Below are 131,640 nucleotides of genomic sequence, written 5' to 3'. Positions count from 1 at the left end.
GAGAGTATTGGATAGTAAATGGACAAATGAAATTACCAATCAAAGAGAATATTTGCACCTCAGGGTTGAAATGAGATGTTCCCTCTTACTCTTTCCACTTCCTTTCTCTGTCTCTCTCATTCTTTCTCTTTGTCTCTTTTCTTTCTCCTTCTTTTCCATTCTTCCTTTACTTTCTCTTTCCTTCTCCCTTCTCTCTCCTCTGTCTCTTTCTGTATCTCTCATCCTCTTTCTCTTTGTCTCTCTTTCTCTCTCCTTCTTTTCCACTCTTCTGTCTCTTTCGCTTTCCTTCTCTGTCTCTTTCTGTCTCTCTTCCCTTTTTTCTTCCTCTCTTCCTCTCTCCCACTCTTTTGTCACTTTCTCTCTACCTCTACCGCCCAACCTGTCCCCATACCTATCTTCGACTGATCATGTTTGCAATAATTTACCTTTTCTAAATAGGCGCAGTTCCCTTACTGGATGCCTCACTCATTCAAACACACAGACACCCAGACACACACATTTTTCTCCATTCCAATTCGGATCCTATAAATCAATTGCTCTGTGAAACATCTGTGAAAAAAATTCAGGTGCTCAGGCATGAAAATGTGCCGCTCAAACACTATACTTTTCCACACACACTGAAAAAAATTAGAGGGAACATTGGCTGGCGGTACAGGATTGCATATCAAGACATGATCATGAAGGAGCTACTTTGTTTATTGTTTGCCAAGAGTATGAAAACATACTTGGTTGATCTAGTTTTGGTATGAAAAAGACAAGGCAAGAGTTAGTGAAGATCAGAAGGGCAAAATGACATGTTTTGTTAAGTAAGAGATGAACAATTTTCTGGATTCTGCAAGTTGGTAGTGAAAAGTGTTACGTGCCTAAAGTGAGAAAGGACGTTGGTCTTACCTGAACGTCTATTTTCTGATGGGAGGAGGGAATGGTCACACGTGGGTTTTATCACAGCCTGATTGGTCCAAGACTGAGACGAAATCTATAAATACCGGTGCCTGTCCATTGCTAGCCCAGATTCTCGAACATGAACGGTACAACTGAAAAACAAGAAACAACAACACAACAACCCCGGGAAACACCCCCCGGGCCCTCCCCTTGGCCCCAACAGCCAGAACTCAGGGCGGGTTGTGACCATTCCCTCCTCCCATCAGAAAATAGACATTCAGGTAAGACCAACGTCCTTTTTCCAGAGTGGGAGGAGGGAATGGTCACACGTGGGACATACCCAAGCTAAAGTCCCAGGGAGGGAGAACAGAAACTCTAGGGCCCAAGGGGAGCCTCAGCTGCCACCCCCTGTAGTACCCTACGACCGAAAGACGCGTCCGCAGACGCAAAAGCATCCAGACGATAATGTCGGATGAACGAGGTTGGAGTGGCCCAGGTAGCCGCCCGGCAGATGTCTTCAAACGGGGCCCTTGTGGCCCACGCTGCCGAGGTCGCCACGCTCCTGGTAGAGTGCGCCGTGATGCCCGACGGAACCGGCCGCCCTGAGGCCACGTAGGCCTCTGAGATGGCCTGACGCAGCCAACGGCCGATGGTAGCCGAGGACACCCTCGAACCCAGAGCTCCAGGTAGGAAGGAGACGAACAAGGCCTCCGACTTGCGGAAATCCTTGGTCCACCGGAGGTAGATCTGCAAGGCACGGCGGACATCCAGACGATGCCAAAGATGCTCCCTGTCAGTGGACGGACTCGGGCAGAAGTCGGGCAGGACGATCTCCTGAGCCCTGTGAAAGGGGGTATTTACTTTGGGGACGAATGCCGGGTCAAGGCGAAGGACCACTCTGTCCTGGTGAAAATGACAGAGGTCGTCCTTACAAGACAGGGCGCCCAGCTCGGATATACGCCGGGCGGAAGTGATGGCCACCAGGAAGACCACCTTCAGTGATAAGAAGCGCAAGTGCACCGAGCGGAGAGGTTCAAACGGAGCTCCTGTTAAGGCCTTGAGGACAAGCGGAAGATCCCACGTGGGGAATCTATGAACGGGGGGGAGGCCTGAGATTTGCCGCCCCCTTGAGGAACAGCTTGACTAGAGGAGACTGGGAAAGAGAAGAAGACCCCCCCCCCCAAGACCGAGGACAGAGCCGCCACTTGGCGTCGCAAGGTGTTTTGCGAGAGCCCGTCCTCCAGGCCCTTCTGAAGGAAATCCAAGACGTTGGGGATGGTGGCTCTGTCGGGAGAGATGCCCTTGGGGGAGCACCAGCGGACGAACGCTGCCCAGGTGGAGTTATAAATGCGGGTCGTCGAGGGACGACGGGCCGCCTCGATGGTGCAAATGACCCCGGAAGACAGATGAGCCCCCCTTAGAAGCCGCCGTTCAAGAGCCAAACGGTCAGCTGAAGCCACTGAGGCTCTGGGTGAATCAGGCCCCCTGCCGTAAGACCACCTCCCCTTGCGGGATCCTCCACGGGGAAGTCACCGACAGCTGAACCAGGTCCGCAAACCAGGGTCTCCTGGGCCAAAACGGGGCCACCAGAATGACCAGGGCCCTTTCCATCACCACCTTCCTGACGGTCCCCGGGATGAGTGGAATGGGGGGAAAGGCATAGAGAAGGCCCGGGGGCCACCGGCTCCTGAGGGCATCCGTGCCCTCTGCCGAGCTGGATTGGAAACGGGAGAAGAAACGCGGGAGTTGTGTGTTCTCGGGAGACGCAAACAGGTCCACCCGGGGGGACCCAAACCGACGACAGATCTCCCAGAACAGCGACGGGTGGAGTTGCCACTCGCCATTGTCCAGAGTTGCTCGACTGAGCCAGTCCGCCTGGACATTGGAGAGTCCCGAGACATGCTCCGCCACCAGAGACTGCAGGTGTTTCTCTGCCCATGACCCCAATCGCAGAGCCTCCAGCCAGAGGGCTCTCGAGTGGGTCCCGCCCTGACGATTGATGTGCGCCTTGGTGGCCACATTGTCCGTCAGGAGGAGAACATGACTCCCTTCCACCGAGGAGCGAAAGTGACTCAGTGCCAGACGCGCGGCCTTCAGTTCCAGCCAATTGATGTTGTGACGGAGGTCCGAGGCCGTCCATCTGCCCTGAGCCATCCGAGAGCCCACCAGGGCCCCCCACCCGAACAGACTTGCGTCCATGGTGACGGTCACCCTGCTCGGCTCCCAGAACAAACACCCCCGCCGGATGGCCGGGGAGAGCCACCACACCAGGGATGCACGGACTCCCGCCGAGATGCAGAGAGTTTGAAGGGAATTGCTCATTCGTCCCCTCTGATAGGGGATAAGCTCCCATTGAAGGGGCCGAAGATGGAGCCTGGCCCACGGGACGATCCCTATGCAAGAAACCATCTTGCCCAATAACTGCGACAGAGAGAGGATGGAAACGGAGCTCTTTGTGCGAACGCTCTCCGCCAGCCGACGAAGGCTTACCTGCCTCTCCTGAGACAGATGCACCTCCCCCAACTTGGAATCTATGACTGTCCCCAGATGCAGAATGCGAGTGGAAGGAGTGAGATGGCTCTTTTCAAAGTTTACCGAGAACCCCAGGGCCTGGAGGCTCTGAATGGTAAGCCGAAGATCTGAAACGGCCTGAGACAGGGAGCCCGCCTGAAGCAAGACATCGTCTAAATAACATTGGAGGCGGACCGGGACTGATCTCAGATGGGCCGCCAGAGCAGCCAGGACCTTTGTGAAGGTCCGCGGGGCCGAGGCCAGGCCGAAGGGAAGAGCCCTGTACTGGTAATGGTGGGACCCGTGGGAGAACCTCAAGAACCGGCGATGAGCGGGCAGGATGGGAATGTGAAGATAGGCCTCTGTGAGATCCACGGAGGCCAGGAAATCGCCTTTTCTGATGCCCTGAAGGATGGACTTGAGCGATGACATTTTGAACCGCCTGTAGACCAGAAACCTGTTCAGGCGCTTGAGGTCTAGAATTGCTCTCCAACCCCCCGTGCTCTTCGGGACCACGAAGAGATTTGAGTAGTGGCCCAGGCCCCGTTCCCCTGCGGGAACCGCCTCCACCGCTTGGATTTCGAGGAGGTGGGCAATTGCCTGACTCATCAGGCGGCGGCGCTCTCGACTCCGGGATGGAGGGAACGACCGAAAGAGATCTGGAGGAGTGGAGAGAAATTCTAACCTGAGCCCGTAACGAACCGTGGCTCGGACCCAGGCATCCGACGTGATGTCGTCCCACCGGTCCGCATAAAGAGCGAGGCGGCCGCCGATGGGATGACTCGGGTTCGAGTCACTTCCCCCTGCGGAAGGGACGGCCGCCTCCCCCACGAAAGGGCCGCCGAGCCTGGCCCTGGAATCGGCTCCTGTCCTGGAAGGGCTGCCCCAAGAACTGCCTGTCAGAAGAGAAAGAAGAGAAGCGCTGGTTATAGCCGAAGCTAGGGGCCCTATACCATTGCCTACGGAAAGGACGTGACTTGTTCTCGGCCTTCTTAGCCGTGGAGGGGAGGACCTTCTTTTTGTCCTTATCCTCCACTAGGATGCGAGTAAGGGCCTCCCCGAAGAGATCGGGCCCCTTGAAGGGGGCAGCCGCCAAATCCCATTTCGCTTTGTTGTCCATTTGCCAATGGCGTAACCACAGGAGCCTACGGGAGGTGACCGAGGTGGCCAGGGCGCTAAAAGCAAACTTGACCGTATCCAAGGTCGCGTCAGCTGAGAACTGACACGCTGCCAGAATCTTGACCAGATCCTGATGGATCCGGTCCTCCTGTATGGGAATGCGTTCCTGCAGCTTCTTGAGCCACATGACCGTGGCACGATTAAAGTATGAAGCTGAGGCCGCCGCCTTAATGGCCCACACTGTGGCGTTGAAGTTCTTCCGCAAAGTAAGCTCTGCGCGCTTATCCTCCGGCTTCATCTTATCTGCCGCATCGCCCGACACCACCGGGGAGGAGGAAACTAATGCGGCCACAGGGGTGTCAACCGTCGGGAGCTGAATGGCCTGAGCAAAGGTTTGCTCCACGTTATAATGCCGACGGTCGGTACTACCTGGAGAAGAGAAATTGGAAGGTTTAGCCCACTGGTCGGTCAGAACCTCAAGGAACAAGGGAGGGGCAGGGATCTCTTCCTTGTTGGTGGCCGTGGCAGAGAACATGACCATGTCGGGATCCCTTGGGGGGGCACAGAGGGATCCCCAGTTCCGACCTTGGTGGTGTGTCTCGCCTTATCCAAGAGAACTTTAAACAGGGCGGGCATAAATAGGACCTTGGAAGAAGGCTCCTCCGAAACAGTGGTATTCTCATCATCTGAGAATCCCATCTCCTGGGGTAACTCCCCCCCACCCAGGAAGGAAGTCTCACTGATCATGGAAGGGGAGGAAGCCCGACACTGAGCCCTGTTCAGCCCCCCATGCCTAGAGTAAAGGGAGCCTTTGTCCCGCTGGGCAATGCCCCGTGTGATGGCTGCAGAAATAAGCCTTTTAATCCCCTCAGGGAGATTATCCAGATCCTCCACATCCCCATAAGTGGAAGCCGGGCCCTGGGGGGCCAACCTTTGGGGGGAACAGGAGCCTCTGGATGTGCCCTCCAGAGGATCATCTATGGGGGATGGAGAACGCCCCCTCCTGGAGAAGGCCCGCGACCTACCAGGGGAGCTGCCTGAAGAAGCAGGGCTAAAACCCCTAAGGGGTGACCTCTCTGAAATGGGCCTAAGAGGGGACCTGGATCTGTCCCTAGATAAAGGCTTGGAGGACTGGGCCTGCCTTTCTGCCCTGGCAAAGGTCTTTTCCAGCGCCCTATGGCGAGCTGCCTCATCCCTAGAGACAGAACTGGAGGGGCACCTTGAAGAAAGGGATCTCTGAGGGGGAGCCCCCCTCCCCACCTCCTGATCCAAGGCCTCCTCACTCCCAGTTGGGCCCGCCCCCTGGCCCTGGGGAATCTCCGCTCCCTCGTCCATGCCCCACTCACGTGCCCGACGAAAAGGAGCAGGAATCGGCCTCCAAAGTCCCACCTGAGACCAGGGCCTGAAGCCTGTGGGGAGACCTAGGCTCAAGGCCTCTCACTAGGCCACACTAGGCCCGTCGATAAAGGCAAGGCCTCATGCACGTGGCAGCCTCCAAAATGGCCGCCGGAACTCCGTGCGCGGGAGAAAAGGGCTGGAAATAACCACCAGCAGCCCAGCCAGGCTTTTCTAGCCGGCGTTACTTTAAAATTAGCAGGGAGAGTCACACGGCACACACACACGCTCTCCTCACTCCTGCTCTTTTGTCCCCACGGCAACACAAACAAAGGAGCCTGCAGCGAGGTCCCCTACGGAGCAATCAGCTGTAAGGCGGGCCGCTCGCTCCTCGAGGCTCCGAAGCCACTTGTAACTTTGCTGCTGCAAAAACGGCCACTTCTAAGCAGCTTAAAGGAGCCGCACCCCCGTACCCGGGGACAGGCTAAGGCTCCTGGCCTGCGGGGGGGGGGAGACTAGTGCCCCACTGGGCCCTCCCCCAGCCGCCCGAGGCAGAGATCTGTCCCTTGGGGCCACAGCAGATCAATTTAGAATTTAAAAGGATTTAAAGTGCCCAATTAGCCAAATAGGAATCAGATTGCATAGAACTCACCCAAAAGGAGAAAACAAGTAGAATCCTAACAAACTACTCTACAGAACTTGGACCAGACTGAGAGAATCTGGGCTAGCAATGGACAGGCACCAGTATTTATAGATTTCCTCTCAGCCTTGGACCAATCAGGCTGTGATAAAACCCACGTGTGACCATTCCCTCCTCCCACTCTGGAAAATGGCCAAGCTAAAAATGAGACATTTTTGTAAAGTAGGCAGACTCACATAAGAACTCCATGCTTACCTCTTGAGAAATAATGCAGTATAAACTTCTAAGTGAGGGAAGGAGAGAAAGCAAACCAAGTACAGTTGAAGCAGCTACTTTAATACTTTCCTCTTTTCTTTTCCAAATAAACTAGGACATTTGTGTTCTCACTCTGGATAAGGTGTACTTTCCCTTTCTGACTACATCATGCTTGCATTCCACAAAACAGCTTTTGAGATTTATAGCAATGTTGATCTAGCCACAGAGAATTTTTTCCAACTGCAGAGGATTTCAGTGTCAGTTTTGCAAGCTCAAAATGTTCTTTCAGGTGACATCAGGGCCATGTCTGACAAAGACACTTATTTTTAAACAGTTACAGGAATAAAGCTTGGAGCATTCCTTGGGCCAAACTTCTGTCAGCTTTGCTCAGTATATTTAGATAGCATGTGTCTGCTAGGCTGTTTTGGACATACTGTCAACTGGCAATGTGTTTTATTAGATTTGTAAAGGGTGTGTGGATGTATGCATGCATATGGGTGAATAAATACAGAATGACTGCTAAATTAGAAACAATATTTGGGACAATAAATTAAATATGGTTACTGTTTAGAGATTCTAACCAGAGTAGGATGTATTGCTGTTTTAATTACTTTGGACATTAGCAGATGTGTTGAGTTTTCTTCAAAGAAGAAATTGCATGAAGTCACATGAGACTACAGGTAATGTTCCTCCTCCCCTTTTAAAACTGAAATGCTACTTCAGGAGCTGTGGATGCTTTGGCACCAAGTGAGTTGCATCTCTTTGCTAAGGAAGGAGCTTACTGTCTACTAGCTCTTGCATATTTTAAGACCATCATGATGATTCCCATGAAGGTGGGAAGAAAGGCAGAAAATGGCAGTTTGCAAAAAGATCAACCATCAGTCAGCTTGGAATGGTTTCTGAGAAGCCAGAAATGGTTGCCGGGGGGAGGGGGGGGAGAATCCATGGCTGTGAAATGTAGAAAAAAATTGGACTGGTAAGGTATAAGCAACCCAGAAAGAGCAATGTTAGTTCATTGAATTAAAAGATGATTCTACTTTGGACATTTGGTGAGGAGTCATGGTAAATTAGATGCCTCTGAGGGAGTGGATATGGTGTTGGGGTGAGATTGATGGCCAATTGACATTTCCTGGCCAACCAAATCTCTCTGGATAAATGAGATTGTGAGATTCACACTTGCATTCCAGACAGCTGCTCCTTGTGAGTAAACTGTAGGAGCTGAAGTTTCTGTTGCCAATTTGTGAGTTGAATGGCTGGGATTCAAGCTCAGTATAAAACATAGCCTTGAGGACACAGCATGCTGCTAAGCCTAATTTTTAATCACTTTTGGAAGTAGCTTATTAATTGATTTTCAACTATAAAGAACATCTTAATTAACAGGGTTTATAAGATGAACTTTCTCTTAATCCTTAACAAAAAAAAATGATAAGTTGAACTACACAATTTTTTGAAAATAAGCAACAAAAGGGTGATCAGGCAGTTCACTCAATACCCGAAATGGTAAAAAAGAAAATAAGAGAAGTAAAAGGATGACTAGCATTCATTTTGGAAAATTATAAATGGACTAGAGGTCCAAATGGATTTGAAATAAGAGTTTGATTTGATCATGGGAATTCTTTCCATGGAAAAAATATGTTTTGAATTCTTGGAAGAAAGCACAATAGCAAGGGAATTTGAACACAGGACACTAGAGGGAACCTAAAGGACTAAATATTATAATTAAAGCACAAGAACACTTAAATTTGACTAAGACAGAATGGAACCAAATATTTTAACATTGGACATATTTAAGGATATTTGTGAGCAATGGATCAGGAATTAATTTAAATGTGTCTGCCATTCGATGGCTTTTAAGATGTTAGGGAAGAGAAGGTTTTTGCTAGATAGGAGTGGAACTGATTTGAAAGTGGATTTAAAATAACAAAATGCAAGAATGATATGGGAAAAAATGGCCTCTCCATTTTGGTTTTCTTTTTGTAAAACACACAATAATATAGTGTAATATGTCATGTGTTGTTGTTCATCTGAGATTGTATTTACCTGCTTTTAATAACTGCTACAGACTGGATGATCTTTTTATGTCCTGATATGTAAAACCAAAACATTCAAAGAGGGTGCACTTTCTTTTTCACGTGACAGCATGATCTCCTATCAAAGTTGCAAGATAGTTCAAGACATTTGTTTTGGTATTCCGCTTGTATTATTTTTACAAATAACCCAAAGCTGTGAACACAACCCAACAGACCCTTTTCCTCTTAATTTCCCTACAACCACCAATCTGCAAGGGAAGAGAATAGTTCAATTACCCAATTGGCTCCTATGGCTAAGGCAAGACTACAATCATGGTCTTCCACTTTCCAGTCTGATACCTTAACCACTAGAACAAACTACTTCTATCCCACATATCACTGGGAAAATATAATTAAGGAGCCGAGGTGGCACAGTGGTTAAATGCAGCACTGCAGGCTACTTCAGCTGACTGCAGTTCAGCAGTTTGGCTTTTCAAATCTCACCGGCTCAGGGTTGACTCAGCCTTCCATCCTTCCGAGGTGGGTAAAATGAGGACCCGGATTGTTGGGGACAATATGCTGACTCTGTAAACCGCTTAGAGAGGGCTGAAAGCCCTATGAAGCGGTATATAAGTCTAACTGCTATTGCTATCGCTAAATGCATTTCTAAGTCTTAAACCTTCCATCCTTCCATTCCTACACTCCTTTCACATGACTGCACATTTAACTCAGCATCCCCTTTTTTACTGTTCCACTTCAGTGGTACAAAAAAACAACTTAAAATTGTATGATTCCTTTAGATGAGCTCTATGCAAAATTAAGCACGTTGATATTTTGCCTATTTCTAATGCAACTCCTCAAAGGTTTATATTTCATTGTTTTTGGCCAATGCAATATATAATACAAGGCCCTATTAAAAGAAAAAAAGATAAAACATTTGCATTAAAGGCTGCCCAAATTTCATTTTGCGTTTGGAGTAGAAATATTTTGCCTGGGTTCTGTCAAATTCCATCGGTTTTAATAACATAAGAAAATGCAGTGTCTTTGGAAATATGAATGTTTCCCAAGCTTTGTTAAACGTTTTACTTGTGAATAATATGTATCCTTGCCAGGCCAACTCAACTTGATTTGAAGTCAAGACCAAAAATATGAAGCATGCAAATAGGTTAATGGGTACCACTTTGGTTGGAAGGCAATAGCCTTCCGTGTCTTTTGGCAAATTGGCCACATAATCACAGAAATTGTGTTCAGACAACACTGGCTCCCTTGGCCAAAAAACAGAGATGAGCACCATGCCATTGAGTCGGACACTCAATGTGTCACACACAGGGAGGTGTGTTTGTGTGTAGGAAAGTTATAGCAAATGTACAAAAATTAAAAAGTGCCCAAAATTAAGTGATTTCTAAAAATACTGGTGTATAGAAAATTCAAATTTCAAAACACCACCAAGAATTCATTAACAACCATACCATATGGGACAGAATTTGGCCACACATCTAGCAGCAAAATACAATAATTCTCATCTGATCTCTTGCAATGGTTGATTAACAAAGGACATTGTTAAATCAATCTGCCATTAAGTGACAATCTGCCATAAAGGACATGAACTTTAAATGGGAACTGGAGTAATATATACATTGCCAAAAGTATTCGCTCACCCATCCACACAATCAGACTCAGTTGTGAGCGAATACTTTTGGCAATATAGTGTATGTGTGACCTGAATTTCCAAGCTTGTTAACAATAAAGGTAATCTCAAATTGGGGGCATTACTGTACCTATTCAAAGAAAATAGGTCGAAAGCCATTATACCTGGTTGATGTAAACGCATATTTTATTGTAGCGCAGCACATAAAAATGCTATACTCCAACTAAGCAAGAAGCCTTTGCAGGTGACCCCTTTTTACAGAACACAACCAAAACCAATTAGTATTCCTAGAAACTGCAGAAAAAAAGCACGTATTCATAGTTGGAATTCGACACAGATTGTTCCTAACTGGATTCTTAATTTTGGACCCATCTTCAAATATGAATTATAGGAATGTAATACATTATTTAGAAAATTAGTCTCAACTTTTAATTATAAAATCACAGATTGAAGTTTATAATGAGTGTAGCATTGACTCTTGTGGGTGTCAATTAATACATTTCTTCCCAGAAAACTATGGATGAAATTTAGGTATTTATTCTTTAATCTTTTATAATTATTTTATTAGGGGAGTAGCTAATAGAAATTTGATTTTACTTTTATTGTTGTATTAAGTGGAACCATTTAAAAACCAGGAAAATAAGATTTTGTGTTTTAAGAACCAAAATTTTCTTGAGTAAACTTGTATCAATAATTTATTGTTTTCTGGTGAAAGAGTTGTATGTCAGGCACATTATCAGTTTAAATGAAATCGATGACAACTTCAAGTATTGCTCTGAATCCAGCAGTATAAAACTTGTTTTACAATGACAAAACAGCAAAAATACAATACAGGTATTTGTATTTAGTATTTAGTATATAAAAAAACAATGATCAAGAACCATGCAATACAATTTGCCGAGTCTTGTAAAATAGTCAATTTCATAGTTAGCAAAACTGACTTTATTGTCTCCGTCATTTATTCAAACCTCTGGATGCTGTAAATATATGATCCAAAGCATCACTGTCCAGATGTGCATGCATAGAGGATTCCAGTGCTTAAATTCTCCCTCCCAACTCTTCCTTTACAAGAAGCTCCATAGACACATGTGCTCTTGAACTAAGGCAATTACTTTATCATTAAAATAAGCATCAAAGCCACCAACAAACTTGGGCCACTCCATCCAAGCTACCAAGATGTTAATTTCCCCTACAAAATAGAGAACAAATGAATCCCTTTGTACAGATTAATAATTTTCACTATCACTAGTATGAACACAATTGTTGATATAGTTTATGTGTCTAGAGATTCATTCTCTGGGCTATGACAATATTTTATAGTAATAGGCCAAATACTTACTCTCAGCAAAAAAACATTTTAAGAATAGCCTTTCATGTTATATCCAAAAAGAAAAATCTATTTCTAAAGAACCACTTTGGATTATCTTATATTCAGAATGTAGACATTGGCAGGTACCAGGCACTTCAGCACTCTGGATATTGTTGTATCCACTCCTAATCAAAGACATTTAGGACCTAACAGTTAGGAGAACCATAATGATGTAATCAAGAAAATTGAAATGGAACATTTTAGCTGAAATAAGATAAGTAGTCCTCCACTTACAAATGTCCCTTTAATGACAGCCTGAAATTACAACAGCCTTGGAAAAAGTGATTTACAATGTATTTATTTTATTTATATTCCACCTTTGTTATTTTAAATAATTGAAGGCAGCAAATGTATGTACTACTTCTTCCTCTTCCTATTTTCCCAAAAACCACTCTGTGAGGTGAGTTGGTGTGTGAGAGAGCAATTGACCAAAAGTCATTCAGTTTGCTTTGTCTTCAAAGTTGCAACTGTCACAACCGTCAGAGTTATGTGATTCAAATTTGGCCCCTTGGCCACTGGCTTGCCTTTACAACAGCTGCAGTTTTTCTGGTCACATGATTGTTTTGGGACCTTCCAATTAAGCAATATCGATTGGAGAAGCCAGATTTGCCTAATGACTGCATGATTCACTTAATAATCACATGGTTTGCTTAACAATTGAGGTAACAATGGCGATATAACCATATTCAGTTACGTGACACCTTTCTTAAAAACTGCATCGCTAAGGGACCAAACTTCTGGTTCAAATTTTGGTCTTAAGTTAAGGACTACCTTTAATTCTGGTCAGTATTTTCATGCAAATGAAATGGTATTGAAAACCGTATTTAATTCACAAAGTACGAGAAAGCCTGAGACACTGAAGAGTACATTGCATATGTTCGGTGCCAAATTACAGATGTGTCAAACTACTTTATATTTCCAAGACTACATTGTAATTGTTGGCACTTCCTGTGTGTAATATAATTTGAAAATATAAATGCAACCACCTATTTATACTACTTTGGCAAAGGCCTGGTGAGTTTTCTCTACCTAAACAAAAATATTTACATGGAATGTTGAACTGTCAAGTCAGTGTTCAAATCACAAAGACTCATGGATTTGTTTAATAAATTGCATCAAGAAATATTTAAAAAATCTATTTAGATCTTTTGTCATAAATATGTATATATATCTATACATTCCTAAATTCCTTTGTATATGACGCTAATCCTTTATATGTTAGCATAAAATAAGTGAGCCTCCTTTTTGCCTGCTAAGGTTATGATGCATAATCATCACATGCTCTTGGTAAGACAAATTCACTGACACATAACATGTATTTCTCCTCATCCAGTAAATCATTTGGTGTCAACAGAAAATTTTAAAGTTTCTTTCTTCATTGGGCAGAATACAGATTTAAGTATTAATTACCCATGACATGTGTAAAATGGGAATGATTTACAGGTTTTTCACACTGAAACGGAGTTGCTTAGTTCTTCTCAAAGGCAGTTTTAGAAAGATATATATTTAAATTAATAAAGTATTTACATAAATATATGTATACAACCAACTCAATTACAAAGGCTCCTCCACCACATTATTTTATTCTTATATAAGAATTATTCAAACAATTTCAAGTTTGATTTAAATGAAAATCCCATTGTCTTAAATCCAACAAGACAATATACAAATACTTAGGATGTAAAAGATGACATATTTCTTATTGAAAAGAAAGTTCAATAGTTAATTTTTCCTCCAAAGTAACTTAAATTTACCCCAATGTCAAGATGAATATAAAGGAGCAATTTGCATTTTACATTGTAGATCAGTACTAAATGGACACTTATATTCTTAAAAAATAAATGCTCCAGTTATAATATATTCTCAAGTGCTAACCAAAATCACATATAGTACTAACAGAAATCTTGAATCTTAAGATCTTCTCTTAAATCTAAGCTTAAAGGAAATGTCATGGAGAGTGCAAATTATTTATGAAAGATGGTATTATAGTAGTTGAGGATGCTTTTTAAAAAAACACAAGAAAACAATTTAAAAAACAATTAAATAAAAATAAGGCTTTACTTTGTTCTGCTGCCTAGAAAACTGTATTATCAACAAATTAAAAATAAGATCAACCGTCTCCTGCAATGTTCATCTAACATGTCATAACTAGAAAAAGACCTCAGCAACAATATATCCTCTTAGACCCAGCTAACTACCATGAAGACGTTTGTGCAGCATTATGAATGCACCCAACTGACTGGGACCCAAAATGTTTCTCTCTCCAGTTTGTCAAAAATTGTTTTCAATTCATTGTATGCTGTGGTAAGATCATCATTCACTACAACTTTGTCAAAAAGATGGGCGTATTGACTTTCCATGATCTGGGCAGATTTAATCATTTCTTGAAAATCTTCTTCCTAAATAAAGAGAAGCGATTAGTCAAATATAAAAACAAATCAATTTACAATACTATTAGATTTACAGAAAATTATAATTTATATCTTGGAATTTACACAGGTAGTTCTTGACTTATGACCACAATTAAGCCCAAAATTTCTGTTGCTTAGTGAGACATTTGTTAAGTGAATTCTGCCCCATTTTACAACTTTTCTTGCCACAGTTGTTAAGTGAATCACTGTGATTGTTAAATTAATTACACAGTATTTAGGTGATTCAGGCTTCCCCATTGACTTTGCTTGTCAGAAGGTCACAAAAGGGACTCTGCAATGGTCATAAATAAAAATCAGATGAGAACTGTCTGAATTTTGACCACGTGACTATGATGCTGCTGCAATGGTTGTTAAGTGTGAATGGTCGTCACTTTTTTCAGTGCCATTGTAACTTTGAACATCCACTAAATGAACTGTTGTAAGTAGAGGAATACCTGTATAAGGCAATGTCCCATACACTGCTCCTGCTTTCAATAGCCCAGTATTTAGATTTCTCTAGCCAGAAATGGCAAATCAGTGGGCCTTCACATTGTTTCTTTCAGTACTGCTATTTGATTTTAAGATGGAAATTTAACATGTAATAGTTCATTAAAAGTATAATTAATAAATGATTAATTTCAATAATTATAATAATTATTAAGTATAATAATTATCACAAAATGTTATCTCAAATTCAGATTATTTTGAAACTTTCTTCTACTCAACTTCCAAACAATCCCTATTCTTATACATATCAGATATTAATAGATAATTATAAAATGTCTGTCTTAGAAACAGAACTAGAGAAATGCATTTAAATTGTTTTTATGAATAATGCCTTCAGATGCATATTACCTAAAATTAGGTCTGCTGTAAAAAAGGGAATTCAGTAAGACACTATATTTATTTTTGGAATTTTGAAAAGAATCCAAAGAAACCTTCTTTTTAGATTCCTAGGTCTCCTTTTACAACTCATTCAATATATTTAAGTCACTGTTTTTAGAAAACTATATAAAATTAAGACAGAAATCTTTTAAAAAGAACATACTTAATTTGGGAGGGGGGAAATCAGTTTTACAAGTAAACATGTATTGGGCAATCAGGGCTGAAGTAGACTAAACTTATCAAGTTCTGTATTTTTAAATAACCAAATCTTAAAGGTACAAAAATTAAGATTTATTTTCATATTTCCAGGAAATTTACTCACTTGAAAAGGCTTGGCAGCACCTTTTTCATCCTTGCTTGAAATTATTTTGGCATTTTTTCGTGTCTCTCTTAAACGCTCAATTGATGGAGGTTTTATAAATATCACAAATGGTTTGAATTCCAAAGTCCTTAGATGCTTCACTGTCTGGAGGGATGAAAATATTAAGGTGAACATGTTTATTTTAAAACATTATTTACTCTGAAACAAAACAAGCCCTCTCTAGTTTCTATGTAGCATATTCCTCTCTGATAACAGATACTGTTATTAAATATAAATTATGTAGCATTTTAATTGTTCAGTATAACATACAATGTCTTGTTCAAATGACTCAAATTTGCTGAAATGCTAGTCATCTTTGGTCCTGTATCTTGAATATCTTCCTTACTGGAAATGTGAATGTGAATAAGGAATGTTGTAAATTCTGAACAAGATTTTAGGTTAAACATGTATTTGAATATTCAGTTCCACACTTTCATTTTGCTAACAGTTCTAGTACAGTTGCTAGGAAGTTAATAGTTCTCTTTAACTTGTAATTTCCCCCTTGAATTGTTAATCGAGGGTGCAGAACATATCAGCTGAATGGCAGGAAAATTAAATACTTATTGTTTACTTACATGAGGCTGTACATCTAATAAACAAACTTTATTTTTTGCCAGAACAGCTCTAACTGAGTCAATGCTGGTACCATAGAAATTATTTTTATATTCCCCATATTCAATAAATCTGAAATAAAAAATAATATTTTACATTTGTTACAAATCTTATTTCCACATGCCTTTTTGAAAAAGGAAATCTGATAACACTACCTATTGACAAAGATGACATAAGGAATCAAGTGCCAAGTAACATTTTTTTAAAAAAATCCAAATGTTTAAAACTTGAATGAAAAATCATAATTATTACAAAATACCTCATTTTAAATTCAAATTTTAAATTTAAAAAGTTAAAAAAATAAAGTTTCAAAACTTGATTTCTCCAGCTTCCAAGCCTTGAACAATGCTAGAACAATTAGTATAAATCTTTACAGTATACATATGTTGGCTACAAAACAAGTATGATTAATTCTTTTCTATTTTCAAAATACCCTTTAAATAGAGAGACTGAAACTTCTGATATATTCATCTTGTGTTCGTCTTTGGACAAAACTTAATTTCAAATGATGGCATGTAATCTGTATTTTGCTCAGTAAACAAGTTGCCACTGAGGTGCAATACATATGGTTTGTGCTAGAAATTGAAATTAAACTATGGTTTTGGCATCCAAGAATTCTCATCAAGTTAGCTCTGGCATTTGGCAGAACACTGAGATGAAGGAACATTCTCACATTAGCAATGCAAAATGGCACACACACAAGAAATAAGACATGAATTTCATGCTTCTCACATACTTGTTATTCTGTATATCTGTCTCGAACAAGTGCTTGGAAATAAAAGTGTATTCAACACCATCACTTTCTTGGCTTCTTCGAGGTCTTGTTGTGTCTGGTTTTATTGAAAGAGCATTAAAAACCACTTTGAAAATAAATGAAAACAAAAAGTTCTATTCTACTGGTTTTAATTACCAACAAACTGTTGAAATTCAAGTAGATGAAATTCAATTCTCAGAAACTCGTGTGAAAATTTAAATACAAGAAATCTATCCTCTCTTCTCAAATATTAATCTGGAATAGGTTTTTGTTGTTACATATCTTCTCCTTGTTGTCATGCACCTTTTATATCAAAGCAATAATCCGATTACATTTGACTATTCAGTCTGCTGTACTCTGATGTTAAATCTCCTTTCTAGTGATTTCCATAGTTGGTAGAAGACTGGCAAACCAAGAAGACACATGACAAGGACCATGTTTGATTTATCTGCCTTTATTGTTTCCACTATGCAATAGTAGAGAAATAGAGCCAATTTATTTATGTTCCTCATGAAGTGGAAGGCTCTTTAAAAAAAACTTAATTCAGATATCCTTACCACATTCGACTCCAAGCAGATTATATTTATGCTAATTAAAAGGAAGCTGAATCATACATTAGGAATTTATAAAGCAGACTTTTTCACTTACGTGGAACTGTTACACCATAATGGTGAGTGTCACTGATTAACAATTTCCGTTTTAGTTCATTCAGTCCTACACCAACAGGACCTGAAAGTTTAAAAGTGTTCCAGTTAATTGTTCTGATTATTAATATTATAACGTAGTACAGTAGCTCTGTTTAGAAATCCAAAATGTTACTTAAAAGTTTTTTATTGGAAGAACTCCAGTGTCTTCAGTATTCACTGGGCGGATAGGATTTCCAAAGTCTATGGGTGTCCCAAATTTTGGCTTTTCACTATCTCTGAAATCAATAGCCTGTCATTTATTCTGCCAAAGATACATAACCTTGAATGGTCAATTGGCTAATGTTAAAAAAGAATGCTGATGGAATATGAAGATTAAGCTGGTACTAATCTCAAAATTCATGATGTTATATCCTTCCTTTTTTCTCAGTATATTTAATATGTACCATACTTTGACTTAAAATAGCAATGTGTGATTACATCTGAAGCTGTTTCAGAAATCTTTGGTTTTCCTCAATAAAAGCTGTGTGCTATCCAGGAATGCATTTTGGGCTTAGATGAAAATGTTCAGAAAGAAATATACTTTCAAACAAGACTCCAAATTATGCAAGAGTTAATTGTAATTTAAGCAAGAGCAACACATGAAACACTTTATTGAGGAATACTAATAAGTTAAAATGCATTATAAAAGTCTAATGATGAGTATACATTTCAGCTACAGCTAGCTAAAGAGCCCTATGGATTCCAATAACTTATTCAAGGTGCTCTCAAGCACACTGACATATAAGCCACGATTAGTATTTCATGGTTTTCCCTCTCTCCAACTTTTCTTTAGCTCCCGCTATGATATGTTTCCCTTCTCTATTTGGAACAAAGTTCCACTGGTATAAAGCAGTGTTTCTCAACTTGGAAGTGGCAACTTGGAAGATGGGTAGACTTAAATTCCCAGAATTCCCCAGCCAGCCAGAGGTATATAGGAAAAGGGGCAACTCCCACTTTTTTCTCTATTGTCACCTGCCCTATATTTGTACCTGGATTCTAGGGAGATGCTGCCCTCCTCGACGACCAAAGATTAGGCTAAAACAACAAGCAGAACATACCTCATACAATTAAACTAATCAGCCAATAATTAATGACAACAAATTCTTACTTTACTTGTGATTTAGTATAGGGCACTTTGCTAATATCAGGAAATGCACACCCCTTAACCATAAGAAAATTAAAAAAAACCTGATGAGATCTATTATCCTTTCAGAATGGTGTATACAATATATAAATAAAGACAAACATATATTTCTTAAATTTATCTTAACTTTTTAAGAAATTTTAAATTTTCTTCCCAAAAAGTCAAATTGCTATGGGTTTATTGTATGTGTTTCTGTGAAATGGTGCCACATGGTTATTACTTTTCTATCTGATAGCAAATAACTACTGTATATACTCGAGTATAAGCCTAGTTTTTCAGCCCACTTTTTGGGCTGAAAAAAGCCGCCTCGGCTTATACTCGAGTCAGTGAAAAATTTGCCCGAAATGGAGGAGAAAAATGGGCGGGGCCATGCCGCTGGGTGACACTCGTGAATGGCCCAGCGCTCCTGAGTTTCCCCTCCCTCTGTGTCAGTTTGCCGCGCAGCGTGCACCGCACCATCCCCCCTCCTCACGTTCTAATGTAATGCAGGGCTATCTTACGATTCCCCTTCCTCCCCCTCCTGCCGCTCTGCAACGATGTCCCACCTCCTCCTTGTTATGGCAAGCAGCCACATAGCGATGTCCCACCTCCTCTGGTACAGTGATCCAATGATAGGAATCACTGTGCCGTGTGTCATAGGAGGCGGGACATCGCTCCCGCGGCTGCACGGGACATCATCATCACAGCGGGACATCAGCATCATGAGGTGAGTGAAGTATTTCATTGAATACACTGCTAGTTTACTGTTTTTCTTTGAAATAAATATTCAAAAACATTATTGGTATCTATTTTTATTTTTGAAATTTACCGGTAGCTGCTGCATTTCCCACCCTAGGCTTATACTCGAGTCAATAACTTTTCCAGTTTTTTGTGGTAAAATTAGGTGCCTCGGCTTATATTCGGGTCGGCCTATACTCGAGTATATACGGTAAATGAAATTGATTATCTATTTTTCAGATCATTCAGTAGTTACTGCTACATTTAAAGAATGAAATATAAATATATTCAGATAAGAAAAAAAAATCAACTATACATATGCTGCTGAAGTTCTCCTCAAAAATGCATATACGTATTTTGATTTCCACATATCCAGTTTTGTTGAGAAAGTTTTAAGACAATCAGTGCATATTTGACAATTGTGTTAAGTGTTTTGCTGATCGTCAGAAATCACTCAGGCAGATAACAAGTGATTTTATTTGGGAGTTGGGAAAATATCTCACATAGAATTCAATAAACATTTAGCCTGGATCCCAATTTTTTATTATATAAGCAGACAGATTGTTGTATCTATGGAAAAAATCCCTCTCCCTCCTGAGATAATGCCTTTCAGCGCCACTTGCTTTTTGCTTAACAATCTGGCATTTTACTTCTAAATTGATTTATTGGGATGAGCACAAGCTATAAAAAAAATCCCTAAACCTTAAACCTGCAAACAACTAAACAATTGGAATCTGTGTGTGTGTGTGTGAGACTCAGCTAACAGGAAGGAAGTTTTATTTGGAACATCATGAGAAATGACCTAATGATAATAGCTGAGGCAGTTCTATTTCATTAGTGGCAATACTACTCCAGAATGGGACAACGCATTGCGGCCAACTTGCCACAGCCATTTCGCTGCAGCCAACTTGCCAAGGGACAACTTGCTGTGGCCAATTCACTGTGGGACAATTCTACACAGGACAACTCAATGCAATAAATTTTACCTGAGAGAGGATGGAGGGAGGAGTAGAAGGAAAGATAGGAAGCAGAGGAGAAAGTAGAGGAAAAGGAGAGAGGGAAAAGCAGAGGAAGAAGTGGAGGGAATGCAAGAGTAGGAGAGAGGGGAGGAAAGGGAAGGGGAAGGGTAGAGGAGAGGAAGGGGAAGGAGAGAAGGGAAAAGAGAGGAGGAAGGTAGGAAGGAGAGAAGAAAGGGGAGAAGGAAGGAGGGAAGGAAGGAGAGAAGGAGAGAAGAAAGGAAGGAAAGGGAGGAGGAAGTGAAGGAGGGAAGGAAGGAGGGAGGGAAGCAGGGAGGGAAGGAAGGAGGGAAGGAAGGAGAGAAGAAAGGAGGGAAGGAAGGAGGGAAGAAGAAGTAGGATTGTTGTAAAATAAGATGGGTCTATGGGATGGTAAGAAAGCAATTTCAATTATATTGTCAATTGCAGGGGAGAAAAATTGTTACAAACACATATTATTAATAACAGTTGTGAGATCATATAACTGTAAATGTATATATGAGAAACAAAAATTTATATTAAAAAAAAAATCTGCCACTGTTTCTTTGACATTACTTTCATTTTTGTGGAACTGGACAACATATTGTGGCAGATAACTTTTATCACATTGAGTTTGTCCCGTGACAAATTGGCTGGGGTGAGTTGTCCCGTGGCAAGTTGGCCACGGTGAGTTGGCTGAAGCAAGAGGTTCTAGACCCGTACTAGCCCATATATCAGAAAATTATCTTCTTGATATAATAAAATCACCGGCCACACACGACTGAAGCCTGTGTCAAGGTCACCAGCCAAAGCAACTAAGCAAGCAAGCAAAGGAAAAGCAAAACAGCCTGGCATGGAATGGAATAAAAGTATTTGTGATGTTTCGACTTTGCACTATTCTGCGGATGACACAAATATTTTAAATGCAAAAGAGGCTGTTTCAACTATTTTAAAGCTCTCAAACATCCCTGTTTTCAGAGTTTCAAACCAAAAATACTTCTGAAACAGTCTGTTTCATATGCAGCAACAGGGTATTTCAAATTCAAAACCATCTACGTTCTACACACATCACTACTTTAAAAGCTGAATTATGTATTGGAAGAATGATAAAACAGAAAGAAGAATGTACCTTTTTTCATCTCACTCCACCTCAATAGATTGAAATACACCTCTAAAAGGAAATAAAAACAGAGAAGACGACATGGAGGGCCTTTCTCCACTGCTATTATTATCCTCATAGTAATGAAGAATAAGGGAGGAGATTTTGCAATCCAAAAAACCAGAAGGCTGCACTAGTGAGATTTTCAAGAACCAAGACAAAATAGTATACAGATAATCCTCAATTTACAGCCACAATTGAACCCAAAATTTCTGCTGCCAAGCAAGATAATAATTGTTAAGTGAGTTTTGCTCCATTTTACAACCTTTCTTGACACATTCGTTAAGTGAACCACCGCAGTTGTTAAATTAGTAACATGGTTGTTCCAGGGATCTGGCTTCCACATTGACTTTGCTTGTCAGAAGGCCACAAAAGGAGGCTACACGACTCTGTAGCATCATTAATATGAATGTGACCATGGGGATGTTGCGATGGTTATGTGAAAAATGATCATGTTACTTTTTTCAATGCTGTTGTAATTCCGAGCAGAATGTGGACAAAAAAGGAAGCACTTGGCTTCTACAGACCAACAGTGAAATTAGTAAGGCTACTCAGGTTTATTTTAAAAATGATAATGTTCTTATTAAGTAAAAAGGTAAAGGTTCCTCTTGCATATATGTGCTGTCCGAAGATGTCTGTGTGGTAATGTGGCCGGCATAACTAAATGCTGAAGGTGCACGGAATGCTGTTATCTTCCCACTAAAGGTGGTTCCTATTTTTCTACTTGCATTTTTACGTGCTTTCCAACTGCTAGGTTGGCAGAAGTTGGGACAAGTAATGGGAGCTCACTCCATTACGTGACGCTAGGGATTCGAACTGCCGACCTTTCTGATCGACAAGCTCAGCATCTTAGCCACTGCGTTCCTAGTTCTTACTAAAAAAACAAATAAAGTTGAAATCATGTTATAAGAAGGTTATGCTCGGTGAGGATACTAAATTTGATTAAAAACAACTAGGTAATGTTTTTAAGCAGATTCCAATAAAAATTTAAATTCAATTTTGCCTCAACCAACTATATGAAAAAGAAATTATCTGACTTTCTGTTCCTTGACAATAATATTAAACTTATTTCACACGCCATATTGGATGCTACTACTAGCTCACATAAAGCTTAAAAAATCTGATAATTTGTACTATGCTTCAATTAATATTGCCAGTTTTTCCACATTTTACCTAAGACACTTTTATGATTTTGGCCAGACTTATGCCGTTTCTAATACCAAGAGAAAAAAACATCAAAATGACTGAGGATTGCAATAAATTTGCGAACTGCTTTTGTTACTGAAAAAGCACACTTTCTTCACTTGATTTATTATTTCCAAAATAAAATAAAATTTCTAGATATTTCTTAGAGTTAAGCATATGTGATTTGTTATAAAAAATCTACTTATTACCCTTTTCACCGGGTTCTGTTGATATAGGTGTAAAAGCAACTCAACCATATTATTACTTACTGTGTAGAACCCACAATTTCTTGCTCACAGTAGTAGGTGCCTGAATTTGTGCATTAGAAAATGGGAAAGCTGTTTTTAAAACTGATTTTAAGTGTCCCCTTGGAAATAAGCTTTATAAAAACAGCAGAAATACAGTTTATAATAGTCCCTGATAGAGGGTCATGTTCGTCTGGTTTGCAATTTTTAAAATGGAAAAATTCTATCAATGAAGCACTGGCCAGCAAAAATGTAACACAATGAATACTAGAAGAGTTGGAAATGTTGGATTTTGAATTAAATTAAGAAAATATCTTAGACAACTATGCTGTTATTAGTGTGAAAACACTAAGGGCTTCTAAAGTATACATGACATTCTAACTGATTCAATTCAAGAATCTATGTTCTGGAACACACAGCTCAGTCAATTCCAATGGCTGATTTTGAACCATTTAGTTAATGGTTTTAATTATGAGGAGAATATAGCAATAGCAAACACAATAGGACACAGCCTCTACTTATACAGGCAACTAACAGTCCCACTATTTGTGACAGAGCAATTTGGGTAATTTTAAAATACAGTAAAGATTGACTGGGTATTTAGACCATGGGTGTCAAACTCGATTGTGTCACGTGACATACCGTGAAATTTTTACCTTTGCAGAGTTGGGGTGGACATGGCCTACGCATGACACATCTGGTCCGTGGGCTACCAGTTTGACAACCCTGATCTAGATGAACTTCAGATTCAGATATCTATATAACATAGTACAAGAATTTGGTGTGTTGTTTATTAAAAAGTACCATTCCTGAGCTTCAGAATGTATGCAAGAATAGAGAGCATTATTAGTGGCACATTAAATAAAGTCCTAGCATTTTATTCTTGAGTTGCAGAAATGATATGTACATAACATCCTGAAGGCTCTAAGGAAAGAGTAACTGATGAAAGTTAAAAAAGCTACTACAAAAGCTATTCTATGCCACTTTTATTTTAGATTTTTGGAAGGATGGATTGGAATCCTATATAACGTGGCCGACTGGCCCATTTAGTGAACAATAACAAATTAAGATAGTAGAAACAATTCCATATTGCAACTTAGGTCACTAGAGGTTCCTGAACCATCTTGAAATTCCAGTCTGGATTGCAATGGATTGGTGGTCAGACTATGGGCACCACTGACCGCCCTGAGCAATCACACAATGTCTTTTTGTCTTTCTCATCTAGAGAAAAGGTTACCATATTTTTCAGAGTATGAGACACACCAAGGTTTTGAAGAGGCAATTTTTTAAAAAAAGTAGGTAGGTAGATAGAGGGATAGAGAGGGAGAGAAAGAGAGAGAAATACAGTAGGTAGGTAAGGAGAAAGAGAGTAGTTAGGTAAGTAGGTAGGTAGATAGAGGGATAGAGAGGGAGAGAAAGAGAGAGAGAGAGAGGGAGAGAGAGAGAAATACAGTAGGTAGGTAGGGAGAGAGTGTAGGTAGGTAGGTAGAGGGATAGATAGAGAAATCGAAAGAGAGAGAGAGAAATACATTTGATAGGTAGAGAGAGAGAGAGAGAGTAGGTAGGTTGGTAGGTAGAGGGATAGAGAGAGAAAGAGAGGGAGGGAGAGAGAAATACAGTAAATAGGTAGGGGGGAGAGAGAGTAGGTAGATATGTAAGTGGATAAAGGGGGGAGAGAAATACAGTAGGTAGGTAGGTAGGTAGGTAGGTAGGGGGAGGGAGAGAGAGAGGAGAGAGAGAGAGAGAAGGTAGGTAGATAGGTATTTCTAGGTGTATTTATCCATGTGTTGGAGAAGGAAATTGCTGACAATCTGCAGCACCTAAGACTTTGTTTCTGCTGGCACAGCACTTGGCACAGATTGATAATTCTCATCAATCAGTTAAAGAGCTTTCCAAAAGGAAAAAAAGTTTTTGCACTCTGGAAACCTTCCCAAAACGGCCCGTTTTTCATGAAAATAGGCCCTTAAAAAAAAAAGGCATGAATAGTCTTTTGGGGGCTTATAGAGTGCTGCTGGGGGCTGGCAAAAAACATTCCATTGTTTTGCTTATTTCTGCCCTCCCCAGCCCCCAGGAGCTCTCTGAAAGCCCCCATAAGGGTATGGATGGCCATTTTGGAGAAAGGGCGGGGCTTAGGGAGGCAAAAAATGCTGTATTCGATGTATAAGAGCCGAGGTGGCGCAGTGGTTAAATGCAGCACTGCAGGCTACTGCTAGATCAGCAGTTCAGCGGTTCAAATCTCACCGGCTCAGGGTTGACTCAGCCTTCCATCCTTCCGAGGTGGGTAAAATAAGGACCCGGATTGTTGGGGGCAATATGCTGACTCTCTGTAAACCGCTTAGAGAGGGCTGAAAGCCCTATGAAGCGGTATATAAGTCTACTGCTATTGCTATTGCTATTGCTATAAGACACATCCAGATTTTCAGCCTCTTTTTTGGGGAAAAAAGATGTGTCTTATACTCTGAAAAATATGGTAAGTCCTGTGACAGGCCCATGTTTGAATGTGTCAGCCTTTTCCTTTTAGGAAATATTTCTAATTCACTAGATGACATGCTTTTTTCTTTGCTTTCCCAGAGGTTTGCATCCATAGACTCTTCATACCCCTTCACACATTTTCTTCTTCAACACTATCACTTTCTCCATCGACCCATCTATTTTATATCTTGGCTAACTCATTTTTACATGACTCTAGCCAGCTTACAATAAAACAAATGGAAGTCATTAATATATCATTGCTGTCCGATATAACAATATTCCAGGCAATGAGGGTGTTCTTTGTTTCTATGTTCTACTGTGAGGCTAGATAAATGTCTAGGAAGAACTGATGTTTCAGCATTATGGAAGCAAGTTTAATGAAGCTCTGTAGTTTTATTCTAAAATGGCAATGCTGCAACTTCAACAGATTTGGGTAGAAGGGGGAAATTATTTACCCAGCAGAGTCAGAAATTGAAAGAAATTTGCCCACTGTGAAATAGGAGATGTAAGAAGTGGAAAAAACATAGAAGGTTCATTTTAACTTGCTATCATTGCATCAACCACAAGATGATAATGAAAATAATAAGGATAGGTGATGGATGACCAGTGAAGAACATGCAGGAAAAAATGGCTGCATGGGAGCCGGACCAACCAAGCACATGAGAGGAGAGCATAAGCCATGTGCTGTAACTAATTGGAGCTAGATAGAAAGAAGTGCTCTAGGCCATTTGCCTATAAAGGCTTATAGTAAGGCTTATGATGGAAAAAAGCAGTTCAAGCGGAACTTCAAAACCTGGGCAAGGGGATGCATTTGTGATGAACTGAAAGGCTGAATGATTATGTCATGTACTATTGCGTTCAGAGAAAATGGGTGCACTGGACTGGTGAAGGGGTGAACGGATATGAACAGGCTCTAGGAAGGGTGAAGATGAACTATGAAACACCCTTTTCTGTGGAAATTCTAATATTCAGATGTCTCTTAAAGCCTTAACAACAGAAGAGTTATCTTGACTTGTTAATTTACTGCATTATTTAATTATAATATTCATTTTATTTTTTTCAAAAGCAGGTAACTCATAAGATAGACGAAGGTTGAAATTTACAATATTTCCGATATCCATATACAACAGGTCTTGCTCAAGATCTGAAATTTTTCAAATTTAAAAACACAAAACAAGCATGCCAATGAAAAACAACTATAATAAAACTAAAAACAATACAGTCCAAGTTCCATCATTTGACTTAACCTCTTAACACTTACCGACTAAGACAATAAGTCTGTATTTTTCATTTGGTTGCCTCCTATATTTTGCTACTTCTTCATAGGTAGGGACATCTGCAGTATCATATTGATCACTCTTCTTGCACTCATACATTGTCTTGTTTGTTTTTTTATCCTTTCTGCTTAGGCGAAAACTTCTCCTAAAACCAGCTGTGGTTACATTTTTAAAAAAAGTGAATATAAATGTTACTAGCCAATAAAGCAAACCACCTAAAACAAATGTTCCTTTAAGCAAAATATGTACTATTTATGTTATCAACATTTTCACCATTATTGCTACATATAAGTATATGCAGGCTATAATACAAAATGCTTCTATTTCTCCAAATATTATATATTATTTTGCTCATGCATACTCATACATTAGACACTGAAATTAATGTTTTTTTTTAAAAAAAAATCTAATGACTAATAATACTTTGACGATACTATAATTCATTTGGATTACTCAGTTATTTTTTCTTAAGATTCTTATTCTATAAATATGTATTTTAGATAAAAATTAGAGACATTTTTAAAAATTTGTTCAGTTTCACATATGAGGTATATTTGTCAGACACACAAACCAAGAACATACTTTGGCCCACAAATCTGAACTATTTTCTAAAAAACACCACCCCTCCCTAACTAAAAGATACTCAGAACTGAAATAAGCAACCAGAGACTTCATAGAATACTTTAACATGGATTGATAATCTATATATGCCTATTAGACACAGAAAAATTCATATAGTTGTTATCAATCCTGTTTCAAGTGACATGCTATATATTTATAGATAGGGATTAATAATGTCATGGCCTACTTTCATTAGAAATAATCTTTTAAGTTAGAATAAGCAAGTTTTAAAAACAAAATTATAATGTATTCACTAACAGTGACATAAAGAACAATTAAGGAAATTATCATGTAATATAGTTTTGAAATTAAAAGGAGGGGGGAAATTAGAATAGTCAATGTAAATAACGTACAAAAGAATTTTTTTTGTATTTTTACCCCATTATTTACCCCATTATTTTTTACCCCATTATTTTTCATATTCAATTCAAGATGTTGAACACATCTAATGCTCTTTCCATCTTCTATTTCCCCTACAATAACAATTTGGCGAGATGAGTTGACCTGAGAGAGAGTGAATGGTCCAATTTTTTACTGAAGTGTGCAACTGGAGATAACATGACCATAGGATGCTATGAATGTCATACATAACCATTGGTTGTGAAGTGACCAACTCTTGATCACATGACCATGGAGACACTGACAGTTACAAGTGTGAGGATTAGTCATAAAATTACTTTTTCAGTGCTGCTCTAACTTTGAAAGGTTGCTAAAGAGGCAAGAAATTAAGCAAAGTCTACCTGTATATTACTTTAAAGGTAGGAAATCTGCAAAATATACAGACCATCTACTCCCCAACTGGGATTCACTGTTATTTCATATGATGGTAATCATATCTGATAAGGAAGCTTGTGGCATAGATATTGCTGAGCAGACTACATCAGAAGATGGTTGATATACTGTCAACACATTGTTATCAGAAGCATAATGAACCCAAGGAAATCCTAAGTGAGATGAAATTTTGTGAAGATTGAACAGCCATAGTATTGTAGCACTAAGTACCAAATGTATTTTGAATGGTGCTTCTCTGCGAGACTAGTAATAACAATGCTGAGTGGGTTGCTAGAAATCACTTTAATTTTGATGGTTTCAATATTATGAGCATGAAATATTGGGGCAATGGGGCTTTGAGTAAAGTTTAGAATAAATAATTAAGAATTTGAAATTCTTTCCTAATGACTGTTTAATAAGCTGCCTTCCCAATGAAACACAAATGCATGAAATGTTGGCATGCATTCCAATGTAGTGTCCCACAAAGCTGAAATAGAAATGTATAGTGACCATCAATGAAGAGGAAAAATTGCAGCTTTTTTGAAAAATAGCTCAAAAGCAAGATGAGCACAACTAAGGGAGTTCCAAAAGAAACTTGGGAAAGGACAAAACACCGAATTACTTAACAAATCCAGAAGAAAGATGAAATGGAGCGGGGGGGGGAAATCAGGAGTAGGCAAACTGCAAATACTTTTCAGTGTTGAATAGTGTTGTGGAAAAAGCTAGAGGTTTTGGCAGTTGGGCTGAATTTAGGCAATAGTGAATGAAGCTCTTACATTTCCTTCCTAGCTGAAGGATGTTACAGAACCAGCTGTTGTAGAACGGATTTGCACAGGCACAGATTTTCAAGGTGATACATGGGGTTTACAAAGAATATGAATGATTTAATTCTTGTAGTGGCCCGCCAGCAGCCAGCAGCAGATTAGGACAGTGAGGTTGGGGAGGAAATGGGTCAGTCTTGGAGTCTGGGGAAGGCTCTGATGAGGGCTCTGTGTTGGAGGCAGAGAGGAGGGCAGACTGTAGGCCAGTTATCAGCTGCCTTCAGTCAGACATCAGAGAGACAGATGAACAACTGGAGCATATTCCCAGTATATGCATGCACAGAGTTGTCAAATAAAGGGAACAGCTAAAGAACATGGGGGTAAGGCCACAGGTGGATGATGGTCCCTCCCAGAAGAAATAAAAGAGGAGCAAAAGGGGAGTGGAGTTGCAGGAGACAATTAGTTCGTTTAACTGGTTTGTGACTCTCCAAGACTCCTTGCCAAGTTTCGCAGATATCGGCCTGGCAGCTTTCCAAGCCAGAGAAAATCTGTGACTGTAAATCCTCCCTTGAAAGTCTTTGCTGGATGTGAATAAGCAGAATTCACAGTAAATTAATAAAAGGGTTTTTTGTCGGGACACGGAGTTTGCTTCATAATCTTGGGAAGCCTCGGTCAGAACAATTCTAGTAATAGTGAGAATGCAAATATTATGGGTTTTAGAAATAGAGATGGCTCTTGTTGAATGACACTTGTTCAGTGACCATTTCAACTTACAGTAGCACTAAGTGAGTGGTATTCATGACGAATCCTCTTATTTATGTTAGTTGCAGCATCCTCATGATCACATACTTGCCATTTACAATTTTCTTTGCCAGTTTCCTATAAGCAAAATTGATGGGGAAGCTGGCAGGAGGTAGCAAATGGCACTCATATGATGTTCCACTTAAAGATCCAGAATGATTTGATGATGATTCCAGTATCCAGAAATCCTGGAATTTCCGTGTTAAGCAGTGTGATCATGTGACACAACACTTGTGCAATGGCAGAAACTGCAGTCCCAATTACATGAAGACCACCTGAATGTAGGCCTCACTTTGGAGAAATCTGAATAAAATAAATTCCTATTTGATCAGTCATGGGAAAACATATGCAGTTTAATAAATAACAGCAGCAGGAAAAAAAAGTAGCAGCCACAGATATAGTTGGGCCCTTACTAAATGTTAGTATTCATTTGTGCATTTATTTCTTTGTGTTCACTGAAATAAAAAAAAATGGCATTTATGTGCTTGATAGTTGTAGGCATGCTTTATATTTAATCAATAAAAATAACTGCGTAATCTATTCTTGTCAAATCGATACTGTGGAAGTTCAAGGGGTGAAGTATTTATTGGTGAAAGCTTAAGCTGGTGGAAACTTATAAACAAGATCTAGTGAAGATCTTAAAGCCAGAAAAAGGCTTATTATTAACATAGGAAAGATATTTGTGTATATGTGTGTGGGAGGAACCAATATGTTATTCTACATAGAGTGAACACCACTTTACAGAGAAGCTAAGACCATTAAGGATGAGTGAACATGGCAAAATATTCCCTCTACTCAACTGTTTTCTAAGAGTTATACTTTTGTTTTATACCCAGAAATGAATTATCAATCTACCATTCACTTAAACAGAAAACACAAATAAAAAATGAAAGAACTTCAATTGGGGACAGCACATAGTAGAAAGTCAAAACCATTTTATATATTGTAGTGCTAGCCTAAGAAAGAAGGGAAAATATCTTTTTTTGTTTTAAAACTGAAATGAAAATAGTGCTTCCTATATTTAGATCGGGCAGATTAGACATTTCAGAAACATGAAACTAAACTCAAATCAATATAATTGAAGAGGGTGGACAACACCTACAAGATCACAGATGTATAATCAATGTTTTTCCTGTTACACTATGAAAGCAAAGTTAAATTATAAATAAGCAGGAGAGAAAGACCATGGATGCTTTAAAACTAAAAATATCATGGATAACTTAAAGAAACAAACAGACAATCCAACAAATCGATCATAGAACAAGTCAATCCAGAGTTCTCACTTGAATTTTGAATTCTTAAATATTGGAGCCACCATATCTATAAAGTTGAAAAAAGAAAGAGAAGAGGATGACCAGCAGCAAGGTGGATAGAACCCACTATAGTAGTAAAGAGCACATCACCAGAAAATCTGAAGGGCCAGGTTGGGAACAGATTGTTGTAGAAAAAATATCTATGCGGTTTCTAAGAGTAGACTCTGTCTTGATAGCACATGATCAATCAATTCAACAGAGGAAATAAATTCCAAACCACCAAAATGGCAAGTAACTTAAGTAGCATTTCTCCACACTGCCTTAGTTATGATGCTACTTCATGATATACTGTAATTCCTGAGGCATTGTTGAGGGCGGGGGAGAAGGGGTACTCTTGCCAACTCCATCCAAATTTCAACAGCAAAGCAATTATGCTTAGAGAAAAAAGAAAATGGCTACAATTTGATCCAATAAGTTACTGTCCCAGCATGAAAATTCTCCTCTCTTTTTTCATTTGGCCTCAACTTTCCAGAAAGTATAGCTATTCCTGCAAGTTTAGGCTCATTGCCAGTTCTAAAGTGCATAGCTGAGGAAAAGCAAACTCTTCCCTAAAGGGCTTTGTCCCACATAAAGTCAATGAGAGACCCTGAAAAGTCAGCTCCTATACGCAGAAACCTCATCCTTGGCCCCCATTTCTCCAGCAGCCTAGAGCCCAACAGGTTTTACAGAATGTTTATGTCTGCTTTTCAACTAACATTTCACAGCCAATACATCCAATGAGGTTTCTTTTTAAAAAATGTTTTATGAATAATTCAGACGCTAAGAACAGGAGCAAGACTAAACATTTTCCAGTTTTCAGAAAGGATGCCATTTAGGTTTGCAGTTTAGATCTCAAAATCCTTTGAAGTGTGCATAAATAGGCACCCAAGAGCATAGAAATCCAAAATAATATACCACCAATAGCAGTTTGCACGCTTGACATTTTGGCCTTGTGTGACAAACAATGTACCCAAACACAGCAAAGCAATATACTAAACGTGCTCAGCTCTTACTAAAATGCAAGACTTATTATGGGACAGCTGCTAAATTTAAACATTTGAATCCCATACAGAAATAAATATATGCAAATAAACTTGCTTTCAAATTTTAGAATAAACAAAAATCACTCCAATTTAAAAACTATATTCTAAGCTTTTATGCTAGGAATGTAAATTTTATGATGATAAAATAAAACCGCGTTTCTCATTACAGGATATGTGTAATAATGTATTTTATTGTTGATTTATATTTGGTTTAAAGATTGCTTTAACTGATCATCTACCTACTAATAAACTATAGGGCACAGATTTAATATTTAAAATTTTTATTTATAAAAATATTACCCTCACTGAGATAATAATGCATCAAAAATGCACAAAATTTAACATGTATGCAAATATTCATAATAGAAAACTGAATCACACCTTTATGCACAAACACACACATAGACACACAGACACACAAACTCACACACAAAAACACACAGTATTAAGTAATACAAGCAAAAAATTATTTTGCTTTGAATATTAAGAAAGTCTAATAATAAGAAACCTATGAATTAACATTGTAAGTAGCAGTATCTTAGCTTGTACGAAAATATCTATTACATGGGAGAAGAAACAATCTCTAATACCTAAATATGACCATGGCTATATGACAGGAGCATATACCTATTACATGAATAAGTTCACATGGAAACAAACCTACCTATCTTATGAAAATATTCATTTTGAAGTATTCTCCCTCCTGCAAGTGGAATAACGTTTCTTTCATACAGGTGAAACTCGAAAAATCGTGCAAAAGTTCCTTTATTTCAGTAATGCAACTTAAAAGATGAGACTAATATATGAGATAGACTCATTGCACGCAAAGCAAGATAGTTCAAGCCATGATTTGTCATAATTGTGATGATTATGGCTTACAGCTCATGAAAACCACAAATCCACCATCTCAGAAAATTAGAATATTACATGCAATCAATAAAACAAGGATTGTACATAGAACAATATCAGACCTCTGAAAAGTATAAGCATGCATATGTACTCAGTACTTGGTTTGGGCCCCTTTTGCAGCAATTACTGCCTCAATGCGGTTTGGCATGGAAGCCTGTGGTACTGCTGATGTGTTATGGAAGACTAGGATGCTTCAATAGCGGCCTTCAGCTTTTCTGCATTGTTCGGTCTCATGTCTCTCATCTTTCTCTTGGCAATGTCCCATAGATTCTCTATGGAGTTCAGGTCAGACGGGTTTGCTGGCCAATCAAGCACAGTAATCCCACAGTCATTGAACCAGGTTTTGGTACTTTTGGCAGTGTGTGCAGCTGGAAAATGAAGTCAGCATCCCCATAAATCTTGTCTGCAGAAGGAAGCTTGAAGTGCTCCAAAATCTCGGGGTAGACGGATGCGTTGACCCTTAATGAAGCACAGTGGTCCAAAGTTCTGTTGCTCAGTGCTCCAAAGTCCTCTTTTCTGATGAGAGTAACTTTTGCATCTCATTTGGAAACCAAGGACCCAGAGTATGGAGGAAGAATGGAGAGGCCAATCAAGCACAATAATCCCACAGTCATTGAACCAGTTTTTGGTGCTTTTGGCAAAAGTTGCTCTCATCAGAAAAGAGGACTTTGGACCACTGTGCTTCATTAAGACCAGGGTCAAGACATGAGACCGAACAATGCAGAAAAGCTGAAGGCCGCTATTGAAGCATCCTGGTCTTCCATAACACATCAGCAGTGCCAAAGGCTGATAGCTTCCATGCCACACCGCATTGAAGCAGTAATTGCTGCAAAAGGGGCCCAAACCAAGTACTGAGTACATATGCATGCTTATACTTTTCAGAGGTTCTATATTGTTCTATGTACAATCCTTGTTTTATTGATTGCATGTAATATTCTAATTTTCTGAGATGGTGGATTTGTGGTTTTCATGAGCTGTACGCCATAATCATCACAATTATGACAAATCATGGCTTGAACTATCTTGCTTTGCATGTAATGAATCTTATCTCATATATTAGTCTCATCTTTTAAGTTGCATTACTGAAATAAATGAACTTTTGCACGATATTCTAATTTTTTGACTTTCACCTGTATATGGGATTACTATCCAACAGAAATTTAACACCAAGTACACAAAGGAAGCACCCATTTCCCCCCTATTTTGCAGTGGCCAAACACTATTCTAGATGATCATCTTGCCCTAAGACACTCTTCAAGCTTGTAAATATTCTAAAGAGGAAGGAAACAGACTATTCCTCCCACCCACACTTTATTTGCAAATGTGGAATAATTTTTCACTGTAGTCAGTCAGTCAGTCAATATTACTTAACACTATTGTTGAGCCAATAGTGTTGTAGTCAATGAAGTATGGCTAAATATAATGAATTGGTACATGGATTAAGAGAGGGACTAGTTGCTATGTACAACATTTCTATTGGATGATTAAGATAGGATGCAAACAAATATCAATACAATTATTCAAATGCATTATTTTTGAAAGAGTTTGATTTATAGTGATAAACAGCTGAACAACTGCATAGGCCTCTAAATCTTCAACCAATTACCATGGAAACCCATCAATGAATCTCAACTATTGATGGATACAGAGCAGAATGTACAATCTGCAGCCCATGGGTACATGCAGCGCTAGACAGCTAATTCTGTGGCTCCTCAAGATTTTAATATTATTTTGTGATGTTTAGTGATGTTTATATACATTAACTATATTATATATTTTATATGTTACCCAAGACAATTCCTCTTTCATGCAATGCAGTCCAGGCAAGTCCAAACAAGGGACACCCATGGTTATAGGTTGTTGTTGTTGCTTTTTACTAAAAACCTGATTAACTTTTAATCACAATCTGCTTTTGTCACATCTGATCAAATGGGATCCTGCATTTTGCTTAAAACAGGATTACCATATAATTAAATATACAGCAATTAAAAATGAGGCGAGGTGCAGAAATGAGCAAAAAAGGACAGCACTTTCTTAAGTTTATTTTTTTAACTCATCTAGAAAGTTCATTTAAAAAAAAAACAATGGGGGGAGAATCCTGGATTTTCTGCCATTTTGCAAATAAAGGACTCACATAACATATTATCATCAGATGTTTGACTGCATCTTGCATCACGACAAAATACAAAGACAGTCACAAAGCTGTGGCATCTTGTAGAATCTGCTTGAGATTTTAATACATTATTTGGAGAAAATAAAGTACACTTTGGATGCACATTTCCAGTTCCTTAGGCATTTATATATAATTCACTCATCAATGGTATGATAGGTTTGACTGTGCCTAGTATATAAAACATAGTAAGAGGCTAGAAACAATGTTATGTCAACCCACTGAGGATGTTACTTCATAAAATTCATTGGCAATGATGACAAAAAACTCCCTTTGCATTATATGGTCTTCTTCATCTATTGGTGCTAGTTTCTGTAAACTGCTTCATTTGCTATATGCAAGCTAATTGTGCATAAATTTTCTGTTACATCTCAACCTTTTCTTCACCACAGATGCCCTTTAAATACATTTTGTGGCCATTGATCATGGCCATGGAGCACCAAGACCTAACTCAAGATTTAAATCATAAAATTTCTTCATGCCTTAGCAGATCCCTTGTGACATTGTGGTCTGCAAAAGGTCAATTACTTTTAAAAACTTATGTCTTTAAGAGAACTTTCATGCTTTTAATTAAATTATTCTTCTACTGTCTCCAACCTAACTTCTTCCTAATACATGTGTAAAAACAAAGAAGGTATTGATCACAAAGCTGAAGGAATTGCCAATGATAGTATTTCCTGAAACACGAGGGCAAGGAGTCAGACCAATGCTAACTTCAAATGTAATTGAAATGCTGTAATAAATAAATGGCTTCCTGGGAGGAGCCTACTGGTGGAAGCAGCAAAAAATCAGCTGCCTCCGAATTCCTGGCTACGTACCTGATTAGAGGATCTTCCATCTGACGTCTTATCAGGTTTTCTTATCCTTCAGGCAAGAGGGAAAGAAGAAACTGTTTTGCTGGCAAATGCTCTTCGATTTTTGCAGCTTTTGTGCTTGCAAGGAAAGGGGGGCTAGCCCAAGGCAGAACGGCTGTCCGTGCTGGGAACTTCCAACTGCCTTGTGCAGGACAAAGTAGGTCTCTCCCACTCTGCTCTAAGTTTTGTTTGATTTAATCTTATCACGAGCTGAATCCGTTTACTGCGAGGACAATAATTGCTTATCAATATTTTAGCTTCTTCTCTTTTTCTCCTCCGAAAAATTATTTACTCAGAGGCTTTTAAAATGGCGCCGAGCAGGCTGGTTTCTCCGGTAATAACGAACACTTTTTGCTAATTCTCACAAGACTTCAAAAGAATTCAAAACAAAAGAGATAGCTTATCACATGTTTTGGTTTCACAATAGAAGAATTTTACTCCTTCATTAACTTTGCTTATTTGGAAGTTAAATGGTGATGAATCTGTTGAACGGTTTTGTTACAATGTTTACTCACTGAAACTTTTGCCAAGCCTTAAATTTCAAAATAAAAGCCTCTTTACTTAAAGCTGCATATTTAGGCAATAGAGTTTTATTAACTGCAGGCAGACAAATTTTGAAATGGCCTCAAAACCAAATATTAACTTGAAGACGTCACCCTCTACTTTCAGGGGCACATCCTCAGTGCCTGGTACAAAGCTGCAGCCTCCGCTTCCTACGCCCCCTGCTGGGGATGTGTTAACGAAAGAATTTTTTCTGAGTAATCTAAGCGAGGCTTTTAATGCACAGACAATTAAAATGGAAGATAAATTTAGAGATAATAGAGAGGAGAGAAAAGAGGAAATAAAAGAAATGAAAGAAGAAATTAAAAGTGAAATTAAAAGTGAAATAAAAGGACTTAAACAGGAGTTGTATGAGAAATTTGAGGCTAAGGTTGATAAAATTAGAGACGACATGCTGAGTCTTGTAACTGTATTAACAGAACATATTTCTGGAGTGGAAGATACTCTAGAGGTTCTTAATGATGCCAATGCTAACTTGACATTGAAAACAGAGGTGGTGGAACAAAAAGTGGAAAATGCTGAAAAAGAAATTATTATGATACAGTACCGACAAATGGAGTTCGCATTAAGAGTAAGGGGGCTGCGTGAGGAGAAACAGGAGAACCTGAAACAGATCCTATCGGAAGCTTTTGACCGCCTGATGGGAAGACCAGGGACCAACCAAGGCTGGCAAATTGACAAAGCTTACCGCGTTAACTCCTGGCTGGCAAAGCAGAAGCAGCTTCCTCGAGACATCGTTATATATTTTACTACAAGAGAGTTCAGAAATATGGTACTGCAAGCGTCTTATAACACTAAGCTTCAAATTGGCGGTCAAGACCTGGCTGTTTTGAAAGAGATACCACCTCAAATGTTAAGAGCCAGAAGAGACTACGCTTTTTTGGTCGAAGAACTCAGAAATCGTCAGATACAGTATAGATGGGATGCACCATTTGGCATCATATTTACATTTGATAAGCAAAGGTACCGCCTCAACTCTGTATGGAAAGCCCGAGATTTTTATTATAATATATTGAAGGCCGGACACCCTGCACCATCTGGACCTAGAGAAAGACCACAAGAAGGACAGGATAGACAGCAAACTACACAACCACCAGACAAGATAGAGCATCTCTCTTCTCTAGAAGTGCAAGGTGCTATGGAACCAAGACCTAGCCGCATGACTACTAGACGTATGGAGAAACAAGCTAAGAGGCAACAGCATCAACAATCATCGGCCATCGATCAAGGAACTACAACAACAAATCTGGAAGCAGTGGGAGGAGCTAGACCTAAGGTTAAACAGGCCGTGCAGGAAGCTCTAAAAATGCTTCAACCAACCAAAGATGACAACTAAGATTTTAACATGGAATGTCAACGGACTGAACTCTCCACAGAAGAGGAAGAAAATATTTCATTATCTTAAACAGTTTAAGAACGATGTAATTTGTTTGCAAGAAACTCATATCAAGTCAACTGATCAAAAATATTTGATCAACTCAAAACTTGGTCAACATTTTGCAGCTTCTGCTATGGAAAAGAAGAATGGTATAGTTGTATACTTAAGAAAAGATATGAAAGCTGAATTAATAGAAGCAGATCCCTTCGGAAGATATATTGCTTTAGACTTAATCTTAGAAGGGAAAAAGACATTACTTTTGGGAATTTATGCTCCCAATCAACAGCAAGATAGATTCTATAGAAATCTTCATGCTAAATTAGTACAGTGGGACTATAGTTCCTGTATACTATTGGGTGACTGGAATGGAGTGATAGATACTAAGAGAGATAAGAAGATTTCCCGCCTAAATACCAAGATGCGAGCAAAGTTACCCAAATCTTTCTTTGACATTATGGATGATTTTGAATTGAGAGATATCTGGCGAGAAAGAAATGCAGAGGAATATGACTTCACTTTCTTCTCGGACAGGCATCAATCCCTTTCAAGGATCGATTTTATTCTAACCACTAATGATTTGCTTCCTAGGGTCAAGAAAACAAAGATTGCAGCTAGAGTCCTTTCGGACCATAACCCAGTTTGGATGGAGTTGGGAAGGGTAGTGCAGGCAAGAAGGTCTTGGAGACTGAATGAAAATTTATTTAGATATGAAAACTATATTAATGATTGTAAAAAATTACTATCTGAATATTTTGTTTTGAATATGAATAAGGGTACATCTATGGAATTTGTATGGGATGCAAGCAAAGCGTATATGAGAGGAGTTTTGATGAATATAAATAAAACACATAGAAATAAGCAAGGGCTAAAACGAACAGAACTGGAAGAGGAAATTAAGAGAAAAGAGCTGGAGTTAACAAGGAAACCAGACGATACAAAGGTTAAGGAAGCTATTAACATATTAAAATCTCAATTTGACATGTTGATCTCTGACCAGGTAGCTACTAATTTATTATATGCAAAACACAATACTTTTTGTAATGCAAACAAACCTGGCAGATGGTTAGCTTATCAGATTAGGAAAAAAAGGAAAACTCGAAATATATCTAAACTGATTTACAGAGGGAAGGAGGTGTTCCAACAGGAAGAGATTCAAAAGGCTTTCTGGGAATTTTTTACAGAACTGTATAAAGGGGATAAAATTAATGGTTTAGACATAGACAAATATTTAGACAAGGAGAAAATACCTTCAGTTAGAGAAGAACACAGGCAAAAATTGAATCAACCAATAACCTCGGGGGAAATCCTGCAGGTAATTAAGCAATTAAAGCCAGGGAAAGCACCAGGTACAGATGGCTTGACAGCGGTTTACTACAAAAATTTACAGTTAGAAATGGTAGAACCTCTTAGAGAATTATTTAATATGATTCAAACGGAAGGTAAAGTCCCTCCATCTTGGAAGACAGCGTTTATATCTTTGATACCCAAAGAAGATCAAGATACTACTCAACCCAAAAATTATAGACCCATTTCATTACTGAATGTAGATTATAAAATTTTTACTAAAATATTAGCAAATAGGTTAATGTTGGTCATTCAACAATTGATACATACGGACCAAACAGGTTTTATACAAGGGAGACAGATGAAAAGTAATGTCAGATTAATTATTAATGCATTAGAATATTTGGGAAAGAACAACCAGATCCCTGCTGCGTTTATATTTTTGGATGCTGAGAAGGCCTTTGATCGAGTTAACTGGCAATTTCTGCTGAAGATATTGCAAAAAATGCAGATAGGAGATAATTTTTTACAGTCAATTAAAGCAATATACCAACAGCAAACAGCACAAATCATAGTCAATGGAAGTTTAACAGACTCTTTTCAAATTGGAAAAGGTACAAGACAGGGTTGTCCTTTGTCCCCATTATTGTTTATTATAACTTTGGAAGTATTGTTGAATAAAATACGGGGCTTGGATGGTTTAAAAGGGATCAAGATTAGGCAGCAAGAATATAGAGTCCGCGCTTTTGCGGATGATTTGGTCATAATATTGGAACAACCGCAGGAATCCAGTATGGTTTTAATGAATACGATTAATCAATATGGTCAAGTGTCTGGCTTTAAAATAAACTTAGGAAAAACCAAAATATTAGCTATAAATATGAATATTAAACAAAAGGAAGAATTAGGAGTGATGCTAGGATGTGAGGTAGTTAAAAAAGTCAAATATCTTGGAGTTAACATTTTAACTTCAAATGGGAAATTATATAAGCATAATTATGAACCACTTTGGCATAGCATACAGACAGAGATGAAAAAATGGGAGAAATTGCACTTATCTTTGCTGGGCAGGATAGCGGCAGTGAAAATGAACATTTTACCAAAATTTTTATTTCTTTTCCAAATGTTACCTATACTTAAAAAAGATGCGAACCTTTTAGAATGGCAGAAGGGTATCAACAAATTTGTGTGGGCAGGAAAGAAGCCGAGGGTAAAGATGAAAATAATGCAAGATGTACGTGAGAGAGGAGGATTGAAACTACCTAATTTAAAACTATATTATGATGCAGTGGCATTATCTGTAATTAGTGATTGGATTCATTTAACCAATGATAGAATATTGAACATTGAGGGACACGATCTGGTATTTGGTTGGCATGCTTACCTGTTATTCAACAAAAAATTGGATAAGAACTTTAAAAGTCATATTTTGAGAAATGCTTTATTGCGGGTTTGGAAGAAATACCAATATAAATTAAATGACAAGATACCCATGTGGGCAATTCCTAGACATGCAATTGAAAATATGAATACAGCACAAAAACAGGATAGATTTACTTACAGACAGCTTCTTACCTCGGAAAGGGGGGTATTACAATTAAAATCTTTAGAGGTATTAAAAGAGGAGAAGGTAGTTCAAACATGGTTCCAGTATGGGCAATTACAGGCTAGGTGGAAAATAGATCAAAAAATTGGCTTTATTCAAGTTGAGGATAATCTGTTTAAACAAATAAGAGATCAAAGCTTAATGCATATAAAGAGGATATATAATGTATTAATACAGATGGATTCGGAAACAGAATTAGTTAAAGATTGTATGATAAAATGGGCTCAAAATATTGAGGAACCAATAATGTTGGATACATGGGAAAGAATTTGGGTAAGAAATGTGAAATTTACACAAGCTCAAAATCTGAGAGAAAATTTTTACAAGATGTTTTATAGATGGCATTTAGATCCTAAAAAGTTGGCTTCTATGTATCCGAATGTACAGCCTAAATGTTGGAGGTGTGGTTCTCTCGATGCTACATATTATCATATATGGTGGACCTGTCAAAAGGTTAAGGCATTTTGGATAAAAATATGGTGGGTCATGCAAAATGTTTTTAAAAAAAGGATAAAGTTTATTCCTCAGTTATTTTTACTAGGTATATGTACTGATTTTACAGTGGTAGAGACCAATTTGATTCTGCACCTGATAACTGCAGCAAGACTGTTGGTGGCGCAATATTGGAAGAAGGAAGACTTGCCTACAATCCAAGAATGGACATTGAAAGTAACAAACTTAGCTGAAATGGCTAAAATATCGGCATATCTTAAAGATCATTCAAATGAGAGATATAAACGAGACTGGAAAAAATGGATTGACTATATACAAAATAAATACGGGACTAAGAAATTCCAGTTAGCCTATGCTTAAGATCAGAAATGATTTAAACTGTTAAAAGTTAGTTCAGTAAGAAGAAGCTAAGTTCAATCTAGAATGTCATTAATTTCTTTATTTCTTTTTTCTCAATAGATTTTAGACTGTGTTAGTTAAAAATCCATACCGTGTACGGGTTCTGGGAAGTCGGGGGGGGAAGGAGGAGGGGGGATGGGGGGGTGGAGGGAGGGAGGGGTACACACAACAAAAAAAATTGTATTTCAATGTCTTAATGATTGACAAATGATGATATATTTGTGTTTGTTTTTTTTTTAAAGAAAAATAAAAAAAGATTACATTTTCTTGCAACAAAAAAAAAAAAAAATAACAAAAAAAAAAAAAAAAAAAAAAAGAAATGCTGTAATAAATAATTCTAAAAAAATTAAGTCACTTTCTTCACAAATTCAACTAAAAAAAATCAATTCCCTAATAGATTACTTTTAATAGATTGATCCTTTGTGTCCAATCCAGTGAGCCATTTTTTTTTATTCTAACAGTTTTACAACATGCAGTGATGCCAATTTGTTACCTGCAAATTTGTAGCCCATCCAGGAAAAAGCTGAGAAAGAAAAGACTCTTATGTAAGCAATGGCTCACCTATAAGGGCTCCATTGTTGTGACCAGCACATTCAACTTCCTCTGGATGAAGTGTAAAAGCATACAGAACAAAAGCCAAGAAATAAAGCAGAATAGTTAGATGCCCAGCCATAAATGCAAAAGAAGAGTTATTTCAGAATGACAACCGTATAAAGCTTAGCATGAAAAGCCTTCGATAAACCATTGTTTAAAAATAAATCAGCGTATTTTTCTATAGTTGAATAAGAGATTCTGCAACACAACAACATGCATATTCCATGTCTTTATTGCCTTTTTATAACAGAAATTAAAGGTGCTCTATTTAGCTTTAGTGGAAGATTAAAAATTACAGTAGCTGAAGCAAAGATGAAATTATTTACAAAGAATATCAAAGAGGTTTTATATTTGGCTCAATGGATCAGACAGAAAGGGTTTCTGATGAACATATAGCACGTTTGCTCAATCCAAAATATTTTCACGCTTGTCATAATAAGCTAGAGCTCTCTTGACAAAGCAGGTTTAGTTATAATAAATGGTTGATTTGGCGAATTAATGCCCTGCAATTGTTATGTATTCTGCAAATGACAGCAGCACAGCAGGTTAAGAAGAAGGAAAAAAATACACCCCTGTTAATTGAGAAAATAGGTTCTAAAATTATGTCGCTGAAATCTGCAATGGAAAAATACTTTTTTTAAAAAAAGAATTCTTTAGAACCATGCAACAGCACTGACTCTATCTTTAGGTCAGCTGTAATGTTTTGAATAAATGCACCCTTGCTTATTATCTTATGGTTTTATTTCAGTAACATTCAATTAAATTACCACAAATTTAGCCAAAGCTTGCAAATTCAATCCATATACCAAAACATATTTCTGCAGGATTTTTTTTCTTTCCAGAGCACTGTTAGGTGGGAAGAGAAATGTGGAGGGAATAATAAATAGAAAAGGCATATCCTTGAGTAATACCCCATGCCTTACCCCAGTTATCCTCATGCATGCATGTTACCTTCGCACATGGCCAACTTGCTTACAGCCTTCACAGCACAACTCAGATTTGGAACTGTATCGCAATAGCTAAATTGCTAGTCTGTATCACTAAATGTGCGGTTACAAGCCACATTTATTTTACTAATTGCTTCTAAAGTAGAGATAATTAATCTAGCTTTCAGACCATCTCTACCACCAAGCAGCGAAACTTACACGTGTACCTTCAATTTTCTCTGAAAAGCAAAAGAGGGGAAAAACAGGAGGCAAGATTATACAGACTGAGAACACAGTAAAAGAATGAAAAATTTAAAACTCGGAAGAAAGACACCTACCACACTCAACAGTCTCCTCAGCTTAGAAGAGCCAAAAAACAAACAAGCAGACACAATTTATTTAAAATAATATTTTCAGCAAATAATAATAAAACTACGAAAGAAAACATATAGTTGAGTAGCATTGAGAATGCATTAAGAACATAATTCTAAGTAGTTCTCATTGGGAAGTAGGTTCCCAAAGTTTGCTCTTGTTAATTGATGCAACATCTATTGTGGGACAGCCAGTACTAGGCAAATGTTTAGCCTCTGCTAAATTTGCCAGAATTTGTTTTCTCTCGTTAACAAAGCATTCAGCTGAGACAGAAGTGAAGGTAGCTAATTTTTTTGGCGGAAATAGTCATTTGTTTAGTTTAACTATGATGTTGAACTACCAAGAGTAGTATACTGATATTATGGCACCTTCAATCACATAATTCTACGATCAATTCATAACCCAACTGCCCTCTTTATGATCTGGAATTCAAATAATGTGTTCAAATTTTCAAGGCCAGAGCTGTACAAAGAGTTCCTAATAGGGACTTGAGCCATACAGTTATATCACTAACTCGGTACCTGTTTTTCTGTAAGATGTTTATTGTTTCTATATATAGAGCTGTCAATGAATTATCAACTAATATTTAGCAATAGAGTATCTACTGCTATACTGAAGCTCATTTTGTTAGAATGAGTGAAAAGAAGTCCCAAGGTGTTTTTTCCAAAACACAACTGGACTTTCTTCTTCTTTTCTTTGACTATGTTTCATTTCTCATCCAAGAAGTTTTTTCAGTTCAACTTTAGCTTAATTTAGAACTCAAGAAGCTTCTTGGTGAGAATTGAAATGTTTTCAAACAAAAAACCAGAACAAAACAAGAAAGTCTTTGTTTTGGAAAAAGCACCTTGGGACTACCATGACTTGAACAAGTAAGAATTACTACAGAATTAGAAGAAAAATTAATATCCAAAAAAGCGGGTGGGGGTGTGAAATAATGAATAAAAGAAAATGATTAAACAAATGTCCCGTGCATTATTTAAAAAGATATTGACACAATTTATTTTAAAATACAAATGTCTTCTGAGGGATCAGACAGATAATTCTGTACGTAGAACAACATTTCCTGTCCAATTAGTTTTTCTGAATGACTAAGAATTTCCTTCACATGTACAATTTAGAAGACATGGGTGATGTATAAACTTTTCCCAATAAACTTTAGGAAAAGTCAGTGCCTTCTAGTTTATAATATATTTTATTACTGAGTATCAATCCATAAAGGGTCATAAATCAATCTAGAACATGTGTACACAAAGCATTAAAATATATATATATTTCAGACTGTAGGATGTTAGACAAAGTTTAAAAGTCTTTAGAGACATGATTTAATTTAGTGAAAACAATAAATAAAACATTTTCAAACATAAACTTTACAATTATGTCACAAAAACAATTTGTGCAAAAAAATATATCGAAGGGTGAATAGTGTATTTTTAAAGAGAGTACACTTATGATAGAAGCATGGTGCTAATCAAATTAAAGGTGGAAAAATCAGGCCAAAATTATTTTGCTATAATTGTAAACATGAAAAAAAAACCCTCTAAATTCAATTATAGGAGGAAAATACCATTTTTGAGATAATAGGGATATTTTGCAAATTGACAAGACAGTATTGCAAATTGACAGTATTTTACTAAGAAAAATGAATTACCAGACTCTAAAATTTAATAGACGTATTGCTATCAGTTATGCCAGCATATAAATTTGGTTTTACTCTTTCAGATTTCATAAAATATGTAATTTTAATTCTTGTTTGAATACCGTCCTTTGAATTTAACATCTGCTCATGAAATAAGATCTGGCCGAACAATGAATTGTTTTTATTTCTTTAAAGGGCACATGAAATCTAAAATAACCACAACACAAAGAAAAGGTCATTATGCTGAATGACTGTAAGAACGATAGATCCAAGTCCTCAGGAAAACCATCAAACGGGTAACATGCAATTGAGACAACACATATTTACATACATGAATCTAAGCACTAGGTGCTGCTATATGAAACAAAGAGTTAGTCATCTACAACTGGTTCCATGATGTCTGACAAGTTTATGAACCTTTTTTTGGGGGGCGGGGGGGGGGGGGGGGGCTGACTCTACCTTCCAGAAATTTGTGATTAGTTAATCTTCAGACCTCATCTGAAAATCAACACAACTTATTTCTTCAAATCCAGAATTTCAATCAAACATTAGAAACAGCTGGACAAATGCTAAAGGCTTGAATGTTTGGTAGACTGGTATCATTATTGTTCTTTCCTGTGCAACATATATAGTTGGTGCACTCTGAGCTTCATTGTTTTCTTGTTTTTATTTACTTATTTCTAATTCTGATAGCGTGAGGAAGATAAGAATAAATATCTCTTGAACTCAAAATGTTTATTCTTTTATAGAATCTTTTCTTAAGCATGGCTTGCTTAGCTTCATCAAATCACCCGTGTTTTAAACCTTTTATTTTCTTATATCCTATCATCAAACTCGGATGCTGACAGAATGAAAATTGATGAAGCATGGAGCATGGTGCTGAGGTAGATAATGAGAATGAGAATAATAATAAACCAAAGATTATTTCAAACATTGTTTTCACAATATAGAACAAAAGCTTTAGGAAAACGGAATAATAATAGGCTTGATGAAGTATTTCGATTGATTCCAGCATGGAAAGGGAAGATAGTGAAAATATGGCTACAAAACATCATTTATTTACAATGTTCTCAATAGCACATGTCAATGAAGTGGAAAATTAATACACAAATATGATATGATTCTAGGTGTAACAAATCATAACAAGAGTTTTTTTTAATAGTGCAATTTGCAATTTAGTAGTAATTACATTACAGAATGTTTGTTTTTGGAACTAAAAGTAACCTGAAATTTATAAAAAAAGTGGTACATTAATAGAACTGTTTAAATGATTAAGGAAACAATCTATTTCCTACATCAATTTTACTTTCTTTACCATAGTAAAAGCATATACTTTAAGGTCTGGTAACAGAAGCAAAACCAGCAATTTTTCCTTATACTAACAGAGAAGTTTGGGCCTAAAGAATGAATAGCATCATTCCTTAATGCATGGACCTAAGTAATTTGTAAATGCAGAAAGCAAGTTGTGCAGCAACAGACTTACATGATTTCTTATTTGAAATCTTCAAGGGCCGAAACTGTACATCTGATCTTCTTAAAGCAAGTCTCCTATCAAGTAATTTGAGGAGGGGAAGAAAACAAAACTTAAGCTCTTTTATTTTTAATCCTCTTTTGGTATCAATAAATATGTACAGGTAGTTCTCACGTTATGATGACAATTGAGCAGAAAATTTCTATTGCTAAGCAAGACCATGGTTAAGAGAGTTTTGCCTCGTTTTATGATCTTTCTTCCTACAGTTGTTAAGTGAATCACTGCAGTTGTTCAGTTAGTAATACAGTTGCTAAATCAATCTGGTTTCTCCACTGATTTTGCTTGTCAGTAGGCCGCAAAAGTTTATCACATGACCTCTGCAAGGACACTGAAATTATCAGTGAATTTTGATCACATGACCATGGGAATGCTGCAATGGTTGCAAAGCAGTCATGCCACTTTCTTCAGGGCCATTTTAACATTGAATTGTCACTAAACAAATGGTTGTAAATTGAGGACTATCTGGTTTGGTTGTTGTTGCTTTTTTTAAATCACCCATAATTTTAAAAGACATAACAGTGCAGTTTATTTCAACTCTCCTAAAATAAATTCTGGAATCTTCTTCTTTTTAAGGAAGTGATAATATTGTCTCAACACATCAGTACATTCTACAAGTAGTGGTGTAGATACTGGTGTCCTCTTTTCCATATATTTTATTCTCACAAACAAGATTATCAATGTTCTGTCAGGTTTTGTCATTATCAGTATAAACAGCTGAACAATAACATTCAATTTAAACCATTATTTTTCAAACTTGGTTACTTTAAGAACTCACGGAATTCCCTAGACAGCATACGGAGTTCAGGCATTGTGCTGCATTCCAGATCAGCTCTAATGGTTATACTGATCACATTTTTAAGTGTTGGGGAGTGAAGGTGGGGAATCGGATCAGTAATAACATACCTTTCCTGGAAGTGCTTTGAAGGAACTAAGCCTGCTCTGGGATTGACATCACTTTCCAGCTTGGCTTGCCACCAAGTTGCATCATCTTGGGTCATGATCTGAAGAATATCACCTTTTCGGAAAGGAAGTCCAGCTTCTTTGCAGGGTATTGCTTTATCTTCATTGGGGTTATAGTCAAAAAGAGCTTTCATAAAGATCTGCAGAAAAGAATACACTCAGTTATTTAAATTATTTAAAATTACGCTGAATTATTTAAAATCTAAGGAATTCTATTATTGTTACTGTTGCTTGTTGGCATAAAATAAATGACCTATCATGATTAAAAAAAACATTTACATATGCAGAAAGAATGCTGTATCCTCAAACCCCCATAACTTTAACCTTAAATTGTCTACTGTTTACCTTACCTTAAACATATTGTTGAATGTCACCCTATTCAATAGGGTAGTGATGGCGAACCTATAGCACGCGTGCCATAGGTGGCACACGGAGCCATGTCAGGGCACGCAAGGCGTTCACTCTTTTTTAAAACCTTTTTTCACCCTCCCCAGGCTCCAGAGGCTTTATAGGAACCTGGGGAGGGTGAAAAGAGCCTCCCCCCCGGAGGCCCTCCGGAGGCTTCATGAGCTTCCCTGAAGCCTCTGGAGCGCAAAAAACTGGCCCTATGTTTGGGAACGGACTTCCAGTTTGCTCAGAGGGTCGTTTGACTGCTACGGACGGTTCAGGGAAGCCTCCTGAAGGTCCATGAAGCCTTCGGAGCACTTAAAATGACCCTCCGAGCAAACCGGAAGTGACTTCTGGTTTGCTCAGAGGGTTGTTTTGACTGCTCCGAAGGCTTCAGGGAAGCCTCCTGAAGGTCCCTGAAGCCTTTGGAGTGCTCAAAACGACCCTCCGAGCAAACCGGAAGTGACTTCCGGTTTGCTCGGAAGGTTGTTTTGACTGGGAAGCTTCAGGGACCTTCAGGGAAGCCTCCTGAAGGTCCCTGAAGCCTCTGGAGGGCTTCCAGGGGGCGGCTGTTTTCGCCCTCCCCAGGCTCCTATAAAGCCTCTGGAGCCTGGGGAGGGCGAAAAAAGCATTCAAAAAATGGGGGAGTGCCTGTAGTGCACACATGCACACTGGGGGGGTCGCATATTGCATTATGGGTGCGGCGTGCCCGCATACACCCCTCTCCCCGAGCTCCCACAACTTATGGCATGTGGGCCCAAAAAAAGGTTTGCCATCGCTGCAATAGGGCATAAGCGCACCATCGTGCCTAATGTCCCCCTTTATTTGTAGCCATTTCTTGTGTTCTTATTCATGTTTATTATTATTCCTGTTATTTTGTACATGAGTGACAAACTAAATAAATAATTAAATAAAATAAATAAATTGAGCTGGCATTTAAACCTGAGTAAGTAATAAATTTTACACAGCCATCACATGAAGAATCTTAGTTGAATCCAACAAGTATTTACCTTGCCTTCTTTTGATGAGTTTTCTTCTTTGATACTGGGTATAATCTTAAATGTAATGGCTCCTTGGGACAGAGACTAAAATATGTAAATATAAATTACTAAATTATGTACTTAAAACAAAAAAAAAATAGATGATGCAATAAATTGAATCTGCATCTGATTCCAGTACAATTCCTATTCTGTAATCGTAAACAATGTTGAGCTTTTGTACATGTATTAAATACTCTTTCTATCAGACAGAATTATATAATATAATGTAATTTGTTTATAATTTAGAAGATAATAGAGGTTTATCACATATATACCATAAATATACTATAAAGATTTACTCAATAAATTATTTTCTTGAATGTTAAATCTGCATTGAATAGAAGGAATTATTACTTGAGAGTGTACAACTTCTCCAAAACCCGATAACAGATTTTTCACATATGATATGAGCCAATGTATTTACACCTTAGAGAGCAAAACTTAGCTTAAGGAACAATATTGGGAGGATACTTCTTTTAGTTTAGTACTTTTTTGCATTGGTCTGAATATATCTATTTTATATTTTATGCAAGTAAAAGGAATATATATGTATTAGCTTTGTACTGTTCTTTTACAAAAAATTAACTTAGTAGCTTCACTTTTTTATGGAAACTGTTTTATACTCTTTCTCTTTATGCTCTTTTCTTTATAAACATCTACTAGGAACTTCAGACAATAACATCTAAAACATCAATATTGAAAAATTAGTCTTCTGTGTTTTTCAATTAAATATTCTGTTTTCAACCTACTAGAATTTGTATAATTTCTTCTGGTTTTTTATCCTCCACTGAAATTCCATTGACTTCCTTTAGCTCGTCACCTACATGAATGAGACCTACGAAACACAGTTATGTACCAGTCAAATAATTCTTATATTAAATGAACCACTGCAACCTGAACATTTTTTCAAGTCACGCTCTTTACAACTAAACTTTAGCTTTATTTCTTCACAAGCCTAGTTGCGTACTGATGATTTATATATGTGTGTGCATATGTGCTCATGTGTGTCTGTATCAACAAGGAAATATCCAACATTAAGCTGATGAACTTCCCTAACCACTTCATCACCGAGCAGCCCCTAAAATTTCCTGAACTAGTTTTCTTAAGGGCTGGGAGGCAATTATGAAAGTGATTGCTTTTGGCAGAGTTGAAAACTGAGAAACCTCCAGAATAGGAATCTCTATCTAGCTCTATCTTCAGAAGAAGAAACTTCACTGATTAATGGAATGACAATAGATAGAACCAAAGATAGTGAAATTCTTTTTCAATAAACATTCTCCAGGACTGTGTGTACTGTATTCTTCTGGCAAGTTTATAAAAGCTTTTTTGTTCATTATCAAGCAGAATTTCTAATTATTAATATATTAGATCTACAATCTACATGAAATGTAATATATTGTTGTAAAGTGGCAAGAATACCTTGAACAACCTACTTTTTGTGCAGCCAGAACCTGAAAATAACATGTAATACAGCACAGTACTTAAACAAAATGGTTCGGTTGAGATTTGCATACATGAGACTGATTGGGGTGGATTGTAAGGGTGACACCAAAATATAATTTTATGTATTTTAGTCTATTTAACATATTTATGTATTAAATTATATTGTATCTTATTCTATAATTACTGTATTTTACCCTACTCTTATTCTAAATTGTTTGCATAGGATTTTATTGATATGTGTTTGATATGGCCTATATAGGCTAATCAATAAAGCTATAATAATAACTATGATACAAATATAGAAACTGATTTTACAAACTGCCATAATATGAAAAAAATGACATCCTAATTCTTTAAAAAAAAGTACTGCATGCATAATACATACACAATATCATGGTTCTACATCTGCTCCAATAATCTATACCTGATAAAAGATGAAATTCCATGACAGCAATTAATAGATTTTGCTTGATTTAACATTTAAAAATTTGGAAATTAAATTCTGCATTCAATACCTGTAAAGGTAGTTTAAAAATTCTTACCACTTCGATCTGCCGCTCCCCCACGCATTATCCGAGCCACAATAACAGCTCCTGTGTTTTCATCCCTTTTAATAGTAGCTCCCTTTAAAAATAAATTTAAGAATTAATATAAAATTAAAGCTGAACCACATAAAACAATTTTCTGGATGCTGTTTTTGGTAAATTGAATTTTTTAAAATTATTGTTGCTCTTATTATTAGTTTTCCCATTTGATTTTTATCTTGAATTTAGCATTATAGTGAACAACATTTAAGATTATTTAGAAGAAAATGATAACTTTCTAACAGAACAGAACAGAAATAGAAGGAAATGCTGATGCACAATCAACTTCTGATTGATATTTTGATTTTTGAGAACTTCAGAAGCTAAAGAAGTTTTTGTGGATTGATTATAAAAGATATTTGAGTTAACTGTTCAATCATGGTGGGGGGAGTAGATAAAAGATAAAACGTGACAATGATTGATAACTGGAATTAAAAAAAGAAGACTTTATTTTGGATGTTCAAGATGAAGCCATCTGAACTAATGCAATCAAGGCCAGAATTTAAAAATCATCAAATGATTCAAAATATAGATGATGAAGGAAGCAGGAGAAACAACAGAACATAAAGTCAACTCATGAAGAAGATCATACAAATATAAAAACAACATAACACATATGGCCTCTTTGGTCTTCTTGGCTCTTTTATTTATATATATATATATATATATATATATATATATATATATATATATGTATGTATGTATGTATGTATGTATGTATGTATGTATGTATGTATGTATGTATGTATGTATGTTATATTTATGCTGATAGATAAATAAATAAATAAATTTATTTATCAGCATAAATATAACAAATGTAACAAAAAAGGCAACAGTAAAAAATATTGGGTTTCTGTCTGGATGGTCTCTTGTGACGAGCCTAATGACAGAGAGTGGAAGTGTGACCTTCCTCCCATACTTGGGCATACCAGGTGTTGTGACTTTAAGTATATACCTCCCACCCTGGCTGGCTGATAAGGAGTCGTTCTCTGTAGCTCAAAAGGTTAACTCCCTGCCTGGGAGGCAATGGAGCACAGGTTCGATTCCCAAAAACTTGGGTATGGCTAGCTGATGAGAGCTAAATAGCTTGAAATAGATCTATACTAGTCCCCTTTATTTATTTATCAGCATAAATATAACAAATGTAACAAAAAAGGCAACAGTAAAAAATATTGGGTTTCTGTCTGGATGGTCTCTTGTGACGAGCCTAATGACAGAGAGTGGAAGTGTGACCTTCCTCCCATACTTGGGCATACCAGGGGTTGTGACTTTAAGTATATGTATGTATGTATGTATATATATATATATATGTATGTATGTATGTATGTATGTATGTATGTATATATATATAAATAAAAGAGTGTGTGTGTGTGTGTGTTTGTGTGTCTGTGTGTGTTTGTGTGTGTGTGTTCCAGCATAACTCTGGAATGCCTCGAGCAATTTCAATCAAAATTGGTACACAAGATGATTTCCCTCTAGAGAAAAATATTGTGGGGTAAGGCACCCATAAAGCTTTCAGGTTGTGTGTTCTGTCAAGATACAGCCAGTTGTGCCTTAAAATGGCTTCTACTGTACTACTGTAAAATGGCTTCTACTGTGCAGGGCAGTGGGGTTGCCATGATAATGGCTTCACAGTATTCCACAAGGGAGAGGAAAGGGTAAAATCCAACATTAGAAATTACGTTTGGTCCGGACATTTTCCCCCTATAAGTAAATACCCGGGTGATGCCGGTTTATTGGCTAGTTGAAAATAAAAATGCAGAATACAATCAGATTCTGAATCCTGATTCCATTGGTTTTTTTCTTTAGCTAGCTGCATAGAATCAGCACGGCTTAAATGTGACTAACTGTTCAAACTGAATTGTATGGCAAGGACTGAAAATAATATAAGTTTGGATGGAGTTCAGCTATTGGTTAGTACAAAACTATGTAATGCCATCAACTCATTTTTAGAATATTAGCCAAATGCTGCTGCTATTGTTGCTGCTTATTATTATTTAAGTGCTAAAACGTACCAGAGGTTCTCTATTTTTTACGAGCCTGATGATTTTCACAGAATCTTCTTCATTATCAATATTGTCAGGCATGGGAGGCAATACAGGATCATAGCTTTTCTCAGCAACAATATCATGCACAGAAAGCAAAGCCTGCAAAATAAATTGGGTTAAAAACAACTGTCAACTAAAAAGCATAAAACATATATCTGCATTGGTAATTTACCATTACAGTTGCAGACCTAGATACAGTTTGCATCTCATCAGGAGTGATTTGGCACCATGTGTTCCTCAAAGCTTAGGAACAGTACTTTGTTCCAGAATAAAATCAAAGGAGCTGCATTCTGTATTGTTGAAAGGATGTATTTGTTCAATTTAACAAAACTGCAATACAAACACAAACTTCTAAGACATCAGTGAAGAGAAGCAGAAAACTGGATTCTTTTTGTTCATGAAAAGCAAGAAAATGTTTAATGGTTATGCGTATTTTAGAGATCTTGTCTTCACAGGATTATTATTTTTCCAGATTCACCATCTAAAAGCTATTATTCATATGAACAGAAGAATTTTTAGGCGTATGCCATTACTATAACCACGCATCACATTTAGAATGTTAAAGCTAGTATGATTCATATATAATCTAATATAAATATTGATATTGGATGTGTATAACTGATCAAAATAGAACATTTAAAATTCCATACCATGCATAATTGATGTACAATGTTCTTTGCACAAAGGAATTGGTACCAATTCTCATTTCAATATATAAGAAAATATGTTAAAAAGCTATTCTTAAACTGATTCAGAACTCAAGAAAAATGCAATCACCATCATCATTCCAAATTAACTAACCAAGATATGAATACATAGTCTTTCTAACCACCCTCTCTCTTTTGCAAACAAGAAACATACTAGCAGCTCAAAAATATCCATCCATATGATGTGATATGCGTATCCTTTTTAACACAATTATTGCTGCAGAAATAGTGCTATTTTGAATAATATTACAATGATTTTTTTCTTACTATGGTAAATTTTATTTTTACATGTAAAAAAAAAGATAATTTCCTGCATTGAAAGTTCTAAACACTGAACATCTACTCTTCTGCACCAGGGAATTGGTCTGCAGCTCTTACTAATAAAATATAGTACATTCAAAGTTAATCACTTTTTTCATTCTTTAAACTCGTTTCCTCCTCTTTGAGATTGTTAATATCAGGAGACACTGGACTGTCTACATATTTTTAAATATCCACTCAAAGAAGCAGCTACTTCATGCCATCTGGTTACAGTACTCATTTTCTTTTCTATGGCACCTCTTTTTCCTCCCTTCCTAATTCAACCCATACTTTCAGAAGGATTTTTTAAATTATTTAATCAGATCCATTTGCTTAAAACAGAAAAATCTCCTGATGATTCATAAACATGATACAAATGGTGGCTGCCACATTTTTTTCAGCTTTCCAGTCTATCTTACAGCCCTGTTAATCCCTGAAAGTCTTCCTTCCAAGTTCTAACTATGCCTCATCCTGCTGATTTCTGAGCCCACACAAGGTCATCAGTAAGTCTTTCGAATAAAAACAATTAAATTAGGGAGTCTTTAAAATTCTCCAACAGTAGAGTAAGCGTGAAAGATGATACTGCTGTAGCAACATCTAGTTAATCAATTTTTATAAGTTCTAAAAAAAGCTTTCAAATGGTAGAGGAGAAAAACTGAAAACAAATTCTGAAAAGCAGAAGCAAATTTGAAACAGATGCCCATTATAAGCTACCTAATGGGTACATAGAATAAAAAAGAGAAAAGTGGGCCAATGGCAAGCCACTGTGCCCCCTCCTTCCCACTCCCTTTTTTTGGTCCCCAATTGCAAGAGGTCAGCAAGATTCCAGGAGGGATGGGGCGAGAAGGAAGAGCAGCAGTTGAAACCATTGTTCAGCAAATGAACAAGAACGATGCTAAGAACACCCATAGAAAAGACACGTGTCAAGGTTCCAACTAACAAACCCCAATCAAATCAGATTTCTGAGACTGAGATCTTTCTCAAAAAACTTACTGGCACATTATACAGGAACGATTACATGTAAAACCAACTCTAAATCAGTGGTGGGACTCAATTTTTTTTACTACTGGTTCTGTGGGTGTGGCTTGGTGGGCGTAGCATGGCTTGGTGGGCGTGGAGAAGGATATTGTAAAATCCCCATTCCTACCCCACTCCAGGGGAAGATTATTGCAAAATCCCCATTCCCTCTTGATCAGCTGGGACTCAGGAGGCAGAGAATAGATGCGGGTGGTGCCAGTCACAGGTGGTATTTGCCGGTTCTCTGAACTACTCAAAATTTCCTCTACCAGTTCTCCAGAACTGGTCAGAACCTGCTGAACACCACCTCTACTCTAAATATTCCCCGCAGTTTCAGAATAGTTAAAATAGTAAACGATCCCTTCCCCAGGTGTCACAGGTTACACTGTCCAATTAGGTTAATTGGCGGGCTCCTTAGGTACTGCTCTTCATTTTATCCAACACCCGTGGAGATGACCTTGGTTCCCACGAGATAGTTCTGTGTTGTATCTGACAATGCATTCCAGCCTCCTTCGCGTCCCGCAGTCCCCTCAGTGTGTGGCAACTGAGAAACAACAAAATGGCTTCTGCCAAGTTCAGTTTGAAGTTGACAACAAGTGCACAAACCAGAAGGAAAGAGAGCTGAAGGACAGGTAAGTAAAAGGCAACAGAAATAAATAAAAAGGCAGCCAGAATCAGAAAACAGTTTTGTGGGTGAGAGAGACAGTAACAGGAAATTTGGATAGTTGGCCCTGCCCCTAACAGACAACACTCCTGACTAGCAGGCAAATAGGTTATGGCCACTATGAGATCGGTGATGTTATAACTGACTCCAGGAACCAGTTTTCATTCAATATGCAGAGCATAGGCATTCTGGATTTACAATAGTTCATGTAGTAACCATTCAAAGTTACAATGGCACTGGAAAAAGTGACTCATGACTTTTTTTTACAATTACAACCTTTACAGCATCCCTAAGATCATGTGATCAAAATTTAGATGCTTGGCAACTGGTTCATATTTAGGACCATTGCTGTGTCCCAAGGTCTTGTGATCACCTTTTACGACCTTCTGACAAGCAAAGTCAATGGGGAAGCCAGATTCACTGAACAAGCAGCAACTGAAGTGATTCACTTAACAACTGAGGTAAGAATAGGGCATAACTCACTTAGCAAATGTCTCACTTGACAATATAAATTTTGGGCTCAATTGTAGTCATAGGTTGAGGACTACCTGTATTGAAGTCACACAACTATGGGACAGTGTGGGAGGAAAGGACTAGGAGATTTAGACCAAAGGAAAAACAGATTTGGATAATTTAAGTAATTAAATATTGTAGAAAACAATATTAGAGTATTTTTTTATTTAGAACACAGCACTGTAGTAATTGGACAGACTATAAAATAGTAAATAAAATAGAATTGAGTAGAGAGTAAAACAAAAGAACATCACAGGATAACAGGAAGAATAATTGCTGGGAATAAAACAAAATAAACTTTGTATTGTAGTATGACAGATGGCTAGATAAATAGATCCCCATAGATAGATAGATAGATAGGTAGGTAGGTAGGTAGGTAGGTAGGTAGGTAGGTAGGTAGGTAGGTAGGTAGGTAGGTAGATAGATAGATAGATAGATAGATAGATAGATAGATAGATAGATAGATAGATAGATAGATAGATAGATAGATGATGGATAGAAAGAAAGAGAGAAAGGGGAAAAAAATTTGGTCTTGGTACATACGGGCATACAAACATGCAGGTTAGGTGGCTACAGATAGCCCTTGACTTAAAACAGTTCACTTAGCGGTTGTTTGAAGTTACAACAGCACTGAAAAAAGGGACTTATGACCATTTTTCACACTTATGACCATTGCAACATCCCCATGGTCATGTGATTTACATACAGATGCTTGACAACTGATTAACATTTATGTTGGTTGCAGTGTCCCTGGTCACGTGACTCCCATTTTGCGACCTTATGACAAGCAAAACAGACTGAACTGCCATCTGTCAGATTGGTGTAGGGGCTTGGGTAGGGGCTTGTACTAGATGAATTGCAAGATCCTATCCAACTCTATTATTCTGCTAAGGTTCACTTAACAACCTTGTTACTAATTTAACAACTGCAGGGATTCAGTTAACAAATGTGGCAAGAAATGTCAAAAAATGGGGCAAAATTACTTAAAGAATTTCTTACTTAGCAACATAAATTTTGGGCACAATTGTGGTCGTAGGTTGAGGATTACCTGTACAGTATTCATTTAGAAACTTTTAAACATAAAGATTTATAATATGTTTTGGCATAATAGACAGTAGTCCAGCATATACTCATATTATGTTCAAATTTATTTCATTAAACCAGTTACTGCAAATGGATAAGCAACTATAACCAGGAAGATAACAAACTTGTATGGATATCAAATTACATTGCTGAGGCAAGGAAAAGAACAAGATAGCATAAAAGTAAAAAGAAAACCCTTCCATTGCTCCATAAAAATAACTCCACTTTTCTTTTTCTTACTTTATATCACTTTAAAGAATTCAACTGGTTTTCTTTACTGGGTAACTTCAAGATTGCTTGATTCATATTTTTTATCATTCTCAAAATTTTTGTCATTCTCAAAATTTAAGATTTGTTGCTTAATATATTTGCACTGATTTTCAAATTTATTTAGAGCAACCTAACTGCCAACTATCTAACAATTGTGATATAAGAAGTCTATGCTTTTCTTGAAGTACTCCCCAAAAATATACACCAAGTGGAACCAAATTGGAACATTTCAGCCTGACAAATAGAACTCTTTCTCTTTCCTAAAACATAAAATTAATTCAGTGTACTCAATCGCATGAGGCAGCAATGCTTCAGTTGTTATTAACACTGATGCAGGAAAGCATGATGCGTCTTCTATGTTAGCCACACACATGCCAATTTTCCTTTGAATACATACCAATCCCATTATCATTGTAATGCCTCAAAAGATTCATCTGAATGCTATGCTTTTGGCCTATGTACATCACCAAATTGCATTTAGGAAGCATACGGTTTCTACCGTTTTTCACAACTTTTATTTTAATCCACATATTTTGGAAGCAGAAACTTCTACTTCAGCAGAAACTGCAAAAGCCAATTAGCTAAGAATCCCCCAAACTAGGTCACTCTAAACCAGGCACAATAACCACCACATGATGGGGTTTAGCATGGAAGAACTTACCAGATAAATTTGAAAAAGTTGAAAAGGTGAATTCTTTTTCGAAATGAACTTGATTCAGGACCACATGATGGACATATTCAGATCATTTTCTTGGCAGGAATATTAAATATGGAAATATGACTTTGTCATTTCTAAGTTCAGCCAACAATACTGGTAATTCCTAGAGGTCTCCTACTAGATGGACCCCACCCTCCCTAGCTTCTACAATAAGCCAAGATAAATTTGTATACCTGTGAGAGTCATAGCATAGTTGAATGCAGAGAAAATTAAGTTTATTACAAACTGAACTTAGTTCTTGTTAAAATGAAAACCAGTGAGAAGATGGTAAGGGAGAATTGAGATCCAACATAATAATTGGATAAACACATAAATAAACCATGGTTTATTTATCCTTACTTCCTTGCTTTATATAATATATTACAATTGGCAAGGTTCATGTACTGTTTACTTTTCATTTGGGCAGATCTACACAAACTGCTATGCCAAAACAAAAGACATTATGGCTTATGCAATGTGAGAACCCATTTGAATGTGAACTGTAATAACTGCAATGGTAATTTTCACATTTACAAACCAAGGTGAAGGAAAAAATGCAGATTCACTGAGAGCATTTATGTGTGTAACACATTTACATCAGAGGTGGGTTCCTAGTGGTTCACATGGGTTCGGGTGAACCGGTAGTGGAAATTGGGCCTGGGTTGCTGAACCAGTAGGGATAGCAGGCTGGCCATGCCCCCGAACTGGTCCCCCGTCACTTGCTCCACCACCCCACCCAGTCACTCATCACCTCCCGGGCGGCTTGCCTACCTAAGTTGCCTTCCCAGTTCCCATCTGGTGCCTGTCTTGTGTCCCAACTGAGCTGCCTCCCCCTGCCTAAGGTAACTTGCGCTAGCCCCCCCCCTCAGAGCTTGCTGCGCCCCCCACCATCCACACTGAGCTCGCAACCTTACCTTCCCCCGCCCCTTCCAGAAGTCCCCACAAATCCTATTATGGCTCCCAGGGGCTTCAGGGAGGCCTGCTAGGCCAAAACGGGATGTGGGGGTGTCTAGCAAGCCTCACTGCAGCCCCCTGGGAGCAAAAACAGGCTGCAGAGGGGGTCTTCAAGGGAGAAATAAAGAAAGAAACCATCACCGTTTGCAGATCCACAAGTGTACTGAGCTTAACTTGAGAGCTTATTGAAAGTGCTGCTAGTTATCCTTGCTCAGGCTAATCAATAGTGGAGCTCTAAGAATGCCAGATGATCAAAGGGCATGTTCTCAGTTTCAAAACATCTGGCTTTTCTTCCTCCTACTGAAGACCTTCTGGGATTCTTTACAGGAAGGGAGAAAGGGAGGAAGGAAAAAGGGAGAGAGAAAGAAAGAGAGAGAGAGATGGAGGGAGGGAAGGGAGGAAGAAAGAAAGAAAGAGGGAGGGAAGAAAGAAAGGGAGGGAAGGGAGAAAGATAGAAAGAGGGAAGGGAAAAAGAAAGGGAAGAAAAGAAGGGAGAAAGGGAAGGGGAGAGAGAAAGAAAGAAAGAGCAAGGGAGAAAGAAAGAAAGAAAGAAAGAAAGAAAAAAGAAAGAAAGAAAGAAAGAAAGAGGGAGAGAGGGAGGGAGGGACAGAAGGGAAAGTAAATGAGATATGGAGGGAGGGAGAGAAAAAAGAGAGGAAGGAAGGACCACAAACCTGGCACTAGTCACAGCTTCAGATGATGCTTTGAAACAGCACAGCAATCCAGGGCTGGAAGGGATCTCAGAGGTCATCTAGTTCAACCCCCTGCTCCAGCAGGAAACCTTATATTATCTTGGTTATTTTGATGCCTCTAACATAGAGGAGAAATTCCCAGAGATCCCCAGGCATTGCCAACCTCTCCCCTCTAGTAAAAAAAAAAAACCTAGAGCAAAAACTTCATGCAGTATTAAAAGGAGTAGAAAAGGGGGCTGCTGTGTATTGTTTAATGGACTGCAAAAATGGCAAAATGGACAGCTAAATTGGCCAGTCCCACCCAGTTACATGACCACCAAGCCACTCCCACCCAGTCACATAACTGCGAAGCCACACCCACAAAATAAGCCACACCCACAGAACCACTGATTTACATATATACATACTTATGTTAACTTGACTTTGCTGCAAGACACAGTTGAATGACTTACAGGATTGACTAAACTGACTGAATTTTCTCCAGTTGTTTTGGTAAATTCTTTGGATATGTTTTGCATCATAGTAAGATCTGCACAAATGGGTGGACATTTGTCCAAACTGTTTTAGCAGATCCTACATTGAACAACCGCTTGAACCTGAGATCCTGTCCAAAGTTGATATTACTCTAAGAATGTAGCAAAATTTGGCTTAATAGCATTAAAAACAGTCTTTCGTATAAGGATTTTGGATGGTAGCAATGAAATGAATTTTTAGTATAAATATTTATATTTATGTTTTAATACATTATTGCTTCTTAGTCTGTATGGTATGATATAAAATATATCATTAAATTACAATCAAACAATGTGCTGTACTATAGATCTTTTTCTCTAACTGCCTTCAGCATTTTATTCCAGCAATTCTGCACATACACATGGACACAGGAATATTCATAGAAATGTCACAATACTTTGAAAACTGAGGAGTGAGCAATCCTGCAGGTTAACAGGTACAAACCACACACTCTTACCTTGAGATTGGGCTTGGATAGCAGCTGCAAGAGTTCTCTGATCTCGTTGTTTAATGGATTATTCTGCAGCTCTTCAGCCAGCTGTGAAGGAAATTAAAACGACCCAAAGAACATTAGCCAATGCATTGTTTTATTCAATGTGTTGATGACAACCCAACATCAGTCTTGTTCAAATTTATTACTTTCAAGTAGCTTTAGCATGAAGGAAAACAGATAATCAATCATTGCTCTTCATTTTTTGTCCTTTGCACTATATTCTGGGCAAGTCTTTCAACTGAATTTGACTTAAGTTGACCATTTCTGGCAGCAGCACCCAGATCACATTCTGATTTATAGCAATAAGAGCAAATCCCAGAACACTCATCTAAGTGAATGGTCCTTTGCATGCAAACAAAGCACTGCTTGTAAAAATGGCTGGATCAAACTTATAACTGTCTATAAAAGCTAGCTTGTGAGTGAAGAGATGAAATATACACTGCTTCCAAAAAACCCACAGTAGTTTTTCTGTTTAGAGCTGGAATGCAGAATCATGATGCTTCTGTTGTGTTACCACTCCAGATTTTATTATGTTTGCATACAAGAAGCAAATGTCTTGTTTAGTGTATGACAAGTGAATCACCGAAATATAGCTAAGAGTCAAATCACCAGATATACAGGCATTCTAAAGACTGAACGGTCTTTGAAAATGAACTCAACTATGTCAGAGTATAATCCAAAGCAGCGTTCTAGATAATACAGCAAGAAGCTCTAACTTCGTAGAGTAATGACTGCATTCTTGTTACATAACAATACAAATGCAATATAAAAGAACTTATTTTCATGATCATAGGAGCTAGTATTCTGGAATTGTCCAGTCCAACAATTATGACTATTTTACAAAACATCTGGACTATTTCTAAAAACAAAAGGTAATTTTCACACTTTCCCCACTCCCATCTATTTAGACATGTTTAAATAAAAATACATGAAAGTATTGGCCTACAATAAAAATTCAGCACTGTATCAAAAAGTATCATTCGGTATGCATCATTGTATGTATTTTTCCTTTAAATCAGTTTAATTTTTCTCCCAGCACCCCGTGTTTTGTCATAATTTACACAACTATGCACGCAATAAGAAAATACAGGGTTGATTTTTATTAATAAAAATTCTAGGTAACACTAGAGAAGAAATAGTAAATGGAAGACAACCCTGCTAAAAGTAGAGTTAATAAAGAGATTGGAATGAATAATTAGAAAGCAGACTGGCTCTTTATAATTCCTCTCCAGATAAGGAGGTCGCCCACAAGTGCCCCAGACCAGGGGTCTCCAACCCTGGCAACTTTAAGCCTGGCGGAACTCAACTCCAAGAATATTCCAGCCAGTTCTGGGAGTTGAAGTCTGCCAGGCTTAAAGTTGCCAAGGTTGGAGACACATTTGAGGGGCTGCCATAGAGAGGAGAAGATCAAACTATTTTCCAAAGCATCTAAAGGCCAGGCAAGGAATAATGGATGAAAACTGACCAAGAGATTCAACCTAGAAATAAGGATAGCTTTTCTGACAGTGAGAAAAATCAACCAAGAGAACAGCTTCCCTTCGTTGGGGGGGGGACTTCATCACTTGAGCCTTTCAAGAAAAGATTGGACTGCCATTCGTCAGAAATGGTGCTGGGTCTCCTGCTTGACGGTTGGGGAGGGGTGGTGGACTAGATGACCTATAAGGCAGGGGTGAAATTCAGCAGGTTCTGGAGAACCGACAGCGGAAATTGTGAGTAGCTCGGAGAACCGGCAAATACTATCTCTGGCTGGTCCCAGAGTGGAGTAGGAATGGAGATTTTGCAATATCTTTCCCCCAATAGTGGAGAGAGAATTGAGATTTTGCAGTATCCTTCCCCTGGAGTGGGGTGGGAATTGAGATTTAGCAGTATTCTTCCTCTGCCATACCCACCAAGCCACACCCACAGAACTGGTAATAAATAAATTTCAACACTGCTATAAGGTTCCTTCCAACTCTGTTAATCTGTTATTCTGTTAATAAAGTACTTGGCAACTGATTGTGCGAACAGGTTGCCAAGCACATAGATCGCAATCATGTAAGCTGGAGAGAGGCCTGGAAATGCTTTATGGACTGTAAAGTACCCTTTCTGAGTCATTGTTAGGTTCAAACAGTAATTAAACAACCAATCCTGTTTAGTCAAGAACTACCGATACTTAATTTTCAGATAATTTTCAAAAATTTATTGTCAACTGATTTGCAGCTGTTAGGAACCATTGGACTGATAAGGTTTACAATACTAAATGAGTTTCTTTCAATCCTTTGTGAAAGAAGTTAAATACAAGAACTAAAAAAAACCCTTTTGGATCAACAGCAAGAGTGATTAGATCTTTGATTTTTGAAAATTATAAATGGACTAAAAGTCCAAATGGATTTGAAAAAAAGATTTTTGAATTATCTATCAGAATCTTTCACATGAAAAATGCTTTTATTTTGAATTACTTTTAATATATATATAGAATGGAGCTTTTAAGATTGGACACAATAGAGAACCAGAAGAAATAAAGATTATAAGTAAAATAGAAGAACAGTTAAATTTGATTTGCTAATTCAGCATAAAGCAAAATATTTTACAATAGGCATATTGAAAGATATTTTTCAACAATGGACCAAGAAGTTAATTTTATAATTATATTCTGTTTAAAATATATTATTGAAGAGGAACAATTTTTACTGGATGAGACTGAAATTGATCTGAAAGTGAATTTAAAAATAACAGGCTATAAGAATGATATGGAAAAAGATGCTACAAAGATATACAAATAAAATCACTGATGTTTTAGTAGTTACAATGGATATACACATAACAAACTAAGAGAGTGACCTGGATAACATTCTTATATTGGATTATTATATTGGATTCACAAAGACACATAAAGCTTTTAAGAATTTTGTGAGAAAGGACCAAAATTTCTAGGACATTATTTGGAAGGATTAAAGATCAAGATTGTTAAAAGCAAAAGGAAGGAATATAAAGTTGGTTTATTTGGTCAAGGTTAAAATTGATATGTTGTTATCTCTGCTAAACCTTAATGGACTTTAGCTGATATGGACTGAAGATAAGGATGGGATATGGAAAGAAGAGATCATTTGTTGCATTTTAAGAAAAGGAGCTAAAATTACTAAAATTGATAAAGGGGAAATATTTATATATTTCTTTTCTTTTTTTTACTATGTTTGTACTTTTCTATTTTTCTTTTCGGTACCATTTTGTGTTCTAATTCTTTTATTTTTTTACTTTGTACTAGTTTTTATCTTCAATTGTAATTTTTGATCAATTACTATAAAGTTATAGTAACAATAAATTAAATGCTATTTGGCATAATTTCATTTTTAATTATGAAAGCAATTAGTAAAGACATCTCATTTCTTTAATTATTATTAGTAATTTCTCTTATTCTCTCATCTTATTAGCTACTTCATCTATGTGTATTTTTTGAAAACAACACTCTTCACTTAGCATATTGGATGATAACAATTTTTCTTTCAAGATAGATGATAAAATGTAGCTGCCTACAATTTATTTTAGTTATCAAGACAGGATGAGAACCATTCTAAATGATATGTTTCTAGAATTAAAGATTTAATACAATTCAAAACAAGATGATAAATCTTATGATCACAGTTCTTTGGAAAGTGTTCTCTATTCCTCTCTAATGATCTTCATATGTTTATTCTATCCACTGCTTTCAGTCTTTAAAATCTGTGATGTCAATAGATGTTTTGTACACACTTACATCATCTGCCAAAGCTGATGCACCATGTAACATGGGCACAGGGCTCTGTTTTTCGTAGTGATGCAATTTCTCATGAATCTAGGAAATAATGGAATAAAAAAGTTTAGTTAGCGGTAGAAATATATTTTGGAGATATACCATGTTTCCCCGAAATTACGACTTACTCAGCAAGTAAGTCCTAGCTTGATTTTTACATGTGCATCCAATATAAGCTATACCCCCAAAATAAGCACCAATTAAAGACTCTGCCCACTCCAGGATGTACAGATAAAAATTAAACTAGGGTGGGGTTGGGGGAGTGGAGCTGCTTACTACTTAAATTTGGATAGTTGCAGCCAGATCTCGCACACCTCGGCCCATTTCTTTTGCTGCAGCTGGCAAGGCTTTCCTGAAGGACTCTGTAGCCGATAATATCGCTATGGATCGATCCAGAGCTCTGTTATCAGCTAGAGAGGCTTTCCTAAAGGCCTTCAGGAAAGACTTGCTGGCTGCAGAACAAATGGGCCAAGGTGTGTGAGGCCTTACTGCAACTATCCAAAGCTGAAGAAGTTCCTGAAGGCCTCTGACAGTGAAAAGGAGTCTGGGGACAACACAAGCAAGTGAGATGAGTGGACAACATCCTCCACTCAAAATAAGACTTCGTGAGTTTTTTTAGTGACAAAAAAATAAGACAGGATCTTATTTTCGGGAAAACATGGTACACTGACTAATTAAACAACTGCAAAAAAAAAAAAACCTTCCCATTTTACGGAAGCATTTAGTAGTGAACATGTAGATATAATTCATTATCACTTTTTGGTGAAGTGATTAAATTATGAAGCCAACCGGGGGGTGGGATAACCATTGTACACCAATATACAGTCAACCTACATTCACTTTTCTTTCCCTTGTTTTTTACTTCATAGTTCTTTATCTGTCCTCATATATTTTCTTACACCTTACTTAAGATTTAGAGATTATAATTCTTCTGAAAACAAAAATACATGCTACACTTTACCACCAATACTTCTGAAGTTACTAATATAAACAAGCAATGAACTACGCTGTTTTCCTAATATTTATTCAGCAAAATATACTTAGATATCATGTTTCTTAGATTTTAATAGCCATGTCACAACCATCTGTTTTTATCCCCTGTACATACAATTACAGGTTTTTTGACAAGCTATGGAATAAAATACATTTGTAAGAAGATGTAAACAGGTCATTTCTTCAAGTCTTTTAAAACATATAAAATATCAAATCATTTAAACATATAACATATTCCTGCATTTAAACAAACTAACATTAGTATTTCCTCATATTTCAACAGAATCAAGTAATGACTGTTTACAGTCTGATTATAAAATCTAGACATTCTGTCACAATGATTTGCAAACATTGCATTTTGCATAAAATGTTTCTTCCTTGCTAGAATATTTTTGCAACATTTTTTAAAACATAACCAAGAGAAGAAAGTGATAGATTGCTAACATTTCAGTAAGCAAATTGCTTATTTAAATAACTTTTCTGTTAGACTGCACCAAGTCAATATAATGTAACATTTTCTCTGCCAAAAATGGAGTTAATAACACGTTTGGAAAACCTGCAAGAACGTACCTTCATGTTTTTCCCCATTTCCCAAAACATACTACTATTAAATATAATTTCTATTTACTTATCATAGATGTGATTAATTCTGCATGATTTGCCCAAACCAATTTTGAAGCCATCTGAAAAAGATGGATTTTGATTTATCTTGGGACATTTATATTAAGGCAATAAATTTGTGAATTTATTATTTATTATATTTCCATACCCAAAAACCAAATTTGCAAGTTATTTCGAAAAGCGCTTCCTTTATTCTAAAGAAGAAACTGATCACACGCTCCATGCCTGCTTTTATAAATTCTTAGAAAATGGTTTAGGAGTTACTATAAAATAGCAACATATTATACAATAACTCATTTTCTAAATGTGTATAATTCACAGAACAAATTATAAAATTGCAAATGTGTCAACAAGTCCATGAAGATTGGGGAACCCTTAAGAAATTGTTACTTTTAAAAAAAATCCCTAAGCTTAAAAGTAGTTAAAGTTCTCATTGATTTTAACCACTGTGTTAATCCTGATTTAACCATATCAGGAATTCAGAATGTAAAGCTCTTTTGAAAATTTTGATTAGCTGTATTTATAAAGTTATAATTGTAAAAATGATTACATCAAATATTTTGTTTTCAACTATAAAACATTAATATTAGGACTATAGTTTTATATGCAAAATGGTACTGTGTTCAATTCATTAAAATTAATGTTGGAATTCCCTTCTAATTCAATATATTTGCTTCATCTGACCTGCAATCTTATTTTGCATTCCCCTTTCAATTTTCAGTCTTTAAATATAATTGAAAAATCTAGACATCCTCTGAATTAATAATTAAGTTATTCAAACTATTTTATTTTTGCAAGTGTATAATCTAAATACTATTATAAACCCCTCGCTCCTTGGACAGCCTGATTAAAAACCAAATGTTGGTCTTTCTGAAAGAAACTGACTTCTTTGTTCCTCATATAACAAAATAAAGCAGCTATTATTTGAGATTTCAGAGACTTCATTCAAATGAACTTTTTTGGTCAATAAGGAGAAAATGTTTTGATGACTCTGCTTATAGGAAGAGGTCCCCATGGTGGATAGAGGAAATTCAGATTAAAGCCAAACAAATTACCCTTCCTCCAAGATAAATTTCTCTATGCTTTTACAGCCAAACTCCCTGCTCAGCTGCTGAAAAAATATTCTCAAAATTGGATGAGTTTTTGTTGGGTACTTTAATCTCAAGGTTTTTTTTTTAATAACTTGGACACTTTCAGAGTATTCAAAAGTTGGAAGAGAAACTCTCATCTTGTCTTTTTTGACATGGAAATATGAGGCTCTAGCAACAATCCTGTTTTATAAATGCAGACCACATACTAAAACCTGAAGTCCTTGAACAGCTATATAGGAATGCCATGCTCTCTTTCTTTAAATATGTTAAAATACATCTTTCAAAATACATATTCATAGGCTTGTTTATTGATTACTGCATATGCAACCCATGGTCATAATAAATACAAACTGATTCAAACCTGGAAAAGGTGTGCAACAAAGCTGCATTGGTACGTACCTCTATTTAATTAATACACAGAAGCAATTTTGAGGCACCTGTTCCTATCTCTCAAAAGCACCCATTGCCAGATGTTCATTGCTAAAGACAAAGAGGAACAACAACAACAAAAACTATTTTATGTCCCCGGGCTGTACAGATCTTGCAGGAAAAATTATCTTTGCATGTATTTCATAGAAAAATGAAATTTCTTGCCCCTCTTCATATTTTGTATTGTGTTTAATAGCTGGTTGTATAAATGTGTGTTGGATTGCTGCTCCAATCTTCTCCAATGTTCCCCATGGTAGACGTAGAGGGCAAGTTGTGAAAAATCTTCAGAAATTCATTATTTATATGGCCAGAAGGGAGGAAAGCTCCAGAGGTATTTAGAAAATGATTCTTACGATGTAATTCTCCAAGTTCTTCCAAGAAGATTTCACACCCATTTGCAAGGTTGGAGACACATTTGAAGGGCTGCCATAGAGAGGAGAGGGTCAAACTATTTTCCAAAGCACCTGAAGGCCAGACAAGGAATAATGGATGGAAACTGACCAAGAGATTCAACCTAGAAATAAAGATAACTTTTTGACAGTGAGAAAAATCAACCAAGAGAACAGCTTCCCTTCGGAAGTTGTGGGGGGCTTAATCACTTGAGACTTTCAAGAAGAGAATTGTTAGAAATGGTGCAGGGTCTCCTGCTTGATAGGTGGGGTGGGGGTGGACTAGATGACCTATAAGGCAGGAATGATATTCAGCAGGTTCTGGAGAACTGGTAGTGGAAATTGTGAGTAGTTTGGAGAACCGCTAAATACCACCTCTGGTTGGTCCCAGAGTGGGGTGGGAATGGAGATTTTGCAATATCTTTCCCCCAGTAGTGGGGAGGGAATTGAGATTTTGCAGTATTCTTCCCCTGGAGCGGGGTGGGAATGGAGATACAGATCTTGCAGGAAAAAATATCTTCACTTGTATTTCATAGAAAAATGAAATTTCTTATCCCTCTTCATATTTTGCATTGTGTTCAATAGCTGGTTGTATAAAGGCGTGTTGGATTGCTGCTCCAATCTTCTCCAATGTTCCCCATGGTAGAAGTAGAGGGAAAGTTGTGAAAAATCTTCAGAAATTCATTTATATGGCCAGAAAGGAGAAAACTCCAAAGGTATTTAGAAAATGATTCTTGGATTTAATTCTCCATGTTCTTCCAAGAAGGTTCCACACCCATTTGCATTCTGATTCAGGGGACCCTAAAGGTGCAGATAAACCCACAAGTGGCCTCAACAACTCTCAGAAAGCGAAGGACCAACCTTCAGAGTGCTAATGACCAGATGAAGATTACAAGGAATATAAATCTTTGATTTCTCCATCATTCAGTCAGAATTGAAGAAGTTTCCTGAATGAGAAGCAAAATTTCTTCAACGAAAAAAAACAAAGTCCAATTGCCTTTTGAAAAGCAACTTTAGGACAATTTTGAGGTAAATTTAATGTAAAAGAATAATAGATTTCAATCACATTTGGTAGCAAAAAAATTGATATTTAAAAAAATGCAAAGAGCACACTTCCAAGGGGAGAAAATGAAGAGTGTATAAAATAATTTATTCTAGAAGTCAAGGAAGAAAGTAAAAAGGCTGGATTGCATTTAAATATCAAGAAGACTAAAGTTTCCACAACAATAGAAATCATGATGTGAACAATGAGAAATTGAATCACACCAGATTTCTTTCTTTTTTTTTAAATTCCAAAATTTACGTAACAGGAGTCACTGGACTAAAATTAAATGCAGAATATTATTTGGTCACATTGCAATGACTAACATTAAGAAAATCTGGACAATAATAATAATTTAAAAAGCAGATAGAAGAAAACTAGACTTCTTCACACTATGATACTTCAAGTACTTCAAGAGCAAATATAATAAACAATGAAAACGGGAGATATCATTGGGATTAAGATTACCAAACTAGGAATGTCTTATCTCAGTGATGACTAATCTTTTTGTCATTGCGTGCGATAAGCACTCTTAATGCAATGTGCGCCCCTCCCCCCTGCACATACATATGATCTCCTGTCCTGTTTTGGGCCTACTAGGCCTCCCTGCAGCTTCCTGGGACCAAAGTGGGCCGGGGGGGGCGCACCATCCCCTGCATCCCATTTTGGGTCTAGGCCTCCCTGCAGCAAAAACAGGCCATAGGAGGGCACCACACCCTCACACACATGCGCTCCATCCCCCTGCATGCGCAGATCTGAAAATCTGGCCAGTGGGAGGCACACACATATGCGCAGTATTGCTGGGCTGGGGCAACAGTTGTGTATCTGCAGAAAGGGCTGTGCATGTCATCTGTGGCACGCATGCCATTGGTTCGCCATCATGGTCTTATCTGATTCTTTGGAGAAATTGGATTATGAATGGTTGGAAGTACAGGACAGAACATGTTAAAAGATCAAGTGATATACTGGTTTAAATTTAGGAACTTTAAACTTTAAACAAAGTTGAAAAACATTGGAACATTATCAAGAGAGATCTAAATCTATAAAGTCTCTGAAAGTTAAAAACTGTTTTATGATGACTCACATCACCTTCAAAATTCAGTCTAATTGCTAACGGTTGCATAGAATTCAGAGCCAGAGATTATTCATTTTAGAACATAATTTTGTTTGCCACTCAAAAAGAAGATCTAATGTGATCTAGTATCAGCAAAAATTGTGAAGGTGAAAAAGAAATGACATCACTGTTACTAACCTTCACGAGTAACAAATAATTCATATATTGTTAACATGATGGGCACCTATAACTATTTTTCCTAGGTTGTGATATTTTTGGCCTTGACAATTATTGTATAGATATTTTCATAATAGACAATGCAAGGCAAAGTTTATCAGACCTTAATCTGAGATGTAGCAATAGCAGAAACATTCAAAATACAAAACTAAGACAAAACAGATTTTTTTAAAAAGAGAGATATGCAACTCACATTACAAGTGTTTCAATGCCTTTCAGAAGGACCCTAGAACTGTTAGAAATGCAACACAGATATTATAGTTTACAATTCCTTAGGTTCTTGCTAGGATGAGTGGGGACTTATATGCCTAATAAAAATAAACACCTCATGTCACAATTGGCAAACAAAATGGAAGTTTGAATGTAATTTTAGTGCATCATGTCACCTGCACAGCAAATATCTCTTAGGGGACTGGAGACTAAAACATATGAAGAACGGTTGCAGGAACTGGGTGTGTCTAGTTTAATAGAAAGAAGGACTAGGGCAGACATGATAGCAGTGTTCCAATATCTCAGGGGTTGCCACAAAGAAGAGGAAGTCAAACTATTCTCCAAGACACCTGAGGGTAGAAGAAGCAATGGGTGAAAACTAATCAAGGAGAGAAGCAACTTAGAATTGAGAAAAAAATTTCCTGACAGTTAGAACAATTAATCAGTGGAACAGCTTGCCTCCAGAAGTTGTGAATGTCCCAACACTGGAAATCTTTAAGAAGATGTTGGATAGCCATTTGTCTGAAACGGTATAGGATTTCCTGCCTAGGCAGGGGGTTGGACTAGAAGACCTCCAAGATCCCTTCCAACTCTGCTATTGCATTGTATTGTACTGTATATTAAGCAAAATTGTAAAGATATTTTTATATTTCAGTTCAGACATTTCTTAACAAGAATGCTAATTACAAACTAAGAGAACAAACGCCTGACAAATATTTGCTTTACAACTCTTCCTCAGACTCCAGATGGAAAGACCGAGAGCTAAAGACAGTGTAGTGCATTTGATACACGTAAATAATAAAATATGATAGCAGAATAGAATGAGATAAAAATCATCTTTACACAAAATAGCATCAAATAAATTAAAATACAGGAATTGAAATTTACTTGATAAACATGTTAAGAAGAAAATATGAGCGCTCAAAACGTGTTCTTCCACAAAATATATTTCTTGTGTTTTCAACAGTTCTAAAGATATTTATGACTGTCAATTGGCACTGAATACTGGAATACTGAACTTCCCATGACATTCTCTGAGGAATGATTGTTTTTATATTTTGAAACAACCATGCTAAATAGAAAAGGGTATTATTTAAATTAATGTCTACTTTGAGCCTTAGGGGCCTCTATCATGTAATTAAGAGACATTCATGTGGGAAAGATCTATCACAGCATATTAGCTAGGGCAGTAACAAAAAAAAACCTTTGGGATTCAGAAGAACAACTTCAGGAAGTGGGAGGAAAAATTCTAAACACATTCTGCATATGGGCTTTATAAAAGAACTGTACTAGATTACCATACAAACTGTGAAAAAAGATAATCCTATATACCTGTTTAAATTGTGGGGGGGAAATGTCATTAGATGACTATCAATAATTTAGGCTATTTTAAAGTACCAGACAAATACAATGGTGATCAAGATGTTTTCTACCCCTCTGATCAAACATTACTCAATCATTGCTGGCAAGGAGTGGGGCTTGCTCTCACTCTACATTATAGAGTCTTGCCCTGTTGCTATTGGCGGGCATGGTCTTAGGGACTCTTTGGTTGGGCTGTTTCCCGTTGGCTTCTTTAGCAGTTTCTTAATGGCTAATTTGTCAGAGGGCACATTCCTTACCAGCAACTAATGATGCTACCTAGTTTGGGTATTGAAACATCTGCAACCTCAGAAAGCACCAAGGGTCCCTCATTTCAACCCTGAGCTATAAATATTCTTCTGTGTTGATTGGGCAAGATGTCTAATACTTTACAACCCTAAAAACTGCAAGAGCCACCTTTGTTATCTTTCCTTTTATTAGATTTGCATCTGGACTTATACCTTGAAGCAAAAAATGATGTACATGGAGATAACATTTCCTCTTTTTTCCCCACAAAGCAACCCTCCGAGATTATGATGAACCAAGTTTAAAATTAACCAGGAAGCTTCCATCATTGACTATGGACTTGAGACTTGAGCCTGGGTTTCCCCGCACTCTCAACCAAACACTTTAACTACTGCACCACATTGGCTCTTTCCAAATAATTAATATATAATTTAAATAAAAGATAAGTATCTTAATATCAGTGAATCTGCCAGAACAAAATTGGGGTGAAATAACTTGTCTGAAAGAGCCATTACATTACATGACTGTATCATCTGAAATATTCCATTTTGAATAAATCTACAACAATTAAAATTTTTCCCTTTTTAAAAAAATAAGAAGTGGTTCTTCCAGATTAGCCTTCTACTGAGTAGGATGTTAATCTTTAAGAGACATTTTAAGTGTTTTAATGATTGCAGTTACCATATAACGAGTAAACCATCTGGCCAAATGGAGTTAAAGATGCTTAGGCATCTTTCTGATGCAGTAATATATCCCAAAGCACTCCTTTACTGCAAACTAAGAAAAGATTTATCAACTCAGAACATCCTAAATTTACTGATTCATATTTTTTTAATTGTCTTCTGGCAGAAATGCAGTCATAAATATTGCCTTGTTACTTCCAGGATCATTGCCAGCCAATACATGCTAGCCAGCAGAGAGCTCTATGGGATCCTCACATCTGAAAAATTAGGAGACCTAGAGGATGGTGTTCTTAGCAGTAATCTCTTTGCTGTAGAACAATTTGACATCCCTCACCCTAAGTCAATATTCAGGAAACCATGAACACCATGATAAAAATTTCAGTTAAGCCAACTAGCAGCTTTGTGAGATGTTATTTGTTACTGTATTTTTACAACTGTAAATTCATTAGATTCCACGACTAAACAACATACAAATAATTTATAAATATATAAGTGAGCATATAAAGAATTATCACAATCTAAATGAATATTTCCCCCCTCTGTTTTCTGCTATATAAATGCAGATTTCTGCAAAAAGATAGGGACCCCAAATTTAGTATAAAGTCCAAGTAGCAGACTTGTTTTACACATTTCTTTAAAAGTCTAATTTCTAAACTAAAAGCTTTCTGATAATTATGAAATCAAAACTTCAAATAATTTTGTAAATTATAAACTACAATATACATGGACAGCTACCAGTTTTGATTTTACATATCCATTAATTACTTCACTTCAATTGCTTCACTAAGCTTATTTTAGTCATACAAGTTTAGTATATTTATATACAAAATACAATCTTTGATGGATACAAGCCAATTAAAGAACCAACTATAATTTCAGTTGATTTTGTTAAAGGAAATTATTTTAAATTAATGTGGCTACTGAATAGTTGCCATACTTTACCTCAAAAATATATGCCATCTAATTTCTGCTGTGAACATTTGTTTATGTAAGCTAAACTCCAGGCCATGAATGTTGACCATGAAGGAGTTTCAGATTTCCTGCTACTAATTCATGCTGCCTCGTTCTAAACAAGGGCAAACATCATATGTTTGTTACATTAATGCATTCTGCCAAAACATCACTATTAAATGAAATCATTGCAATATTTTTGGTAGAAGCCTTTAACAACTTCCATCCCTCACAGAAGCACAGAAGCTAAACAAGGCTGTTTTGTTTCCACAGGGTAACTGATTCTTGGTATACTAGAGGTTGCTCAAAACGTTTTTCCATACATGTTTCTCAGAAAGAATGAGCATTTAGTGTGGTTTACCTTTACCAGAGAATGAAGGCTTTTTTCACCAAACATATCCCAGAGGAAGGTCATGTCTTCTTGGTTGTCCATATGTGGCTGCAGCTGGGCTGGCAATGAAGCCAGAAGCTCATACAGACCTATAAAGAGTAAATAGAACATAAAGTGAAAATTAAAATTAATTTCATTTAGCACACTGTTAAGTTTCTGCTTTGTATCATTTTATATTGGGACAATTGAAGATATGGATATATTTAATAAAGCAATGAAGAAAATTTTAGTCTGTGTGGGTGTTAGATTAGGATTAAAAAAGAAACTGAAGTAGTGGTGTGGTATTCTTTCACTTTATTAACAGTGGCTAAAGTATTTATGGGTAATATATTTATTTAACACTGAAACAATAATTCATAAAGTTTTTTGGAAAGGGACAAAACCCAGAAACACATGCATTCCTTAGCTTAATCGTTATTCCAGTTCCCTTGATGTTGGAGTGAAATGAATCACGAACAGAAAAAACATCCTTGTAAGTATAGAAAATGGATAGGGTGGTTCCTTAAAAAGAGTTTGCGGTTTCTCTTAAATACTTCTGATACATTGCTTTTTAAAATCATCTTGGGTATAACAGATGCATGGATAAATAAGCTTCTGGAAAAAACCTTTGTACGTTTAATTTTTTATTGTTGCTGTTGTTAAAAAGAGTGCACCTGCGGAGCATTTCTCCAAACTCCTTCACAGAGATTAAAGCAGCGGCTGCCCCAGTTTGTTTAGGTCATGTCCCATGACAATTTCTTGAGACATGCAGTAGCATATAGGTTCAATACCAGGTAGCATAATATTATCCTTCAAAAAGCTGTCCAAAAAATATAATGTGATTTGCAGAACTTTCCCGCCAAGATTTGGCCTATTTATAGCATGTTTACCCAGTGGGGAATTTTTATGGCTAAAAGATACAATACTTCCCTGTCATAATCAAAGGTGGCATGCACTTTTTTGGCTAATCCAATATAGATGATCAACAATTATTTTTCTTTCATTGTGGCAATCCTGAATATACTAAAATATTATGTCTATTAAACAAGTGTGACTTTTATGATCAGACTAAGCACTATCCACGATAGAAATAGCTTTCCAAAGTAATCACCAAAGAAATACTTTTCCAAAATGATTGCCTATTAAATTATATTGTGTTACATTACATTGATTTTATTAAATTATACTGCCTACTAAGTTATAGTGAATGATCTATAAATGGGATCATTTCTCCTTGAAGATTATAGTTTAAACTCTTGAGTCAACACCATTGCACAATTTTCTGAGGCACTGGATGATGGTTCCAAAATTAATTGCAGAATTTTTTGGAAGCAATGTGCTGTTTTCCTGTCTTCCTGTTGTTATTTAATAAAAAATGCAAGGGAAAAAAATCCTTCCAGACATAATTTTCTATGGTCTTTTGTGAGGTAATGCTCATATTTCAAACTTTGATTTATTTTAAAGCTAATCTTCTTTATAGTAACTTTTAAGCATAAAAATAGAATGCCCACATCGCTGTAGCTTTTCCTAAATATAAAAAACACTGAATCTATACCATGAACCTCTTCCAACAGCGTTAGCACTAAAAGATTACAGGTTCAGACTTCAGGTCAGCCAAGTCACTTACAGAAGCAAAGCACTAAGTGCAAAGTTTATGTAAGAGCGATAGGCAACAAGGTGCCTTCCATCTGTTTCATATTATAGTTTTTGTAAGGCTTACTCAGCATGGCAATTGAAAAGTACTGGGAAGTACTAGATGGCTAAACCTACATGGATGCTACTTAAATATTTCAAAGTGAGAGGGAATCACATTTGTCTGAAGTATCTGCTGCGGCTTGCACTTCCTGCAACAGTTTCTAACACAGCAAGAACTCAGCAAAAGGAAATATAATATTGGATTGCTTTTTTACAACAGTAAATAATCCCTGCAGACAAGAATTCTTCCTACCTCATCAGCTTAAAAGGATTTTCAGATAGGTATTAAATCTAGAGTGGCGCCAACTTACTTATGACCTTCCTTCCTTACTTACTTGATATTTTACTTTTAAAAAGGTCATTCTATTTTTAAAAAGGGAAGCTTATAATCAGCAAGTACCAAAACTTCAGAAGCAGAAGTTTAAAGAATACCTTCGGGACCCAAATGTTACAAAATAAAAATGAATGGCAGCTGCAGTCTAGGTTTGTTGGCATTACACTACCCATGAAAAGCTTGAAAGAAAGAAAAAAAATCAGAAATAATAATAAGCATCCTGCGAGATGGGATGGCAGAAACTATTTTGTTAACTGTTGCTTGGATCAGGCCATATTTGTCATGACAGTCATTTGTGTAAGATCAAGCCCTTCTCACTACTTTGAAAGAAAACAATAAAAGATTAGAAAAGGTAAGTATCAAGAGGGTATATGGCATGCTGTTAGGACTAGAAAACAGGAGATTCTTTTTCAAAGCTTTGCAAACATACTGCCATTGTTCAGAGGCAGAATGAATAAACAATACGTTTTAAAGCACGTCCAATGTCCTGCGGTTAGCACTGCACATATAATGTAGTAAACTTGCCCATCATTACTGATGTCTTCAGTGAGGAAATAAGAGGCTCTCCACAGGAGAGGAAAAAGGGAAACACTGCTGTGTTCTGTAAATTTGTATTTGCTTGAAATTAGTTTGGTAAAGTTAGAAATTCCTGGTGTTGTTTATAGGTCTAGAGTTTTAAAGTTCTCTAAGGGGTAGTAGAACCTGTTAAAGCAATTTAAGTTTTTGGTGTAGACTTCCTCTCTAGTATTGTTCTTTCCCTGGTGAACAGATCTATGTTAGTAACATCACAGAATCTTTTTCAGAACACTGGTAACAAAAACCCACCAAAATGTTTGAGAATGGGTTGTTACACGGAAGACAAACGTATGGCATATTTTGTATTATTAAACCTGGTTTCACTCCAGTTTGAAGGTTTCTGCCCTAAACTATCTAAAATGGATTAAGTAAGTAATTATGATTATTCAAAGAATCACAGAATATTAGAGTTGGAAGAATTATCATAGGTCATCTAGTTCACCCTACGTTCAATGGACAAGTCGACTAAGCCGGGTATGACTGCCATTTAACCTCCATTTGAAGACCTCCTGCAGGGGAGTCTACTATTGTGAACAGAGGGTTCCACTGTTCAACAGCTTTTACTTCCTTTCTTTTATATCCATTTGTTCTTGCCCGCTCTGTGTTTCAATATATATGTTCTTATGTTTCATGTAACAACTTTTTACGTAATTGTTGACTACTATCACATCCACAAAGCTTCTTTTGTAGACCAGATATGCCCATGGTCCTTGAATCCTTCCTCATTATTATGGAGATTTCCTATGCAGATTTCTGCACAGCCTGGAAGATCATTTCTGAACCTTCTCCTAAAGGCGATTTATGCTCTTTTTTTGAAAGAAAAAAAGGGCCACTTTTCACACAAAAAAACAGATCGTTTTTGGGAGGTCTGCAGAGTGCAAAAAGCTTTTTTTTAAATTTGTCTCTTCAAAATTTTGGTGCGTCTTATACGCCAGAAAGTACAGTATGTATCTATGTATCTATGTATGTATGTATCTATGTATGTATGTATCAATGGTGGGTTTCAATTTTTTTTAGAACCTCTTCTGTAGGTGTGGCCTGCTTTGTGGGAGTGGCTTGCCAATCATGTGACCAGGTGGGAGTGGCTTGCTGGCCATGTGACCGGGTGGGAGTGGCCAACTTGTAAAATGTGGTGAAACTCACTTAACGACACTCTTGCTTAGCAACCAAAATGTTGGCTCAGAAACTCTGGCATTTGAAGCATGCAAGTCTTAAAGCTGTCAAGTTGCAAGACCCTTGCATCCTTTAGAAAAAAATCCCCAGGGGTGTTTAAACTTGACAGCTTTAAGACTTGTGGACTTCAACTCCCAGAATTCCTCCTCTCGCTCTTCAACTTGATGATGTGCGGATGGGCAGGGTGCGGGTGCTGGAACCGGTTCTAAACGGCACTGTAGATTTGTGGAACCTCTCCTATAAAAGAGGTTAGAACTGGCAGGAACCCACCCCTGGTATGTATGTATGTATGTGTGTATGTATGTATGAATGTATGTATGTACAGTATACACACCCCTTTTTAATAAGTAAAATTTGGGATACATAGCTGGTGGACCAACTAGATATGCTACACTTTAATGTAGGCATCGTAGCAGCTACAGGGGAGGAAGGTCCTGTGAAAATCAAGGAGTAGGGTTATTTGTGTACTGATAATTCAACATTATTCAGAATCAACAAGCTAGGGAAGACATGTAAGAACTGGCTTCTGGAATTTCTTTCAATCTTTCTATTAGCAATGGTGGTAGAAAGTATCTGTAATTACTGCTGTATAATGAAGTAGAATATATGCATATATTGTCATGATAGTTTCTAAGGGTATGTATATGAATCTGTGTGCAATGTTCAGCTCTTGCTCACGTAGTCAAGCAATTTATCTTAGAGTAGGGGTGAGCACATTTTGAGCTGCCATTCAACTGCCTCTCCCACAGGGGTAACATTTTTTAATCCACAGCCCTGATAAGATCTGGGCCATTTTTCAAACTCATTTTTTCTTTCTCCAGCTTTTCCCATCATATCAAATTCTACATCATTGACATCTGTGATGTCAACTTATGAAGGCCACACAGCCAGCTGAGTTCAAACTCCCCTTTAATGCTCCAAATTTCACCCTCAAATGCTCCCATGTTCTTGACAAGTCCCAGAGCAAAGCACACGCGCACGCGCACACGGCAGCTCTGACTGTACCCACTCCAGCAAAACAAAGGAACAGGGAAATGAGTCCACGAACCAACAAACAATGAGCCCACAAGGTAAGGAACAAAGTACTGAGTCCATGAAGTCAGGAGGAAGAAAGTGGTCCTGCAAACTCCAAATGTCTGTACTGGCACACCAAACTACCAATTCAGCATTTGTTCCTGACAAATACCCCTCCCCACAGTGTCTCCTTAAATCTCAGGCCTTGTGGAGAATGGCAGGGCGCTCTCCTCCCGAGTCGTTGGGTTGGCCTACGTTGTTCCTGTCTGTGCTTGGGGATCAGGAGGGGGAAGTCCTTGCTCATTGCCTAAGCTCTGTCGCTCCTCATGTCCACTGCTGCCCCCGTTCCTCTCTGCTAACAAGCCATCCCCATCCTGAGGGGCCCTGGGCTGCCTCGGTCTGCTCCTCCTCACATTCCTCTGAAGCCAATGAAGCTGCCCCCTTGATCGCCATCTGCTCTGGCTCTGGCTCGTCTTCCTCTGCAGATTCAGGCTCTGACGGGGGCATGGCATCCTCCCTGCTATTGGACTGTTAATCCCAAGTCCTTTAACACACTTCTCAACATTTGGTTAACTTAGAAAAATGAGACTCCTATTCACAGTACTCTTAGGATTTTCCTCAATTTTTAATTCATTTATGGTCCAGAAGCTGGTTTATATATTACATCAAAATGTAGCTACCCAGGCTGGAAAGCATATTTAAATTTTTAAATGTCCATTTTTGTTTTTAGAAATCTAAACAATCAACTACATGAAATACCCCCAGTCATCAGACTATAAATCAGAGCTTATCCACAGTCTATACATTCTTAGTGAGGCAGCTGCTTTTATATAGATATATTAGCTTTTATTAAGTTGAACTAAAAATAAACAAAATGATTTTTTTGGATTAGCACCCAATATGTATGATGGATATTATTTTGAATTATTTGAATCCTGCTTTAAGTAATATTAAGCCTGCTCTTGATTATATATTTTATCAAGTCTTCAATATATAAACTATTTAACAAAACCACATTTCATTGTTGCTTATAATTATACCATTGAGACACAGTTTGACAGCTTTCTTAAGAAGTTCCAGCAATGGAACTTTTGAAGTTTGATAGTACTGTATTTAGTTAGAAGTATTTTCTAATTTTATTTGTCACAGAAAAACTGCTTTTTTAATAATTACATCTGAAACCAAACAAATATTTGATTGGTTATTAACAGTAATTTATGTTGCCCATTTGAACTCATGCTGAATTGTTCATATAAAACATTTGGAGTACTTAACATTTAGGATATCTCAAACCTAACTTCTATATTAGCGGTTAGTAAGGCTAAAGGAAATTTCAGGGGACAAGGAAAATGCTTTGTCTATTACACTTACAATGGAATGGTAACAGCCTGCAACCAACCAACCAACCAACCAACCAACCAACCAACCAACCAACCAACCAACTAACTAACTAACTATATATATGAAATAAACATAAGCATCTAGAATTACTGTTTATTTAAAAAGTGAATTATAGGATCTTTGAACTGATTCAGCAATTTTAGCCACAAAATCCAGTCCATTGATAGAAGTTTAACAGCAAAAGAACTTACATAGTTCTTCTGCTATTGAAAATGTATGTAACCTGTACTCAATATTCACTATAATACTGCTTTTATAATAGCAGTAGTAGACTTATATACCGCTTCATAGGCCTTTCAGGCCTCTCTAAGCGGTTTACAGAGAGTTAGCATATTGCCCCCTACAATCTGGGTCCTCATTTTACCCACCTCGGAAGGATGGAAGGCTGAGTCAACCCTGAGCCGGTGAGATTTGAACCGCTGACCTGCTGATCTAGCAGTAGCCTGCAGTGCTGCATTTAACCACTGCGCCACCTTGGCTCTTCTATAAGCCTGAAGAAGTTTGCCTTAGCAAAACATGTAGCTTTTGGAAATAGTTTAATACAGGAACTTGCTGGGGACAGGATGAGGGCTCAGAGATAGTACCACATGGAACGGTAAACATTACCTACATTACATTTAAACAACTGATTTCTTGAATGATATTCTCACTGAATACATTGACACCTTTGCATATTTTGAGATGTATAATAAAATAGTTTTCACAAATACTGGAAAATGATCAACGCAAAATATATTTTCCAATTTTAGAAACTAGTTTCTGTTACTACAATTTTCTACCTAAGTTTGAAAGTTCTTAGGAAAAGAATAAATGGCTAAAAAAATGGGAAAAGTGTTCACGTGGTAAACTACTCAAGAGTCCAGATGCTCAACATTCTTGACATCAGAATGGAAAATTTTACTATTAGTCTAGAGAAATTTAATATCACCATTTTTGTCATATCCTTCATAGCTTCATTATTAGTACAAATCTGTGGAAGCTATAAAATAGACCTAAACGATAAAAAAATATGGTCATTTTGTTCCATCCCTTTTATGTATTACAATCATGTCTGGAAGATTTTAAATCAGTACAAGGATAAGTGGTTATCTCCTTTTATTTGTTAATTACCTTATCAGATTTTTGAACCAAGTCAGGCTACAATAACTTCAATGTTATTGTAACTTGTGGTAATGAACTCAAAGAACATATCACTAAGCCCACCAAATTTTTAATGAATAGGACAAAACCTATTAACTTGTAAATTTGCTATTTTCACATAGAATAACTAAAATGCAAGTAATATTTATTTCAGAAAGTTTTAAGAGTCCTATTTTTCAGAATGCTATATAAAGAAGTCAGAAGATTCTTGTGTCAACTGACCCCATACTGCTTTTGTTTAGAGGCTATAATTAATTTTCTAAAATTCATAAGTGTTTTAAAAATGTTGAGCTCTACTATTAAGTTGCTTTAATTACAAAACAAGCATCTGTTAAGGAAGAAGGTGATAACAACCCATCTCTATATTGTTCCTAGAAGAACAATAAGGAAACTACAATAAGGAAGCCAACAAATTTTGAATTCAGAGTCCTTCAAATTTGAAATGCCCCAATTTGAATGTAAAAACAGCTGCTCTGAGCATTGATTTTACCATTCTGAAAAAGGTTTGAGCTCCAAATAGTTCAAAATTCAAATACACCATGCATGCTTAATGAACACGTTCATGAAACCACTCAAAAATGTTGTGTGAGGTCTTTTTTTTTTACAATCTCTAAAAATACATGATTTAAAAACAATTTACTTGATTTAGTCAAGTTCAAATACAGCATGACGTAGGCTTATATAGTGTTATAACCAGCCAATTTTCCTTAAATTTTTAGTTAATTTTAAATTGGTTGATCTCACTGGTAGAAAAAAGTCACACTAAGCTTATTTCATTTACAAGGATTGGTTTCTTATATATAAAGCAATGAAGTGAAAGAGATCCACATATGGGATGTCATTTCTATAGGGGATATACATTTGAATGTATCTAGGTACGGATGTTTATCCTTACCCATATTTATGTTTACCATGAGATTTTGGATATAGATAGCTAGCTACACAGGAATTAATAACTAGTAAGTTATACATTACTAAATGAATTAATAAAAGCTAATTATGTACAGAAAACCAACAACCCTACCTGCATCTCCACTAGATCCAGTTGATAAAGCTGGCATCGTTAAGAATTTCGGCTAGAAGGCAGTAACTTCCCTTCAATTGTTGGCAGACACTTTCCTCAGTAACGTTTAGGCAATTTCAAAGTGCCCTGAAAAAAAATACAAATATCGAAAAATAATATTACTAAAAACTGCAAGTGACTAAAGGGTAGCAATTTTAAATACATTTCTTTAAACCATTACAAGATGTCATTATAGGACCCTAAAATAGAGTATGCATTATTCTTAATAATGTTTCATTTATTCATGTGTATATATGGATGCAGTGTGTTTAGGGACATGCAAGGAAATCTTAACAATATTCCAATATCATCATAAACAACCGCCTGTTATGATCTGTACATTTTCAAAATCAGCTTGATTTTTGGGAAGTCATTTAAGGAAAAGTCCCTAGAATTCAGGTACTATAATTAGTTTTTCCACTTTCTAAAAGGGCTCTTAGAAAAAAAATGGTACAATCACCTTGTTCCATTCTCAGTTATGTAGATTATATATAGCATGGACATTGGAAAGCAGCAAGAAACATATTTGTGGGCCAAGTCAGAAGTAATTACTACAACTACTACCATCAGACTAAAATATTAATATACTTCCAAAATATAGTTTATACTGATTGAAATCTTCTAAGTAGAATAATCACAGAGTTAAGAATGCAGCCAAAAGTATGAACTTTTTTTGGCATGTCAACAAAAACTAAGAATATATATATATCCCCAAGCTAACTCTAGCATTATATGTTCTCAGCTGGGAGATTTTAGCCACATTCATATTGTATTACTTAAATTATTAGCATTAATGCATTGTGAATGATGCACCTTACTTGTTGTGTACTCTTTCCAAACAAGTGCAAATACGTAATTTTGGGTTTTCCTAAATAATTAGTTTCAGCATCTGAATACTCTTTTCTAACAGCTTCTAAAATAGTTAGGACTTATTTCATTTGCAACCTTGCAACCGTTTATACAACAGATGTTAAAACATTTTCAACTTGAGATTTTTTAAAAAATAGGAATACAGAACATTCAAGAGGCAGATGCCCCGTGTTATGGATTATTAAGTATGTTTTCTTGTGTGTATTTAATTCTGCACTGAATTATGGCTGTTATGCATATTTGCTTGTGTGTGCATAATTCTGCACTGAGTTATAGCTGTTACGCACAACTCAATTTATGCAACCTTGTATAAATATCTCTACAGATTAAGTTTTTAAAACTTACCTGAAATCAGGCCAAGGACAGAGCGTACAAGCGTTGCAAAGCATCAATTCACTTTTCCTGGTATAAATGTAACATGCACATAGCAAAGCCAAAAAAATAAAATTTTAAACTCGGACCCAAAGATATAGAGTTATTCAGGAATCAGAATGCTAATTGAAATCAATCAACTTTTCATTATTTCTCACTGGACTGTTTATTAGTTTGTTAGCTGTCGTTGGGTTACCCCTCCCCAAAGTTAATAAAATTTATTTAAAAATGAAAGTCGTATGAATTTAGAAAATAACTAGTATGAAGAATAGATACTATTTACTATTTTTATTCTGGTTAAAATCTGTAATAGTTGCTTTCAGAATCTATTATTTTAAAAAGTTATGTGGTATTTAGCAGTGTATATGTAGTACATTAAATGACCTTCTGAAATCATTACCAGTAAAAAGCTTAAAATTAAATAAATATCCACACACACACAAAACACATAACAAGTTACATTTTTAACTGAAATTTCCTTTGGCGGAACTGGTTTAAAATACTTTATTTTGCAGCAGAATACTTATGGTTTTGCTAACTACTCCTCAGAATGAATTTGCTACAACACAGAAATACCAGCTGTTATAGTATGTTCTAAGAGGGATTATCAAATATTCTTCAACTGAAGTTCAATATGTTTTTCCATAAAAACACAGCCAAAAGCCAGGAATGTAAAAGGAATATCAACTGCACCTGAAGCATTTACAGTGCCCAATAGGACTGTTAAAACCAGACATTTAAAGGGCTTAAAAAAACCCCAGAAAGAAATCTCATTATTCCAGTTATATCTTGTTTCTATATCACACTGTATCAGATTCTTCTGGCAGCTACCATGTGGAAACAGTGAAATATGTGTAGTTCAACAGAATGTTGAATTTCCACCAGGCCCTTAGTAACCTCTCAGGCTCCTGTAGTACCTATGCCATCTAGTGGTTAAGTGGTCTTGTGCAACATCTTCTTATAAAGCCATAATTGGAAGGATTTTTTGCTGCTACCTGCTGCTCAATGAAGGAATCCAAATCAAAGCATTCAGATGATTCGGATACTATCTGAATATATCCAGAGAAACAGTTGATTGCCACCTTTAATATCTGATACAGCAGTTGATCAGCTCTAAATGCTGCATACAGGAAACTTTGACTTACTATTTTTTGTGTGTGAATATTTAGTTATAAGGTATTCCCCTCGCACATATGTGCTAGTCATTCCTGACTCTAGGGGGTGATGCTCACCTGTTTCAAAGTCGAAGAGCCAGACGTCCAAAGATGTCTCCGGCATGACTAAACGCCAAATGCACACTGAACGCTGTTACCTTCCCACCAAAGGTGGTCTCTATTTTTCTACTTGCCTTTTTACATGCTTTTGAACTGCTAGGTTGGCAGAAGTTGGAACAAGTAACAAAAGCTTACTCTGTTACACGGTGCTAAGAATTCGAACCGCTGACCTTTCTGATTGACGAGCTCAGTGTCTTAGCCACTGAGCCACCGCGTCCCTATTTAGTTACAAAGGCACTGAAAAAAGTGACTTGTGACTGTTTTTCACTTACATCCATGGTGACATAATCAAATTTAATCTTTGGCAAGCGGCTCATATTTATGAAGGTGCCAGGTTCATGTGATTACCTTTTGATGAATAAAATCAATGGGGAAGCCAGATTCACTTTATAACCGTGTTGCTAACTTAACAACTGCATTGATCCACTAAACAACTGTGGCAAGAAAGATCATAAAAAGGCGCTAAACTCACTTATCAACTGTCTCATTTAGCAATGAAAATTTTGGGCTCATTTGTGAGTTCATAGGTCAAGGACTTTCTCTGGTGTTTTTTTTCCTCTATTATTTTTTTCTCTAATATTCAACCTGTAATCTGCTTCCTTGAATTTGGATCATTACTCCGTCATTCCCTCTGTGGTAATAGGTTGCTGTCTTCTTAGAAGACTTGAAAAGTGCCATCTTCTCTTTCCTCAGTCAACTTCATTCAGGATATTCCATTTTTAATTTTTGGATTATGTTATCATCAGGTTATTCTAACTTCTAATGATATATAGATTTTCTGAAAGACGATCTAGTCTTAGCTTGGTCTTTCAGGTCTTCCAGTGGTGGATTCCTTGCTATTGTAATAGAGTCCGTCCACTTTTTTCTCCTCTTGCCTTCCATGTTTCCAAGTATCAAGCCTTCTCCTGATAGCCAGGTCTTCGCATGTGTCCTCAGTAGGATAATTTGAGTGAGATTTCTGGTTGACTTGTTTGATTCATTGGTTTATTTTCGTGTCTGTCCATAGTATTCTCAGGTATATTGTCCACACTAATGTTAAAAAGACATTATTATTCTTCCTGCTTCTTCAAAGTTCAACTTTGCTTCAATAAAATGTCACAGGGTACACCATGGCTTTATTCCATAATTAAGCATATATCCACTACCTTCAGGGGTGGGTTCCTGCCAGTACTACCCTCTTCTATAGAAGAGGTTCCACAAATCTACTGTGCCGTTTAGAACAGATTCAAGCTTCCTCCCCCTGCCCGTCTGCACCATGCTTGGCCTGCCCACTGCTCACTGATTGGCTGGCTCACCAATTGCCCCCCACCTCTAGAGTCCTATCTAAACCTTAAAGTCTTAAAGCTTTCAAGTTTGAACACCCCTGGTTTTTTTTTTCTAAAGGGTTAGGGGTGCAAAGGTCTTGTTACTTGACAGCTTTAAGACTTGTGTGCTTCAAATGGCAGAGTTTCTAAGACAATATGACTGGAGGAGGAATTCTGGGAGTTGAAGTCCACAAGTCTTAAAGCTGTCGAGTTTGAATACCCCTGGTTTTTTTTTTCTAAAGGGTTAGGGGTGCAAGAGTCTTGTAACTTGACAGCTTTAAGACCTTTGTGCTTCAAATGGCAGAGTTTCTGAGCCAACATTTTGGTTGCTAAGCAAGAGCATTGTTAAGTGAGTTTCACTACATATTACAAGTTAGCCATGCCCACCCAGTCACATGACTGTCAAGCCACTCCCACCCTGTCACATGGCTGGCAAGCTACTCCCACAAAGCAGGCCACATCTACAGGTTCTAAAAAAAATTGAAACCTACCACTGACTACCTTGTAAGTTGGATGAATATATAAATGGATGAAATAAAATAAATAGCATACATTTTACCTCAGTGAAAACATTACAGCTGAAAGCATTTAAATGTTCAGGTTCCTTTACCACTAGCAGATTAAAATGAACTTTTTAAACTTTCTTTTTCATCAAACAAAGGAACATTACAGCTACTTCTATCAATAGCAGAAACTTAGATTACTTTTGAAATAATAGAAAATGCTTTTTAGCTCTCCAAGCTTGTTTCAATTTAATTTCTGAACATTTCGTTACCAGATTAGATAACATCAGCAGGATTTTCTTGTCCTATTCCTCTTTAGCTTACGTACATTTTGTGTGCCAGTGTGGTCAGTTGGTTATTTGATTGGTTGTTTGTTCGGACAGACCTATATTTAAATTTTGAGCAGCTGATTGGTTCTCTTGCTGATTGTTCATTCAAATGGGTTTCTTACATATTCATGCAATTAACTTAAAATTATTAATTTAAATTACCCACTCTATCTATTTTTCCCCTTTTCTACCACTTTTCTAAATTCTGTACAGATGACTTTCCTCTAACATGAATGCATATACCATGTCATATTTACAAAAAGGAATACAACATCAATTTTAAATACTTAAAGAGATAGTGAAAGTATTTATCTAATATGCAGTACTGAACAGTCCTAAAGAGAGGAGCTCCACAGATAATGTCCACTCCTGTATCCCTTCTCATTGAATTTAATTATTGCCAGGCACATTTTATAAGCGACCTCTGGTTCTATAGAGTGGGGAGGCCATGAGAACAGGTTACCCTATTCCAAGTGAGGCCACCATTATATAATTTGACCCAAGCTGCAAATACCTAGGTAGGTGTCATCTGAATGGTACTTAACTCTGTATTAGCAGAGTGGTTGGATTGGGGTCCTCTCATGCATATGTTAAAGAGGACTAGAGGGAAAAAAACCCTGAGCCCTGGAAATTGTATAACAGAGTGGTTAGTAGTCAAACCACCTCATCTTGCCCTACGAACTATTAATATTTTTAACCTGCTTTAGACAGCATTGATGCTTGTTTATGGAAGGAAATTCAAATTAATAACCAAATGCAATTTGGAGAGGTGCCACCCTTCAACAAATGCAAGTTTGTAGTGCGGATAGGACTGTTGTCAGCCGGTGCTAAAAATAAGATCAAAGGTATTCCAACATTCATTTTTAAAATCCAAATGCTAAAGTCAACTCAATTTTCAAGAATCTTCAAAATAGTTCGTCTTAAAGTTTTGCTCACATGTCTACGGCTATTAATGAATTGTTATACGTAGAAATTATAAAGCTACTCACTGCTAGAAATTTAGAATAACTAGGGAAACAAGGTCAACATAATTAACGAAGCCCTTAATTCAAATCCAAAGTTCTTTCCATGTTACAAACAGGGTTACAGAAAGAATATTAATTTTTACCAGGAGAGGGAGCTCATAGTTCATAAATTGCACAATTTCCTGCATTTCCCAATGTACTGAAGAAATATTTCTCAACCCTATTTTTTATATATTAAATTTATTACCTTATTACAAATATATGATACCTTTATTTATAATGCACAATATAAATTATATAAATAGGTTTTGGTCCAATGCATACACACATGCACATAATGGTTGCTTCAGAAGCTAATAACTCTGACTGCAATACTGTTGCTTTTGTAAATAAAGACTAAACATTGCGATTGTACTGCAGTTGGATTTATTTTTTACTTCGGTACTAAAATACTGTACATTTGCAATTCAATTCAGAAATTCTTTTAGAGATTATAAAACAATAAAACAATTACACAATTATGGCAACAAAAAAAGGGAGGAGGTCTATTCACCAGCAGGTGATCGGGAGGGGGGGAATTATTGTTTATTGTTTGTAGTGGGTTTTTCTTTTTGTAAGCTGTCCAGAGTCACTGACAATGAATGGGCAGCCATACACTGCAATTAAATCAAAAGGCTTCAAAATGTCCTACAGCAGTGTTGGTGAACCTTTTTGGCACCAAGAACCGAAATGGGAGCGCGTGCTGGAAACCAGAAGTGCAGCTGCCCAGTACGCATGTGTGTGTGAGAAACTGGAAGATAATCTTCCTGGCATGTGCATCGGGTGGCTGCTCTTCCGGTTTCCCGTGCTCCCATGCATGTGAAAACCAGCTGGCTGGCGTGCTGGAACCCGGATGAGCAATGGGCGATGGGTTGCATGCCCAGAGAGATGGCTCTGTGTGCCACTTCCAACACACATACCATAGGTTCACCATCATGGTCCTACAGCATAAAATACAGAGAATTCTGTCTTACTATCTATGTCAGTATTTCTCAACCTTGGCTGGGGGATTCTGGGAGTTGAAGTCCACAGGACTTAAGGTCGCCAAGGTTGAGAAACACTGATCTATGTCATAGGGTCATTCATTCATTCATTCATTCAAGTGATCTATGAAATGTTCACTATCGATAACATAATTGTGCTACATATTCATTCCATGTTTAATTTCCCTTCAATTTTACTGAGCCCCTAGTATGGGTTGGCAATAGAGTCCCCAAGGAGGTTGGTGCTTCAGGATTTCAGTCTGTCTGGTATTGTTGAGTCCAGTACAGGCAAAGAGATTGTGGCATCCATGGCAACCATGTCCTTCTTTCAAGTAGCCGATGGCCCAATGCATACCAGTGGCTGCACCTTGGATATGGTTTTAGTCTGAGGACAGTTGAGAAGTCATCTAGCAGGGGAGAATATTGAGAACAATCCGTTGTTATGGGCAGGTCATTTTCTGATTGCCTTTTGATTCAACGGTGTCGCCCCTCCCTACAGGGAGAGCAGGCCTGTTTGATTAGCCTGCCCGCAAGTGACTTTCAAAGAAAAGCTTTGAATATTTTCTGAGGGTCTGGTAGGTGACTTGGCCACGTTTCTAGGCATGGCCTGGAATGGAATCAGGGACAAGGACTGTATCTCCCTTTTGCAAATTGTGCGGGTACATCCATCTTGAGGTACTCCCTGGTTTACTGGGAGATGAAATACCAGGACAGATGGTATTTCCTATACAGCCCAGAACAGACAGGATAGACACCTTCACCATCTGAGGAATACTAAGGAAAGCAACATGTCAATATTTCTTCATACTTTTATTACATCTGAAGCTCTGCTCAGGATGACCTAATCCCAGGACCACTATAAGAATTAGCCAGATGAAATCATTCACACCCATTCCAACTTGAACTATGAATGTATAACACAGACTGAGGTTTCCGGGTTGCTATAATGGTATGTGGGAATGATCTTGAGAAGAGAGGTCAAAGAAACACAGCTAAGAGAAGGATCGGATAAAATGCAACTTAACTTGCACCAAAAATGCAAGCAGAACGAATAGTTCAGAAGGGACCCTTCGTAGATTCTTGGGCTGTGCTGTGAAAGGGAAAGTAGGGGGATGTATTTTCACACTTGCAAAATTCTCTTAATGAAACATTACAATAGAGTAAAATTAGCTTATCTGTGTTTCCTGCTGGTCTACCTTGCAAGGCGGACAACACAGTCTGGTAGCATGAGGTGGGATGAGTTTAAGCCAGAGATTCCTAAGGAAATACAGGTAGTCTTCAAGTTACAACCACAACTGAGCCCAAAAGTTCTGTTGCAAAGGGAATAATTTGTTAAGTCAATTTTGCTTCAGTTTATGACCTTTCTTGCCATGATGGCTAAGCAAATCAGTGCAGATGTCTAGTTAAGTCACATGGTTGTTAAGTGAATCTGGCTTCCCCATTGACTTTGCTTGTCAGAAGATCGCCAAAGGGGAGATCACATGACCTCAAGACATTGCGATCATCATAAATATGAATCAGATGCCAAGCACCTGAATTTCTATCATGTATAGCGGTCGTGTGAAAAATGATAAGCCACTTTTTTCAGCACTATTGTAACTTTGAACAGTCACTAAATGAACTGTGGACTATCTGTAGACTGTGTTTTCATAGTTCATCCATCTGTCTACAGGATCCAGATCCCTCCCATAAAAATGACCTCAGAAGTGACCCACAGTTCAGTACAATCTTAATGGAGAGGGTGGTGCCAACTACCTTGAACATCATGGTGATGTATCCCTACTCAAGAGGCCATCCTTGGACCCAATAGTTTCAATAACTATATCCAGATTATGTCCAACCTTTCCTTTCGGGGGCAGATTGTTGATAGGTGACTGATATGTACTTGATAAGAATCGTGGAGAAAACCAATTATTTAGAGCTGTGAGGGTGAACCTGTGGCACACGGAGCGATCTCTGAGGGCACGCAAGCCGTTGCCCTAAGTCAGCTGAAGCTGACCAGCTGCTTTTTGTAGCAATATATAGCAATAGCAGTAGACTTATATACCGCTTCATAGGCCTTTCAGGCCTCTCTAAGCGGTTTACAGAGAGTCAGCATATTGCCCCCAACAATCTGGGTCCTCATTTTACCCACCTCGGAAGGATGGAAGGCTGAGTCAACCCTGAGCCGGTGAGATTTGAACCGCTGACCTGCTGATCTAGCAGTAGCCTGCAGTGCTGCATTTAACCACTGCGCCACCTTGGCTCTTCAGAGAAGGGAAGAGAAATCCCTCAATGCATTTGGGGAGCAGACTTGTCAGCGTGACTAGTATTATGTGATAAACCCAGGAGCAAAAACGCAGCACAAAGAGGCTTAAGACAATTAACAGTGGTTTATCTACAAATATATACATGCAAACACATGCAGGAGATAAAATCCCTTACCATTCACTACAGACATAAGGAAAGAACTGAATACACACTGAGAGAGAAAGAGAGACTCCTCTATAATGACCACCTATATATAGACTCCTCTTAAAACAGTAAATGACTTGTGTGGACCCCCACCATCAGAGTCTTAAAAGGGTTATACCATAGCTACAATGAATCAGCCTTATTGCATCAGCTTTACTGATTAAGCTTACAACCTTTCATCAGCCGGCAGCTATTAAATCCTCAATACCTTCACAAGACTTCAAACGCAACTTGTCCTCCACTTGCAGCCTTACCTACTTGTTTCCCCATTCACCGGATAAATTAGCAGAGAAGATTGCAAATGGTGATTGCATGGTAGTAGGGCACCAGTCGCAAATATGAACAGATTGTCAAGTACCCAAAATGCAACCCTGGTCACTTCACAAGTTGACTTCAGAAACAAATTATATATGGAACTGCCCTTGAAGAACACTGGGAAACTTCAAATGGTCCAGAATACAATAGTGCAGCAGTGCTGTGCCCATGTAACATCTCTGCTTCACAAACTGCACTGCTTAGCTGACCTGGTTACTAGTTTGCTCCCAAAAATGATTAAAAATGCTGAATCTACAATGGCCAAGGGCAAAAAAAGCAGTGCGAGTAGCAGCAACTTCTGATTTCTACCAGCTTGACCATAGCTGACAGACCCTATAGAAGCTGATAATGGGCCGATCTACTGGGCTTCTGGAGGGCTAGGGTAGGGTCAGTCTAATGATCTCCACTAGCCAAAGGAGGTGCCAATCAATCTGGCCTCCAAAAGGCTAGGCCAGGACTATCTATTGAACCAATGCATAGCAACATAGAAGCACTGAAGTTTCCACAAATTTGATTAATTTCAATCCCACAGAGGTCATGGATATCAGATTTTGGATCCATTTTGCAGGCTTTCCCATTTGAGATACCTTGGTTCAAAGATGCTATGCATTCCAAAGGAGACAGAAGAGAGAGCAAAAACTGTTCTGTACTCTTAAATACGGGTAACTGGTTAAGGCTTTAAATAGCTAATAAGGAATAAGATCTATAACAAGATGATTTTTAAAAAAATCCTACCTGAAGGACTTTAAGAACGTGAGAATAAATCTCAACTCTTTTTTAAAATGATGACTGTTATCTAAAGTTAACCTCTGGTTTTGGCAACATAAAATTACCATGTTTTGCTTTTATATTTTAATGAGTTGATCAGCATAAGAAATGCAATTCTTAAAGTACAAGAGTGACAGAAAAATGGTACATCAAGTCAGTTATTTTTTTTCAAAAATATAGTAATTGCAAGCTGTTCCACTAATAGGATGGTTTAGACAGAAATTTCTGTTCAAGACATGGAGGAGATTTACAACAAGCCAAGCTATACAATATAGGTCAATGATGGCGAACCTATAGCACACATGCCACAGGTGGCACGCAGAACCCTCTCTGCGGGCATGCGATCCGTCACCTCAGCTCAGTGCCATCATCCATGTGGGTGTGCCTCCCACTGGCCAGCTGGTTTTCAGGTCTCTGTCATGCACAGGGACGGGGTGCACGTGCGAGAGTCATGTGCACACGTGGGGGGATTGTGCATGCATGTATGGGATGCATGCACAGGATTGCACATGCGTGCGTGGGAAGTGCAGGGTCATATGAGCATGTACATGTGGAGCACGGGGGTCACACAAACATTGGGGCAGGGCGTACATAGGGGATCATGCACGCATGTGTGGGGTGGGGCACGCAGGGGGAATTGCACATGCATTGCATAATGGGTGCAGGGGGGACACTTTCAGCACACAACAAGAAGATTAGCCACCACTGATATAGGTTTTTCCCCATCAACATGCATCCTTGAAATAGTATTCTTCCTTGGCTATCCGTCTCCTATCTGGGAATTGTTAAATTAAACCATTAAAGATAAGGAAACTTTCTGGTATTAACTTGATACCTTCTGAAGTATTAAAAAGTAAGAGAAACTGGTGGGCTCCCCTTACAATCTCTTTATTCACATATATCAATTACAAATTACAAATTCCTAAAAACAGGAATTATTCTATTACTGTTCCACTTTTTAAGACCTTTCCAAATATTGTTAGATCAGTCTCCCAGTCTTCCGATATAATATATACATGCATTTTGTTCCAAAAGCTTCTGGATTAGTTACAAATAATTAATAAAATAAAAATGAAATACTACCATTTCTAACAATTGATAAAAATAAGTCAGCTTTAGGGAAGACAAGTTGACCATAGATCAATATGTTACCTTGCTGTTTTATCACCCATATTCCTGCTCCTTAAATGTTGCTTTCATTGATTTAAAATCAGTCACTGATTCAATTTCTAGAGTCTGGTGGAAGCTGTTTCATTCATTCATAGATCAAGGGCTACTTTACGTGATTTGGATGGTGCAGAAAAACACAGTTATGTAAGTTATAAGGTAATAGCAGTCTTCTCCTTGAATATTATCTCAGTTCATAAATAAGTGAAAGAGTGCTGTATTCTCGGCTCATCCTCTTTTCAGTGTCCACGAAAAGCTCATCAATAACCACTTAACCAAAGCAGAATCCCACTTAACAATAGATAGCTGACTGCCTCTACTCTTACCAATTACTTGGCCATCCTCTTCACAGCTTTACAGTTCTTTTCAAGTACTGAAGGTAAGAAAAATTCACCATAAACCATTCTAAAATGAAATCTCTATCTTTTCACAGCCAGAAACAGCAATAGTGGATAAAACAAAAGATACAGATACCCTGTTTCTCTGAAAATAAGATCTCCCCAGATAATAAGACCAATCAGACTTTTGAGCACATGCGCTAAAATAAGCCCTTCCCTGAAAATAAGCCTTCTCCGAAAATATTTAAATGCATGCGCAGCCGATCCCCGCCATTTCCTCTGGTTGCTTGCAACACAAGGTGAGGAGTGAGGCCGGAGGGAGGGAACAACACAAGGTGAGGAGGTGAGGCCGGAGGGAGGGAAAGGGAGGGGGTACATGCCCCACGCACCCTAAGCTAACGGCTGCTCCCACAACCCTAGTCACCGTGTCCCTTCTGTCATGCTAATGGCCACCACAAAAAGAACTGCAGGGCCAGCGATGCGCCTTGCTGCCGTAGCAGCGCAACACAGCAACAACTATGATGTGACCACGCTCACCACCTCCTGAACCTCAAAAACAATAAGACCTCCTGGAAAATAAGGCCAAGTGCTTATTTCAGGGGTTAAAACACAGCAGTCTTTGAGTTACCACCATTTGTTTAGTGACCATTTGAAGGTATGACACTGAAAAAAGTTACTTACGGCCAGTTCTCACAGTATCCCCGTAGTCACATGATTTTTGCCACTTGCCAGAACCCAGGGTCACGGAATCACCATTGCTACCTTCCCGGCCAGTTATCAACAAACAAAATCAATGAGGGAGGTCAGATTCACTTCTTGACTGTGGTGAATTCCAGTGATTTGCTTAACAACCATGGCAAACAAAGGTTGAAATACAGTGCACAAATTGCCAGAGACAATATCCATTAATTATTAAGATGAACAATGCAACTGGATAGAGGATTTTACTTTATACCTAACACAATAGCTTTGTTTCAATGTGAATCATTAGATTTGACCTGACACAAAGCTATTCAATATTACACATGAATAAGAGATGTCAGCTATGTTTTAAAAGGATGTGAATTAAATTTGCCCACAAAGAATATTCAGGAAAACCTAGAGATGAATGGCAACACACCTGTTGGTTGAGCATAAAAATAAAATTTAATCTCACACATCCATTTCTAATTAAAAGATCTTAGGTAATTGGGCTGGCAGAGGCCAGTGCCTAAGAAAACTGGTTCTTCTGCCTTGTTCAATGAAAGACTATCAATAATACATCTACAAGTTCATCTATTGTGTCATTAAAAAAAATAACTGAGTTAAGGTAACAATCTTTTTCACCCTCCCTGTAACATGGGTTATGTCAAAATGTAAACAACAAATACTATTTTGCATCTGAGGAGAATAAAGGTCTACATTTTTGCCCCATGGGCTTTATTTCCAGGGATACATATATAAGATCATAGACTTTTGATTTCATCTGTAGCAATTTTCCAAAACTTCATCCGTTACCCATGCTCAATGCCATGGATTATTTCAACAGAGGAAAAAAGAAGTGGGAATGGCAGTGGTTACGTAGGAAAATAGAATGGCTTGGGCCTTGAAATGAAAGAAAGGCAATCAGAGTTCAAATTGCTTAGGTAGGGAGAGGATTAGGATCAAACAAACTAACTGTGAGGAAGGGGTTAAAAATAAGAAATACTACTTCTTCATGCAGTTAAAAGGTATGATTCCCCTTGCACATATATGCTAGTCGTTTCCGACTCTAAGGGGCAGTGCTCATCTCCGTTTCAAAGCCGAAAAGCCAGCACTGTCCAAAGACATTTCCGTGGTCATGTGGCCGGCAGGACTAAATGCTGAAGGCACATGGAGAGATGTTACCTTCCCACCAAAGGTGGTTCCTATTTTTCAACTTGTATTTTTACATGCTTTCGAACTGCTAGGTTTGCAGAAGCTGGGACAAGTAACGGGAGCTGCATGCAGTTAGTCCTCACTTAACAGCAGTAGTTGTGACCAGAATTTTCATAACTAAGTGACACAATTGTAAAGTGTGAATTCACATGACCACATTGCTTTAGTGAGGGAAATTCTAGCATTCTAGTTGCCATTAAGAGAATCCTTCTTGGAATCGCATGATCACCATCTGTGACGTCCTGCCAGCTTCCCCATTGATTTTTTTTTTGTAGGAAGCCAGCAAAGAAGTTTGCGAATGGCAACCAGACGACTATCCTAAGTACAAGGACCAGTCTTAAATATCACTCCTTTAGTGCCGCTATTAAGTTTCAATGGCCGGTGGATGTGTGGTTATTAAGCAAGGACCACCTGTTTTTATTTCAATACACCAAGTAGCTAATCAGACTTTCCATCTTGTTACAGTCACCCATATTTCTTGTAGCTCCTTGGCAGGAAAAACACTGCAATGACATTGAATGGAAAGCACAATGGGAAATATATAATAGGTCATAGGGAAGAAAAGAGTGAATGTGCAATTTCTTTGACAGACAATTCTCTGGCTTGCTTTTAATGTCATAACTTATTTTACAATGCGTACATGCTGTCACCATCATAAGGCTTTAGGCGATACACAAAAAAAATTCCTTGAAGAAATAATATGTCAGATGCAACAGGGAGCAAGTCAGTCACTGACTCTCCCCCTTGTTTAAACTGAACTAGATATAGCAAAGTTTTAAAAGACAAGAACATAATCCATGGAAGGGCAGAGATCACAACAGATCACATCAATAGATTCTCTACTCTTGCCAGATAACAGATGCAGTACTAAATCTGCCGTGCAATCCTATCTAAATCCAAATCGAAGAAGCCCAAATATATCCCATGGAACTCACAAAAATTGGGATTGTAATTGCCATCCTTAAGTGATGTGGTCGTAAAGCATGTCACATGACCACATTCCTTAGCAACGGCAATTCAGGACATCTGTTGCTATCGTAACCCCAGGATGGTTCAGGTCATTCAGCGGAAAGAGGTTGGAGTCCCAAATAAGGAGCAGGGTAGGATGCCCCAGGCAGGCACTGGCAATGCAGGTAGGCCAATGAAGGAAAAAGATGATTGGTGGGCGTTGAGAAATGTTAAGTAGGTCAGTGAGGGCCAGAAGCAGGCATGGGGTCTTGTACTCTACAGTGGGAGTCTTTGAAATGTCACAAGTTATGAAAGAAAAAAGCAGCAGGAGCGACTTGGGGTAAAATATCTCCTTCTGTGAAGCAGGCAAGAAAGGTTGCAAATGGCAATTCCAAGATTGCAGTTTACTGTATCTTCATAATCATAACTGGGTGCCAGAGCACCCAGAACAAGGTCATATATGATCATGGGGACCCTGCAATAGCTACAATTTCACAAATTAGTCACAAGTCCACCTCATTTTGAATGGTTGGTAAACAAGGGATAACAACTTGAGAAATACCTGTTACCTGAACAGTTACCTGAACGATCCAATCAATACCAAAAAGTGTAAAGATCCTCACGGCAAAAGAAAGCAACAAGTCTGTCTTAATGGAAAATCAAAAGATAGCAGGGCTTCCCTTTCAGAAAGTCCAATATTGATGTCATCCAGCCACAAAATGTGTATGTGTTGAAGCAATAATCTGGCTCTTGAGAATTCGGATGCACAATTCTGCCCAAATTACATTAAGAACAAGGTAATCTCAGGCAATATTTGTATCCATTGCTAAATAAACTTAATAATGAAATCTACTTCAAATTCTCCAGTTATAAATCTCCAGTTCTATCTTACAAGGAGTTTTTACTTAAACTTACTCTTTTCCTTGCCCCCTTTTCGAATGCAAGTGAAAAAAGAGCAGTTTCTCTGCTGTTATTTTTAGTTTTATGATTCAAAATGTGTAATGTTTTCTCAGATCTTAAAACAGGTTTTTCCTCCTGTTCTTCTCAACTTTTAAAATATATAGCTACTCTACTATGCTGTATATTTTCCAGTATTGCCTGATTGATTTTACAAGAAAAACCTTTCACTGCTAAGTAATGTGATGGATTATTAAAATTATATTCAGCTATATAAAAATGTAGATTTGGATCCTTCATACCTATAAACACATTACATTCAGCAAGCTAAAGTTAATGTATTTTTGAAAGAAGGATAACATTGCATTATATTAAACAAAATACTAAAATTAAAATAGGACAGTTATGGACAGTAGACATTTGAAAAATTAATAACTTTAGTACTAAAGTGTACCTTAAGTACTAAACATTCTCGGCCTTTATCTAATTAGATATGCACAAATCTGTTCTCATTAAAATAATGCAGGAAAAAAGGGATATAGTCTTATTCTTAAGGTTACACATCATAGCAGCCACCCTTAGAACCTCTCTAGGTGAGAGAGAAGCCTTTTTGCCACATACAGATTTGTGACTATTTTGCTTCATCTTCTTTCTGTGCTGCAGATTAAATACAAACAATGAAAACTGAATTTGACCCTGTAACTGAACATTATAAACATAGTTGTTTGAGAAATACAGGGTGCAATATCAATATTAAATCTGAAAATGTCCTATGCTCTTGGAAACAATATCTTATCCATCATTCAGGCACCTATGAAAATATGTCTCTGGTCTGTCAGGAGTTATATAACCTTATGCCTAAAATGTGTTTGGTTTTAGTAGTACAAAGCACTGCTATGCTTACAAAATAAAGATATAATTACTGTCTGTATCAGCATTAGAGATAGTTTTCAGGTGAAAAAATACCATTACAGTGAAAGTTGTTAATTCCACCCTTGCCCTCATTTGCTTTACTTGGCATACGTATAGGGCCACTCATCTCACTGAACGTATCTCTGAACAGTGTACAACCAATAATTAAACTAATGTGATCATGTTAAACCACTATAAACTTAATAAATAATTGTGGGAGTACATCCATATAAACACATCACACAGGCTGCCCAGGAAAGAACCATATGGAATAATACTAATCCACTTATCTTGTGGCTGCTTAGGTATTGCAGGAATAAACAGCTATTTCCCATAAAATGCATGATTTCTTAGAATTATGTGGTCCTAAACAAGTCACAGTAATCTAGCTCCTGTGGTAGTATGGAGATGCTAAACCATAAATGAACTAAGACATGGGTTACATGGTAAATTGATCAGCCTGGATTTGGCTACACAAAAGAATCACAAATATCACATGGCTTGATTTGCACTGAGCCATAAATTAGAAAATCACTCTTTGTTTTAGCATGTTTGCAAACCCAACTCTAGTTGGAAATTAGACCAAATATTATACCATGGCTGACTATTAAATTTCATTATCTTGTATTTTTATCTTTAATATAAAAGCATGCTAAAAAGTATAAAAATTATACTTAATACGCTATAGAAAGCAACATAATAAGAATTTGAGTAATAAGAATTTCAGCCCAATTCTATATCTCTAACACTGAATAAAATGCCTTATGAACAGACTGGTATTAATTTAAAACAGGATCTATTTACTACATCTCCTGTTCCTAAAGGTGTATTTTAGGGGTGAAAACATATCTTGCATCATTTATTCAAGACTTGCCAGAATCGCCCCAAAGAGCAAATTGGTGTAAGAAGAGGAGAGACACCCTACTCACAACTCCCATTCCTGCCTCCTTTATTTCAGAGCCTCTTCCTTTATGTAACGATGCCACTAGCTGAAGAAACCAGATATTTTCTCACACCTTTAAACCGTCCGCCGTCTACCCACGCCTCATTCGCACGACCCATTTGACACCAGGCTACACGTTTACCCGTGGCTAACTTAGCCACCACCATGGCGCGCCAAACCAACCAGGAAGTTAGCAAGAGCACACACATCGAGTCAAAGTAAGCCTCACGCTTGGGTTTCCCAAAAAATGCGGGTCAGGTCTGGGAGAGGCTCGGTGGGTCGTGGGAATCCCAGTCCGCCTTTTGCTGTAGCCGGGTCACCACTGAACTCCGCCGTGTCCTGTAAAGCCCAGTGCGGCACAGTCGTTTCTCGGTCAGCTCCGACCTCACCTGCTGCTCTGCTCCACCGCCAGCCGCTGTCGCAGCACAAGAACGACCCTCGAGACCTCCGACGGTCCGCACTTCTGGGAGCTGCAGCCGGGCAGGGCGAATCCCGCCCAACCTCCTGTTTCTCTCCGGCGCTTTTACCGCAGCCACCGGCCGAGCACCAACCCAGCGCGTGGGGGGAAGGCGCAGTGGCCCCGCAGTCCCTCCTTCCACCTGCCCCGGGCGCCGCACGTAGCGACCAGGCTGCGCTCGCCTACCGCGCGAGGTCCATTCGCGTCCTCCCCATTCAACCGGGGCGGAGCTCTGGAGCCGAGGAGAGCGGGAGCGGCGAATTACTCGCCCCCGATTTTTTGTCGCCGCTGCCCTGATTGGCCCTCGCCCGCCGGGAGTGGGAAATCGAAGCTCGCCCCGCCTCCCGCCAGCTAGAAATCTGTTTGATTGGAGGAGGCGGGTGTCAATCTGGGGCTGATTGATGGTTCGAAAGGGCGTTTTACCACGCGCGGTAGCGCCTGTTGGCCAGTTGCGCGTGGACTTGTGGAGACGTTGGGGTAGTCAATAATCTGAGTGTGGAGTGTTTTATTTTTTTAAATAATTGGGGCAGTTCCTTCTTTTACTTACTTGTAGACGCGAAAGCATAAAGCACGTGTTAAGTTAGAACAATCGATACCCTGCATCTAGTTCTAAATCTTTATTATATTTTTATCTTTTTTATTTACTTAGTTTTTCACTCATTTACAAGATAACAGGAATAAGAATAACAGGAATGCTGTTGAGGTTGTGGTATATCATTACATTAATAAGATTTTTTTGAACTGCTTCTCATCCTAAGTTTCAGTGCAATGGGCAAACGGGACCTTCCAATTGATTAAATTAACCTTACTATGAAATACTATGAAAACAATGGCTGTGGCAAAAAAGAACGAAGAAATTTGTTCAACTTTGTTGAATTTCTCTTAAAAGTGGGGCATCAACCTCATAAATAGCCCTGAGAAGCCTGAAGCTGAACTATCTTTTCACAAATCCAATAGTCTCTCACAATTGGTAAAATAAATTGAGTATGAAACATATTCTCTTGAAACTAGAGGGACCTACGGTTAATGAGGGAGCAGATGTGCACTACCTAAATTTGGATTATCCCCAGAGGGCAGCCAAGAAGCAACACAGCTGGATTAAGGAAAACTTTCAAATTAAAACATCTGGTTTTTTTCATGGGGAAAGGATTGGATTGACTACAACAAAAACTATATGTCAAAATTACAGAAGATTTTCCTTAAAAAGAGAAGCAGAAACTCAACTGCCCCCACCTTTGTCAATTGGCCATTAAAGGCCTGGGCCAGTCAATTCTACATAACAAAGGTAGGATTAACCCTCTACAGATCTCACCACATGGCACCTTGGAAGAAGCAATGCCCAACCAAAATTGGACTCAAAACACAGCCTACAGAGTTGCCCCTGCATGGCCCCATGGGAGTCTGACAACCAATCAGAATACAAGCTCAAGTTCAAAGCCAGAGAGGGCATAAAACCAGGGACTTTCAGCATCACTGCACTTTTTCTTCTTCATCCAACATCTTGAAGCACCTGATCACTTTTTTCCCCCTGGGCCCCAAACCATGTGGTCCTGTCCACCATTAAAACCATCTTTCTGAGAGGCCTCCATCTTTCCAGTGTCTCTCCCCCCAGCACTTGGAACTGAACCCAGAAGGACATTTCTTCAACAAGTGAATGTGTAGCATTTTCTTTAGTCATTCAGCATGACTATGTGCTTTAGTGAGAAGCTGCAAGAATAAAAGGTTTTGGCTTGGATAAATTCCATTCAACTTTTTCAAGTTGTGTAATTCCAACTGAAATTTGGGAAATGATCAGAGAGTTGCCTGAGAAGCTGGATTGTGATTTTTCAGCTGGTTATAAGCATTGCTAAAACTACTACAGAGACTAAGGAGGATGGAAACAGCTAATGAGCTGCTGATGCCCTTAGTTATATGTGCAATATATTACTGATATCAGAGGTGGTATTCACAGGTTCTGACCAGTTCTGGAGAACCGGTAGCAGAAATATTGAGTAGTTCGGAGAACTGGAAAATACCACCTGACTGGCCCAGACCCCATCTATTCTCTGCCTCCCGAGTCCCAGCTGATCGGGAGGGAATCTTGCAGTAACCTTCCACTGGAGTAGGGTGAGAATGGAGATTTTACAGTATCCTTCTGCTGCCATGTCCACCAAGCCATGCCCACAGAACCAGTATTAAAAAAAATTGAATCCCACCACTGACTGATATCCCCTCAGATGCCACACTTTTGCCCACCCAAGTTTATTATTTATTAATATACCACTAAGTAAGTAGCTGACAAAACAATGCACTCATACAATGCAGTAGAAATATTCTGGTGCATAAGAAATCTTAAATGTCATACTTTTGACTTTACTATGTCAGACTATTTTAAACGAATTACAATAAAAAAGTCCATTAAAGGTCTTAAGCACATGTATATGTTGAAATTGATTTCACTTCAACCTATTTGTAAGCCATCTTACAATGCATAGTCAATAACGTGTGGTTCCAAGCAAAATCAGTAAGATGAAATAATAAATATTGATCCTTTATGTGGATAAATCCAATCTGTAATAACATCATGTACTATTATAGCATCAAGGGCATTTAGAGAAGGGGTACAACTGTAATTCAATTACTGTATGTTGTATTGAATTACTTTTATGACTTAGACTCAAGGTGGCATTTGGCATCATTCCCCACCACAATAACCCTATGAGAACAGTGAGATTTCATGGCTGAGCAACTTCAATTCTAGTCCAACGCCATATCCATTATACCAAATTAGTGAATTCAGGCCACAATATGGCACTGTTTGTCTTCCTGTAATGTGCCCTACATTTGAAGACTTCAGCCAGTACAAACGCGATGGCACAGGCAGCTATGAGTACCAATTGCTTAGCACATGCGACTGCTGAAGCTGAATTGGCTTCAGTATATTTCCAGGTACAATTAATGGTGCTGGTGGATACCTTTAAAGTCATCATGGCTTGGGACTTGGCTATCTGTGGGACTGTCTTTCCCCAATAATGTCTACCTATCCTGTCAGATCTGACAGGAAAGGCATGTTCTAGGTCCCTTCTTTAAGAGAGTGCTATCTGGCAGGGACTAGGACAGTGATGGCTAACCTTTTCGGCCCTGTGGGCCAAAACTGGAGTGTGCATGCGAGTGCTGGAACCCGAAAGAGAGCAGCTGGTCGGTGCACATGCATGGGATGGAACCTGGAAGAGCAGCTGGTGATGGCACACGCTCACAGAAAGGGCACTGCATGCCACCTCTGGCACACATGCCATAGGTTTGCCATCATGGATCTAGGAAGAGAGCTTTCTGCCCGGGGACCTGCCCTTTATGATATTATTCCCCCAGAAATTAATTTTTTTCCTGACCTATCCTTTTACAACATATTAAAAACCTGGGATTTGCCATCAAGCCCTGCTCTATGATAGTTTATGTGAACTTATTTCTTGATCTTGGTTGTGTTAACTGAGTTTTTCAGCTGCTATATTATATTATTTTGGTGGTTTTTAAATTTGGCTGTTTTTTTATTAACTTATTTTGATTTTAAGTGTTACTTGCCTAGTTATGCAAATGAAATGAGAAGCCATATAAATTTAATAAATAAATAACAAACTTCCTAAATGTTGTGATTACATGTCATATTATCAGCTGGTACATGCCTATCACATGCCCTCAATAAATTGAGCATGCAAACTTAATGGCCTATTATCTAAGAAGAACAACGGAGAGATACAAATAATGATCATAGGAGTTGATGGAGTTTGATGCTCAAGCATTCTGCATTTAATGTATGCATGGTGAAGGCTGCGTAAACCCTGTCAGGCTGAAGATTGCATTTGGATCGTGAATCACATCACATACTAAAAGGGAACAACGTCAGGATATGATAAAAAGCATTCCATTAATTACAGATAACTTTCCCAGTTATTTTGTCTACATTTAATTTGAAGGCTACCATTCAGCAGCATTTGAAACCCACATATACTTTGGGGAATCCAGGTTTGGCAATCTTAACATAGAAGACACCAAGCTCAGAAGTAATATTGGCTAGGCCTCAAGGACAGGGGGCCAGCAGATGATGCAGGAGGACACACTGCTTTAAGGACAATTCTGCACTGCAGCCTCAGCTGCTGGCCTCCCCTGCTGCATCTTAAATCTACTTCAGAATTTTGAACTTCCAGTGCAGATTGCAGTTGAGTTATGCTGAGTCCAAGCACCACAATACTACGTAGTATTGGTTGTTTCCCTTGCTCTTTGATCTGTCTTATTCATTCAGGAAAGCAACCCTAATTGATTGGCTTCTGTGTGGACTGCTCTACTAGTGTACATCTTTTCCATTTTAGGGATTGTTCTTTTCTGACTAGTCCCCGTTGTTTACTTTGCTTTCCCAGTTATTTGCACACATGGATACATTCACTGCCCTTTCCAACATTTATCTCCTTTGACACCAACACAGACTCCCTCCCTTTTTCCTAATATATCATCCTAGTTAATACAATAATCAAAGCATTAGGGAACAGGTTGTTCTTTGGTGCTTCTGTAAGTTCATGAAAACTTTCTAGCAAAGAAAAACCTCATAGAAACAAAGCAGGAAGTTTGTTGTGATCTAAAAATGTTTGAGAAGATAAAGGGAAGCTTTGTGGTACTGTGAGTGTGGCATAGGAGAGCAAGCTACTTCACCCCACCTGAGCAGAAACAGAAAGCATGAGCACAGGGAAATAATAAGTGAATGACGTATGGTCTTCTAAGTCTGAGAACAGGTTATTCATTTAATAGTGCATCTTTGAAACCTGCAAGTTTATTTTAACTATAGGAAACATACCAGCCCAGCACAAAAAGGATGCCCACATGTTGACTAGCCCTACTGGAGGTGCTGGAGCCAATCAGAACTGAGCATTGGAGACCATCTACTCTGAAGAGCTGAAGACAGCTAAATGGAAAAAAACGGCAGCTTTGAAGTAAAGCTGGGGAAAAAATGGACTGGAAGTGAGAAGAGGAAAATGCCATCCATTCCTGCAACCAGGAAGTTATGGTTGACCTATGTTAGTGAGGAAGTTAGGGGAAAACACAGATCTTACCCTAAGACTCAGGTGAGTTCCTGAATGAAATTCTGGACTGTCTTCAATAAACTGCTAAGAAGCATGGGAGCTGAAAATTGTTGCTCTCTTTGCTATGCTGGCATTCTAATGAAAAATAGTCCAAACATCATCCTATGTTTATAATGTATTACTGGAGAATAGAATAGAACTATGCCTAAATTCACAGATTTATTTAAGCGTGATTTATTGATTAAACTACCACAAACTTAAGCCATAAACCATGGCTTGCAAATCACAGTGGATAGATTTGCAAAACACATTAAGTCAAACCAAACCAACCATCTATATTTAGTGATCCAATACATATACACATGCCTAAGCACCTTATATCATGTGCATTTTGCAGGATACTAGCCCTTGAGGGAAGGCCTTTTGGAGAGGAGAGATTAAGCTTGTCAGCAGGTGATTGGTTAACTTATTCCAGTATCATTTTACAGTCTTTGCATGTTTAAATTTTACTGAAGGCAGTAGAGCTTAAGAATGTGTGACTCTAAATCTGCAGTGAGTGCTGTAAATAAATATTTGGGTTTCTTTTTTTCTTTGTCAGTAAGAAATTCCTGATTTCAGAATGAAGCCTGGAACCTTTGTTTGCAAGTGTATACTTGGCTCTGGAATGTCTTTTTTCTTTTTCAATGGAGACAATGTTCTAGACCCCATAACCTTCCAACTCTGATGCTTTGCCAGAGCATAACTGAGATTCTTGCATAATTAAACAGTCAACTCTCAGGTGACACTCACACTATTTAAGTGCATTCTTTGGGCTTTCTGCTTGCAGCTTGGATCAGTTTACATTTGAAAGGTTGCTGAGAAGTAGGTTTTCTAAGGTCACAAGGAAAAGCAAAACCCTTGAAAAAGAAAGTGCTTAACCAGACACTCAATACAGCTGCAGTTCAGACTCCAGATGTGAGGTCAGTGCTAAGGAAATATGAAGCACTTGAACCCTAGTTATGTGCAGGTTTCCTTTCTTTGAGTAGAATTTGCTATTCTGCAATTGATCATTTTCATTCCAAAATTCACTTCATGTATTAAAAAAAAGCAGATTACTAGCATAATCAATTTGCACCAAAGATCTGGAAACAAACCAAAAATTCTTCCCATCAAGACCTAATTCTGCTCTCACTCATGCATTTACCAACATGATGTATGGTTGTGTCTAAGTTATGCATCCTGTTTTCCACTTCCATACTTCTAATAGCTATTACTGTTATTGTGAGATCAAAAGGATCATCAACTCTGCACCTGCTTTAGAAATTATATCCTATCTAGGGGATGTTGATTGTTAGTGACTGTACATATTTTTTCCATGACAATCTGTCCCAACCTGGTCCCTTCAGGTCTTCTAACTTATGATTTTGATGATTGCATGGGATAGATCATAGAAAGGAGAGTAATATGATGTAACTTTAGAGCAGCGGTTCTCAACCTGTGGGTCGTGACCCTTTCAGGGTCAAATGACCCTCTCACAGGGGTCGCCTAAGACCATCAGAAAAAACATATTTTCAAAAGAAATACGGAAAATATAAAATAATGTTATGGTTGTGGGTCACCACAACATGAGGAACTGTATTAAAGGGTCGCAGCATTAGGAAAGTTGAGACCCACTGCTTTAGAGAGAAAGTTCAAAATATATTTCCACTTATAACGGTTGTGAAGAATATTGGAAACTTAATACTTAAGCGAATCTGGCTTTGCTTGTAAGAAGGTAGCAAAAGATGATTACATGACCCCAGATATTGCAACCATCATTAATCTGAGTCAGTTGCCAATCACCCATATTTTGACCTTGGGGATGCTGCAATGGTCATATGTATGAGAAACTGTTATGTCTTTTTTTTTCTCAGTGCGGTTGTAACTTTGTACGGTCAATAAAATGAACTGTCGTAAGTCGAGGACTACCTGTACAGTGTTCATCCTGAAGGCCAATATCCCAATCAATGAATGAAAGGCCAGGTCTCAGAGACATGGCTGTCTCCACAAATCAGAGCCTTCACCCTGTAGCAAAAGCCAGAAACATAATTATGTTTAGGTGAATTAAAATCATTCCACGAGCCTAAGTCTACAGCAGGCAATCCTATGCTTCTGGCCACTTCCAAAGCAAAGTGGGCATTGAGAAGCATCCTTGCATCCAGAGGTGGGCTGCTGGGGGTTCGCATGGGTTCGGGCTATCCTCTAGCTAGGATTCTGCCCAGTTTAGCGAACCCCCAAATGTCACTCCTGGCTGGCCATGCCCCCCTGCCCCCCCCTTTCCCAGGAATCTCCTTGCGGCCTGTTCATCATGCCAGGTAAGTGCAGGGCCCATGCGGAGATTCAGGGAGGGAGGAAAATGGGCCTACTGGGGGTTCCTGAAACAGGCCTGTTTCCCGCCTCAGGAGAGCCACTGGAGCCCGGGAGAAGCAGTTTTTGCCCTCTGGAGCCTGGGAAGGGTGAAAAACGCCCTCCCTCCAGCTGTGGTGCAGGAGGCCGACTAGATCACACCCACCATGGCCACGTCCACACAGCAACGGGGCAGCAAACCCATTGCTGCAATTTTTGAAGCCCACCCCTGCTTGCATCCCATTTAACAACAACTAGGAATGATACTGCATAGAACTGTCAGCAAGGGCAAAACTGAAAAAAAAAGTCAGAATGACAAAATTCTGCTCTTTTTTCATGTGCACCAAAATCCCTGTTTTATTTTACAGCAGAATTCCATGTGCTCATTTACAATCACCACGTTTGCTCTTCCTATTCCCACCCGTAGTGTTATTTTTTTGATATTATAATAATTAGTAGCCATTTTTCTAGCATTATAGTATCATATTATTTGATACCCATTTCCCATCACAAGAACTGAACACTAGGAGGGATGTTTTTCCTTATTTATTTTTGGCACACTACAAATCCCTCATGCATTTCACTCCTGAAAAGTGAAATCTATGTTTTAAGTATTGAAAAAAAATATTTTAAAAACTAGAAACTGGCTTTTCACTTAACATTAGAAAAAGCTTTCATTTCTACACCAGCAATCGGGGACTGCTATGCTAAGATATGAATGGAGCAAGCTCATTTGCTTTGCAAAATATTTAAACGATTAACGCTCGGTCATTATGTTGCTTCATGTTAAATTACAGCATAATATTATCCATGAATTAGACATGATACTACATGCGCAACTCAAATAATACAACAAGTACGTAGAAAAAAAGCTGTTCCTTTTGAGCCCTGTTTCTCAACCGTAGCTCTAAGAACTATGGACCCTGGACATGCTGGCCAGGGAATTCTGGGAGATGTACCGCACATATATTAACATTGCAAGGATGGAAAATCACCTTTTGAGAATTATGAACTTGCAACAGGGAATAATTTTGCATTTAAGGTTCAAAAGTGAAAAAAAATTGTGCCGAGAATCTTTTTGTGAAACAAGTAAGCAGCTTCAAGTATTAGTATTAATTCTAATCTCTAGTCCCATTTTTCTCTATTTCCAAAAACAATCATATTGTTCAAATATGATTGCCTATTAATCACAACTAGCTGTGTTCACACAGTTTGTGAAATGTTGCATGCTGGCTTACAACTAAAAGGGAGAAGTTCACGAAAGAAGCTGAATCAAATCCAAAGAAACTAGATTATGTCTTAATTAAGTTTGTGAGTCAAGCCGTAGCCTGAGAGAATTGTCTCTTTTCATTTTGCAAACAGCTGAGTTAATGAGGTTTCTTTGTAGGTCAGTAGCCTACAAAAATTGAAGATGACAACAGATTTAAAAAAAAAAATCAGAAATCAGGGGAACCTTTTATGCAAAGATGGGTGCAAGAAAAGACAAAGGAGTAAAAAGATACAAAGGAAATGTACTTAAGATTTATATAAGTATATTAATATATATATATATATATATATATATATATATATATATATATATATATATATATATATATATATATATATATATATATATATATATATATATATATATATATATAGTGTCACAACCCCTGGTAAGCCCCAATTATGGGAGGAAGCTAACTGCTTCCATCATCTGTCAATCGGCTCGTCACAAGAGTCCATCACGACAGAAACCCAATATTTTTACTGTTGCCTTACTAGTCTCCCTTTATTTATTTATCAGCACAAATAACACACACACACACACACACACACACACACACACACACACACACGCGCACATATATATATATATATATATATATATATATATATATATATATATATATATATATATATATATATATATATATATATATATATATGCAAAAGTGATGATACTGAGTTAGGGCCAGACATTCTGGAAAGGGAAATGAAATAACTAAACTGCAGGACTATGAAATACTAGCAGAACTGTTTAAAAGCTGTCAAGATAGTGCAGTTAAAATACGTGCTAGCCGGGGAATTGTGGTTTTTGAAGTCTGTACATCTTAAAGTTGTCAAGATTGAAAATGTTATTAATAACTAAGCTGCAAGACGATGAAATACTAACAAAGCTATTTGAAGATGGACAAGATAATGCAGCTGAAGTGCAAGCTAGCTAGGGAATTCTGGTTGCTGAAATTCACAAAAAGTTGCCATGGTTGAAAAATACTTTTCTAGATTGCGTAGAGGAAAACAATGTTTTTGGTACATTGTAAATGAAAGTACTTCATATTCTTTTTTCTCATTAGAACTTCTAATTAGTGTAAAACCGTGCCTCTTTTAGTGAACAACACTGTGAGCAATTTTTCTCATTATAAACCTCCCTGCTGTAAACCAATTATTAAATTTTCAAGGAGTTTTGGCTTGCAAAAGGGTAATGTCTTTGCCTTAGAATTTATGGAATGTCAATGATTCCTCTAAAATGTACAGGAAGAAATTATTAAAATAGTGGGGGGATTGTGAAAAAAGTCATAGGTAGATTGGGATCCAATCACAATCAGAGTGAAATTAATAAAACAAGATTATTGACTCACTGGTTTTTGTTTTCAGGGTGTGTGTTCAGTAATTGCTTTTATAAACTAGCATATCAGGATAAGCCTGATTCCAATTGGCTTTTACCTTGTATTCTTGCTTTGCCTAGAAAAACTTCCATTAAATAAGTGCACACCTATTTGTGTGTTGTGCAGTTTGCAATCACAGGAATGCTAAGTACCTGTAGTATCTCTGCATTTTTGGAGCTCTACTTAAGACACATCCAGAATTGCAATAAATTGGACAGTCTTACCCGTTTAAATTATAAATAAATATATTCCAGGAGTCACCATCGTGGATAGATGTTCTGCAACTAGAGGTACTTCATCTACGAATAGCATCTGGACATAGGCCAAACCATAGTGATCAGAAACATTAGGATATGTACTAATCAGAGGTAGTATGAATCTGGTTCGGATTCCTTCATAAAAAGAGCACAAAGAACAGAATCATAGCAATAGCACTTAGATTTAAATACCATTTCACTGCCCTCTCTGTAAGTGGTTTACAAAGTCAGCATATTGCCCCCACAAACTGGGTCCTCATTTTAGCAACCTTGGAAGGATGGAAGGCTGAGTCCACCTTGTGCCGGTGAGAATCGAACTGCTGAACTGCTGGCAGCCGGCAGTCAGAACAATAGCCTGGAGTACTGCCTTCTAACCACTGCGCCACTACGGCTCTGGCAAAACCTTTTAGCCAATGGCATCTATTTATAATTACCATCCAATAATGGATGGGCAAGGGAGAGCATGGCATCAGGCAAGAGACAAAGCTTTCCAATAGCTGGATGTTTCTAGTTGTGTAAGATACCGGCAGCAATGACAATATATCTCTCATGTACTAATGAAGAGACAGGTGGAGCCTTCTAGACATTTGCTTACATCTCTATATCTTTTATTCTTTGTTTCAGGGTTAGTGTACCTGATCATATTCCATATTAAGAACAGAGGATTGAGGATACCCTTGATTTAAAAGATGAGATGTAACAGCTTTGATCCAGGTGGATTGAAAATTGCCCTGAAGAATTAATGGTGCTAAGCTTTGAGGATAGAAGTTAAGCTTCAGCCAAAGGTTCATAGAAGTCACCCACGCTCGAGTCAACTTTTATTATAATTGTCTCCAATATCCAGTCATACAGCAGATGCGTGCTTGAGACACAGCGAATATCTGGAAAACGGCTTTTATGAATTTGTATTATACCCTCTTCAGGGAGGTGAAAAATGAAGTAGGGATGGGGCAGCTGAAGTCCCATAAAGGAATTAGCCTAGTGGCTTAGCCTGAAATAATTTAAGTGCGGCTGAAACATAATATCTTCCCTTGGATCAGAAAAATCTAAGGGTGGCTTTGGCAGATATTTTACCCAGTAGCCGGAAGATATTCACAGTAGCTTTCCTTGAGCCAGTGGAAAGCATGACTACTACTGAGTACTTGAAGCTAGTCACTTTTTCTATTTTATTCTATTTCATTTTATTGTTTTATTTTATGGCTAGCTTTTGGTTTTCTCTTTTAATATCTATTGATGTTTGGAAAGAACTACAGCAAGGATATCAAACTCACGGCTCACAAGCCAGATGCGTCATGCGCTGGCCACCTTCACGCCCGGTTTAGTGAAGGGGGAAAAAAGTCGCAATAAGTTACATAATGCTGCCTTAATGATGCAAGTTTGACACCCCTGAACTAAGTGTCATTTGAATGGAGCATCAGGGCTATGCTGCAATCCCCTAGTTTATGGGAAAGCAAACAAGAGCAAAAAAAAAATCGCTTTAGTTTTGATAGCATAAAAGAGGACAAGGAGAAACAGACTTATGTTATGTCTTATAATAAAGCATTGTAAGTCTTCTTCTCTTGACCTCGCTTAAATTGGAAGGCTGACAATATATTTCAAACAGATATATAAAATCTATTAGATTGCATACACCTTTTAAAAATCTAAAAGACGTTTATTTGCAATTCAGAAATGTAAAAGAATAATTGATAAGAGTTTGGAATAAATACTAAGAAAATGTTTTTTTCCTAAAATACCTCTTTGGGTATCACCACTTTTTAGAAAGGAAGTGACACTAAGCTCTAATTGGTGGGTTTATAGTAAAATAATAATATCTTTTGTTCAAGGTGAAGCTAGAAGGTCATATATATCACTGGTTTATTTATCTACAGGGTTTTGGTTTTTTTTTTTTTTTTTTTTTTGCTTTGAATAAGAAAAATGTTGTTTTGTAGCTGCTATAAATGAATGGGAAATGATACTCTCTGCTAATGTTGAACATCTGATAGTTATGGCTTATAAATGTAACTATTAAACCCAGAAATCATATATTATATTAAACATTGTATGATTCACTGGGCAAGAAATTTTGGTTATAATGTCAGAGGATGAGAAAACATGTGGATTAAAGACTGAACTTCATGTTGAATTATACACTTAAAGAGAATGTCTACAAAATGATGTACTGGTGGTATTTAACGCCAAATAAACTATGATAGATGTATAAGGGTGTTTCAAATGTTTTTTGGAAATGCAAGGGTAAGGAAGATACTTTCTATCACGTGATAAGGCAAAGAAGTGTTTGATACAAATTCATGGTTTAATTCAAAAAAGTTTAAAAATGGTTTTACAATGCAAACTAGAAAGTTTTTTTCTAGTACTATTAAATCAAAAAACGGGGTCCGGGTGGGATTAGAACTTAGTTGCTGTATATGTTAACAGCTGCAAGAATTCTATATGCCCAGAAATGGAAAGAAGTATTAATTTCCACAATCGAGGAATGGATTGAAAAGATTGAATTGATGGAGATGGTGAAAAGGATCACACTAGGTAAAGGTTCCCCCACATATACTGCTAGTCGTTCCCGACTCTACAGGGCAGTGCTCATCTCCGTTTCAAAGCCAAATAACCAGCGCTGTCTGAAGATGTCTCCATGATCCTGTGGCCCGCATGACTAAATGCCGAAGGCTCATAGAGCACTGTTACCTCCCCACCAAAGGTGGCCCCTATTTTTCTACTTGCATTTTTACATGCTTTTGAACTGCTAGGTTAGCAGAAGCTGGGGCAAGTAACGGGAGCTCATTCCATTACACAGCACTAGGGATTCAAACTGCCAAACTGCCAACCTTCTGATCAACAAGCTCAGAGTCTTAGCCACTGAGTTACCATGTCCCTTTGGACCACACTAATTAGGGACAAAAATGTAATAGTTTTGTGGTTACTTGGAAGCTACTCCTGGTCTTTCTGCATGAAAGAGGAAAATATGAAATTTTGACTTTGGGTTTTCAGAATTAAGCAGCATACTGATATAGAAATGGCTATATATATCAAATTATAATTAAAAAGCTGAGACTATAACTATTATGTATCTGACTGCACCAAAAAATGTATCAGAAATTACTGCTTTTTGTTTTTATTTTCCCACCCTTCCCTCACTCTCGTGCCTCTAACCCTTTTCTTTTTCCTTTCGCCATTGTTTTTATTTCTATTTGTATTTTAAGATTATTTTTTTTTGATAAAAAGTATATTTAAAAAAAGCAGGGGACAAAGAATTTTTGGAACACATAATTTAAAAAAGAATAAATGGAAGGTTTTTTTTTTAAAAAAGGTTATGTATATTCTGCTTTTATTATTTTGTATAAATAATCAAGCAAACATATCTAATGCTCCTTTTTCCTCCTATTATCAACAATAACCCTATGAGATGAGAACTCACAGTCTCCTAGTTTATAGCCTGATGGCTTAACTACTACACTAGTCTGGCTCTAAATATAATAATAAAATGTCCTAAAGTTACAGCATTTTTTTTTAAAATCTGCATAAACAACCACGGTTTCCAATCTTGGTAGATAATGTTAATTCCTTAGTCAGACTCTTGATCCTAAATTTAACTCTGAGCATTTTCCTGTTCACTGCTTGATTCTCTTTCTGCCCTTGAGTAGGAAAACAAAGTCTTTCATCTGCACACCTGCTTCTGCCTAGATATTCCCCCTGGAGCCTTCAAAGTGTCACACCTGGCTTTGCAGTTTTGTATATTCATATCCTGAGGTTAAAGGCACATTCAGTTGGTCTTTCAACTATGTAATGCATTCGTGTTCCATAATTATTGTAGCTTTATAGTCTTGCATTTATTCTGCTTTTAACTCCTCCCTCCAAGTGATTTCATAATTGTTTGCTCTCTCCCTGTGTTCCACATGTACCTTTTATTTTTCCAAGCATAGTTCATTCCACCCAGGGGTGGGTTGCAAATCCCAGCGTTTCCTGTTCACTAGTGCTTGCGCACACGATGCTTCTGTGCATTTGCAGAAGCGGCCGGGTGGGTGGAGCCTTCTTACGCTGCCACTACCGCTTCGCCGGATACTGGTCGAACCGGGAGCAACCCACCTCTGATTCAACCAGTGAAGCCATCTCTTGGTTAAAAAGCCCAGGGTCTTATTAACTACCAGATGATCTTGCTTCTACATTAGCAGTTCATATTGAGATGTCTGGCTTAATCATATGGCCAGGGGTGGGCTTCAAAGATTTTAGCAAGGGGTTCTCTGCCTGGTTGCTGGGTGGGCATGGCCATGCTGGGCGTGGCCTAGTTGGCCTCTTGCACCACAGGGTGGGGGGCTTTTGCCTTCCTGAAAGGTTACAAATTAAGTTCCGGCAAACAGTCTTTGTGGCACAAAACACAATGAGCAAATTCTTCAAAAATAGGAACTGTTGACTCCTAAGACAACCTTCCCCTTTCCTTCCATTTATTCTCCAGCCAGAGAGGGGCCATTAAGCGTCCACATGTGCTTTCCAGAGTCAACTTCTTGTCCTCCGTTACTCACATCTTCTAACTGCTCTGCACATACGTACATCCAGAACAGACCCCAGTTTTTCTTCCTCCTCACTCATATTAGTCTACAAAGGCCTCTCCGGTGGCTGGGAAATGTTAGACGACCCTGCTCTATCTCTGCGTCCAACACAGAGCATCCATCAGAGCCTTCCCCAGACTCCAGCAGTGGCCCAAGTTCCTCCCCAACCTCCTCATCATCCGAGTCTGCCGCCAGCTCCGCTAGCAGCTGGTGGGCCCCATTTTCTCCAATCGGGTATCCCTATATATTAGTAGAAAAAAAAATCTGGTTTCATATGAATGTTAATTTTTAAAATTCTCTGCATCACCATATCTATTTGTATTCTTTTCCCCTTTTTCATAAGTCCACCATGCATGGTAAAATGTCCCTTCATTCTTTTCATATTTCCAACAACGAGTAGAAGTATCTTTGTCAGGTGAGGGCTGCTACGGGTTCACCCTGGTTCAGGTGACGAAACCGCGTAGTTGACGTCATCACAGCGCGACAACAGCGCGGAGAAAAAAGCACGCTGTAAACGCTAAACCTAAAATTAACCCATAAACCTAAAATTAACCCATAAACCTAAACCTAACCCCCCTAAACCTAATCCTAAACTTAACCCTAAACCTAACCCTTAACCTAACCCTAAACCTAACCCTTAACGTAATGCTAAACCTAATCCTAACCCTTAACCTAAACCTAAACCTAAACCTAACCCTTAACCTAACCCTAACCCTAACCCTTAACCTAACCCTAAACCTAACCCTAAACCTAACCCTTACCTTAACTTGAATCGGCTTGCTTTCAAAGCACTATTTAAAGCACCCTTCTTTCTCCGCGCTCGCTGTTGTCGCCCTGTTGATGACGTCAGCGATGCGGTTTAATCGGGCGCGCTTTAGTCGAGCGCGGTTTTGTCGTGCCACGGTCCCGGAGAACCTCCAAATCCTAACCCTGGCTGGCCCAGTTTTGGATGCAAGATATGTGCAGGACCTGCACAGAGGCTTGGAGAGGGGAAAAATGACCCTCCCAGAAGGCCTCTGGAGCCCCGGAGAGCCAATTTTCACCCTCCCAGAGGCTCGAGGAAAGCCACCCTCACCATGGTGCAGGAGGCCGATTAGGCCACATCCACCATGGCCACACCCACCCAGTAACCAAGCAGAGAACCCATTGCTGAAATTTTTGAAGCCCACCGCTGTCACAGAGCATAGAATAATAGGATTAGAAGTGACTTTGGAGGTCTTCTAGTCCAACCATGTGCCAATGGCAGGAGATCCTATGGCATTCTGAGGAAATAGTTGTCCAGTCTCTTCTTGAAAACCTCCTCTGATGGAGTACCCAAAACTTATAGATCCAAGCTGTTCCACTGATTAATTATTCTTACTGTCGGGAAAGTTCTCCTCAGTTCTAGGTTGAATGTCTCTTTAATAATCTTTCACCTGTTACTTCTTATCCTGCCCTCAGGTATTTGGAGAATAAGCTGATTCCTTCTTCTCTGCCATAGCCCCTCAAGTACTGGAAGACTGCTATCATATTATCCCTAGGCCTTGTCTTCATTAGAGTAGACAAACCTAGTTCTTTCAATCATTCAACATCTGGTTTAGCCACCAGATCCTCATCACCTTTGCTGTTCTTCTCAGTATATCTAGTATCTCAACATAAGTGTGCCATAGGTTCGCCATCACGGATTTAAAGCATTGGAGAGAATAGCTAATGCTTTATATGATAGACTCAAGTTGAGAAGGATCTTGAGAGATTTGAACACTGATTCCTGATTCCAACTTGGTGTCATCTGAAAATTTAATGAGTTCCACTCTTTATCTTCTCCTATGTTTATAAAGATGTTAAAGAGTATTGGCCTAAGACAAAACTTTGAGATACCTCACTGCGTGTTTTCCTCCATGTAGATGTAATTCCATTGAGAACTACTTGCTAAGTGTGATTGGTCAGCCAATTGGGAATCAATCTAGTGGTTGTAATATCTATCCCACATTGTTCTATATTACCAAGAAGTAGGCTGTGGTCTACTTTTCAAATGCCTTACTGAAATCTAAGAAAAATATGTCCACAGCATTTCCCTTATCCACTAATTTAGTCACTTTGTCAAAGAAAGCAATAAGGTTTATCTGGCATGTTCTGGTTTAGACAAGCCATGCTGGCTTCAATCAAGTTCACCCTCTTTGTTTCTCAAACGTCAAGCATTATTGTATAGACGTCTGAGTCCTTTATGGCTGATCCTGCATCTCCTGATTATAACTGTATACTATATCTATGTAATTGCTTTAAGGAAGATCTGAAATCACTTCTTTAAATATTTTTCATTTCTTTGTCTACTGTTTTTCCTCTTTCCTTTTCTGTTAATTTTTTTTTTATTTCTCTGTTATTTTTTTAAATGTTTAAAAAAGTTGTAATAAAATTATGATTTAAAAAAGTCGCAACTTTTTGGAGCAGGTTATCCAAGTGGAGCAGTTGTATTTTATAATTCCTGGTTCAGAGTTACGGAATATGGGAAAAAAAATGATTGTAACTGTTCAACTCTGCTTGTTTCTCTTTTGGTTGAGACACTAAGAGTTGATCACACAGGAAACAATCTGTTGCTTTCATTAAATCATGGCAACCAAATAGCAGTTTCTTTTAGATGGGGAAAAAACCCTCTGACACAACAGTGCCTCAGAAATAGGAGCATCCAGTGTAGTTCATTTTCTGAATTATTTAAGTTGATATATTGGGAGTCAGTCCTATTTCAGGTGAAAAGTTCATTCTCTGTTATCCTGCGATCCTGTTCAATGTTATACTAAGGTTACAGGCACTACATAGTAAACAGAATAGAGGAGATAGTGTTACCACACAAACAGCATGTGGTGGCCGAGACAATGTCACTCACTCTTTCACACGAGCCAGAAAGAGGGATGGCAGCCAGGGGATGGTTATGGCAGACAGGATGTATCAAATACTGATTTACCTAGGAACTGATGCTGAAACCTGAACTAATTTAGGAAAATAGAAGACCTGGCATTGGTGAGGGTTTTTTTGGGGGTAGGGATGCAGTCTGAACTATGATTGCACAGCTGTATTCCGAAATTGGTAGGGGAAAGGTCTGTAATCAGAACAGGAGAGAGACAGAAAAGGGTAAATCAGCGGAGACTGCAATTATTTAATTATTGCTAATAAGAGGCTTCCACCTTTAAAGCAGGGCTGTCAAATTCACGGCCATGGGCCGGATGCAATACATGCTGGCCACTCCTGTTTAGTGAAAGTGGGGGGGGGATCATGACACATCACATGACTCCGCCATGATGACACGAGTTTGACACCCCTGCTTTAAAGTATCTGGGAAAAAGCAGTGACCACACCATTTTGTTCTCTGATTGGTAACAGCTATTTAAAGCCACACTACTTGCCTAAGATCTTCTTAAATGAAAAAAAAAGATAATTGAATACCTTCATTCAGCAATGGCTCTTGGAATAATGGGAAAATAATTATAAGCTAGTACTTAAATAAATATTTTTTCAGGTTTAGATGTCAACAGCCTCTATCTAAGCATCTCTTCTCAGACACAGGTATATTTTTCTGGCCAACGGCCAGTTCATAAATCTCATAAAGCTATAGTTTATTTAATGATGACCTAACCAAACAGCCATATTGAAACAAGCAACTAAAATAAATAATTCACCACAATTTGCATAATACATTTGCATTGCACTGTGTGTTAAATAAAATCCAGGCAAAAGCTTTATATATGAATGCTCCTTTTGCCATCCTGATAGAATCAGAAAAAAACACTATTAGGCATATAACAACATTCTGTGTCATTATTTCTTTTTAGGATCTTATGTAGTTTGCTGTAAAGGCTCAAAGGCTTCCCCTGCAACTTAAACACCTGTAGAATTTACATTTGGTAAGTCAGTTTTTAGAATCCTGATTTCTGTCCACTTTAAGAGTAGCTAATGTAGGCTAATATATTGAACAATTTTACAATATTTCTTGATCAAGTTTGATTCTTGAACAATATTCTGAAATAAGTTCCAAAAATGCTTTTCAAATTATGCTTTAAGAAAAGCACCTGCTATTCCCACTTGGAGAATATCCTACACTCACTGATAACTACTACTATTTTAATATGGCTACAGATATTCCACACTTCCTCAGCTTGTCAACATATCTGTTCTACTCCACCTTCATCTTCCTTCCTATTACACATGTCCTGTGGAGAATAAATGGATAGAAATATGTGAGTGAAAGCCTGAATAAACATGGACCTTTTGACTCTAACATTTAACTTCATATGAATTTAAATGAAAGAATAGGTAGTCCTTGATTTATGGCCACAACTGAGTCCAACATTTTTGTTGCTAAGCTGTTGTTGTTAAATTAAGAGTTTTACCCTGTTTTGTGACCTTTCTTGCCACAATTGTTAAGTGAATTACTGCAGTTGTTAAGTTAGTAACATGATTGTTAAGCGAATCTGGCTTCCCCATTGACTTTGCTTGTCAGAAGGTTATAAAAGGTGATCATATGACCCTGGGATTTGGCATAAATACATGCCAAGTATCCGAATTTTGATTACGTGACTACACGATGCTTTAACAGTCATGTGAAAAATAGTCATCAGTCCCATTTTTCAGTGCTGTTATAACTCCAAATGGTCACTAATCAAATGGCTGTAAATTGAGGAGTATCGGTATATGTCTTTCAAAATATATTTGAAAATGTTATATGATAATAATATTTATATACTAATCTCACCCCATACTACTGTACATCTCTCATCATATGCTAGGCAGTACAATACAGCATTTTCTTTAAGAACATGTATTTTGATCTTTAACTTATTTACAATACACCATAGCAAAAATTCTGACATCCACTTGAGTGTCCAATCAAAAGAACATACCATATTTTTCAGAGTATAAGACATACCTTCCCCCCACAAAAAAGTGGGTGAAAATCTGGGTGCGTCTTATACACTGAATACAGCATTTTTTTTTGCCACTTGAAACCCCGGCCCCTTTGCAAAAATGAATGTGCATAGCCTTTAGCAGGCTTCCAGAATGTTCCTGACGGCTGAGGAGGGCAGAAATGAATGAAAAACGGGTCGTTTTTTGCTAAACAAACTGAAAATGTTTACAGCCCCTCATGCTAAATCAGAAGATAAGACTTATGGACTGTGATAGCTGGTTCCATAAAGCACATTGAGACAATACCAAAGAAAATGTATCGTTGTCTCTCACCAGGATTCTTGCTGGATTTCATCCTTTTCCTACAGTTCTAAAGTGTTGTCCTTCTATTTTGTTAGAAGACAAAATCAACTGGCAGAAAACTCTACCAGCGTAGTTTTTGCTATGCCGTTTGCCAATCCAGTCCTGCTTTTGTGTTTCAGCTTGCCACTGGATGGTGATGGTCTAATTTCAGAAAGGCCATGAGTTCAAATCTTCTGCCTTTGCTTTCCTTTTTCTCAATAGCAGCACGCAGCTGAGAAACAGTGTTGTGACTTATAGATGCTTTTATGAGACAGTGAGATCTTTCACAACTTTCACCTGTTTCTGAAACCACCAAGCAGTGTCATTTCTCCCCCCCCCCCAAAAAAAAGTTTGATGAACTTATTTGGAGTGTGGGTTTAAATGTACTTAAGGGTATTCAAAGCTGGCAGCTTATGTAAAATGAAAGGGCTGTTGGTATAATGGCAGATGTGCTGTGTTCATCATCCTGGGACCACAGAAAAACTTCCCTATAGCAGTTAAATGGACAGTTTGGCAGAGCAAAATGATCTGAATCTCTATAGAGATTTAGACCCTATAGTCAAAGGTGGGGTTTTAGGAGCTGCCCAGCCCAGGGGTGGCTTCCTGCAGGCATTACTACCGGTTTGGCGTGCTCGCTCTACAGAGCAAGCGCACTCATTTGCACCTAAAAAGATCTGCACTTCCGCACATAATTAGAAAATGAAAAAAAATACATTTTTTCAATGAAGATTGCTCTGCACATGTGCAAAACAGAAAATCAAGATGGCGGCCCCAAGGATAAAACCGGTTAAGCCGCGTGTCTGGCTGAGTTACTACCTGGTCCGAACCAGTAGGAACCCACTTCTGGCTCAGTCACATTCTTCCCTGAGCTGCTTGGCTCCATTGCTAAGTTGGTGGTAGAGCCTCCAAGAGTGATAGTTCTGGGAAAAATGTAACTTACCTCATGTTGTTGGAAGAAATATCCTTCTGCGTTCAGTTTCAAGTGGAAAGAAAGACATTGGAAACATGGAGACTGTTTGGAAAGATGGTTTCAATAGTGGACAGGAACACATGCTTTGAGGTCCTGGGCAAAAAGGGAAGAGATGCTGAGAGTGCCTGGGTTTTATGCCCTCTCTGGGCCTTTGAATTTGAGCTTGTGTTCTGATTGGTTGTCAGACATCCATGAGGCCATGCAGGGGTAACACTGTACGTTGTCTCTGTCCCAGGCTTGGTTGACTCTTGCTGGGTGATGAAGTAATGAAAGGGTTTTGGGCAATTCCTACTATGGCTCTGCCTGAAGGAGGTAGATCTTTGTTATGTAGAATAGACTGGCCCAGCCTTAATGGCCCATTGATAAAGATGTGTGTGTGTGGGGGGGGTGAGTTTCTGCCTCCCTTTTAAGAGGAAATATTCTGTCCTTTTAATGTTTTCTAAATATTTAATTTTTCTAGGAGAGGGGTGGGTGCTAACTTCCCGTAATGTGGTGCAGACTCCTGGCCACTGATCCATAAATCTGACCATAAGTTATCAAGGACCCAACACACAGAGAATGCTTAATCTTTTTTTAATCTCAGGACAGTTGCATCATGATCTTAAGGCAGAAGAGATTTTCATCACTCTTTATCCTGGTCAGATCACGCTCTGGCTACTCTATGGCTTGTTGATCGGGCTGTAGCTCCAGAGGGCCCAGGAGGACATTGATGACTTGGACCAGTTTCAACTGAGTTTCAGAAAAGGGCATATATGGAAATGGATTTGATTACACTTATTGATGACCTTTGAAAAGCCAGGCAGGGGTGATACAGTAATGCTGATTCTTGATCTCTCAGCAACTTTTATTAGTACTGAGCTAGGAGTGTTTACAGCAGTGATGAAATTCAATTTTTTTTTACTATGGGTTCTTTGGGCGTGGCAGGGGAAGGACCCCACTCTGTGCCACCTCTGCCAGCCAGCAAGGTGGTACTTGCCGGTTCTCCGAACTAGTCAAAATTTCCCCTACCAGTTCTCCAGAATCTGTCAGAATCTGCTGAATTTCACCCCTGGTTTACAGGGTGGAAGAGAAGGCATGTAGTGGCTCTCCTCCTTTGCCCCTGTCTGGTTCCAGTCAGTGTTGATAGGCGACAAGAGGTACTGTCCAGAAGGGTGCCTCAGGACTCAACAATTTTGCTTTTCCCATTTAACAGCTACATGAAACTTCTCAACGAAGATGTCCATTTATGTGGAGTCAAGTATCATCAGCTACATATCTCAATTCATGGTGATCAAGTGATAATGTGGAGGTCATGTCCCAGTGCTTCAAGGTTGTTGCACCTGTATTGGCAGGGGTGGGTTTCTCGCCCCGTTCCAACCGGTTCGGTTGGAACGGGGCCGGTGGCGTCCTCGTGCACGCGCGCAGTGCACGCATGCGTACTAGCGCCTGTGCAATGCTCCAGCTGCTCCTGGAGGATCGCGCAGGCGCTGTATGCATTCTTCGCATGCGTGGAAGCGCAGAACTCGTCAAAACCAGGTAAGAAACGCGGGCGGGTGGGTGGATCCTTCGGCGTTCCTGGAAGTTACTTACTTCCGGGTTCGCCGACCAACCGGTTCGCGGGGACCGCCGCGAACCGCCTGAAACCCACCCCTGTGTATTGGTGATGGTGGTAGTAGGGAGAACAAGCTGAAACTCAGTCTTGACAAGTCCTGGCTATGGGTGTATCATTTTTGTGGAGTTCCATCTTTATTCCATCTTTGGTTTTGAGTGGGATTGCATGACATTCCACTGTTAAGAATTGGTATGTCATTTCGGGATGTCACATCTCCTGCTCCAAGAGCAAATGGCATCTAGGACTAGGAAGGCCTTCATCCAGTTTCATCTGGTGCACCAGTTGTACCCATTTATGGACCAACAATCCCTTATCATAGTAACTCATGCCTTGAATTACTCTCGTTGTGAATTATAGGATTCTACTTGGGGCTTAACTTTGAAGATTCCTTGAAAGCTACAACTGATTCTGAATGCAACAGCATAAGCAGTTATAGGCATACTTCAATTTGCACATTGAACATTGCATCTATCACCACTGCATTTCTGGATATATTTCAAGGTTCTCGTATAGAAAGCCCATCATAGCGAAAGGGCTGGCTATATGTAGACTGCCCCTCTTCCATCATTTGTGCCCATTGTGTAAGAGCTGACATAGCAGATGCACATTGGGTCCCTCTGTCACCAAATTCATCTGATTGGACTTAAGAAGCATACCTTTTCTGTCAAAGCATCTGTTTTCTGCAATAGTTTTATCTTCAGAGATTCAGATCATTTTGTCTCTGCCAAACTGTCCTGAAAAACTTGGCCTTTGCCCAAGCTCTGGGATAGGTCAGGGTGTACCCATCTGATAGGTGATGTTTGTTTTGGCTAAAGTAGGCAAGTTTCCCTGTTGTAATTAGATTTATCATTGTGTTTACTTTTGTTCATTTTTAGGGATTGTAATTTTTAATCTATATGCCATCCAGAGTTCATGCTGGGTTGGGCAGCTTTATGAGGGTAAATTATAAATAAATAAGATTAAAAAAGGCTGCTCAATTAATATATTAGTTCCTCAAAAGTTAGGTAGTCATAGGGAGAAGCAGAGTGCTTCAGTGAGGGAAAACTATTGTTGAACAGGCCATTACACTTGCATATCATGCCAAACCATAATCTGGTTTGTTTGACTTACATATAATTTGGCAATTGTTTTTATTCAGTAAATGATAATTAACATACATGGCAGAGGTGGCATTCAAGTTCTGACCAGTTCTGGAGAACCGGTAGCAGAAAATTTTAGTAGTTCAGAGAACTGGTAAATACCACCTCTGACTGCCCCCTGTCCCATCTATTCTCTGCCTCCCGAGTCCCAGCTGATCGGGAGGGAATGGGGATTTTGCAGAACCTTCCCCTGCCACGCCCACCAAGCACACCCACCAAGCCATGCCACACCCACCAAGCCACGCCCACAGAACTGGTAGTAAAAAATTTTGAATCCCACCACTGATACAAGGGGAGAATTTCATAAGCTTAAGGCAGTGTTTCTCAACTTCTTGAAGATGGGTAGACTTCAAGTGGCTGGGAAATTCTGGGAGTTGGAGTCCTCTATCTGAAAACTTCATAAGTTTAGAAACACATTAGGCTTTCTCTGCATGTTGTGTGTTGCAAAATGGACAGGGGGAACAGTTCAATTTGATTTAATGTGTATCTGTTTCACAGTCACATCTAAAGCAACATATCTGAAGAGTGGATTCTTTGGGAAACAGCTTGGAATTCAACACGTTCTGATGATTGAGGCGGAATACCCTGAATGCACTCATATATTTTTTTACCTCAATGTTCCCTTCAAAACACCAAAGCAGCTTTCCTATTTAAACAGACAATGGCTCCCCTTGAATTGCCAAGAACAAAGAGGGTACCCACCCAATTCCCTCCTCCCTCACTCCATGGCTTTATTTCCTCAAGGTTAATGAGTTTCCTAACAGCAGGTCAAATCCTTTCACATGTTATTGTGATAAGCTGATATTTGTTTCCTGTCTGAATGGAACAAATAAGCTTCATATTGACACGTTATTTCTCTGTGTTTACAGGTAAATGTGAATCATTCTGACTTCAGGTTTATTTTATTTTATCTTGCTTTCACCAGTTCTTGCATCACTGAACAAGTTATAATTTAAGACAGTAGTGACAGAATACAATTTATTGTGAGTTTGATAGAGTCATGCAGTTGTACTCAATAAAGCCCATTGTGAATTATGTCAATATCTACCCCCCCACCATAAATTTTCTTTATAGAGCAGTGACTATTATGGCATCCTATCACACCAACTATGGCTGTATGGCTATAAAATAACAACACTATAAAAAGCCGTGTGAAGAATTGCTGCTGGAGCTGTTTTGCAGCAACCGGCAGCTGTTAAGCACTGCACTTTGTGGCCACGTATGAACATGTAGCAACTCTCCCATTTCTGAGAAAGTTGCTGAAGTTAGATTTTTATCATTTCCCACTGTGATTAAATCAACAGTGTCTCAAGGAACCCAAATTGAAAGACAGGGCTGTGACGTCTTCAAATGCTAAGCAGAGACTGCCCCAATGGAAGAGCTTTTAGTAGTGGCTCAAAAGAATGAGAGTTTTATGAAATTCGCCCTCAGAAGAGCAATGAAATGCTCCATTGTAAGCTCCCACCCACAATACTGAAAGCACATGAAGCTTCCAAGGCTGGGGATGGGGGAAATTGCTAATTTCCATTTATGACCAACCGTTGATTCATTTTTCCATAGCCTGATATGTGAATTTAATTGTCCTCCACAAACTCTGCCCATCTGGTATGTTCAGACAAAGCAGGTGCATTCTAGGTCTGAAGAATAAACAAGTGTCACTTTACAGGACCTTAATTCTGATGCAGTATCTACCCGCCCCCAATAACAATATTCCTCCCAAGATATATTTCTCACTGTTATAATATTTAGGAAATGACCAAAACTCTACTTGTTCTCCTAGACCTTGGGATGAATTAGAGCCTGTCTATTGATTTTCTCCCTAAGTCAAAACCCTTAGGTTTTACGGTGAGTAACTTAACACAGTGTTTTTCAAACCTGGGAACTTTAAGATGTCAGTATTTCAACTCCCTGAATTCCCCGCTGGCTGAAATGTACATATCTTATAATTGTGAAGTTATAAAAACATTGACTTAACATCCTTTCCTTTCTACAGGACAATATTGGACCTGCAAGGATTGTTATCTTGAGTTCAGTGAAGTGCTGGAGATTTATTCTGAAACTGTTAATAGACATAACAACAAGGCTAAGAGTAACTTTCCTATAACTTTTTGATGATGAAAGTTCTTCTATCTTAAGAAATGATAATTGCTTTAATATCTTTTCCTTTACAACTTGTATTTATATTCAGACTCACTAGAGATGTTAAATCATTACGACAGCAAAGCCAACTCTTTCTGTATTGTTGCCAAAAAAATGACCTAGACATGTCCTCAGAAGTCAAACTTGACTGAAAGAAAACTTTGTTGAAAATGCCATTCTGGATTGATTCTCACAAAAGACCGAAAATAACAATAATAGCTTATTGTTATGTTTTAACCAAGCAAATGAGCACCATATCTTGCTTATCATTCCACGATTTCAGAGAATGTTTGCTACAGACTGGTGGTGAGAGATATGCTGAACATTTATGTGTAACTTGAGGTATCTAAGCCAGTTTTAAATTCCATCCCCAAAGTTCAACAGATAGCACAATTTAAAAGATTAGGAACCTGGTTGTATTTACATGAGCCCTTTTGACAAAATTATGCAAATGAGTTTATTAGGATTGCTTCTGGCAAAAGAAGTTGAAGTTGGTAAAGTTCTCCTTTGACAGATTTACTGGATAATTTTTCCTGCTCATTGTAAGAATCTCTCACAAAGTTTTAAGATGTGTTGTTTCTCATGAATGAAGGTAAATGTAGGCGTGTTATTCCTAATTCACATTACCCAAACAACATTTTAGAAAATTTAGCATGCCCCTGACTCTAATTCATTATTTCCAAGAATGCATAATTATTATCTGAAATGAGAATTACTAGTCATTGAAAAATGTGTCAATTTCAGAGGAACCTCTGTAAATGCCAAGAGTAATACAGGATCTATTGAAATCAGTGGGAATGTAGTTCTCCTTAGCTCTCTTAGTTGTATTTGTATTGTTAATTTTAAAAACTCACAAGATTTCAATGAAAGCAAGGGTTTTTGGTGGAGGGTGAAGAGTGGGTGAGAATAGTTATAGCTTGCCAGTGTGGTATCCACCATGTGCCTTGAACTGCTACACCCATCAGTCTTATTAGCAGGATTGTTGGGGTGAGTGGGAGGGAAATACATCTGAAAGATGATAATTAAAAAAAAAAACAGCCATAAGAAGAGAGGCAAGAAATTTGTTGTTTCCTGAAATGTTGTTCAGAACATCCCTCTTGTCTTCATTTTCTCCGTCTCCTAGATGAACTTCTGTCATCATTAGGCTACCATCCAAATTAGTTAAAGTGACATGGAGTGCTTCGTTAACTCCAGAATTGTTTATGCTTTCCAGGATATAACAACCACCTATGTTTAAAGCTTTTTCTCTTTCCCCTTTGTAAAAAATAATCAAAATTTTCTCAGTAAATTGCTTTTCTGGAATACCCTTTAATGGTTTAGATCAGGGGTCACCAACCTTTCGGATCTCAGGGACCACTAAATTCATAATTTTAAATTCCGCAGACCACTAATGACTGGGAGGGTGTGGCTAAGTGGTCATGTGACTCGGTGTGCATGGCCAATTCAACATCATTCACGTCAAGGGGTGCCTCGTCCTTTACTCACCCCTCCCCTGGCAGCCACTCCTCACCTCCCTGCCCGGGCTCCTTAGGGCCCGAATAGGAAGCTGTTGTGGAGCTAAGCAGCCACCATGAGAAAGAGTTGCCAAAACAGCTGGCTCAGTTCAAATTGGATCTGACAAAGAAGGAGGCTCAACAGAAGCATCTCACCGAGAACTATGAGCATAGTCTTTCCAAGCAGAGAGAAGATCTGTGGGAGTGCAAGTCCATGTACCAGTGCCTGGAGGCTCAGCGGCAGTGGTGGGTTTCAAAAATGGTTCGAACCTACTCTGTGGGTGTGGCCTCCTTTATGGGAGTGGCTTGCCGCCCATGTGACCGGATGGGAGTGGCTCGCCACCCATGTGACCGGATATGAAGATGCCGACGACACTTGTCAGAACCACCTTAAATTACCTCACACACAGCACTGGCATGCATAAGAATATGATGCAAACTTGTTTTTTAAAAGGCATCTTTGATTTGTGTTAAAACAACTTCAACACACGCAATGTTCTGATTGTACCACAAATGCAGTAGTCATCCTTACCTTTCACAGAGGCACTGAGTTTTATAAATATGAGCATGATAGTGTAGAATAATCATATCCAAGAACCAGTGGTGGGTTTCAAAAAATTTTGGAACCTCTTCTGTAGGTGTGGCCTGCTTTCTGGGTCCCCTGATGGAACCTCTTCTAACCGGTTTGGTAGATTTGACGAACCAGTTCTACCGAATAGGTGCGAACTGGTGGGAACCCACCTCTGCTCAGCGTGTAAAAAAAAAAGTTTTTGCACTCTGCAAACCTCCCCAAAACGGCCCGTTTTTCACAAAAACAGGCCCGTCTTTTTCAAAAAAGAAAAAAGAACAAAAAGGGATGAATAGCTCTTAGAAAGCTTGTAGAGTGGTCCTGGGGGGTGGGGGCGGGGCAAAAATGAGCAAAAAATCGTCCGTTTTTTGCAAAAACGGGCCCGTTTTTTGTTTTAAAAAGGGGGCATGGATAGCCTTTAGGAAATTTACAGAGTACTGCTGGGTGGCCAGAAAATAGGCCATTTTTCACTCATTTCTGGCCTCCCCACCCCCCAGGAGCTCTCTGAAAGCCTTCTAAAAGCTATACATGGTGATTTTGGTGGAGGGGTGGAGTTTCGGGAGGCAAAAAATGCTGTATTCAGTGTAGAAGACACATCCAGATTTTCAGCCTCTTTTCTGAGGGAAAAAGGTTTGTCTTATGCTCCGGTAGATCTTTTTCCTGGAGAGAAATCTTGCAGAGAATTTGTTTGTTAAATGAAATAGTGTAAAAATAAAATGACTAGCTCAGCTGTTTGTCTAAACCAGGGATTTCAAACTCAAGACCCGTGGGCTGGATCTGGCCCATGGGGTGCTTAGACCTGGCTCAACGGGCTACCCTGGAAACAGTGAAGGACAAGCCTGCAATGCCCCTGCTAGTGGAAATTGAGCTCGCAAGGGCAATGTATGGTCCTCCCAGCTGGGGTGAAATCGGTAGTAAAAAATACTAAAAAAAAGTTCCGATGATCACATGTTGCACAGCCCAAATCCTGGGGTGGGGGCTCCGCTTTTGCTCCCAGCAGGCTTTCCTGAAGCCTACTAGGCCAAGAATGGGGGTTGAGGATGCTGAGAAAGAAAGAGAGAGAGGAGAGAGAGAGCGGGGGGGGGGGGAGGGAAAGAACATGAGGGAGGGAGGGAAAAGGGAGAGGAAGGAAGGACTACAAACCTGGCACTAGACGTAGCTTCAGAGGATAATGCAGGGCTAGAAGGGACCTGGAGGTCATCTAGTCTAACCCTGCTCCAGCAAGACATTATTAAAGTGAGTTTCTGTCTTTTGATTCCCCCAGTTACATACAAGTCACTGCCACAGAACTGGTATTTAAAAAGTTTAGATTTCCCCACTGCTTCTTAGGCTCCGTTTTCAGCTGGGTCAGCATCCTGCAGCCCTCTGCCAGTGAAAATGGAGCCCAGGAGGACCATGTGCAGCTCTCCCAGGCTCCATTTTCACTGGCAGAGGGCTGCAGGATGTTGAGCTGGCCATGCCCACCCCAACCACGCCCATTTGGGCCCTGCAAGGTCAAACACAACCCTGATCTGGCCATCAATTAAATTGAGTTTGACACCCCTGGTCTAAGCAAATAAGAAAATCATGAGAAAGAACTAGTCCTGAGAATAGAACTTAAGGTTCCATCACCATTATAGTACAACCCTCTGTGATATTGTACTTTTATGGAGAATTTCGCCTCGTATTGATTACTAAGGGTGATGAAAAGCATGGTCATAATTAATTAATGCATCTGCTGGGCAGTTGAAGGTGAATGATATTAACTGATGATTAATTTAAGACTGCAGGTACTGTGTACAAAATTTATTTCTGTTGGTCGGGGCTCAGGATGACTGAGAGCAAAGCAAATCATAAGATAAATTAGGCCAGGTTCACAAAAGCCAATAGCTACACACTGAGAAACTGAATTGGCAGAATATTCAGCTGTGTTTACTAAGCAAGGACAAAAGGCTAGATTTCTAGCTATATTTTATCAGAGGACTCCATGGTCATTTTGTTAGGTACTTTTCATGTGAAGGATGCTTAATTTCTATGCGCTCTTAACCGCAGCAATTGGAAGCAAAGGCTTTGAAGTGCATATTTTGTTACTGTACTGTGACTACCAAACTTGGCAACTTTAAGACTTGTGGACTTCAACTCCCACAATTCTCCAGCCAGCATAGCTGGGAGTTGAAGTCCACAAGTGTTAAAGTTGCCAAGTTTGAAGACCTCTGGTATAGGTTCTCCTGCTTGAGCAGGGGGCTGGAGCAGAAGACCTCCAAGGTCCCTTCCAGCTCATTTATTCTAATCTAAAGCTTATAAAAGCTCCACTCAATGTTGGTCGTGGGTGGATTTTCTTTAGTTTAGTTTTTAGTTTAGTTTTTGAAATATCCCCATTCCCATCCTCTCTCCTTGTGGAATTACTGGTTTTGAATAGTTGCTTCAGCGAGCAGAAGTTTAGCCATTGAAACCACGTAAGCATTTAAAGGCAGAATGTGTTGTACAAAATAATTGGCAATCTGAAGGCGATAAGATTATATTGTATGCCTTTGTATGTGTGGATATGTGCACACATAAATTTTGCAGCAGGGTTAACAATGAGCAGAGCACCTCTTGGTTAGCATAGCCAATAGGAAACTTGGCCAATAATATTAAGGCAAGTATGAGCAGTTATCTGTTCATGGTTTCTTAAAAAAAATGACACCAGAGTTTCTTGCCATTTTTGGATGGGGACTAGATGAAAACAGTAATACAAATATTAAAATTGAGATTTTTTAAAAAAAGGAGAAATAGATTGTACTTCAGTTTTGCTTAGATGTGTGATGTGAGGCAACCATTTTTGATATTTAGACCACCAAATCTTAAAGACTATGCAGATGGCTTGGAAGGGGTTAGTAGCAAAGCTAGTGTTGATATTGTGGAAATTAATGAAACTGAAAATTACAATGATGTTATTGGAGGGATTGACTATCCAGCTAAGGTTATTTCTCTGACATTCTAAGACTTAGATATCTGAGTGATATCAGAATCTTCTTTTGATGGAAATTCCAGATTGGGTGATAAATCCATTTTCAGATACTGAGGAAGATGGGGTAGTGGAGGAACAACTCATAGAGCTGTAAAATGACATTGAGCTGAAGCCAAAGTTTA

At 38.2% G+C, this 131,640-nt stretch overlaps 1 protein-coding gene across 2 annotated transcripts; it reads right to left on the bottom strand.

Moving 5' to 3' along the window:
* Window positions 1–11,076: 11,076 nt before the first annotated feature.
* MPP7 (membrane palmitoylated protein 7) lies at window positions 11,077–100,768 on the bottom strand. Of its 2 annotated transcripts, none has more exons than XM_032237789.1 (17): window positions 100,484–100,768; window positions 82,779–82,904; window positions 74,413–74,531; window positions 64,711–64,788; window positions 60,942–61,022; window positions 53,042–53,173; window positions 50,985–51,066; window positions 49,749–49,834; window positions 48,970–49,044; window positions 47,516–47,712; window positions 46,565–46,629; window positions 26,635–26,805; window positions 17,440–17,520; window positions 16,774–16,867; window positions 16,001–16,109; window positions 15,387–15,530; window positions 11,077–14,167 (listed from the first exon to the last, which is right to left on the bottom strand). In XM_032237789.1, exons 2-17 carry the CDS (start codon window positions 82,813–82,815, stop codon window positions 13,988–13,990), a joined length of 1,731 nt encoding a protein of 576 aa, XP_032093680.1. In that variant the 5' UTR covers window positions 82,816–82,904; window positions 100,484–100,768; the 3' UTR covers window positions 11,077–13,987. The 2 variants fall into 2 exon arrangements, with proteins under 2 accessions (XP_032093680.1, XP_032093681.1); XM_032237790.1 differs by having other exon boundaries at window positions 74,419–74,531.
* Between the last annotated feature and the right edge of the window lie 30,872 nt (window positions 100,769–131,640).

Source organism: Thamnophis elegans, chromosome Z, assembly GCF_009769535.1.
Source record: "Thamnophis elegans isolate rThaEle1 chromosome Z, rThaEle1.pri, whole genome shotgun sequence".
Taxonomy (NCBI): Eukaryota; Metazoa; Chordata; class Lepidosauria; order Squamata; family Colubridae; genus Thamnophis; species Thamnophis elegans.
Note: the sequence above shows the minus strand (reverse complement) of the source record. Positions and strands in the feature narration are given on the sequence as shown.

What these genes read in the sequence shown, in the direction of transcription:
- MPP7 (XM_032237789.1), bottom strand. Translation starts at nt 82,815, where the DNA reads ATGCCAGCTTTATCAACTGGATCTAGTGGAGATGCAG. An exon ending in CAGACTTATTGTCTTAGTCG is followed by an intron (nt 17,521 to 26,634) that starts GTAAGTGTTAAG and finishes TTAAACTTTCAG; the next exon opens with GTCCTGTTGGTGTAGGACTG. An exon ending in ACAGATATACAGAATAACAA is followed by an intron (nt 16,110 to 16,773) that starts GTATGTGAGAAG and finishes TTTTTATTTCAG; the next exon opens with ATTTATTGAATATGGGGAAT.